The sequence below is a fragment of the Adiantum capillus-veneris genome, chromosome 5 (assembly GCF_014529385.1).
Source record: "Adiantum capillus-veneris isolate H3 chromosome 5, ASM1452938v2, whole genome shotgun sequence".
Lineage (NCBI taxonomy): Eukaryota > Viridiplantae > Streptophyta > Polypodiopsida > Polypodiales > Pteridaceae > Adiantum > Adiantum capillus-veneris.
Window position 1 is genome coordinate 122,712,248 of NC_140935.1, and position 144,179 is coordinate 122,856,426.

The following is a 144,179-nucleotide window of genomic DNA, read 5'->3' on the forward strand; positions in this document are numbered from 1 at the left end:
TGAGCCGACACACAGGTCGACGGAATGCTTTGATCAGAGGCATTCTAATGTTGACCATGCATGACTATCCCGGACTAACAGAATGCTCAGGTGATCTATTTACACTCCTCACTCAGACACTGTAAATCATTAGGAAAAATATGAACCCTCTAGGGGCCCTTTGGGATTAAGGTTAATTAGAGGCCATCAATGAGAGAAGAGGGTGGTGGACACACTCTATGCCCTCAAAAATGTAGGGGGACAAAGTAGTCTTACACTTTTTAAATGGGCTCTTACCTAGTGAGAAGGTGGGGGGGGGGGGGGGGGGGGGGGGGTGGGGGGGGTGGGTGGGCCATGTGGAACCTCCAACTTCCCTCCTTTTTGATCCGGTTAAGAAAAAATCCCAAAAATTTGAAATTTTTCAAAAATTTCAAACTCAAATTTTATTTTCTGAAAACCCCCCTAAAACTATTTTATGGTCAAAAAAGCATTTTTTGATCTCAAAAAGTCAAAACGTGCATCCAAAAACCCTAAAATTCAAAAATTTTTAAAACTTTAAAAAAATCTTTTTTGCTATCCAGAGCTCCCCCAAAAGTAGTTATTAGGCAAAAAGGGATTCTCTCTCTCTAGAACCCTTTTCCAACCCCTCCTTGGTTGCAACCATCACACTCATCCTCTACTCCAACACTCTCTCTCTTTACACCCCTCCATTGCTGCAGCAAGGAAGCTCCTCTCTCCTCCCCTACCACTTCCATTGCCACACCAAGCAAGGCTTATCCACCTTCTCCTCCCAGTGCCACACCAAGCAAGGATTGTCCACCTTCTCCTCCATTGCCACAAGGATTGACCATTTTCTCATATCACTTTATCCCACCTACATTGTAGCAACAAGCAAGGTTCTTCTCCTCTCCTAGTTTGCTTTGCTCAACCATGGCCAACTCTACTTCGCAAAGGCGGCCAAAGGATGAGGTCACAGCACTTGCATGCCACAACACTAGAGGTGTAGATGATGAGTGGGTGCCACAAGAGTTCACCAAAGGTGCTTGGGTGTACATGCAACCATCTGCTGTTGGCCCTCATCGTGTGCGGAATCGTGCAAACTTGGATCTTCATTGGAAAGGAAAGCTCCTTGGCTACAAGAACCGCAAAGACAAGGGGACCGTAGCCATTGTGCAACATGTTTTCTATGTCAACCATGCACTTGCAACAACACCTCGATTTCCAACACATTGTAAGTACATGTTTTGAGAATACAAAGCTAGGTGTGAAATCACAGTGTAATGTTATTATGGATTCATACTTAACATTTGTCATGCATTTATAGTCATATTTTCATCCACGTTGGTGGAGGAGCAGCCACTACATAGTCTCTCCGGCACATTCAATGCTATACATGCGGATATTGGAGCAATAATGTTCCCGCATCTTTGCCCAACCAAACTGGTTCAAAGAAGGATTTTCTTCTATTCTCACTCCTATATTGTCCCTACTTCTACACAAGCATTTGGAACGCTTGAACCCATCAAAGTAACTTCCTTATTAAGTATGGAGTGGCCGGTCCCAGATTTGTGGTCGGTAGCATCTTTCAAGCAAAAGATGATAATGGATGTCCAAAACTCTTTGAAATACTCTAAAGCTTCTAGGTCTGTGGGCTTGAGCTGGTGTTTGCCTATTCATTGTTTTGTGCACATTTTTAAAGAGTTTCACTATGATCGTTGGATGTGCAAGCTTGGAGTGTGGACTCCCTTACAGAGTGTAGACGGCGCTATTGCAAGCTTTGACATTGCAGTGAAGATGCCCAACGATGCTTTGGAGGCAGTCCAAGTGAACAAGCATTGGACTCTCAGTAATGTTCGAGAACATTTGGTTATTATGGGTTTTGAGGCCCTTCAACAAGCACAATTTCGTTTACAAGGTCACAAGGTGAGAATCCTTCCACCACATTTTCAATACATCATGGTTTGTCGATCATTAGATGCTTATTGTAATGAATGTCCGCAGATTGGAAAGAGAATGGAAGACAAATTGAAGGTCGAGGAGGACTGGGGGATAGATGGAACTATGCTATCGATCTTATAACTTTGTAACTCTTGCAATTTTCATATTGATCCCCGTTGTAATCAACATGATTTGCTTCGGCAAATCATGCCTTTGAATATAATTTTTTGCATTGGGATGAGAAATCATTTTTTGGTGAAAGTGCCTTTTTTTTAATGTCTTAAAAAAAGGGTACATTATAAAAGGGGGACCACCTAACTCATTCACTATTTTCACTTTTGCAACTCTTGAGCTCCTCCACTCTCTATCCACACCCCAGGCTAAACATGGATGCTGCCACAGCCTCTGCATCTGTACCCACATCCACCCCTTTGTCACGCTTCATCCTCTTCCTCGAGGACACCAAATACAAAGGGAAGTTGGACCTCCACACCTTTTTTACTCGTCTCCCTGACCTTGACGCCACAGTTGCCCTTCACATGGATGCATTTGAGGAGATTTCTGCGTTCATGGAGGAGCACATCATAAAATATTCTGTATCTATCCCCCCACATGCAGGGATCTGGGTGCCTTGCGATCTTTTGCAAGGCACCCAGATTTCTGCGTTCATGGAGGAGCACATCATAAAATATTCTGTATCTATCCCCCCACATGCAGGGATCTGGGTGCCTTGCGATCTTTTGCGCTATATACACAAAGGTGATCGCCCATTCTCCAAGCGGTTGCAACGATTCCAAGAAATTGCAACCAATGCAGGCCATTACTTGGACGAGCAAGCCCCTGGGGTGTCAGCGCTCAATAAGCGCAAGTTGGGGGTGGAGTACCTTTCTCGGCTCGCAACATTTATCTTCTTGGTGAGCGAGGAACCTGATTTGGAGGAGCTCCGCTTACCACACCTTCAAGTTGGGTCCTTTATCAAGGACACCAAGGAGCAGCAGGTTATCCCCATGAACCCTGCAGCGGAAGGAAAAGCACACCAGCTCGAGTACCCTAGGGGTCTTGAGGAAGTGGTTGAGAAATCCATAGTTGCGGCTGGCCCTAGTGACACTCCAGTGCCACTACCACTGACGGATGTGGCTATCCCAAAGGTAGAAATTAGCCGCTTCTCCTCAGTGTTAGTGGATGGGGAGGAGTTTGTGTTCCTGCATGATTTGGAAAAAGCATTTGGCCTGCGCATGGATGAATGCTTGAGCGTGCTATGCAACAGCAGCAAATGTCCCTTAGACAATACGCCAGATGCCCTAGAAATCAAGCTCTTGCCACATGGGGACTCTGTTGCTGACACTATTGCACTTGTATGTGCGGAGGTCCTGGCAGCAGAGCAGTTGCACGTGGCTGATGAAGATTTCCAAGCCACGCAAGCCAAGGTTGAGGCTACTAGGATGCCTATGCCATTATGCAACCTCCCATCTGATGATCCAAAGCTTGTATCTGTGGTGCATGGGAGCATTGACTTGGATGCAAAGGGCAACAGGGAGGAGGAAGACAAGGAGCAAGAGGTAAACTATATCCTAATTTTCATGTTATTATTTTATCTTTCGTTGTCTTTTTTCTCAACCTTCATCGGTTTATGACAGGATGTTGTGGAGGTTGATGATTTTGCTGCAAGGACGGGTGGCAAGCGGACGGGCTTTGGACCTCAAGCTTCCCTTGCGCATTACCTCGGACAACTCCCCCCTGGCGATGTGGCCATTATCCATAATCAATTTACTCCCCAAGCCCATTTTATGACTTGGTCGTTAAAAGCTTTGAGCAAGTTTTTGTGTTTGAGTACCATTGCTCAAACTGCGCATCAAGTGTTCCTAGTGCGTAGATCCCTTGTATGCACAGCGTTTGGCACTGGCTTTCGTGGTAAAGTGCTTGCCCAGATAGGGATACATGCTTCCATTGGCTCAACTGACCCAAATGCCATAGCGCAGTCCCTCTTGACTGGGGAGTTGCCTTACGCGCAAAATAGGCGCCAGGAAATGGTCAAAAAAATTCTGAACTCCTCAGATACATGATGTAAAATCACCGTGCTAGAAGGAATAAAAAATATTTGAAAGTGTCTCTCTATATTGCAAATTCTTTTCAATCTGATTTGTCAATCTTGAAAATCGTTTCAATTGGTGATATGAATTGTTTTTTGACTTTGTTATTTCAAGGTATGTAATTGCAGTCAATTTGAGTATAATTGTGATTTTTAAGTACCCTAGGGGGTTAGATTAGCCTATAAGGGGCAAAAAATGCCTGGCCACAAGGACGCGCAAATGGCCCATCCATCACTTTTGGATGGGCCATTTGCGCGCCCTTGTGGCCAAGCATTTTTTTGCCCCTTAGAGGCCAATCTACCCCGTAGGGTACTTAAAAAGCACAAATTTATTGCAATGGATTGGTTTTGCATCATTCATTTAAATGCAACCTTTTTATGGAAATTTCAGTATATGTTCACACTCAAGGACACTAGAAAAGCTCAAATCAATTATGAAATGAAGTTTCCAGCAAACTATCACTTGCTTTAGCTCTACCTACTACACCCTTGCACCAAAAAGTCAAATTACATTGGACACTTGGTTTCACAATATGTTATTTGTTTTGATATCCTATAAGGAATTCAAAGCTTGAAATGACCAAAAAAAAGGTGTCCATAAGGATCCATATAAAATATTGATGCAAAACCAATAGGTTTTAGTAAATTTGGTTATTTTAAGTACCCTTGGGGGTAGATAAGCCTACAAGGGGCAGAAAAAGGCCTGGCCACAAGGGCACGCAAATGGCCCATCCATCAGTTTTGGATGGGCCATTTGCGCGCCCTTGTGGCCAGGACTTTTCCTGCCCCTTGTAGGCTTATCTACCCCTAAGGGTACTTAAAATGCACAAATTTACTGAAATTGACTGCAATTACATACAGAACTTGAAATTACAAAGATAATAGACAGAGTAGACACAACTGTTGATCATATTGTCATTGGAAAGTCAAATCATTACAAAGATAAGGGTGTGCAATACAAAAAGAGGGGTAACTTCGGCTAATGCTCGAAGTCTCGTCGCAATCGTCGTGCAAGCTGCATATCTTTTGCTTGTATTGTCACTCGCTTTGCATGAATGGCACATAGGTTGGTATCTTCCAACACTGAAATGATGTGGGCCTCTGCAGCTTCTTGAATAGCCTCTAGCACTATTGCTTGCATTCTATACTGATTTCCATAGCTTTGAAGCACTTCCTTCACAGTGCGAGCAAAGGGGGCGCGTCGAATCAAGAGCTCCGTCGTCTTCTGGTAGTGGCGGATTTCTGCAAATGCCCTTGCTATTTTTCGGCGCCGCTGCAGTTGTCTTGGGGGCACTTGCACATTTGCTGGCGGGCGGCGTGTAGTCTTCTTGAAAAACTTTGACTTGCGTCTGTTTACATGCTTAGGGGCTGGTTCTGCAGCCTCTTCTGATTCTTCCTCTTCCCTTGGTTGCCGATCTTGTCGTGTGGGGAGAGCTCCCTTGCCTTGAGGCAATGTCTTCCCCCCAACGGCCACCCGGTGTGTGCGCGGTATTTTTTCTCGCAGGCATGGTGGCTCACTCTCTGATTCGGTGTCTGTATTGACCACCCGAGTCCTGGATGGTCCTGCTTGTGATTGGGGGCGCGACGGCTGCTCCCTATCGGACTCTGATGTTTGCTGGCCCTCTGCTTCTCTCCAGCGCTGGGCAGGTTGCTTCATTCTCTTTCTAGGTGTTATATCTTGAGGAGGTGGAGATTCAACAGTCCTTGATGACTCTCGTGCCCTACCACCATGCCCACTACCAGAAGAGTTTTTGGAACGGCCAGGTGTTCGTGGCCGTTTTCTTGTGCCTTTAAGCAATGACGGCTTCTCACATCCTTGGAGGGTGTTTTTGTTGGCAGGCGGATGCTCTTTCACGATTTTTTTGGTGCGCGCCATTTCGTTGGTAAGAGCTCATCTGTTCGTAAGAAATGAGTGATTTATGAGAGCATGCAATATTTATAAGGGCCCATTTAAAAAGGGCCTTGTTCACACTAATTTTTTTAAAAGAAGTATTATTTTTTAAATAAACATGTCGCTAAGAGTTGGACCCTGCGTTCACGTTTAGTGACTCGCGCAGTATCCACTTTGATCCTTGTCGCACTCTGCATCGCCGCCATGCAGCATGCTTGGTGGGACCTTGCGACATTTGCCACTTGTTGCTATGCTCTTGACGCCTCCATTTGCGCACTTCAATAGAAATCTTGGATTGTCGCGCACGCTCCATTGTGAGCTTACGAGCAAATGTTGTGCGAAAAAACCAGTTGAACATCTCCTCCAAATAATTGGATTGCACCATTTCACCACCATGTCGAGTATTTTTGAAGTACACTCCCCTTGCTCGATAATGGGACTTCTCCATGCCTTGAGTGCTAAAAATTTCAAGCGATCCATACTTGTGCATAAAAAATGCACCATGCGCAAACAAGATATGTTGTTTACATGAGCAAACGATCCACATTAGTAAATAAAAACAATCCCTTGTAATGAATACACCATGAATGACTTACCATGTAATGTGTGATGTTATTTCACCCCAAGAAAGGGTGAAGACCTTGGTAAAATCCACCAAAGCTTCTTGAAATGATTGCCGTTGTTCTTCTGTTATGCTGTTAAGGCTCATAAGCTTGACCATTTTATCAAAATGGGCCCAAACTTGCTTGCGCTTGTTTGCAAGCTCGCCATTTGAATCATTGTCAGTAGTAGCTTTGCATAACTCCTTCCAAAGCTCCCAAAGGTTACCTGCCTGCTGGTTGGAGCTGCTTTGAGCATCATATCGACTTGGCTTTCCTTGGGAAACTTTCTTCAAAAAGACACTAGCTTTTTGTCCACTCATTGACACTTGTTGAGCAATTTCATGGGCCTCCCCTGTGTTCTTTGCAGCAACTATAGACACATTTCCACCGTGACAGCCAATGGAATTCAAGAGTACCTCCACTCTTTCGATCGCTTCCTGGGACTTTTCCAATGGTTTCATTGTGAAAGCATAGTCAATGTGGAGCTTCAATAGCCTATCAAAAATACACATGAATGCGTGTAATGTACAAAAATGTACATTCGATAGAGGAAATCGAAAGATTGGATTCCAAGTGTGGTCCTTTTGATCACGGTCTGGGGCATTGAGCATGGGACATCTCAGAATAGACGCTTCCCATTCTCTACCTTCATCTCCGACATCATGAAAATCTAACCCTTGTTCTCCATGCCCTTGCCATGGAAGCATGTAACTGGCCTTTGCAGTGCTCTTATGTGATTTTTGTCCATTAGGTTTGTACCCTCGAGTGAAAAATGGACAAGGCATGAGAGAAGAAGCCCCTTGTTTGCAGCCAAGCAAACACTTTATGGTCTTCAAATCCCCACCTAAGTGCCACTCCACATCATAACTACCAAAGCCCTCAATCTCCAACTTCTGACCTGCAATTTGGGAGTGTATTACTTCTGTGATCCATGGAGTTCTCTTAAAAATCCACGAAAGTACTCCATTGGTCTCTTTGGGCACCTCAATAGCACCCAACCACCAAATGTCTTTCTCTGATTGCACGCTAAAAGATAGGGTGGGATATGGCTTGACTGAATCCCTTCGCTTGGTTTGCAGAAGGGCCTCGTTCATTAGAGTGACACTTAGCCTCTCTAACCTTCGGCCTTTCACTATTTGACACTCATCGAGTTTCTGCACAAAAGCGACTTTTGTGCCAAGCACTACAAAATAAATAGTGCTAAGACCTTAAACTTCAGCTTCTATGAAAAGAATAATACCAAAGAAAAAAGTAAAGTGTGTCACCTTCTTCAGGTAACTCGTAAAATCTAAGCATGGCTTCTTGAAGCCTTTTAAGATCCACGAAAATATTGTTCCACATTGTGTAAGGAAAGCCCTTATTCGAAGGTCTTATGGATTGTTTCTTACCTTTTCCCCTTGTCTTTGTTGCGCACGAAGCATAAAGGGAAGTTGGCATTGTGTCCTCAATGTGTAGGTATGTCCCAATGCAGGAGAACACATCTTCGTTTTTGGCCTTCTTTGCGAGCTTGACCTTGTGAGGAATGGGAAATAGGTTTTCCACAATGCCATGTTCTTTGAGGGCATCCTTTAGAAGTTGAAAAATAGCCTGATAGGCTTTGGTGCTGATTCCAGCCTCATCACAAGCTTGTTGAACGTCATCATCATTAACCACATTTCTTAATTTACGCATAAGGTCCTTGGTGACTGCATCCTTAATGTGTTTACCTCCAGGTGATTGTAAGATAGAAATAACGTCCTCGGTATTGAGACAACTAGTGAGAAGGTTGACTCGATTATCTTGGCTTGTTCCACCGCATGCCTCCTGGATGAAGTTTCTAGCAACAAATAAACATAAATGTTAGAAAATAGTGTGAAGTAAGAATGCAGCATGCAAGTAAAGACCAAATCACCTTGTGGCTGTAACTCGTCGTTTGCGTGCTCCTCCGGAATGTGCAAGAGTTTCAATGGATGAATACGGGCGTTTGCGTTCCCTTGCACCAAGGGGTGTTTCTTTCAAGTATGTGATGGTGTTGGTAAGCTTCTGGATGTGGGACTCCTTTTCTTGCATTTGTTGTTCAAGACTTTTAACTACCCTCTCCGAAGAGGCAACACTCTCTTGTAATGCCGTCGTCTTGAGGTGAAGAGCTTGACATTCGTGCATCCACATATGCAAAGAAGCACCTGCACCCATACACAGCCGCTTGCAATAGCCTAACAAGCGTGCTTCTCCCCTCCCAAGAAATTGAAGAAATGTGGAAAGGCTATTACACAGTGGATGGAAGCGGCTTATAGGATCGTAAGGGTACAAATGGCCATCCACCCAAATGTCAACATTGGTCTCACAAGCGGTGCGACGTTCCTGTGATGACCTTTGATCACCTTCACTAGTGGTCTTCGGTGCAAATGCCGTGGGTAAGCGAATATGTATGCTTTTGGTGTGCGGAGTACGTGGTGGTGGAAGCAAACCATTTGTGATGTCCGTGAGCACCATGGAAGCTGTTGCGTGAGGAAGCAAATGATGAAAAGATAGAGGAGGAAGGGTAGAGAGGCCGAGCATAATGGGAGGAGAGAAGGAGGGAGGGAGGGGAGGGAGAGATTGGCGAGGAGGAGGAAGGTAGGGGCAGAGAGGGAGAGGAGAGGGAGAGGGAGAGAGGAGGGAGGAGGGAGGAGGGAGGAGGAGGAGAGAACAAAATGTTTATTATTTTTTGGGGGAAAAGATTTTTGAAAAAATGCACTTTCTAAGCTTGTGGGTTAAAAAATGGGTCAAAAAATGATTTTTGGATATGTATATATATTGGGAGGGAGTTTTAAGTAAAAAACAAATAAAAATGAAAATTTTTAAAAAAAGTCAAATTTTGACTCTTTTTGACCCACGGAATTGCTGATGTGGACACACCCCTATGCTTCGTTCACTTTAAAAAAAGCTAGAGAGAGAAAGCAACGCTTTAGGTCCACATCCTACATTTGTCTTAAAAAAAGGCTAGAAAAGCCTACTCAAAACTACCTTCTTCAATGCCCTTGCCCCCTAAACCCCACACAACATTAGCCTTAATCCCTAAAAATTAGGATTCCTTACAAGGCCCATGCAAGGTTCATATTTCTCCTAATGTCTTGCTTTTTCTCAAATTGATCTATTATCATGTGTATACATGCAGGGCTTCAAACAAGCGGATACAGAGCATGTGTCACATGTGGACCTAGACTGAATGCACGTAGGGCGCCCTCACTGAAGAATCAAATCTACGAAGGTCATCAAGTGTATCTTCCAGAGAATCATGTGTTACGCGACAACTCTTGGGGAAGAGAGCCACCGAGGATGTCTGCACAAGCATGGTTAGAGCAGAAGGAGATGTGTGATGACGGATTGCTCCCAGGGATGAAGAGACTATCTCTATGGTACGAGTTACCATACTGGCCCCGACTCATGATCAATCACTTGCTTGATCCAATGCACATATTCAAGAATGTGGGTAATCTACTATGGGACCATTTGACCGGCAAGAAAGATACTTTGGGAGCCAGAGTTGACCTTAGAAATGTGGATCGTATGGAGCAATATTGGCCGCAAACAGCGTCCGATGGATCGATAAAACTCCCTAAAGAACCATGGATTTTCACAGGAGCCCAAGTACGCAAAGTAAAAGAGACCATTCGATCTTTGCGGACTCCCACTGGCGTAATGCACTCGCTCCGAACGTGTTTTAGTAAAGAAGGAAAGCTTATCGGTTTGAAGTCACACGACTGGCATAAAATGTGTCAGGTATGTTCATAGTGGAGTATATCATAGTGAGAATTGTGTAACAAATTCGTGTGTGGACGTACTTTAATATCATTGCTGCACGTGTTTTGCAGTTTATTTTACCGGTTTCCATTGAGGGATGTTTGTCTCCTGACATCCGTAACACAATCTACAAACTTGCGAAGTTGGTACAATGGATCTCACAAAAGGAGATCAACGTAGACTCCATACCATTCGCCAAACTAAACGCTGCGGAGGTTGTATGTAAGTTTGAGAAACATTTTCCTACTACCATGCTAACCATTCAGGTGCATCTTCTTGTTCACATAGTTGATGAGGTGGAAATAGCCGGCACAGTACATTCCAGATGGATGTTCTTTTTAGAACATTTCATGAAAACACTCAAGGGATATGTGCGTAAGAAGGCACGTCCGGAGGGTAGCATGGCAGAAGGTTGGCTGGTATCAGAGTCCCTAGTGTACATTGGAGAGTGGCTAGACGGATTTGATAAAGCCCGGGACACGCTATGGCGAACCATAGATGATGAGCGCATATCTGGAATTGTCATGTGCAATCTCGGTGTTGAGAAGAAGATGACGGAATATCTAGAGGCTAAAATCAACCGATTTTTCATGCTTCACAATCCAGTCACGCAGAAGTGGATCTCACAATATGAGGATGCAAAGCAAGAGCGACAAAGGGCAAGAATCGAGTGGAGACGGGGAAGACGACCATCGATGCACTATCCGACAGGTCTGGAGAGCCTACCAACATTCATGAGCTTAAGATGGTTGCACAACCAACTGAAAAGCGCACAACAGTGCGGTGAAGAAGTGACTAAGGAAGAGTGGGAGTACTCTAGGGGTTGCGCGACCAAGGTAAGTTTGCAATGTACAACTAGTAACTTTCTAGATGTTTGAACGGCCACTCATAATCTTTGTTGGTTGTAGTATAAGTCATACACAGCAGCATGGTGTAAAGGTCGACATTTTAGGGTGGAACGGATCGACAAAAAACGTTTTACTCAAGATTGTGGAATCATGGCAAAATTTGAACAGTCTAGTCGACGACGGTCCTCTAATGGAGATCCTGTGGTGGCGGAACTTACTTACTTCGGCACGCTACAAGAGATTTTGAGGATCGATTATAGAGGATTTTTTTTCGACTTGTTCGACGTGCAATGGTTCAAGATAATCATGGAGGGTCGCAACGCTACTGTACGTAGAGGAGAGTCTGGTTTTCTTGAGGTGGATTCAACTAAGAAATGGACTGACCTAAGAGACACTTTTGTACTACCCGAGCATTGTGAACAAGTAAGTATGTAAATAGTTAACGTGTGTTTTAGAATTTATGTGCTTGGAAGCTCTCATGTAAGTTATGTGGCTCTGGCAGGTGATATTTCATCCCACAAAGTTTGCATCAAACTGGTGGTACATCATAGAGGTAGCCCCTCGTAGTGCACGAACGTATGAAGGCTACCATGTGCCAATCACAGCGGCATCAATGGAGGAGATCGAAGAAGATGCCCAGTCAGAAGCCATAGAGGTGGTGCCAGACGAACATCAAGCTGCTACTCTCCATGGGGTGCATGCAGAGGATCTACAAAATGAAACAGAGGACATCTATTTAAACGGAGAGCTCTATATAGATATAGGAAGTTATGCTGAGCTATGCGAGGATGAGAGAGAGATATCTTAAAGCCATAAATATTGTATTTGAACAAGATGGCTCCGTTTTGTAAATTCAGAGTTATGCACTTGCCTCTTTCATCACTCAAGTTGAATAGAAGAAGAACTCTTTCTGTTGCTGCTAGCCTTTGAACATTCCAAAGCTACATGCACATTCAAGTTCTTGTACGATTCTCCGGCTCTTTAAGTATTTGCATCATTGCGTCATTGCGTCATTGTATTTAATGGTCTTTGCGTCCACTCCAGGTACGTATGCTCTAGATATCTTCTCATTAGCAGAGACGACGAGCACCTCCTCCTCCTCTCTCTCTCTCTCTCTCTCTCTCTCTCTCTCTCTCTCTCTCTCTCTCTCTCTCTCTCTCTCTCTCTCTCTCTCTCTCTCTCTCTCTCTCTATCTCTCTATCTACTTGTCCATGTTTTCTACTCCATTCATTCAATATTAAGTTTAAATGTTCGTGTGTTTAATGCAGGTATGGATGATGACGAGTTTCTTTCTTCTTTGTCACCCCAGCAGAGACAGTGGTACGTGGAGCGTCATTGCTCTAGCGCACCATCGCGCGTTCCTACTCCATCCGCATCTCCCTCTGTTTTAGAGTCCTCAGCGCGCTCCGAAGCTTCGGTGTCGACGAGAAGATCTTCACACTCGTCTAAGCACCGGCGCTCTAGTGGTGGCGGTGGTGTGGCGGTTGTTGTGGGGGTGGCACCACCGATGCTTCAACACCGCCTCGTGTTCGACGAGGCTCTTTACCCTCCCCTTCTTTGCCCGTCTCGACACAGACCATGGCATCGCCATCGACATCAGGTTTTGCGCGGCTGAGTGTCGTTCCCCACAGCTACACACCACTAGCTACTCCTCCAGGAGTCACTCCAGTGGACACTCCTCCCTTCGGGGCTCAGACTCCAGTGGAGACACCTGGCGTCCCTACCCCCGTTGACACGCCGCTAGAGAACCCTGTTGAGACACCCAGGTTCACGCGTCAGTGGCGAGAGGGCTTGCCTTACTCCGTCGACTTCAGCGGCGACATCATCTTGGATGATGACGGCAAGAAGGTGATTTCGTGCATGCGCGGTCTTTGCTCTCAGGTGTTTAGACACTACATACTAAACACCTGGAGTGAAGTACCGAATGAATTAAAAGACAGAGTCATCAGCATGCTTCATGACGAGTTTCCCGTTCCAACACGGGATGACCGCTTCAATGAAGATGTGATGAAGGTTCGAATGCGCGAATACTGCAAGCATAAGCGTTCCGAAGTGCAAAAAGCAATCAAGCATGGATAGAACAGACCAGATTGACTAGCCAAAGAAGATTGGAAGCATGCGAAGAAAGAAGCGCGTGAGAATCCCGACAAGTGGAAGCAACAAAAGGAGGCAGCCAGAGCGCGAGGAGAGGCAGGGAGCTCGCACCACTTGGGGAGTGGCGGGTGGGCATCATTTGAGGCCGATTTTGTAAGTGTTTTTGCATCTATGTTTGATAGTTTAGGGTTTATGGGATTGAAATTCTAACATAATGGATTCTTTGTATGTTTTGACAGTGGTCGTTTACAGAGCGTGATCCCACTCTGTACGAGCATGAGTACGCAGGCAGGAAGGGCTTAAACGCCCTTATAGACATCCTGACTTCTCGTGGCGGCATGGTTAGTATTAGGTTTTATTTTTTTCTATTTATTGTATTGTTTTATAAACGTCGCTCGCTATATGTTTATACTTACAATTGGCTATCTTATATTGTTTTTTTTTGCAGAATTCGACAGATACGCCGCTTAGACGCTATGAGACGTCTAATTAGACGACCTTAGTTTAGCCATAGCTAGATAGCATTAGTTTCTTTTTGTCCTAGCTTATGTATCATGAGACCATGTAACTATGTATTTTTGAAAGCCATGTATATTTTTTAAATAATGACAATGGTTTGTAACTATTACATTTGCAATTATTAACAATCAAGTGATTTTGTTGTTGTGTACAATTGTCATTTATTTACTTCCATCAATTCACGCTTGTCATTTTTGTATCTTTATTTTGCAAACAATACGTACTATGGATGTTGGAGTTAATGATTATATTGTCTTGTGGGTGACTATTTTGGGTCTATATTTACCTTTGCACTTTTTTTCAAAGGTAAATAGACCAATGAAACATTCAATATGGTTGATGGATGGCAGGGCATCCAATGCCCTACCCCCAAATAATTTTAATTTCGGGCGTCGCTATGGGCGTCGCTATATTAGGCCCTGCAGCGTCGCTATCTATGGCCTTGCAGCGTCGCTATATGCGTTGCTATATAGCGACGCTTGTAGCGACGTCAATAGCGACTACTATAGTGGCGTTCTCTTATAGACACTAATAGCGATGCTTTTAGCGACACCGGGGGTTTAAAAAACCCAGTGTATTTTCGTCGCTATAAGCGTCACAAGAGCACACAACCTCTTGTAGTGACTGCAACCTGTGAGCAAAACCATTGAAGAACTAGCAACTACTACCTCATCGATCAATAAAGACGTCAATCAAAAAAACCTGTCAAGAGATGTGTGCGCTCAAGGGAGAAATCCGCTCTGGAATGGTCCGTCAGAGCCATATCTGTCGGTATGTGCCGTCGAAGCCAAAACTGGAGATGACCGTCGAAATCGTAAAGCCAGGGATGGCCGTCGGAGCTGTCTTCCGCTGTTAGACGAAGGTGCCAATACTATGGCTAATTGTGCTCGAAGTCGAGAAAACGCTAGATGTCGGATTTTGCCACCGATGAAAGCGCGCTAGTCAAATAGCCGCAAATCGGTGTTGAAACCGATGCACCAAGCCTAGTCGTCAGTGCTCGAGGCCGTAGACGATGTTAGAAGACCGAACTCGGTCCGATGTCAGATAACTTCGGGCTTACTCGCTCGCACGTAGCCAGTGTGTTCTCACACAGTTCGCTTTCTCTCAATCTCCTTTCACTCTCCAAGCAGTTGTACACCAAATTGTCTTGAAAAACACAGTCTCTGTGTTTTGGCTTTTTGACCTACCTACACTCCAAATCAGAAAACAATTTCTTCTACAAAGTTGTAGATCTTGAAGAGATCTACGTTTTGATAAAAAAAGAATTTGAAATCAAAGCTTCCTAGCTCAAGTAATGGGCAAAAGACTGAACAGTTGTCAAGCTGCTAAACCTGAGCGACCTACTTCTCAGTGTCCCTAGCTCACAAAAAGCTTGATCTCTCTCCCCCCTTTTTACCTGGTGGAGTGTAAGCTCCTGTTACCTTGATCTCTGATATCTACTTGCCGAATCCGTATTGAACCCCCTGCGATCCGACGTTGCCAAGCACCGAACTCCATCGCCACCGAGGGAGCATCGTCGACTGCCAAGCCGTAGGTTTGATACCAGTTGTTGATGGGGGCATAGTACGCGTGTACGGAGTGTGTGCAAGAGAGGGAAGGAGAAGGGGGAAGGGAATGAAGCACATGCAGACACAGTATTGGGGTACTGGAGAGGAAAGTGAGAGAGTAGTCAACTCTCTCACTTTCTCTCCCTATATTCATTAGGTAAAATAAAAGCGAACATGGGCGGTTTTCCACAGCCACTTGGCCTACATCCCAACAATCTCCAAATGGATACACCATGATTCCTGACATCCCTCCCGCTTGAGGCCGACACCAAGACAGGACTCCTCCCGCTCTTTGATGCCAACTCAAGGGGGTGATAACATTCGCTTTTCTCTTACAAAACCCTTAACCTTGAAATATCTTTTCTTATTGCTTTGAAATTTCCAGTCGAAGTCATCATACTAAATGTGAAATCAACCTTCCAAGGTCAATTGGTGGGGGTCTTCTAATTCATCCTTGGTTCAAGGTCACTGACAATTTTTTTCTCGGCTATGACAGAGCACAGTCGTCAATACTACGTTCCCCTGAGATGAGTGTATTACTAAGTACATGAATCCCTCGTCCCCAAGTTTGATTTCCACTCCGTAGATCGGGATCCTTTTTCCTAGATCTTAAATTAATGGACACCATAAGATTGGGTTCAACTTTTCGGCCAACAAATTAACCCTCCTGAATCCACCCACCTAACGAACCGTTTGATAAATGCACCTTCCCAAGGTAGTACTATGATACTAGAAAATAGTATTCCAATCATGCTAAACCAAGAATACATTTCAAGCATTTGAAAGCAGCATGCAAACTATTGCATACCCTTGCAAGTGTACATTTATCAGGTCGTTCCCACCTTTTTCCTTTTTAGAATTTTTTACTTCCTTTTTCTTTAGTATTAGTAAAATTCTCTAGTTATCTTTCAAGAAACTACATATACTCCTCCAGGAATATCTCTATCCTCGTCCCAGGACTTGGGTATCCTATCTCCTCCGCCATGTGTAGAGGCGGCACCTTGATACAATTTCCAATTCTTATTTTTCTTTATCTTGTGTGGGAAAGGCTTACAAAAATAATATACTCTAGATTCCTTTTAAATCAATAATCCGAGAACCAGAACAGAGGTCCAGCGAATGAGGACAATTGCGAAATAGCCCATTTAGGTTCCTAACCTTTTCAAGGTTTTTTTTTACCAAACAATACAAATCCCATTTTGGCCCTTTGCATCATTTGCCATCCATGAGTCATCTCCATGGAAGCAATGGGAGTTTTTATGTTCAAGCAACACGGTCACGACATCCGTGAAGCTATCCCCTTACTCCCCTCTTCGAATTTACAAAACAAATTTGAAAGTAGATAAACTTGAAATGAACAATGCATATGCTTTCTACCATGAGTTTTTGATTTGGTTTGATCTATACATGGTAAACACAAAACTTTGGAATGCACCAACTTGAAATTGTGAGACAAATAATCAAGAAACTTCCTTGAGTGCTTATACAAGAGTGAAACCCTTCCAAGCATGGTAGTGTAAGAGTGAAAATACGACATTCCTAAGAGTGGAGATGCTAGTGTAGTGAAAATTGCTCATATAATAGTGTATGAATGATTAACAAATTCTTCTTTAAGAAGGGATTTAAGCATACCTTTGCTACCGTGGATAGGATTAATTATGTAGCTAGAAGACCCTTATAGTTTTGGGACTTTCCAATTGACAAGAGGGGAAGGGATAACTTTGATTGGAAGGAAATTTCCACTTCCAAGGAAAAAATCCTTTGATTAAGATAGGTCTACCCTTCCAAACTTAACTCTTCTTGAAAGAATTAGCATTAAATTTATTGGTATCACTAAACAAATCTTACACACATGCTCTTTTTCTCTTTGAAAGAAGAAAAATCATAATTCTTAAATTTTTTTAAAAACTTATGAACCTTTCATAAGGGCATTCTTTTTCTTTTAGAGTAAATTATAATGCCACTTTGAATAGAATAATTAATTCCAAATTTTCCAATACTTAATTGCTCGTGATTATGTAGCAATTGTCTCGTGCATCTTAAAAATAGAAAAAAGATGTTTTTGGCGGGGTTTAAGGGTCCGCATAGATATTAATCATCATCCAATATGCATGCTATTAGTATGATCTACAGTCACCTATGGTTAAAGAGAGTGCTTTCCTACTCGCTCTATGTCATATTAGTTTGGTAATCTAGAGAACGGAACTTGAAGTATAAGTACGATTTTCAGTCTCCTATGGTTAAAGAGAGTGCTTTCTACTCTCTTTGTATCATATTAGTATGGTAATCTAGAGAATTTGAAACAATGGAACTTGAAATAACATCGGGTTAGTTGTTAGCAACATGGTTAGTTATAACTAATAATGAACCATAATTAGAGGGAAACAACAAAATTAAGTAGTTATTTCTTCTTACCAAGCAAAAGGCTTGCTTATGAAAAATGAGAGCTTAAGCATAAATTTATGTAAGCATGAAAGTAAATCACTTTCAAGAAAATGCAATAGCATAAAAAGAACAAGAGGACATTACCTTAGTGTGTATATGGTCTAGTCTTCTCCTTTCTTTGGATGTAGTCGGCTCTTCACTTTGCTTGAAGACCACCAATTTGGCTACTTGGAATGAGAGAATGGTAAGAGGCAAAAGGAATTCAAGCTATGGAAAGCTTGAGATTTAGGAGAGAGTAGAGGGACAGTGTAGTGTGAAGAAGAAGATAAAGCTTTAACAAACTTGATTAGGGTTTTGGCCATGGCTTCTCTTGGAGAAATCTGTGTGTGTGTGTGTGTGTGTGTGTGTGTGTGTGTGTGTGTGTAGGAGGGGTGTGTGTGAAAGAGGTTTGGCTATGGCTTTCTCAAGCTTACTCTCATGTTTGCACCTTGAGAAAATGAAGAATAGAAGTGAAAAGTGAGAAGAGAAGCTCTCTTTTTATGCACATTTTTTATAATTGCTTTCACTTATTTTGATAGCTTATCTTCCTTATCTTGATAACTTATCTTCTTTGATAACTTATCTTACTTATCAAAACTTTCTCAAAAAGTTACTTACTCACCTTATCCTTATCTTCTCCTTTATCTTTTTCTTTTTCTTTTTTCCTTATCTTATCTTTACCTTTATGCTAATTTTCTCAAAATGAAAAGCTAATTTCCTATGCATTGGTTATGTTCATGTTCCCATGACATAAGCCGAAAGTGTCTCGTGAGTATACTTTGGTGCTTAAATTGAACCCAAATTTTTCTCGAATATTTTTTTTCTTTCTATTATTTTCTTTTTTGTTTTCATCTTTTAAGTCGGCGGCTTAGATGTGTTGGCCTTGCGTAAGGGCTAGAAGAAGGCCCTTACAAAGGAAGAAAAAGAGTGAGGTGGACCACCAGGACCAAGGCCAAGAGCTTAAACAAGGTAGCAAATAAGTGATCATGTATATGTACGTTAGGCCAAGTGGTGGTACGCAATGTGAAAGACCATAGGGAGACTGACATGCCAATAACCACCCAACCATACCTATATATAGGCCCTTGGCCCTCTGGCTCTTAGCAATATATAGCCCATGTACTGCATGTGTATCCATCAACCCTTGGACAGAGCCGTGCCCTCCTATAGTCCTACCCTTGGCATGACATTACTCCCCCCTTGGAGAAGCATTTTCGTCTGCGAAAACAAAAGCGATAGGATCTTCATAAGAACACTAATGTTTTCCACCGTGGTATCCCTCATGGATCCAGTTGCTTGTTTGACCAAAACATGGTGCAGTAGGAGGTCCAGTATAATCAAGAATAACATCTTGATTTTTACACATTGTTGTCCATTTGCAACCATCTTGTGTTATCGGTTCCAATCCAATCATAGTGTGTAGACTCCATTTAGAATGTACATGAGCATGCTTAATGAGTTATCACAACAAAGATGTACCTGAAAGAGTACCGCTTTTCACTTTCCATGAAGGAAACTTGCTGACATAACTCATCAGCCAAGTGTAAGTCCTTGACTTGTTCTCAAATTTCATCAATAAACAACCCCACCATAACTAGTGTTCAAGGTTGATAACTTGACGTATACATGAAGAGACTAAACCTAGTCACAAACATGCTTTATCTAATGGTAAGCAAACTCCATGTAGAGCAATAAATTCGTATTAATTGGATTGCTTGGTGCTAATGTACGCACTTTGCATATCCTTTAGCACAAGACTACACTTTGTAATCTGCCTATCCCCTTGTATAACTGACAATACTGAAGTGTGTTTCCCCCACAGTTTACAGACAGTCTTCCTAGATAACTAGTAAACAGGGATCACAATATCGTACAACAATGCTGAGGAATCAACAATGTCCTGAATAACCATCGTGGTTAACTTGAAAAATCCACGAGCACCCAAACCAATCCATGACCTCTATTGGTGATTGGTGGACCCAAAAGTAATCTCATAGAGATACTACACTGAGAGTGCAAAATGATTCATAAGCAAGTAATGTGATGAATGGGCATGCCGTTCCAAATCAATCTTTGCTAAACACTAGGGCCCATAACACCTAATGTGCATGCATTTAGCAAAAAACAGATCCGAACCTGTATATCCATGATCATCTTTGCAAAAACTGATGGAGAATGTGATGCTCGATCCTAGCACACATTAAAGAGGAATGTAAATATCTCTGAAAAGAAACTAAATACTTTCTGTTGCAATCATTTGTAGGCCTTGCTGAAACAGTTGAACCATAATAGAAGGTGAAATAGAAGTCACGTCTAGGTACAACAATGAAACTTTTTCATGAACAACTTATAGCCTTGCTATATATATAAACAACCATCTGTAATGTTGTTTAGCAGCACTTGTACCATAACAAGTCATTCTAAGTATTACAATTTCTGGCCACTGAAAGTGCTCTTGATACGTCGTGCTAAAAATGGTCTAGAAAACAGATTTGACCAGCACCTAGGGACATTGTCGTGACACATGCTTGAAATAGTGGGCGCCAGTGTCAGTCACAGAGACTCATATTCGCCACATGTGGAATATGTCTCAACTAAGGATGTCTGAAAAAAGAACATCCTACAAGTACAAGATGTACTTGTGTGTGGAGGTAACTACAAACACTCTACGACGAGAGTGAGAGGAACCCTCATTAGCTTTGCTCCACACTGGCTAGACCAAACTCCTTGAGTTCCTAGGCCATGTTGTATCCTATGTGACAACATGTGCCAAATAAACCCTACAAGTGGGTCTATACCTGCATCATGCAGGAACTTACGTTGGACACTACAGCCCAAACTGCATGGCTGTTAGATGATCGTGTCATTTCTCTTAAGAGCAAAAATGGATGAAAACATAGTTCATGCATTCTACATGAAAAATCAAACCAGAAGAAACAAAACCAAAACAGATGCATATCTGTAGGTTAAACAGTGTGTTCACTTATCCGAAGTGAAGAGCACCTACCCAATTTTCCCGCCTGCAAAGGCCTAGGAACACGAAGTGAAATGCAAGTAATATTGCACAGATAACCTTGGGGGTTGCTTTTGCAATCCAAACCCCGTGATTAAACTTTGCAGGAAAGCTGCTCAACTAGCAGCCGGCCCTTGGCTTATGTCAGTGATCCCCCTTTGGTTGGCTCGTGGCAGTACATTCCATTGGAAGTCAAAACTTTTTCACTACCCCGTAGCAGTCTGTGGACTTCTTTCCTTGAAAATGTAAGGGTGAGCAATTGACCATCAACCCTACTAAGTGATTTAGTAATCACGAGATGGAACTTACCACAAAACTATACTCATATAGGCACTCTTAGTGCTAATAGGAGCTCCACTAAAACTGGAGTTGTATGCACAACTAGAGCTTCTTCACACCCAAAAATCCATAATCTGAGGATTTTGTGAGCAGTCGTGCAGTCTGAAATACTGGCTTCATTCATACCCCTTCGTAGAGATAAGCCCTTACGAGTGTAGGATGTTCAAAAATGCAACTTAATTGTCACACTTAAAGTGTGGAGTGCAAAAATAATGTCCAAAAATCACTAATGGCAAGACTCGTGCTTGTCCATTTACAAAGAGATGGTAAGTGATGGTTCATAGCCCTTCCTGTTGGCTCATGATAGAAAGATTTTAAGAAAATTGTGTCTAGTTTCACCTTTCCCGCATAGAAGTTGGAGAGAGAGAAAGAGAGAATGCTGGGCTGAGGAAATCCCCTTAGTCAAATGTGTTGTATGCTTTGTTCAAATGCTTGGGTGCAGACCATGTCTGTGTCTTAGCTTATTATATAAGCAGACAACAGTGTATTTATACTACGCTCTTGGAGAGAGAGGTATCGTAAGTCCTATCTTGACCGACTTACCGTGTACGTGAACGTGACTGTATCAGGGTGCATGTGTATGGCACTTTGCGTGTGATTAAACATAAAAAATGTTTGAAGAAACCAGTCACTACTTACCTTGTCCTTGACAGAGTAGTTACTGTTATAGTGAAAGCGTATGGAATGATGGGTATTGTACGGCCATCGTACTAGTATGCCATGCATACCAAACCAAAAATAGAATAATAAGCCCTTGGCTTCAATGATAGTCCCAACCATGTGAGCCCCTAGTACACGTGTCGTGCACAATCAAATTGGCATGGATACATCATAGTGCATCGTTGCGTAAATTGTGAGCGTATATCCATATAGTGCCAAAGATGTGTGCCAGTATTAGTGATCTAAACTCAATCGAGCACATAAGAGAAGCCCTGCTTCACATGAAGACCAGCAAAGCACTGTGCTTTGTTGTACAATGACTGCTTATGGAGTCTGCCCAAGCACTTTCCGTTGCACAACAGAGAGATTTTTTCTCAAAATGAAAAGTAAAACATAAACAAACATAATTTGAAATTGACTAACCTTGTTGCCCACGTGTGGGCAGATTTCTGGTAGTGCGCTCAAATCCGAGATAAAGCCATATATGTGACTAATTTGAGAGTTGTGGATGTCCCGCACATGCCTTCATGGCTTGGGTTAATCCGATCTATGCTTGGCTTGATTACGGTTTTCCTTGACCATGTAGATTTTTTTCAATTGACACAATCTTTGTAAAACGATGCCTAGGAACCATGTCCTAGCAAAAAGTCAAATCCAAAATGCAATCTAGAGAAACCCCTAGCGGCTTCGTAAGCTGAGAAGTGAGTCGTAACCACTGTGGATGCTACCACTGCTCATAGCGACCTTGGCGAGCATGTACAGACAATTGACCTTGTCGAACATCCTCAGATTGTAATCTGCCAGTAGTGTCGTATAGTAATTATTCGTCGCCGACTTCTATGAACGGTGTCAAAGAAACGGCCATGCCAAGCAACTTTGCACCCGTCATGAAGCTGAGCAGCATGCCAGGCCGATCTCCTTTAGAGTGGAAAGAATTGATGCGGTGCCTTTGCCACCAAATGTAACCTCGAATGAGCATGCACTATCAAGGTATTGACAAGAAGTCATGCTTCTGATCAAGGCTTAGTCGTAAAGTCATGCTTGACTGTGCTTGTCAAAACGACCTTGGTTTTGTGCGAGTTGTGCCTGTGTGCTTCGAGTACGTATAGTGCACACCTTGTCGTTGCATGTCATATCTCAATGAAAAATGAAAAATTGACTTCGTACCTTATAAATGCCTGATGTCTTCTTGGCATGCCGTTGGAAAAAATGGCCTGTCGGCCATTGTTTGCATCTTGTAACCTTGCGATCTTCACATACGCGACATGTTGTTCTCGAGCTTGACGCCTTGCCAAATCTCGAGTGTTCATTGCATGGTCCGTGCAGGCGGCCCTAAGGACCGACTCTATCCTTGCATAGTTGCTGGTCAATTAAAATGGTGATTGATCATCAGTGTCGACGAAGCCTTGCGTGGCATGGAACTTTGTTCATCTTGCACAATTGCATAAGAATCAATCGCTGCATATTTGTAAAATTTTCTGAGTTTGCTGAGGTTGTAGAAATTTTGCAACACTATGCCTGGACAACCTCGTCGAACCATCCAAGAAGGGGATGGGGGGAGAGCCGGCCTATGGGCATCCTCCCTTGAAGTCAAGCCCAAAGCGTTGCCGTGGGCGGTCCCTGTATGAATATCAAAATTTTAAAAAAAAACAAAACAAAAAAAACCTTTGAGAAGCTCCTTTGGCGGACTGCATGCTCTGCACAGAGGAGAAAACCGCCAAGGATTAGCGATATAGGCCGAACCACACTCCGCCCAAGTGACGCGAAAGGGTCCCCACAGCCTAGCGAACTCAACAAGGCTGTAACCGCCTGATTTGGGTCTGGTCGACGGGCTGCCCCTTCTCTTGCTTAGCGGCCTTGCCCACGCCGTTGTCGACTCCCTTCGGCTCTGCAGGGGCGGTGTCCCATGCTGTGTGTCGGGTTCATGAGCTTGCCATGAAACCCCCCATATAAGGAGTGACTCCTGCGGCTCTGCTCTTGGCTGGCTCTTCCATGCACGCCCTCATGGTGGAAACAAGAGAGAGAAATAGAGAGAGAGAGAGAGAGAGATAGAGAGAGAGAGAGAGAGAGAGAGAGAGGGAGAGAGATCATGCAACGCCGTGCCAAAGCATGCTAGGTTCCCCCTTCCTCCATAGCCCCTCCCTCCCTTGGCTCTGATACCAGTGAAAGACCATAGGGAGACTGACATGCCAATAAGCACCCAACCATACCTATATATAGGCCCTTGGCCCTCTGGCTCTTAGCTATATATAGCCCCTGTACCGCATGTGTATCCATCAGCCCTTGGCTAGGGCCGTGCCCTCCTATAGTCCTACCCTTGGCATGACACAATGTTTAGCAACAATAACTCGGTTGTGAAACCGAGGCAAACATCGTTCGCGCTGGTGGGGAGCACTTGGTAGTAGCAAATGGGTGCTCAAGGCAAATGGGAATTCATAGGTTTGCTTGAGCCATTAAGTGTTGGGGGTGGTAACGAGAGGGTAAAGAGCTAATGACTTAGGTGAAAGTAGCTCTACCCGCAACTCAACAGACTATGTATGTGTGTGTGTGTGTGTGTGTGTGTGTATGTGTGTGTGTGTGTGTGAGAGAGAGAGAGAGAGAGAGAGTCTTACCATACACCGAGCGACATTTTTTTAGCAAACCAAAATCCGAGCGAATAATTATACGGCATGGGCCTAATTGTTGAGCCATCTTCTCCATGAGAGAGAGAGAGAGAGAGAGAGAGAGAGAGAGAGAGAGTTCATAGTACTCTTGAATGAGAAGTGTAATTTTCTTATGTCCATGTCACACCAGACATGGAAGTGAAGGCCATATGGAGGTGGTAGCCAGTCATTTTCAGATGGAAAGGAAAAAGGTAGCATCCACTCCTTGTCAAAGGGATGACCTTGCACCCTCGGCCAAGTTCTCAAAGTAGCGACCAACAACAAAAAGTACATGTGGGAGTTCATTTCAGACGTGTTGAATGCTAACAAATAGTGTCTAAGCTGGAGGTTTAACAACAAGGGCTACTCTCCTGAGAAGAATGTGTAGCTTTTGTTTTCATGTCTAGTGTGACAATAGAGTGAATGACCATTTGCAAAAAAAGAGGGTGAGACAGGTGTCCTAGTGTGAAAAAGGACTTAGAAGCTATTCTAAAATAAAAAAGCAAATGGAACTTTTTTTGAAAATCTTTGATGTGGATAAAAATTGAAAAGAAAGGAGTGAGACTTTCTCTCAATGTTAGAAAAAAGTTGGGTCCAATGTATTTTAGTCCATTGAAATTATAAAATCCTAGCTATATTTTGAGCTTGCTTTTAAGAAAATGGAAGTTTTGAATGGCTATAGAGAAAAAAAAAAATTATACAAGCTTAAGTGTCATTACTAGCAAAAGATTCAAATTTTGACCTAAGAACTGAGAGAAATCCAAACTTGCCCTTATTTTCACTGGTTAGGAAAAATGTATTTTTTTAAAACTCTCTCTCTCTCTTTCTCTCTCTCTCTCTCTCTCTCTAGTATAATCTTCCTCAAAGGGAGGGTGTGCCGGAAGCATAGACCCTTTGAGGGAGAATTAAAAAAAAACACATTGAAGAGCTTTAAAAAAGAAAAGTGTATTCACTTTAGCATTTAGTACAAAGAGAGAGATAGTTAAAAGTAAACTATATTCGTTTATCCAATACACGGAATCTCTCAAGATCCCATTCGAAGCTGGCTAACTACCTCACCACTTTGAAAGGCACGCAACAATTTCCCGTCGACAACGGTCAACCACAAGACATTGCTTCCATTAAAAAGAAATTGTTGGGTTGATTGAGCCATGCCGTCATGACAACCTAGTTGCCAATTATTTGAGCTCCTTCATATTAAAAAAAAGGCATTGTTGTTGCCTCCCATTGCGCACATCCATGTTCCAGCACTCAACAACACTTGGAAACTTCTCAATCCACCACTTGCAATTTTGATCTTGTCTTGGCACATGCCACCTCCATTGCCTTTTCCTCTTTTAATTCTCAAAGAATCCATCAAGGTTCTTGCTCAAAAAAGATGGGTCCTCCCCTTACTACTCGGTCTACCTCCATTACACTAAGTGGAATCTCCAGCGATTCGGTTTTGGAGCAGACAATCCAACCCAAAACTACCCCCCACTACTGTGCAGGTTGACCGTGGGACCTTGATTGTCGCAAAGGGCATGTGCCTCACATCCTCCTCTGTTGTTTTCCTTGTCTAATTGACTCCCATAGCAGTGCCACCGGGTCCTACAGCTACCACAATTGATATGTTGTGTTGTAACTTGCTTCGCATCATTGATTACCTAGGCTACCCCTAGTCATCCGCCCGCACTAATCTGCGCCAGCAATCTTTCTTTGGATAGGGCCACTGTAGAATTTGCACCAATGCTCCCATGGTTGCCTCTGTAGTGACACCACTCTAGGAAGCACCCTAGCAACCTACAACCCACTGGCCATAGCCCACCAACTCTGGCGCTACTCATCATGTGGTGGCTTAGGTGCTACCCAACAACAACAACCAAGCTCCATGTAGACCGCCACGATAACCTTAACACCGCCCATAGATAGCAAAGCATGTTGTCATCGCTTCCACCCACATCCTGTTGCACACTCCCTTGCACCTACCCTGCAGATATTGTTGCATGCACCTTGCCAACATGTCCCCCTATTCTGTGTTGTTGTGCTTGATACAAGTGGAAAGCCCCACCCTCTCTCTCTTTTCCTTTCCTCCCTCTCTTTTACCTTTAGTTCCCCAAGTAGCATCTCCATGTGATTCTCTTGCATGAGACCTCGTGGCCTCCCTAGTCACTTTGTATTCACTCATGAACAAGAAGAGAGTTTTTTTTTTTAATCCTCCCTAAGGACTGCAAAAAGAGATTGGTTTCTTTTTAAAAAAATACTCCCTAAAGGATTTGCGCTAGAGGAGTACAAAAGAGAGCGCTAGCACAGATCCTTTGGGGTGTTTTTTGTTTTTATAAAGAAACCAATCTCTTTTTATAGTCCTTGTAGTACTTTAGGAAGCCCTTTCTTTTTTTAAGGATCTCTTTTTAAAGTCCTTTAGGGAGGCTCATTTGAGAAAAAATTCTCTTTTAGGGGTTTGAGGGAACATCTCTTGTTGATCAATTGTAGCCTACGAGGTTTAGGGGAGTGGGGAGGCTCCGGCTAGCTTGTGGTAGGGTGGTTTGCTCCTTGGGGGTTGCTAGATTTTCTCTTTTTCGTGGTGGCGACACTTTTGCAGAGGTGTGTTGTCCTCAAATGGAAGATCTTGGATCTTTGACCTTGAGGATGTGCTTTTCCCATGCCCTCTCACATTTGTTTTGGATACAAGGGAAGCCGTCCTCCTCTCCCCTTGCTTGGGGGCAAATGGAGACCAATACTTCTTGTGTTTCGGGTGGTTTTGCAACAGTCGGCAAGGGGGGGTTTTGTAACAGGGATCCCCTCTTTGGTGGCTCCAATCGTCATTGCTCCGGTCTTCTTTGATGATGTTTGACTGGCTTGTAAAAGCTTGTAGTGGTTCTCGCCCAGCTGGCTATGCTGCAGCTCCTCTGGTGGTTTTAGGGTCTATTGATGCGGCAAAGGTCTTGTCCGACTTGCTGTTCGTGGATGGTAAGTGATGGAGGGCTATGCCTCCCCCTTTATGCGCTATTATGCTCCCTTTTTTGCAAGGTGGTTCCATTATAGTGTGTTCTTGATATGCTTCCTTTGTGCTTGATGAAATGAGGCTTTCCTTAATAGGTTTCCCTTTGGGGGGGGGGTCGCAGACCTTTTGGGTTTCAAGGTAACCCCGGGTTGGTTTTTTGTGAGCTTTACCGTTCAAAAGACAGGTGGCTTTAGATAAAAGGCAATGATTAGTACAAAAAAAACTCAGCCTGAGAATTATCTTTGTACATGGCTTATGAGAATGAGGCCTTATTCTAGTATACAATGATAATGACTCATTAAAGAAGTACTTTCCAAGTAGTAGGAGCAAGTGAAATCATGGACAGACATTTGCTTCAAGCCAAAAGAAATTCCAAGAAATGATAGAGTCCTCACCTGCATCCATCTAAACAAGACAATAGATACGTTATTCTTGAATGTGTTTTATAGGTGTCAATGGAATATATCAGTTGTTATCCATGTCCATCTTTTACAACTTTTTTTACTTAAAACAAACGTCCAAAGTGTATATGTCTTTCAATCTTGTAAAAAATTCTTTTTAAGATTTGTACAAGAGGTTATTCCCCTTTGAGATCTGGTAATTATTATAAGTATGGTATATAACCCAATTTTTAATAGACCTTAAATAGATATTTACATAGATATCATTCTTATCAAAAGGCCACCACCCCTTCTGATCCAGGTGTCTCAATATCAATAATGGCTCAAGGTTACTTTGTGCCTACTCCTTAGCCATATATCTTTTAACATTTTCATAGCCAGATTGTTATGCTCTTTTTTAATATGACAAAAAAACAATTAAACAATTCATCTAGACTAATCCTCTAACCACCTTCATTCTTTAAAACCATCAGGAAAATCATAGTATCCTTGCTAGATATAGATTTCAAAAAAACATCTTAAACATTTGTCTGTTGTTTGGCTTAGAGAAAAAAACTCAATTACGCATATCAAGCCAAACAAACCTACTAGACTAGATTGGGTAAGAGAAAAAAAAATTGTACAGGTGTGATGAAGCCATGCCTTTTTGTGAAAAAACCCATTAAATTTACTCTATACAGTTACGGTATTGTTATCTCAAGACCACCATTACGGCATGCAAGATGATTCAGACCATAGTGTTTAATATGTTATTCCAAATGCGATATCATTAACATGCTAGCAGCCTAAAAAAACCAAGTATCAAATGCAATAAAGGACTATCATACCCATCCCCTTTATATGCGATGATTCTATTATACCTGGCCAATACGTGGGTAATTTACTGATGTATCTTGTCCGTTAGTGGCTAATACCGCATTTGTGAAGTGCATGGGTATGACCCAGCCCTTATACATAAAAAAGGATTGCCAAAAACCAATTTTTCTTAAGTACATGCCATCCAAAGCCTTGTTGCATAGAAACCTACAACCGTTCACTCATAAAAAAGCCTTTCTTAGTTATGTAAACCACATTTAAACCCAAGCATAACACAAAATAAGGTGAAATAAACATTAGGTAGTTAAAATCCGACAGTTGACTATCAGACAAGTACCTATTGGGCACTTAATGTGCGCCTCCCCTTTTTATTACCAACAGCTTCTAACTTAGCCCATAACTATGTTTAAGTTTGCCAGCAGGCGGCAAGGGTTTAACTCTCCAATCCTCATTCATCTGCTCAAGCCAAATGACTTTCATGCCCAAAGTCAAAACAAATTAAAAAAAGTCTGCCAACAAACTTTTTTTTTTAAAGAAATGTTGGAATTAGGGTTGAAGAGAAACACACACAGCTTCGAGAAGATGAAGGAAGCTCAAGGCACACAATGGAGAGTGTGTTACTTAGTATGCAATGGAAAGATAGATAGCCCTAGAGTGATGGGCGTATATACAATGCTCGAAGGGAAAAACCTCCTAAAGAGGGAAAAAATGCCCCGTCAATCCTAGTGTGTTCACACACATCACTACCACATGTATATGGTAACAAATCCCCTGGAGTGATGCGGTGAACAAGAGCTGGCACATGAGTAAAGGGAAGTGCCATGCCTTGAGGGCATGATCAGTCCACAAAGGGGAGTAATCCCAAAGCTTTGCGGAAAGCTTCAAGCTTCTCATGAGACAATGCCTTTGTGAAGACAATCTCTAGACTGATGGTCAGGATCAAGACAAGTGTAACACAAGTGATCATATGGCCTTCATATGTAATAAGCTCTCTCTTCTCTGCTATGGATTTGTAGATCTTTGTTTCTCCTCTGGACGAGGCCTTTTGATTTCACAAACAGGAGCAGGTTTTGTTTCCTCTTTTCATTATTGGATAACTCTAATTCAATGGGTTTGCCTGCATCAAGGACATATGCAAAATTGGTAAGACGAAGGCTCTGGAGTCTAGTTTTCATAGGATTATGTAACCCTAACACGAATCGAGCTACCTTGACCTCTTGAGTCATCCTTGTTAGAGCATACTTGACAAGGGTCAAGAAATATTCATAGTATGATTCCAGATCTCTGGTTCCTTGAGTACAATCAAGAAACTCATTTATACGGTCTAAATGATAATTTTTGTTCTGAGAGTTCTTCTTGAGTTGGTTTTTAAGATAATCCCAAGTTGCTGCATTAGGATCAACATTGTTTTCTATGCAATGGTCTCTGCAACAATGCTTGGTTGTTTTCTCTAGTTTGAACTTGGCAATAATAGCTTTGTTTTTTGCAGATGAATGAGCCAGATCAAAGTAATCGTCCATGTGCTTAATCCAATCTTCAAGAACTTTGCCTATATCTTTTCCTTCCCCGCTAAAGTTTCCAGGTTGAGACTTGAGAAGCATAGCATCTATGTCTCTATCAATGATGGTGTGTTGAGGAACAATAGGTTCATTTACGTTAGCAGCAGCCGCATTTTCTCTAGGAGGCATGGTAGCTTACTGCACCATATTAACCAAGGTCACACTTATACAATATTCTGGACCACTCGAAGTCCTTTAAGTCATATAAAAATAGACAGTTGAGAATAAGATAAGAGAGAGAGAAGGAGAAAGAATAAAGAATAGCTTAAATAATTTCTACATCACAAAACTTTGGGGTTCCAAAAGTCTATAAAGTGTCTTGAAAGTTTCGAATAAATCCTAATAGTTTTGAAATAATGCACCCGGTAGTAACCATTGTGCATCCTTCCACCAATGAAGCTTAGCTATCCCATTCTTTAAGTATATCGGACGGGTGATCCCAATAATCCTTTTTTATCTTTGGTTGAAACATTTTCTCATTAGCATGTGAATCATACCATTGTTGGGTAAGAGATCAATTAGTTACAAGGACTTCCATTTTGCTGTAGACTATTGCCTTCTTCTAACCGAAGTAGTCATCAAAGTAAGCAGATTCTTTTGGAAACACATCCGGTGTGTCCCACCCATTAGAGCTGTGTATATTTGTGCAATCTGCAAGGAATTGGGGTCTGTTATAGGCATTGTATAAAAATTTTACACGGTGAGGATTGTGGATTATGGACTTTCCAAACAAGTCAAAGAATAACTCCCATGGTACCAGGCTAAAGGAATGTTGGTCATTGGTCTAGCATTGACGGCCCCATACATTGAACATGACAATGTTGAAACATCCCGTAGTCATTACTAAGGGAAGTATGTTCCTAACTATCCATGTTTTCTTTGTTGGTCTCAAGGTAAGTTCATAAACGTTTATGTACAACACTTGGTTAGTGACAATGATCTGCTTTCCCAACTTGGATTCTATCCATTCGATACATCCAATGGGCGAGGATTTATGTTTAGGTGGTCTAAGCTCAGGGTTTTCTACAATGTAATGGTACCAAGCTCGGAATGTATTAGGTATAATACAATCCGTGGACAGTTGCCTTTTTTCTCTTTTCCATTATGCGTGGTAGTGACAAGCCATTGCACTTTCACTCCTGTTTGAAGATGCTCCTCCACCATAAGACGGGAGAGTATATTCGCCCATATCCCTATAGGTAAGATGTCAGTCATCTACACACACACACCCCATCATTCAAGCTAGTTAGAATGATAAAACCAAGATCCAAATTCAAATATTATGACCTCAAAACAATATGAGTCATATCAAAAATCAAATTTTTACATAGTGTCTTTAGGAAGATACATGAATATGAAAGGCCCTATGAACCAATTCTTGGTCCCTACAACCGAAGTCCTACCCCTATATTTGTTTACATCTCGAGTTTCAAAGTTTAGAACTTCAACTTGTGCACTAAAATTCACGTTTTCATTTTCGTATCATTCTTCTCCTCGTGATACATTCATGGGCGGTATTGCATTAAAGCAATTTACATGAGTGGTGCCGTTCATTTACATCATCTATGTAGAAATATCTACTCGAGTTCACTGCCATTGGATGCGCTTGAGCAAAGTCACAAATGCATTTAGGCTTCTCGTAATCATCAAAGATAATAGTGACATTGTGAGGATTGTATTTGAGAATGGGTCCATAGACTCTATTGAACTAATAGAATCAGTTGCTGCAATTTGACTTATTCCAAACTTTGATTATGACCTTCTCACAGAAGTCGTATCTTTGGTTTAGCATGAGGGCCTTCTTACTAAGAATGAGCTGTCGACTCGGTATGTCCAAAAGCGAGCACAAGTTAAGGTAAAGAACATATCCCTGTACTTTGACGTCACCTTCTTGGATCTTTTCCTTGACCCAAAGCTGTGGATTGGTCATAAACCTATCAGGAACTTGTGTTTGATGTTTAGGTTGGGCTTCAACATATAACTCCTATGCTATGTAAGTGTTTGGAACAAGATAGTCTCTAGTCCCCTTTGAAGTTTGAACCACTTCAACTCCCCAATAGATATTGAATCCGACCACGTAACTGAAAAAGACTCTTTGTACAAAATCACTTGGGAGTTCATCTAGACAATTAAGAAGATCCATATAAAAACAAAACAAGGAGAGAGAAAACTTAGTATACATGTAAACCAAAACTAAGTCTATGTCCTTTTTGTTCACCAAAATTTGATTTTTATGATTTCATTATAATATCACAGGTGTCTCGGAGCCAAATCTCTAAATATTATTTTAACTCTCATGATAGGGTATTCTCTTAGACCTCCCAAGCGACAACGTGGTCTATAGTTATCTTCTAGTTTTTCTTTTCCTATGACAGCTGCAAAATCTTCAAACTTCATAGCAACTTCGGCAATCCCTAACATTTGGGAGCGCAATTCCAAGTATAGAACATGTCTTCTAGGCCTAACCACATTCTGAGTTGAAGTAGCCTGAGGTTGGCAAACCAGTCTCTTGGACTATCGTCAATGTAGATAAAGAATTGATGAAAGGGTTCTTGGTGATGGGTAAGGTAACTATGGTCAACACTCTTCCAACAAGTTGTACTTCCTAGCATGCCGAAGACTTTGGTCCCTATTTCTAAGTAAAAGAGTTCTAATCCCAAACCATAAACCATAATCTAAGCACATCCCACGGGTGAGCACTTCACCCAACTCGGGTGAGGCACAACCATTCCTACAGAACCACTTTAGAACATAACTTGGCTACAAAAATTTTGGCAGTATAACCATATCCAAAAAAAAAAAACCAATAGCCATACCGGCTTCCACCAGAATCCATGAGGGATCTCAGTCCTTACCCACAAATTATATTCACACTGAACCAACTCCCATACTTGGAGTTTAACATATCCACTGCACTCAATCGAAATCCATGCACATGACCCTTAAGACATGAGCTTCTCGTGCATAAAATAAGTCTGACCAGCAACTAAACATGATATAAAAATCCAATTTTGACAACATCTAATCATGCAAAGTTGATGCATCATATCTGCACTTCACCTCTCTAGCACATAGAGCTAGTTTTGACCTAGAAAGGTGGAAAGCAATCATACCATGCACATGAGGTATCCACATCAATTCATGATGTTCCATACATCATATGATATCATTCCATCACCATAAACATGATGCGAAAAATAACTTTTTGCCATTTTCGGGAGCATGCATAATGAAAATGAAAGTGTTTGACCTCAAACCAATGCATCAAGCTCAGATCCATATATATACTAACACTCTATCACGTCACTTTGCCTACTTGACACTTACACAACAAATGGTAACACACAAAGAAAGCCACTTTATTCATATATGCCTATGTGGTTCGTGTTGACTAACCATATACCCTTACATGAGTTTATGGACACTTAATACTTGAATCAACTCACCATAATAAACCATATATCATACATAAACGGCTCGGTTAACTCACGACGTCATATGGTACTCCCCCTAGGTAGCACCCCTATACGCGTAGGTAAACCCGTTTATGGAAGGATTAATAACTCGCATACCCAAGGTGATAACGGAGACTTAGATACATTTATCATCAATTTTAATCAATTGGCTAAGTGGGTTTGCCCATCCAGTGAATTTATATAGTGGTTCTCCAAGGAGCCTGGGGTCCAAAATTTTGACTATGTACAGTGGGTAGCAAGCTGATTTTTTACCATATCTCTAGCTCATGCGTGACTTTCACATGACACCCAGGAAAGACCATTTTCTGAATGATGTGTTTTATGTCTGATTTAAAGGGTTTGGACTAATTTATAACGGTTTGTGAGTTATGACCAAAACAGTGTTCCTACCACCTCTATGGCGTGAAACGAAAAGCGCTTTTTATGCACGCACGGATCATAAACACATCGTGTGTATAAATCAGCATGTTTAACATGATAAAATAATCATGAGAAAACTTCATACGTACTCAAAAAATCCATACACACACTCGTTTATGAAAAAACAATCACCGAGAGGGTGTCTACTCAGAAAAACGACATAGAGAGAGAGATGATGATGGCTATGGAGTTTAGACCTTCTCACCATGCTTTAGAATTGATTAGGGGATGTCGAAAGGCTTCTTGCTTTGCCGCAAGAGAGCGGTGGTGAGAGCTACGTAGAGGTTTTCACCACAAGAGCTTCCGGAGAGCGAGTACACCGTGAAACGAGAGAAGAGATAGTAAGCAAGTAGAGAGAGAGTATCCTTCTTCTTCTTCTTCTTCTTCTTCTTCTTCTTCTTCTTCTTCTCGTAAATGAGAGAAAAGAGCTTATGGAGATGATGATAAAGAGCTTGCACCACTCCGTATAATAGGTATGTATTGCCTTGCGGTAGTAGATGGAATAGACGACACTGAAAATTGAGCACTACCTGCCAATTTATAGGCACTGCAGCAAGCCAGAGTGATGTCCAAGCCAAAAACTACCGCTAGTTTTTTTGCATGGAATAGCTGCAAGCTTTTGGGCACTTTGCTAAGAACATGGCTTTGCTTTTGGTGGTCAATTCTCCCATTTATCATTCAATTTTTACAATAAAACTGACCAATTGAACAGTATCCGGCCAACTAATGAAACCTTGATTAGACTATGCCGCACCGTGATGTCCCGACATAATTATGACATTCCCGTACTGTCCCGGTGTATTTACGGTACTGCTTTTTATAAAAATAATTTTCGTAAAAATCATGTTTAGTCCCGCTTTTTCTCCAGGTTGTCATTTTTAAATTCGACGGAGACTAAAATTAATATTTTTATGTTTAGGTCATCCTAAAAAGCACATTGCTTTTCAAAACATTGAAAAGCATGAAAAGCTAAAAATAGCGTAAAAAGAAAGAAAAAAGAAAAATTTTTCAAAATTGAACCGCAGGTTCCTCTTGTCCACTAGAATAAGAAAGCGGATTCGCTTTTCACTGAAAAGCACTGAAAATCATGAAAAGCTAAAATAGTTGAAAAGCACTCAAAAAGCAGATTTTTATAAAATTGAACTATAGCTTGGAACATGTAGGTTAAGGATCCGACCCTGCTTTTTGCAAAAAAGCACCTAAAAGCATAAAAGGCATGAAAAAGCTAAAAATAGTGGATTTTCTCAAAACTGAACAAAACATCCATCTAACCTACTAGAACATGGAAATGACCTTGCTTTTTACCTTAGAACCTTACAATACTGTCAATCAAGCATCTTAATTCAAAATTTAACAAAACGGACATTAGAATCTGTTTTTCTTATTTTCAAAAGACCCAAAATTTGGGGATCTTACACTTTAGCTTTGATGAGGTAGAGCACACCAAGACTGAGTGTCCAAAGCTTAAAGCTAGCACTAGTGGCAATGAGCCCAAAAGAGATAGTAACTCCTCTAGGCATTTGCATATGGTGTAGAGGCTTTATCTCAATTTTGAGAGTTCAGGGAGGTGGCTGTGTGACATTGTGATGAGCGTCATGCTTGTTCAATGACACCAGCTATGTGGCAGCCTAGCATAGGCCTGCATGACATGGTGCACATGTATGGCACTATTGGCGGCCATAGAGTTACCGTTTTCATTAAAGATGAAGCTAGCCATAACTTCTTAAACTACTCGATAGTTAAGAAGTTAAGGTTGACCAAGACCGCGAGCGATCATGAGTATATTTTTGGGTTGGACAACGATTATGATAAGACAGTAGGGAATATCATAGTCTTGGGAGTTCCATTAACCACGTAGGATTACGAGGCTTTGCTTGACTTTCGGATCATGCACTTTGCTAGAGCAACATATATATAGGTAGGGAATGGATGTATAACGTGGGTTCTAATCAAGTTCATAGTTATTTGCGTAACACGCTACAATTTGAGCACGATGGTAGGATCATCAAGTAGCCTGCAGAGGCCGAATAGCAAAGGTATTTGATTGTTATCATCTTCTAAATTCTATTTTTGTAGATGAAAGTATTGAAAATGTTTCCATAGTTGAAAAAAAATGTTTGCATAGACAAACGTGATAAAGAAGATGGCTTTGTACGAAACCCACTCTTTAAAAATCCTATTTGACATGCATGCAATTCTAAAACAAAAAAAAATCCAAGGAAAAAGAGACCCTTAAGAAAAAGTACACAGATGCTTTAAAGAATGTATTAGAGGAATTTTAGGATGTATTTCTTGATTATTTACCAGATGACTTGCCACCATTTTGGGAAGTAGACCATGGCATTAATGTTGTGCCAAATTCAAAACCTATAGGTAAACCTACTTATAGATTAAGCCAACCTGAAGCACAAGAAGTGGAGAAGCGGTTGACGAACTAGCAAAGGCTTTATTAGGCATAGTTTTAGCTCGTGGGAATCACCTATCCTTTTGGTAAAGAAGGAGGATGAATCTATGCGGATATTATAGGGCTCTTAATCAGATAATGATTAAAACAAGTATTCGATGTGGCGTATGGATGAGTTGTTTGATCAAATCTTTGGGTCAAAGTATTTTTCAAAGATAGACGTAAGATCCGGTTATCATTAGAATAGAATGAGATTAGAAGATGTTACGAAAACAACATTTTGGACCCGTTTCAGACATTTTGAGTTCTTGGTTATGCCATGTGGGCTAACCAATGCACCATCAATATTTATGATGCTTATGAACAGTATTTTGCATATGTACTTCGAAAAAAAAACTAGTAGTTTTTCTAGATGATATCCTACTCTATAGTAAATCTCAAATAGAACATTTAGAACATTTTTGTATGGTGTTCGAGTTATTGAGAAAATATAAACAATTTACGAAGGAAGGAAAATGTGATTTCTTTGAGATCGAGATTTATTATCTAGTCACATTATATTCGCAAAGGGAACGCAAATGGAACCTGAAAAAGTGGAAGCTATTCGTAGGTAGCCAGTGCCAAGAAATCTCGAGGAACTACAAATTTTTCTTGCTTTGTCGAGGTTCTATTGACAATATGTAAAGGACTATGCAAAGATCGCACTCCTATTTACAGACTAGTTGAGGTCAAAAAGTAAAAGTATACGTTGGGGGAAGCCCAACAGAAGAGCTTTGAAAAGCTTAAGGTGGCTATAGCAATTGCATCTATATTGATTATAGTTTATCCAAACGAGTCATTTGTCTTGGACACAAATGCAAGGAATGAGGCCATTGGGACAGTGCTTATACAAAGGGGACATCCAATTGCATTTGAGAGTAAAAATTTAGATCGTGCCTAGCGTAACTACTCGACGTATAAGCAAGAGTTACTAGTGATAGTACATGCACTTAAAAAGTAGAGACACTATTTTTATGGTGCCACTTTTGAGGTCCGAACGGACCATGAAAGTCTAAAATGTCTTTCCAGTCAGAATGAATTGAAGGGAAGAAAAGCCAAGTGGGCAAAGATCCTATAGGAGCCTTCACATACGTTACCAAAGAAGTGAATATAACATAGTGGCAGATGCACTTAGTTGCATGCGGCAAATTAATGAATAGAGATTCACGGTCTTCAAGAACGGATTCTTGGAGTCACTGCCTAGCTTATGTGAGCATGAAATCTTTTACAAAGGTGTGGTGTGTTGTACTCGATTGCAGCATTTCACAGAAACGACCACCTCCCTCGTCGATACGTAGTGCTAGTCCAGAGAGACTGGCCATAGATGCGATGGGTAGGAAAGAGAGAGTTTTTCTGGAGAGACTAACCAAGAGTTTTGGGTATAGTTCGTAGCCGAACAGTTGAAAATCCTCAACAAAAATGGGAAAGCATTTCGATGGACTTCATTACTAGTTTACCTAAGATTAGTCGAGGTAATGACTCGGTGTGGGTGGTAGTGGATAGGTTAACCAAATTGGCAAAGTTTATTGCCACGAAGAAAACGGTTAAAAGGCCAAAGTTGGTAAAACTCTTTATTGAACATCTCTACAAGCTATATGGCATGCCTGCAGATATAGTGTCAGATAGAGATAGGAAGTTCAATAGTCATTTTTAGAGAGAAGTCTTGAACAAGTTCGATACTACTCTAAGCATGAGTACAGCAGATCATCTGAAGTCTGATGGTCAAACCAAAAGAGTTAACCAAATTCTAGAGGAGTAGATTTACACCATTCATGTTGATGTATGGCTCTAAGCTTAGAGAAGTAGAAGATTCAATCTATCAAAGAATTCTTTGAAGATGTGAATGATGTGTTGAAGGTAGCAAAGGAAAGCATTCGTAGTACACATGATTGTGCTAAAATGTATGTTAATAAAGGACAAAGAAAGTTACCTTTATAGAAGGTGACTTTGTATTCCTGAAGGTTCCTTCGAAGTCAGAAACAATGAAAACGAGGAAGTGTGACAAACTTTCTCTTAGATACTGTGGTCTTTTTAAAATTCTTAAGAAGATTCAGGACGTAGCATATAGACTTGAGTTACCGAAGAGTTTTCAAGTACATCTTGTTTTCCATGTAAGCAAGTTAAAAAAGACTACAAGGTTTAGAGAACATATTTTCTCGAGAAGGATTGATGGATTTGATAGAGCCACCAAAGGTACCACATGAACGTAAAAGGATTCTAGAGTATTGACATAGAAAAACAAGGCACCATGTATACCAAGAGGCATTAGTTAAATGGACAGGCATAGATGAAGAACTTGGGAATGATGTAGTGCTATTTGCAAGAAGTTTTTCCATTCTATTCTTGAGGACGAAAACTCTTCTGGGGAGGGGGGCCATAATGTCATGTAGCCCTGTACCGGCTATGACAAGGTCGATTGTCCTCCGGTTGTAGAGCCATGAAGACGAGGTTCAATGGGAGATCGTCCAGTCGTAGTGCCCGGATGGTCGGACCAATGTAGAAGCCACACATTTATAAAGTCTGGGCATTTATAAAGTCTGGGCATGAAGGGCAGTCCTCATTATCTCAATGGCTAGGTGGAGAATCTCCTCCTCGACAGGGCTCTAGCGGTTGTCGCAACACCGGGCCTTGCCAAGGATCGGTGGGCTTCAAAGCGAGCGAGTCCCTTGAATTTTTTTCTGGCTTGGAGGGTTGTTTTGGCCATTCATCCAGCTCTTTCCGACTCCCTCTTGCTGGCGCTGCATATCTCAATGGCCGTTACGTAGACCAAGAAGAGGAGGAGATGTTGAGCAGTGCAATTGTCAGTCCTGCCTACAAGTTGGAGAACCTGCACAGACAATTCCTCAGGCTGAAGAGTTTCACGGCTGCACCCAAATTACAAGATCTGGGGCTTGGGGCTTTGTCATCTTACCCAGAAACAAGCCCTGGCTGTCAGCGATGGCTTTAGGAAGGAGAAGATCCGCCACTGCAAAGCACTTTTCTAGAGGAATTGTATGTGCAGGATCTCCAAGTTACAGGCAATTGTTAGTCCTGTCCAAGTTCCAGGCATTTATTAGTTCTGCCTGCAACTTGGAGAACCTGCACATACAATTCTCACGAATGTGGAGCTGAAATTTTCGCGGCTGCACCCAAATTGCAAGATCTGGAGCTTGAGGCTTTTCCAGAAATAAGCCCTGGCCATCGGCGATGGCCTTACGGATGAGAAGATACGCCACTGAAAATCGCTTTTCCAGAGGAGCTTATGAGCTTATGGGAAGCTATGGGAGAACCTGCCTCGAAGCACTTACTGTGCAAGGGGGTTCAAGCAATGATGAGTGTCAACTGGTGAGGCTGCTCCAAGCACCAAGATCCAGGATTCGGAACCTTGAAACGTCAGCGGAGCTCACTGAGGACAATATAGAGGCAATCAAGCATAGCAAAATTACCCATCTTAAGGTGAAAGCCTTATATAAGCATTGGTGGTGTCTTGTCAGCTCTGGCTAATTTTCCAGGCAGAGGACATTGTCAATGTCATAGCTTTGAGTGTGAAAGTTTCTTGAAAGAACCAATAATCGGAGCTGAACTACCAGAGTCGCCTGAAGACAGAGGTCACAACATGTGCTTTGAAGTGGTAGCACTATGGGTGGCTCATTTGAAGCAAATCAACGATGTATTGGGTATTGCCTTGGCAGATGTCCTAGCAAATCATTCGCTAGTTCTTTCCTTGTGCAAGAGGTTCAGGATTTAGTCAAGTCAGAGAGGACAAAGACCAGGCCATGGTGGTGTTGCAAACAAAATATTCAGCAGCAATGGGTCATGGCCATCGAGGAGCTCACAGAGTCGATGCTATCAGGCCATGATCACAACAAGGCTGCAGGGACAAGTGTTGTGAATTTCACAATGGCTTGCGTTCATGTTCCTCATCTCTAGAGACTTGTATGAAGATACCAACCAACTCTTGCATCCTTCCACTTTGGTGTGGACTATGTGATTGATGAGGTTTTGGCCAACAGTACCACGTTGGACATGTAATGGTTTGAGCAAGGTTTGTTTGTATCTTCATACAGATCTCTAAAGATGACAATTGGTGGACGAAAAGACAACACGAACAACAAGAAACTATAGGCAATAGGATGAGTATGAAATAAGTATGATCAACATTGTGCCCAAGATTGAGAAGATGTCTTCTCCCAATCCATTGGGCTATGTTGGGGATATTGCTACCATCTAACGAGGCCTTTGATCAAGAGCACAAGCAAAACAAGTCATAGTGCAGCTTTCCTGCAAAATGAGCTGTTTGGAACAAATTGAGGATCTGCAGGATACATTTACAGGGGTGCAAAATTCAAGTATGCACACGGTACCATCAGGTATGATTTTAATCCTCTCCTAGTCGCTGCCAATGTTGACAAGTAGTTTTGAAGCATCTGTAATGAAACAAGATTGAGGGTTTGCAAAATGTCAAAAATCCCAAAAATACAGTTTTATGCTTTCATGATTAATGCAACTAACTGATAAAAGCATGCTCAATGTAATTCAGCTCCTGTCCAAGATTCCAAGCTTTAAACTTGGAAATGTTTGGTATGCTTTGAAGAGAACAAAGTTTGTGTTGTTTCAGTGAGAGTTGATGGCACAAACCGTTGGTTGAGAGGCAATGGGTGGATATAATGGTGATGACGCTAGAGGAAAGCAAGAAATGCTTGCTTGTGCAAGGTATAATGAACAAGATAAGAAAATGTGTTATGGGAGCATGTCACTCATCTCTAGAACATGTTGAGTATGTCCTCAACCCCAAGGCTAGAGTGCAAGATAATATCAAAAAAGCTGCAGAGACAATGGTTGTGCCATTGGAACACATCTATAAAGAAGCATTACAGGAAGGTTTTGTAGCTACACATTCATAACTTCTTCACAGAAAGTTTCTCTCACGAGCGAGCTTCAAGTCTATGTGACGAAGCGGGACACCAACATCACAAATGGTAATTACACATTAGCAGCCTTAATTTACAGCAGATCATAAGTGGAGCCATGGGAGGATTTTTCTGAAGTGCACAACGATTGATTCGGAGCTCGTAAGGATTAATATGCACACGGTTCGCCAACTCCAGAACATTGATCAACAGGTGGTAGGCCTGGCAGCTGACATCAATGACTTGACAGCTATTGCAAGACAGACAAACAGCAAGCTATATATTTATATAGGCAAAAACTTATAGCTCATTGCTCCAAGATGCTAGACAAGCTGAATGTTGGCTGCCCCGGATACCCATATTTCACCAACGTGAACAAGAAGATAGAAAAACGCTACTTGGTAGTGGCAATGAGTGAAGTTTTTGTGAGTCTTCAATGACTTGACAGCTATTGCGAGACAGACAAACAGCAAGCTATAAATTTTATGCAGGCAAATCTACGTTATTGATCCAAGATTCTAGACAAGCTGAATGTTTCTGCCCCCGGTACCCGTATATTTCACCAACGAGAGCAGGAAGACAGAAAAACACTACTTGGTAGTGGCAACACGAGTGAAGCTGCGCTATTTGTGTGTCTTCAAATGGATGGAAGTGATGGATCTGTGTTGGAGCTAGCACATGATTTGTTTGCAAAAAAATCTCATTTGTGTGATAAATAATAGTGGGATTGTGTATGTAAGCTCTCTAAATGGCCGTTGCTGATGTAATTGTCTGATCTGTTCACAAGGAAGTCATTGGATGCTAGAGTTTTACTTGATTTTCCATTGGACACCTTCAAGGACAAGGTGGAAGATACATTGAATTCTGTTCTCACACCAGAGCTCGCACAAAATAGGAAGCAACTCACCGGGTCTGATCTAAATGAAATCTTTGCAATGGTGGAGGCAAATGCAGGAGGGCAAAGGATTGGGCGCTTTATCGTGAACACATTTGGCATGAAGCTCAAGAAACAAGCATAGCTATGTGAAACATGTTTCAGACATTGTTGATTTTTCTTGCTCTCCTTTATATTGAACATTACTTTCAGGATACAGTACATGCACCATAGGTATTAACTATAGTGCCACCACACCCCCCTCTAAAATGGTAGCAATTATGTCAACATGCATTGATTGGTAAATTTAGCCTATTGTAATTTCATAGAAAATGGTTTGCAACAATACCAAGATAGTGTTGTCTACCAATCTTTAGTGTTAATATGTGAGCATATCTAAGTACTTGTATCACCTCCCTCAATCACTCCAACCAATAAAGAAGTGCCACTTAAGCAGTGCAAAGAAATCGGTACTAGTAGAATGGATCCAGTGTTGCCCACTCTAGCAATGAACAAGTGGATGAAGGACAACCCAACATAGATTCTTGGCAAACCCATAATAACAAATAGCTATAACAAGTGTGTCGATCAAAAGGGTTTTGACTACATCCTCGTCTCACACACACAAGAGGAGAGACATGGATGATTCACTAGGGTGGTTAATATGGAAGAAGAGGTGCCCACATACATGGCTTCGGGAAGAGTGTTTTGGTTCAACAAGCAAACCTTTTAGAAAATGTAATATCCAAGCAAGCCATGGTACAATTTGAAATCTCCATGATTGTGATGGAATTTGGAGTCCATCTACTCGTATATAAACATAGATGGATATACTCCGTTGATAACACGATAGCCCACTAATCAAGTTAAAGACAATCCTAAAGTTACATGAGGATATCGGGATAGTGCGTTTCTCATAATTTAACATGAAATCATGTGGTTCTTTTAATGAATGTCCAATGCATGTTTGATTATGCTCATGGACATAGCTTTGCTCCCACTAGAAAATGGGATACCTCTTGTTACTTTGTTCACACCCCAAAACTACCTTGTTGAGCAACAACCCAATTTGTATTATGCTCATATGTCAAAAATTCTCAAAATTGAGGTTTTTGATACCATTATCGCGAACAACAAAGTTAAGCATTTTTTAAAATTCAGTTTCACAAAACTTAGTTTATATCTTGAACTAAAAAATAGAGATTGTCAATGAATAACCTTAACATGTGCCAATGTAGTTTGCCAACATGGCTCTACTCTCTTGTAAGCTTCTGCATGGTCTTGCTATCTATTAACCAAGTCCAACCTACTACTGGGACCTTCAATGGATCCTTTGAAAATAAAAGTTATATGTTTTCCATTCAACTCATTTTAAGACTAATGCAGGTGCATAATTTCATCAAACTAGTTAAAATGGCAAGTGATACATGTATGCCTAGCTGTCCATAATCTTTGGGATCTATTTCATATATTTCATTCTTATAACCACATGGGGGAATCAAAGAAGAGATATCATCATTGTAAGCTTTATGTAGCTTTGACACATGATAGACCATGAGACAACTGTTGAGAGTAAGAAGTAGGCAAATACTTAATCATGTCAAGGAGTAGCAGTTTTGATGTTGCTTATGTTGGGTTGCCTAGTCAATCCTCAAATGGTCTCAAGCTCCCAATACACAATCAAATACTACTTTTACAAGTATTTAATATGTTACTGTTTTTTTTTAAACATGGGATATAATCAAAAGACCACCTCACATAGGGTATTTCCTTATCGGTCGTATTCTCCTCTCTCTCTCTCTCTCTCTCTCTCTCTCAATTTTTACATCATTACTCAAGAATGGAAGTTAGAATTTGGCATTGGACCGCATGCTTGATTATTTGTGAATGGGCCATAACTAATTAACATGACAATCCCAAAATCAAATTTCTTACACCCGTTGATGAATCAATGCGAGGATAGTGAATGAGGATAAAATCTACTTAAAATTTTCAACGTTGTTAGGCAAGTATTTTTGTCATAATTGAGCAAACAAACTCTAAAATTGAACTTTTCAAACAACACTAAGCATCAACTCAAGTTTGATTTCATGATAATTGATTTACTTGGTCAACAAGGCCTAAAGGAGATATATTATCCTATTACCAACCTACTGTAAGTGTAGAAAGTTCCACAATTTTGAGGTTGATTAGAATACAAACCCCACTCTATGTTAAAACTGAACTTTTGGGTGCGAACTTGGTGCAAAAAAAAGGGGAGGGTTTATGGTTTGCACAACAAAGAACGGGAGATGAGAACACGTACGGGATATAAGGGTGAGGGTGATTTTCGGTTGGATGATATTCTTAGGGAGGTGTTTAGCTGGTAACATAACACCTACGCTCGATGCAGACAAAGGCGATGTAAGAACTAAACGAACATAAAGCGGAAAGGTTTTCACTAAAATACTAAGTGTATGTCAGATTCACCGGTCCTAAATAATGTTGGGTAGCTATTTGAAGCAACATATACACACACAATGGCAAGCCATAATAACAAGATGCCAACTTGGCTATCTTACTCAAAACCTAGACTATTCTTTCTTGGAACACCCCTGTTTATGCTTACTAGGAAAAAAAGCTCTTGCACCTAGAGGAGTTTTAACGACAGGGAAACTTTTAAGAGACCTCGAAGATATATCGCACTAGTTATGGAACTCAAGACCCATCATTCAAGGGGGAGGTTTTAATGTCGTAGTATGAACAATCCCAAGAGGCCTCAAAAGATATATCGCATGAGTCTTGAACTCTCTTCAAGACTCATGCGATATATCTTTTGAGGATAATCAATCTACCACACTTGGCTGATAGAAAGGTTATTCCAATTTCCTCTTTTTATTTACACACGCATGCACACAATGTGCTGTGTGGGTGTTTTTTGAGGGAGGAGAAGTTTTTAACGTCATAGGAACAATCCCAAGAGACCTCAAAGACCTAACCAACAGAGCTCAGAAATTCCATACACAAAAGGAAGGAATAACAAACCTTCATTTAAAAGATTTTTGTTCTCACCATTGCCAAACTGCTTGTATTAGCCTACAATTATTGGAATTTTGGTTCCACAACTTACAACACAATCAAATCTTCAAGAGAGAGAAACAACTGAGCTGTATACAAGAAAGAAACTAATACAGGATTTGTTTGGCCTTAAGTTTCCTATACTACAAAACTTGCTACATCAAGAATGTGCCAAGTCAAAAAGTTTCCTCTTAACTCCATATGTACATAACCACGAGCTAAGTATCAAACAATTTTCAAAAGAGAGAGACTTCACAGTGACGGCTTCTGATGTAAATCAAAATATTTAGTAGCTTGCTGGAGCCAAACATTCCTCGACAAGTTCAAAGAGATTTGGATTTTCCAATGCTGCTGCAATCCTCTCCTTGTCATTTAGCTGTTTGTTCACTGCAATTCAAAGATCTCTCTCTCTCTCTCTCTCTCTCTCTCTCTCTCTCAAATGGGGGCTTGATACGCATTAAATCACATCACCCGTGCCAAATAGGCAATAAAAGATGCAAGACAAAAACCCTGAAATTCTTAAGGAATACAGACACAGAGAGAGAGAGAGAGAGAGAGAGAGAGAGAGACTTTTTTGGCGTGAAAAAGAGCCCCTGGACGCCGTGAAGAACAGCCCTGGTCGCTACAGCTGTATGAAAGCCTTGCACTGTCCCTATGCATTGTCAAAGCTACATCATACTAGCCTCGGACCATGTGTATGAGCTTCAACCAGAAAGCTAGAATTGTCACTGGGGGAAGCTCACATCTGCCCTCGAACACTCTACAGCAACGGGTCCCCCAATCAGCTCCCATCTACACTATGCAGTCTCTCTTGATGAGCACGCGGCGGTGTGTGCAAGTGAAAGAGCACGCGAGGAAGTGCAGTGTGTGTGCAGAGAGGGGAGGCGAAGAGCAGCAGGAGAGGAAGCGCTAGCAGAAGAAGAGGGAGAGAGAGAGAGAGCTCACGTTTTTGGGGAAAACTCAATAAGTGAGTTTTGGGTTTTCCCACTTTTATTATAAGTGACCTTTAAAAAATGTGTCTAAGTTCAAAATATGTGGACAAAGAATAAAAATGTACAAAAAGGGGTTATTTAAGCCTTTAACCCAACAACCTCCCACTTAAAGGCATAAATGGCGCCTTTAAGCTACGTGACTCCCACCATCTCTATGCATAGATGATGTTGTGCTTTGGGTAAGCACTTAGTGAGAGCATCGGCTGGATTTTGTTATGTATGGACCTTAACCAATGTAATAAGGCCATCCTCAAGCACTTATCGTATGAAGTGATACTGCACATCAATATGCTTTGTGCGTGCATGAAACATGGCGTTCTTTGCCAGACATATGGCACTCTGGCTATCACAACGAAGCATAGGTGCCTTGGCAGGCAAACCAAACATACTGCATAGGCGTGCTAACCAAATAGCTTCTTTGGAAGCCTCAATGGCTGAAATATATTCAGCCTCTGTCGTAGACAATGCAACAATCTTTTGCAATCTAGAACACCATGAAACAGCACCTCCCGCAAGAGTAAATACATAGCCACTTGTGGATTTCCGTGTATCCACATCACCAGCCATGTCAGAGTCACAAAATCCCTTCAACTCCATTGGTCCTTTACCGTAGCAGAGGCATTTGTTTTTAGTCCCTTTCAAGTACCTCATAATGGACTTCACTGCATCCCAATGCAACCTGTCTGGATTAGCCATAAACCGGCTCACAACTCCCACTGCATGGGCTATGTCAAGCCTAGTAGCAACCATAGCATACATAAGTGAACCACAAGCTGAAGCATAAGGCACACTTTGCATGTCATTGGCTTCTTCCTTTGACTTGGGACAATCATCCTTGGAGATTTTAACATATGGCTATAATGGCACACCAAGAGGCTTTGCTTCAGCCATGTTAAATCTGTCCAACACCTTTTCAATGTACTTTTCTTGCGACAAATACAATAGGCGCTTGTCTCTTTGCCGTGTAACACGCACTCCAAGTATATGTTCAGTTGCCCCAAGGTCTTTCATTGAAAACGCAGATTTCAGCTGCCCTTTAAGAGCATCAACAGTGCTGCTTTTTCTTTGCAGCTATCAACATATCGTCTACATAGAGCACAAGAATGATAGGGCTGCCATCCTCATCACGTTTGGTATACAAACAATGGTCTGCATGGCTTCTTTTGTAACCATGTTTAAGCATGAAGCAATCAAACTTCTTGTACCACTGTCTACATGATTGTTTCAGCCCATACAAGCTTCTATTGAGCATACATACCAAATGTTCCTTCCCAGGGATTACAAAACCCTCGGGTTGCTTCATGTAAAGCTCTTCTTCCATATCACCATGCAAGAAAGAGGTGTGTACATCCATTTGGTCCATTTCCAAATCAAGAGCAACCACAATGGCAAACAATACACGCAAAGTGATCATCTTCACAACAGGAGAGAACACTTCCTGAAAGTCTATGCCCTTGGTTTAAACATATCCCTTTGCCACAAGCCTTGCCTTATACTTGGGTTTTGCATCAACAGTCTTGATTTTATACACCCATTTGTTAGGAATAGCTTTCCTTCCTTTGGGCAATTCAACCAAATCCCAAGTATGATTAGCATGCAAAGCTTTAATCTCTTCCTGCATAGCAAGCTCCCACTTGTCGCTTTACTCACATGTCTTTGCCTCTTTATACGTAAGAGGCTCTCCCTCATCTGTCAACATAATGTAATGCAAAGAGGGGTCATATCGACTCACAGGCCGTCTTTGACGAGTAGACCGTCTCACCCAATGATCCACATTATCCGGCAATGGGTTTACATCAGGTGGCACTACAAAATCATCAACAATGGGCTGTTGTACATCATTTTCAGCACCATTTTCAGCATTGTTTCTTGGCTGCAAATGCCCTTCAGGAGCCTCAATTTGCTGTCCAACATCATCTGGCTCAAACACCATTGTATCATCTACATTTTCAGCCATTTATGGTGCATCCTGAGGGTCAAAAATAGGCCTAACAGGTGGCTGGTCATGCTGAAATTTCACCCTCCTATGGTCATGCTTTGAGACACAATTGTTTTGAAGCAGCCTTGCCTCATTAAAAACAACATCCCGACTACGCACAACCCTTTTGAGCTGAGGTAACCAAATCCTGTAACCCATTTCGCCTTCTTCACCATATCCCATGAAGAGGCCTTTAATGGACTTCGCATCTAGTTTACTCCTCAACTCCGGTCTTACATGCACAAAAGCTTCGCAACCAAAAATGCGTAAGTGATCATATGAAGCAGGCTTGCCAGACCAAACCTCTTCAGGGATGTCACCTTTCAAAGACATGTGAGGGGATCGATTGCATATATGCACTGCAGTTTTCAAAGCTTCTCCCCAAAATCCATGAGAGAGATTAGTTGTGGACAGCATGCATCTCACCCTCTCACAAAGTGTCCTATTGAATCTTTCAACCACACCATTAGAAGAGGGGCTGTATGGTACAGTAAGCTCCCTCTTAATGCCCAAATTTTCACAAAACTCGTTAAATTCAGCACTTGTGTACTCCCCCCCATTGTCTATACGCAAGCTTTTTAGCTTTCTACCAATTTGGGTGGTCACAAATGTATGAAATCTCTTAAACGCAGCAAAGGCTTCATCCTTAGACTTAAGAAAATAAACCCAAATTTTCCTAGAATGATCATCAACAAAGGAGACAAAATAACATGCACCACCCATAGACTTAGTAGGCATGCTACATACATCGGAATATACAAGATCAAGCACACAAGATTTACGAGAGACAACAGAGTAATAAGAATGCTTTACTTGCTTGCCATATTGACATTCATTACAAAAGTCAAGCTTTGTGCCTTTAGCATCAAGCTTGTTCAAAGTACAAAGCTTAGAAAGGCCCTTTCGGCTCATATGGCCAAGCCTCTTGTGCCACAACTCCATGTGAGAGTTAATTTCAGCCAATGCAATAAACTTGCCCAACACGGCCTTTCTATGCATGCAGTAAAGCGTCCCTTTCTTTGTGCCCTTTACAATCAGCCTTGAGCCTTTAGTCATTTTCCATGACTCTCTCTCAAACAAGATGCTGTAACCATGCATATCCATCTGACCAACAGAAAGCAGACTCTTCTTGATTCCCGGCACATATCGAACATCATGCAAGACAAGCTCATTTGTGCCATCTATGGAGAGATGCACAGTGCCAATACCCTCAATGGAACATGCATGATTGTTTCCAAGGTATACATGGCCACGCTTGCCTGCATCAAAAGTAGAGAAACACTCCTTGATAGGAGTCACATGAAATGAAGCACCGGAATCAACAAGCCAAGTCTCGGACAATGCATCATTGACAGTCAACAAAGCATCAATAAGATCACTCTTGGTGATCTGCATGTCCTGTGAATGAACATTTAGAGAGGCATCAAAGTCATAAGCATCATCATCTGACAAAGTGGCACATAAGATGTCCTCTACATCTGACAGCTCCTCAATCACGACACTAGAAGCCACATTGGCCTTCTCTTTGTCCTTTGAGCTACCCTGTGCATCTGCCTTGACTTCCTTCTTCTCTTTCTTTTTGTCTCCGCCATTCTTTTTTCTTTCTAACTCAGCTTTATAGTACCTGCAATCGGGTTTCTTGTGACCTTTCCTGCCACATTGATAGCAAGTCACATCACCCTTGCCTTTGCTTGCATTTCCCCTTTCTTTACTCTTACTCTTACTCCTCTGTGCATAGTTATTCTTCTTCTCTGTCCTGCCTCTAACGATGTTGGATGAGCTGCCTCCCTCTCCACCTGCTTTCCTCTTGATTTCCTCATTGAGAATAGAACCCCTAACACCATCAAAGGTCAGATTGGGGTTATTAGACAGTGAAACCACCAATGTCTCCCAAGAATTAGGTAGGGTCATAAGCAAGAAGATAGCTTTCAGCTTATCATCAAAGGGAGGCATGCCTGAATCCTGCAACTGCGACAAAGTACCTGTAAACGACGACAAGTGCTCTGCAGCGCTCTTTGACTCATCCAATTGCATGCCAACAAGTTTTCGCATCAAATGCACTTGATTGACCGGCGTTGTATTTTCATACGTTGCCTTCAACTTTGCCCACAAACTAAAAGCAGTCATAAGACCTTTGAGATCTACCAAGATCTCATCAGAAACGGCCATCTTTATGTGAGTAATGGCCTTCTTGTTCAAAGTGGCCCATGCATCATCAGACATGTCCTCTGGCTTGTGTTCCTCTAATGCCCTGTCACAGTCTTTAAGGAAGAGAATTCCTTGAATTCTGTCCTTCCATAGGTCAAAACCTGTACCTTCGAAGCGCCGGATCTCAAAGAGATTCTTCACGTCCGAGGAGGATGACGCCATAGTTGCACAAAAGGAGAGCTAACTTGCTGAAATTTTGGGCACAACGCACCAAAAACGAAGTACAGCCTCACAAGAGTGTGTACAACAACTCCAAATAGTCACAGGAGTAATTCGAGGCAAAACGGGTCAATTTAGGCACAACAATCGAGTTATGAATTTTCTGCGCAAAAAATTTCAGCGAGCTAATTTGTGCCCAAAAACAACAATTTTGGTTGTTTTTACCCTCACAAGACATACATAAGGCTAAAACACAACCTTTAGAAGCATGTATGAGCAAAAGCCCCAATTTGTTGCATCAATTTTGCATGAAATTGGCCCACAGATGGTCATACATAGGCAAGACGAGGTCAATGTTCATAAATTAGAGCGATTTGCACTTTCCCCATTGTATATACATCGAAATACACTTGCAAAAAACCTGCGCAAATCTGAAATTTGTTGGAAACACCTATTTTGACGACCTGTTTTCGGCAATTTCAGTGTTTTCGGGCAATGGGGACCGAGGGAATGCGAACCCACACCTTAATACATGCTTTGCAATACCTGCGTTTTGCTGTAATGACCTGTAATTTCTTGTTTTTGACCTAATTTCAGCCTGTTTTAGGTCAATTTGAGTTGCCGAGAGCTCTCTGGTGTCCGGGGACGAGTCCTTTGGCGACGAAATTGCAAAATCTCGCGATAAAGTTGACCTTCTTGGCTGAAATTCAGCGTTTGCAGGTTTGGGGGCAAACCCTAATCGGGCTCTGATACCAGTTGATGAGCACGCGGCGGTGTGTGCAAGTGAAAGAGCAGGCGAGGAAGTGCAGTGTGTGTGCAGAGAGGGGAGGCGAAGAGCAGCAGGAGAGGAAGCGCTAGCAGAAGAAGAGGGAGAGAGAGAGAGCTCACGTTTTTGGGGAAAACTCAATAAGTGAGTTTTGGGTTTTCCCACTTTTATTATAAGTGACCTTTAAAAAATGTGTCCAGGTTCATATTGAACCTGAACAAAGTATAAAAATGTACAAAAAGGGGTTATTTAGGCCTTTAACCCAACATCTCTCGTGTCCAAGCTGCTGTCGAGCAACTCGGCATCGGGCACTGCTAGGTCCGACCTGCCAAATGTCGAAGTGGCAGTGGAAGATGGACGGATATGGCTGAAAACAATGGCACATGCCACAACCTCTCATATCCGATGGCAGACAACAGCCTCCTCCGAGTGTGGGATCTCCAATAGCAACTCCATCACAGTGATATCCTGGATCTGCTAGCAATCTCCGAATGTGGGATCTCCGATAGCAACCCCATCATGGTGATCTCCTAGATCTGCTAGCGATGCTTTTTTGCATCCTTTATTGATAACGGTTGACTTCTGGTGTTTTTCATGCCAGGTTAAAGATATCAGATGTTTTATGTGCTTTTAGCACTTTGTAAAGATAACTTGTGATTTTCAAGTCGCTTTTGGCTTTTCGTGGCTAGTGCCTATAAAGAAAGGAAGAAACCACTATTTCTCAGATATCAATTATGTGCATGACTCAAAGGAAGTGTGTGTGCACTTTGACAGTCATACCTTCGACAACCTCGATCGTAACTTCGACAACTTAATAAATAAATAAGAAATACCGCCAAGGGCAACTGCTTCTAAGAGTGGAATTGCATCACTCTATGTCTAAAAGCGACGTGTACACAGTAGAGGGCGGTACTTATTCAATTATCTATTAATTTTTACAGAGAATTGAGAAGAAGGGAGAACACAGATGCGTCTAGCAACTAGATTGTCACTGACCACATGAAGATCGACACTCTATAGGCCCCAAAGACTGGCATCCTTTTAGTATTTCTTTATTCAATTGGTAACAGACGATCCGAACACTTAGATTCAACTCTCACCAAGCTGTTCAAACTTGTGGAGGACTGAAATTGCAGGTTTTTGACCCAATTTCGACAACATAACGGCACCAAAATCCCTGTAGGTCAAAACCACAAGTTCTTGCATTTTATAAGCATTCTGATGAGCTATAAGTGAAATTCAGCATGCTGTAATTTTCTGTTTTGGTCACTGACACGTGCCCAAACTCCTCTATGACCAACCCAAGGCTTCCCTAATGTAATCTTGCAGTTTAGGTGAGAAACCCTAAACCTGCAAATAAACGCAGCAAGCTGTAATTCTCTGTTTTGGACCATTTTGATCGTGTCTCAAGGGCTCCCACACGCAATGGGACACCTCCCCTTTGATTTTGGACACACGAGAAAACTCTCCTGTTCCGCAATCTTCGCGATGGGGGATTACCAATTAGCTAGTCCGGTTCCTCTTCAGAAGGCTCTTGACTTGGCAAATGCGCATAGAACCCACAATACTATACAGAGTCATCTGAGGAGCCCAACTAGTGGGGCGTTACCATATGTGTAAGAGGGTGTCACAAACTGGTGACGTGGCTACCCATGGTACACAAACACCTGCCCGGCTAGCTGCTGCAGGTTCAGTAAAATGCTGACTTGGCATAGCTGTACACGGCAACCCCCGCAAAACGCAACGCATTCTTCGGAAAACCGTACGGCCTGATGATGTAGCAGCAACGTATGGCAGCTTTTTGGCTACGCAGTGCAGGGCTGTTTTTCCTACGCAATTGACCTGCTTTATTCTACGCAATAAAGCAAGTCAGAGAGGGCTTGATTCAAATTGCTTTATTTTACTCAATATGGCTTAAGAGATGAAGGCTTTATTTTTGAAAACTTTTAAAACAGCTTTTGGGGCTCTACTTTTAGCATCCCTTGTAACTCTTCATAAGTGAAGTTGGTCTCTCACTTCTCAGAGCATCTGGACGCAGAGTCTGAGAGTGAGACCCAACCACTCTATGTACTTTGGCAATAGATTAATACAAAAAAAATATCGAAAGGGGCGCCAGTCTTTGGGGCCAATACCTCTAGGCACGGAACTCCGCCGGGCCAGTGTCGAATCAATTGTGAACTGTGACCTGTTTTGAAGTGAATTCTTGTCGTGTCGCAGTAGAATCTTGACTTGGAGTGTCCAAGTCTGTTATAGTGGTATCAGAGCGCAGAAAGATTCTTCTTCTACGGAGGATCCGATCCTTTTTACAACGCACATAGCTTTTGGGAAAGAATCTTCGTGTCCCGATCCCAGACTTACTAGAGCCACTACCACCCTTCATACATCGTGCATCAAGTGTGCTCTTGTCTTCATCGCTCTGTCTTACAGGACATAAAGCCATTAAAAATCCTAGATTACACACGGGTTCTGGTGAAGAATCTGACAGAGATGACACCTCTCAATGGGAAGGCAAAGAAAAGTTGAAGATCCGACGCGGGAACTGAAGAAAAGAATGAAGATTTGGGCAAAACAAATTTCGGACAAGTTTGCCAGAAAAGGAGTACAAATGTCAACAGCAAATTGGCATATGTGCGAACAGATTGAGTACTCCAAGAACCCGAGATTGGTAATACACCTGCAGAATTACCAAATTGATAAGATTTACTCGAGACGGCGTGTGGCCATTGCTTCTCCTCTCAGGTAGGGAGTAAAGCCGAAAAGACAGACGAATGCAAAAAAGCAGAACCTATACTCGCTGAAAGACATGGACAAGCGAAGCCAAAAAAAAAAGGCAAGAAAAAGGCAAAGAAGCCTAGATTTTGCCCAATTTCTGGCAGTTCTACCGAGGACTCATCCTCAGATACTTCTAACTCCGACGATCACATGTTTTATGCAAAGAAGCAACATTTTTATAAAGCCAACCAATATGACTTCCTTGAAGATAAAAGCAAGAAAGTAAAAGAATTTAAAGAAGGTGGACACTCGATTTGAATCATGCTCGAACATGTTGGTTCACTCTTCTAAGTTCTACTGAGAAAGGAAGCTCCGATTAAATGGTTGAAAGGCTTTTTATTTCTTCTTGGCTGACTCGGGAATACGAAAGAGATATACAAACTGCTTGGTGTCACAAAGTGATGACGTGGCTACCGACAACATAAACCCTAATTTTTGGCAAAAACCCTAATTCTTGCAAACCCTAATTTCTGGAAACCCTAACCCTAACTGCTGGCTGAAACCCTAAAGTGGCTGGAAACCCTAAAACAGGCACCAAATGCCACGTGGCAACAGTACGGACACTTCCGGATTTTTCGGGATTGAAAAAAAGCAACAGCCAGCGACGCTGTTTTTGATGCTTTTCTCCACGCTTGAGATGGAGAGAGAGAGAGAGAGAGAGAGAGAGAGAGAGAGAGATCTGCTTTATTTTAATGGAATACCCAAGAGGGTTTGTGAGAGAAACTCTTTGCTTTTGATTTTTAAGCTTTTGGGGCTCTGCTTTTGGGCATTCCTTGCAACCTTTAAGTAAACGGTTTAGGGCTCACTCTGCAGAGCATCTGGACGCACAGTCTGAGAGTGAAACCCTAACCGCTCTTTGTACTCTGACATTGATTTTAATACATAAGAAATACCGAAAGGGGCGCCACTCTTTGGGGCCAATATCTCTAGGCACAGAACTCCGCCGGGCCAGTGCAAATCTATTGTGATCTGTGAATTGTTTTGAAGTGGTTTGGTGTTGGGGTGATTGATTCTTGACTTGGGAGTGTCCAAGTCTGTTACAGTGGTATCAGAGCACGGCCGATTTCTCTTCTACGGGAAATCCAATCCCCAATTTTTTTTCCCGCGCCACCTATGGCTTCACGCAAGGATCAATCGACTCCCTCTGCATCTGGAGAGGCAGACAGGGATCACAACGAAGATTCCGGCAGAGAGTATGGCCCGCCTTTGCCTACTCAAGCGGAGCGGCGAGAGATGGAGCGTCGCCAGTTGATCGGCGATGCAACGAAGATGATGCTCAATTTTGCGGAGGACCCAAAATTTGCGAAGTATATGAGCGAGACTTCTTTTCAGAAAGTGCATGAGCAATGGCAGAAAACCACTACACCAACCCCGAAACCCGCTCTCAAGAAACTGTCACAAAGTGATGACGTGGCGGACAGCAGAAACCCTAATTTCTGCCAGAAACCCTAAAATTCCTGCAAACCCTAATTTCTAGGGAGGCTAAAAAAAATTTATTTTTATTTTTATTTTCTTTGGAAAATGATGAGCGACGCGAATTTTGCTTTTTTTTATAATAAAAAAGAGAAAAGACTCTCTAAGAGAGAGAGAGAGAGAATTGATGCTTTTGATTTTAAAAGCTTTTGGGGCTCTGCTTTTGGGCATCCCTTGTAACCTTTAAATTAGTGGTGAGGGCCTCACTTCTCAGAGCATCTGGACGCAGAGTCTGAGAGTGAAACCCTAACCGGTCTCTTGTACTTTGATGATTGATTAATACAAAAAGAAATACCGAAAGGGGCGCCAGTCTTTGGGGCCAATATCTCTAGGCACGGAACTCCGCCGGGCCAGTGCAAATCTATTGTGATCTGAGAATTGTTTTGAAGTGGTTATTTGGTGTTGTCGCGGTCGATTCTTGACTTGGAGTGTCCAAGTCTGTTACAGTGGTATCAGAGCATGGCCGATTTCTCTTCTACGGGAAATCCGATCCCCGAATTTTTTTCCGCGGCACCTATGGCTTCAAGCAATGATCAGTCGACTCCCTCTGCATCTGGAGATGCGGGCCAGGATCACAACGAAGATTCAGACAGAGAGTATGGCCCGCCTCAGCCTACTCAGGCGGAGCAAAGAGAGATGGAGCGTCGTCAATTGATTGGCGATGCAACAAAGATGATGCTCAATTTTGCCAAGGACCCAAAGATGGCAAAATATATGAACTAGACCTCTTTGGAAGAGGTACAGATGGAGTGGCATAGAACCACAACACCACTCCCGAAACCCGCTCTCAAGAAACCTTCTGCCTCTAAGAAATATACGGAGAAGGAACTGCAGAACGTGGTTGATGCACGGATTGCTCAGCTTTTTCACGCGCAAAAGAAAGCCAAAAAGCACAGCAAAAAGCAGACGAAAAGCACTGACTTCCCGGGATTTTTGGGTTGTCGGTCGACATTTGACAAGGCAAAGAAATTGAAGAAGCGCGTCAAGTTTGAAGACCTACCCAATTCTTCTTCTTCTTCTTCTGACAGTACTTCTAGCTCTTCAGACTCGAGCCAAGAAGACAGAAAAAAAAAAGCAAAAAGCGAAGCGAGAAACAAAGCTTCGGAAAGGGCAAGAAAAAGGGAAAGAAGGCTACATCTCGCCCAGAGACTGATAGTTCTACTGAGGACTTGTCTACAGACAGCTCAGATTCTGACAATGGAAACTTTTATGCGAATAAGAAGAATTTTACAAAGCCAACCAGTATGACTTTCTCGAAGATGAAAGCAAGAAAGTCCGAGAGTTTAAGGAAGGTGGCCACTCGATCAAGTTTGATACTTTTCAGGATACTCAGATGCTTCGAAGGCTTTGTCTTTTATACAGCAGTTTGACATCGCTTTCGCGGGAGGACGCTATTCAAAGCACTCCAAGATTCGGAGAGCTACCTCTTACCTTAAGGGGAATGCTCGTACTTGGTGGTCCACGCTTCTTTTAAACAAGAGTGCGCCAGTTAAATGGCTGAAATTTGAAAAGCTTTTTATTTCTTCTTAGTTGATGCAAGAATATGAACGAGATATACAAGCTGCTTGGAACCATCTTCGGATGACCAAGAAAGACACAATCAATGCTTATTGTGAAAGATTCTGGAGCTCTTTTCTACCCGCCTCTTCATTCAAGAAGATCTCGTTCAGAGAACAGATTGAGTGGTTTACCTTGGGTCTACCTACAGAGATCCGAGATCACTGCTTGGAAAGAAGTCAGCTTCTATTCAGGAGTTGATGAGTTTTTTTACTTTTTACTTTTTTGGGGTAGAGCCGGCAAGCCAGCAAGGAACTGCCTTTGCTTCGCGTGCACGCAAACGAGTCAAAGACAAATTACCTTGCGGACTTGCCGACATAGGGAAAAGCGCCTCCATGCCGTATCGTGGCATGTCAACGGGGAATGGAAGCAAGTTTCCCCCTCGGGGGAGTAAAAAGTCTTTTCATGCCATGTTAGTCAGTCCATGTTCCCTTGTTAGTCACGCCACCCGAGGGTAACGTCGGGAAATCACCAAACGAATTCAGTGATGCATTTAAGGACCAAGGCTGAGAGAGAGGGACAAACCCTTGTAACTCACAGACCGTACTGAATCTTGCCCAGGTACTCCAGGATTTTCGCCTGGTAGAAAAAGGCCCCCGTCCAGCAGATGTCCGGTAGGACTGCCATACCCAAGGTGGGCGTCGGCTCAAAGGAGGCATCCCGATCCGGCCAACCATGGTCACCAAGGCCCGCTCGGAAAGCCCCAGGACCATGTTAGGCGGGACCGCACCGTACGCAATAACTACAAGCCCTACGAGCTTTCAACACCCTCACGAGCCAGAGCATTGTAGTATCACCGTACGGCCCCGCAGAGGAATGCTGCAACGTTATCCGCATAGGCACTCCTCAGCTGCGGTCCACGACGACCATTATGGGCCCCACGGGGGACAACCCATCCTGGCAATCGCTTTCCGCTAATCTCCCCTCCCAGGAGTAACACTTCGGTATCTTCACCGCTCGGATTGTTTAACAGCCGTCTAGCATGTTCCAAACAGGGTCGTATTGAGCTTCTGAGATTGTCCAGTTCAGGGCACTGTACCAACAAGTGCATAAGTGACCTTGAACCTTCTTCCATTCCGCATAACGGGTAAGTCCTCGACTGTGCCCGTTCAATCTTATCCTTAAGCCTTAAGCCATCCACTCTTGCTAGTAACAAGACTTTCTTCTCCATCCCACCGGGGTTCTTCCCAATGCTCTGCCTATAGAGGTATCCACGCGTGTCCTCGTACTTCCTCTCGATATAAGGATCAAGGGAGACACATTGGTGTGAGTGTTCCCAGAGCTTCCAGCTCTCTTGTCTTGCGGTTTCAACAGAAGCGCCGTTGATATACCTCTGCCCCCAAAACTTTGTCCTTTTACACCAGGTCCACTTCTTGAATTGGTTCCATTCTGGTATATTATTAACCAAATCAGCAATCCAAGTCTTTAGACCTGCGTACTTGGTAAAAGCTCGTACCCTCTGTCCTACACAGTAAGCTGGTACGGGGGGGAGCCCTAACTCCCGGTGAAGAGTTGCTGCTGCCACAGAACTCGACTTCGCGGCCTTACCGACTACCCACCTCATTCCAGTTGCTATAAGCGTCTCTAATGGGTTCAACTTCCTCATGTCATGTGAGCCCATAATCTCCGCTCCATAAGTCGCCACTGGGAAGACGCACGCCTTGAGAAAGGCCAACCTTGACCACATCGGAATTTTCTTAGAGCATAGAAGATGTTTATGGGCATACAAAGACTTACGTGCGCTTTCAATCCTATCCTTAAGGATAGTATCGATCGAGACTTCGCTGTCTATTAAGATGCCCAAGTACCTATACTCCGAAGCTACCTGAATCTCCTCAGGTCCGATGTGGGGTTTGAAGGCAATAAGTTCCTCAAGGTCCCCGTTGAACACGATCGCCTGGCATTTCTTTATGCCGAACTTCATCCCCCACTTCTCCGCCCAACTATGCAATCTATCTAAACTAGCCTGCAACTCCTCCTTAGACTCCGCAAATAAAACTAAATCATCTGCAAAAAGCAGGCCCTGGATCTTCAGGAGTAGGCCTGGAATAGCCACCCCAAGGTCAGTCGCACTCTCATCCAAGATGTCATTAATGAATATATTAAAGAGAGTAGGCGACGCGGGACACCCTTGACGCACGCCACGGGCGATTTGGACCTCCTCATGCGAAGCGGGGCTCTGCCATTCACTCTGGCAGTTTGACCTACCCCCCAGATGAGGCCATGACACAACGAGCCGAACAGACTTCTGGGAATGAAAGTAGAAAGAAAAAGAGCAACCCAGAGAAAAAGGATGCGGGGAACATGGACATATCTCCGCGAAGTGCCCTAAAAAGGCACAGAAAGAACAGAATGATAAAGACGACGACAGGTCTGAGAGTTCGAGAGTAGCTGAGGAATGTGGCAAAAAAGGCAGATAGAAAAGCAAAACTGGTACCACATGGCGTGGGACCTGCACTGAATCTAATGAATGAAAGTACAAACTTTGCCGCTTTCGGGGCAAAGTGAAGGATCAGGAAGCCCTTTTGAAGGAGCCAAGGCCAACTTCTTTTCACTTGGAATTGGCGGCTCGATTTGGAACTACGCTCGACAGACTGACGCCACAGGCGGAGGTAGTTCGACTGGCACCCAGATGGGATGTTACCATTACACCGAGCATTGGCAAACTTCGTTTGCAATGACAAGGGTGTTCAGGGCACGCGAGTGATATTCTACTCGGGATTCCTTGGTACCACAAGAACTACGCCGTGGTTGACTACCGGGCCGAGAAAGCGACTTTGATAAATGAAGGGCTTAGAGATTGTACTTGATGAACTTCAGTTTTCTTACTCATTCTTTTGGGAGAACTGAACGATGGATAAAGGTTGAATATGTTTTGACCTGAAGAGAAGAACGCCAAGATTTTTTCTCCACGCTCATGCCGATTGCTTTTGAGAGGGCCTGAAGATCATACCATTGATCTGATATCTGGAAGCACGCCACCGAATCGGCCACCTTATCGTGTGAGCCGAGTACAGAATGAAAAGATTATGAACCCAGTGAAAGACCTCTTGGAAAAGGGTCTTGTCCAGCCTAGTACTTCACCGTATTGCTCTCTAGTGTTGTTGGTTTTTGAAGAAAGACGGATCTTGGAGAATGTGCATCGATTATAGCACTCTCAACGAAATCACCATCAAGAACAGATTTCCGATTCCTAGGATCGACGATATACTCGACAGGTTACAGGGATCCTTGTGCTTTAGCAGGATTGACTTGAAGAGTGGATATCATCAGATCCGCATCGCGCCGAGAGACGTCTACAAGACAGCTTTTCGGACGACTTTTGGGTTATTTGAGTTTTTGGTGATGCCTTTTGGCTTAACCAATGCTCCTGCGACATTTAACTGGATGATGGACAGGATTTTTCGAGAGTACACGCTATGTGTTGGCACTTTCTTTGACGACATCATTGTTTTCTCCAAGAATGAGCCAGAACACAGAGATCATCTGCTTCAAGTCTTTCAAGCATTACGAGATCACACGTTAGTGATTAATGCAAAGAAAAGTGAAATTTTCCTACCAGAGATACACTTTTTTGGGACACATTGTGTCAGCAACAGGAGTGCAAATGGACCCGGCCAAGATAGAGACTATCCGTGATTGGCCCGATTTGAGGAATGTCCATGAAGTTAGAAGCTTCGTGGGACTGTGTTCGTACTACAGGCAGTTCATACGAAAGTTTGCAGAGGTTGCTTCCCCTTTGCATACCTTGACACAGAAAGGAGTCCCTTTTTCGTGGGGACCCACAGAGGTGACTGCCTTTCGGACATTGAAAGAGAAATTGACTACAGGACCTGTTTTGACTTTGGCGGACTAGCAGAAGTCATTTGAAGTGTATTGTGATGCTTGTGGTCGTAGTCTGGGTACGGTCTTGTTACAAGAAGTCCATGTCATAGCTTACGAGAGCCGTTTGTTCTCTAAGCCGGAGATGACAGCACAGATTTATGAGAAAGAGCTATTGGCGGTTATCCATGCTCTTACTCAGTGGCGGCATTACCTACTCGGAGCAGATTTTACTGTCTTTACAGACCATCAGAGTTTGCGCTACTTCTTGTCACAGAAGCAGCTTTCGGAAAAGCAGATGCGGTGGGCGAACATCTTGTCACAGTTCCACTTCGAGATTGTCCATGTGCAGGGACAGAAGAATGTGGTGGCAGATGCTTTGTCTCGGAAACCGTTGGTTCAAGCTATTTCCGCGATACATCATAGGAGCTTCGAGGATATGGTCGACCAGTGTGCCACAGATACAAATTTTGCGGATATTTTCACACGGATACGGGATGGGGAGACAGTAGCTGGATACTCCCTTCGAGAAGGCTACTTGATGAGAAAAACCATGTTGTGCATTACACAACCGTTGAAGGAAAAGGTTATGACTGAATGCCATTGTCCACCTTTTACGGGTCACCGCAGCATTGTTACCACCATGAAGGGGGTAGAGAGATACTTCTTTTGGCCGAGACTCAAAAAGGATGTGGAAGAGTTTGTGCACAGTTGCTTAGTATGCCAGAAGGTCATGTTTGACAGGCATAAGGCAGAGAGATTGTTACAGCCTTTACCCATACCACCCGCCCCTGGGAAAGTATTGCAATGGATTTCCTTTTTGATCTCCCGAGAACACAGAATGATCACGATGATTTTCCGATTACATGGCATGCCTGAGACGATTGTCTCCGACAGAGACCCCAGATTTACGAGTTTGTTCTGGAAGGCGAGAACATGGGCACGCGGTTGCAGTTCTCATCATCGTTCCACTTGCAGACTGACGGGCAATTTGAGATTGCCAATTCAGTGGTTTTAGATTTATTGAAGTCTTGTATCTCGGATCAGAAGACTCAATGGGAAAAGAACTTACCTTTGGTGGAATTTGCCTACAATAACACGATACACTCTTCGATGGTGAAGACACCATTTGAGATTGTTGAAAGTGTTGTGAAGGTTCCACCCTTCCTGAGCACAAAAGATAAGATTTTTTGAAGCGAATGAATATACGCGAGATTTGGATACGGCTTTTGCCAAGGTTCGCGAGACTTTGCAGAAGTCTCAAGAACGACAGAAAAAGGCGGCAGATCGCCATCATCGCGACTTGAAATTGAAGGAGGATGATTGGGTGCTCTTACGTTTTGAGAAGGCACGCTTAAGAAAGAAAAAGGGAAAGGAGAGGCTTTCTTCAAAGCTTAGTATGCGATACTGCGGACCTTTCCAGATCACTGAAAAGATAAATGATGTCTCCTTCCGATTGAAACTACCAAATACTTGGAGGATTCACAATGCATTCCATGTGAGTCTCTTGAAACCTTTTAAGGGTGATGTGCCTGATGATGGGGAGCCTGATGATCAACCCGAAGTGGAAGAAAACGAGGAGATCCTTGTTCCTGAACAGACTTTGGCACATAACGATACAAAGAATAAAGGTAAAGTCCGAAGGCGGTTCTTGGTTAAGTTCAAGAACTATCCTGCATTGGATGCGAAGTGGATGGAGGAGGAGGACCTAGCAGATACTCCTCAGATTGTGAAACTTTACATTGATGCTTTTGGTTTAGCATAGTCTACTCCAAACGGAACCCAGAATTCAGCTTGGCCGGAGATCTGGTGCAGTGGGATGCACAAGAGGGGAGTCACTCTAAGTGCAGGAACTAATAGACGAAATGACTGCAGCATTTTGGTCTGATTGATCTCGAATAGACATGGTTGCAATAGGGGTTAGTCAATCGGACGTCGATGAGGTCCCGATTGGATCTAGATGCGATTTCTAGCTACATTGCAAATAAATCATGATCTAAGATCCGAATGAATGTTGAATGTCATGTGATGTCCTGTGATGTCCTGTGATTTCTAGTGATGTCGTGTGATGCGACTGTCGATTTGGTACATGTGCTACATGTGTGTTCCTAGTACGTAGATACTAACAGTCAGTGTCTGCTAAGACGGTTTATGGCTTCCGTCGGTTTTGCAGGCGTAATCGCGGTCGATTACAATGCTCTCAAGAGGGGGGTCCACAAAGTGATGACGTGGCTACCCACAGCAGAAACCCTAATTTCTGCCAAAAACCCTAATTCTTGCAAACCCTAATTTCTGCCAGAAACCCTAATTTGCAAAAACCCTATCTGGAAACCCTAAACCTAATTGCTGGCTGAAACCCTAAACAAGCGCCAAATGCCACGTTGCAACAGTACGGACACTTCCGGATTTTTCGGGATTGAAAAAAAGCAACAGCCAGCGACGCTGCTTTTGATGCTTTTCTCCACGCTTGAGAGAGAGAGAGAGAGAGAGAGAGAGAGAGAGAGAGAGAGAGAGAGATCTGCCTTATTTTAATGGAATACCCAAGAGGGTTTGTGAGAGAAACTCTTTCCTTTTAATTTTTAAGCTTTTGGGGCTCTGCTTTTGGGCATCCCTTGTAACCATTAAGTAAACAGTTTAGGGCTCACTCTGCAGAGCATCTGGACTCAGAGTCTGAGAGTGAAACCCTAACCGCTCTTTGTACTCTGACATTGATTTTAATACATAAAGAAATACCGAAAGGGGCGCCAGTCTTTGGGGCCAATATCTCTAGGCACAAAACTCCGCCGGGCCAGTGCAATCTATTGTGATCTGTGAATTGTTTTGAAGTGGTTATTTGGTGCTGTGGTGATTGATTCTTGACTTGGAGTGTCTAAGTCTGTTACACTTGGAATCATCTTCGGATGACCACGGGAGATTCTTTGGACGCTTATTGCGAGAGATTTTGGAACTCTTTTCTACCAGCCTCTTCATTTACGAAGGTCTTGTTCAAGGACCAGATTGGCGGTTTTGTTGCGGACTTCCTACACAGATCCGAGACTACTCCTTGGAGCAGAAGATGAATTCAACAGACCTCTCACAATGAAAGTAGAAAGAGAAAGAGTTCCCAGAACAAAGAAAAGAATGATACACGTTTCCGACAAACTCTTAGAGAAAGGGTTATCTATCTCAAAGAAAAGAAGTGTTTTCGTTGCAGGGAACCTGGGCACATCTCCGCAAAGTGCCCCAAAAAGGCACAGCAAGAACAGACTAAAGACAGGCCAGAGAGTTCTAGAGCAACAGAGGAATGTGGTGGAAAAGGCGGTACACATTGCGTGGGGCCTGAACCGAATCAGATGAACGAAAGTACAAAATTTACCGCACTTAGGCAAAGTGACAGATCAGGAAGCCCTCATTTTCTTTGTTGGAGAAGCCAGGCCAACTACTTTTCACTTGAATTGGCCGCTCGATTTGGAAATACGTCCGACAGGCTGAGGCCACAGGCGGAGGTAGTTCTAGCAGCACCGGGACAGGATGATGCCATTACACCGATCATTGGCAAACTTCGTTTGCAATGTCAGGTGTGTATAGGAGATGAGGACTTCTACGTAATGCCCTTGGGAGGTTGTGACTTTCTCCTCGAAATCCCTTTGTACCATTCGAACAATGCCGTTGTTGACTCTTAGGCTGAGAAAGCGACTTTGACAAATGAAGGGCACAAAGATTGTTGATGAAATTCAGCTTCTTTCCTCGATTTTCTAGAGAGAACTGAATGATGATTTGTCACGTGACACATCCCAACCCTATGTGTCCGTGGACAAGCTATACCACAACAAGGTTCATTCAAGTCAAGTCAAGTTTAGAATAGCAGTGATCTGGCACTTTTGTAAGGCTATTCGTAGACCGTGCATGCCCAGTCACTTGGCATAGATGCATATCCTTCGGTTGCACACAGCATGATCATCGGAATTCCCATCAGAATCCATTAGCATCAGTTAGGGGAATTTTCCAGTGCATTTAGCCTATTTTCCTATTTATTGGTTATTTTCACTTATTATTTTTAAGTGACTTTCCAACAAAAGTAGGTAGGGCAATTTTGCTAAGTTTCTATATAAGCAAACCCAAGTTAGCACTAAATGGCAGAAGAGGCAGCAGGAGCACCTTGCTCAACGGGCAACTTCTCAGCTAGACCAACCCCCGCGACTACTCTGGCGTTTTCTCCACAAAAGACCTAGCGTTTTTGCATCAGATCAGCCTTGGCGATTTGTGCACAGCAGATCAGCCCCGGCGTCATCACGACACAGCAGATCAGCCTAGCGTTTTTGCATTTGCAGAACCCCGGCGACAGAAGGACCAATTTCAGCCCCTGGCGTTTTTGGATTTCAGCAGCAAATTAAGACCGGCATTATTCACCTGAAGTGTACCAGATTCAACCCGTAAAGACCATCAGTTTTCAGCCCTAAGAAACCTCATTTTTCAGCCAAGAAAACGTAGCCAAAACAGTCATTTTCAACCACCGAAACAGTCCCGAAATTCAGCGATTAGAAGATCTCAGATTTCAGCCATCGTCGTCGTCATCACCGTCGTCGTCATCGGCATAGTCCCATTGCATCAGTCCATTGCATTCGCATTGTACATCTTTGTGCAATCAAAGTAGACCACTCTCGCCGACGAGAGTGGGGCCTTCGGAGGAGGGTTTTACAACGTCTCTGGTGTCGTATCTCTTCTCTCTCCTTCTCTCAGTCTCATTCACTTGCACGCACAATCCACTCACTTTGTTCGTGACCACAGAACTCTACAAGACGGAAAGCTCTCTCTTTCCCTAAGAACTCAAAGGAACCTTGAGCAATAAAGATCACTAATCTTGAGAAAATACAACATTCATTCCGCTGCACCTAACATTGGTATCAGAGCTTTGGAAGTGTTCTGCATTACTCAAGGAAAGAACCACAAGAATTTTTTTGCTTGTTGTGATCGCACGAACCCAAGTTTACTTGGGCGTGGCGATTCCTAATCGTGTTTTGTTGAAGAGTGACAGGAATCCCAAGAAAGAAGGGCTTGTCCAACCTCCCCTTGTGTCTCTTTTCACTCATTGAGAGCGGACCGTGCACTTAGCGGCCGGCCACTCGACGTGAGGTGGGAAAAAGCAACCTTGGTGTGAGCGCAAGGCCGCCAAGGGGTGCGCCCGCAGAAAAGGGTAGAACTCGGGAAAGAGAAGATCCTTCTCAACGCGATTTGCAAGCGAAAGAAAACCTCAAGAACCAAAGATTCTCACGAATCAAGGACCTCAAGAACTCAAGACCCCCAAGAACCCAAGTTCCTCGTGAACTTAAGAACCCAAGACCCACAAGAACCCACGACTTCAGAATGGTCATCACTCGAAGCGGAATGGATACTTCGCTTGGAGGTGATGAGCACGAGAGAGGCGAAGAAGAATTTTCCACACCAGGAGGTTTTTCCGACCCTCCCCCTTCCCCATCTACGACACTGATTGCACTAACTCCAATGGAGGAGTTGGAACTGTTGTTTATGGAACAGACTTTACAACGCAAAGCAAGAAATGCAGTAAGAATGGCAGCCATAGCGCGTGAGCGTGAGCAAGCACGCTTGGAAGCCAAAGAACGACAAGCCACATTGGATCGTGAATTCAAAGAAATGGAACGCAGACACGCAGAGAACCAAGCAAGACAAGCAGAATTTGATCGTAAGAACAAAGCCCTTAAAGAACAGAGCGATCTACAGAGCAAAGAGATGTTGCGACTTTTTTCTCAAGTACAAGCGTACTTTGCACAGAATCACGAAAAGGAGACTCTCTCCGTCTCTCCTTCTCTAAAGCATGACCCACATGATTTGCAAGATTGTGAGAAGCATGATGAATTGAATGATAATGATTTGCATGATGATTTGAAGCACAACGATAAGCATGATGATTTGGATGCCAATGATTTGCATAATGATTTGGATGACAATGATAAGCATGATGATTTGCATGATCAAGATGTGATTTCTCACAAGCATGATGAGTTGCATGAAGATGACGTGATTGTTCACATGGATGATGTGTTAGTAGATGCTTTTTCTAGCGAAGCTAACCTCGTTGTAGATTCGATCAATCACGAAGGAGCGATCTTGGATCTCGAGCCTAGGTCAACAGAACCCCCTCAGAAAGAACCCACTCAGGAAGAACCCCGTCAGGAAGAACAGATCTTGGCTCTCGTGCCTAGGTCCCAAGAACCATCACAGGAAGTATTATGTGTTCGCATGATTGATACGCACGCATTGTTCGAGTGTTTCATTCGTGAAGGTTTCCTGTATTTTAGTCGGCATCGTTATGTGATCCCTTTTCCTAGGCATGACATATTGCATGTTGAGCACGTTTCTCTCATGGATGAGCAAGAATGTATGCGGATTGTTCGTGAAAAGCTGAAAAGTTTGTATATCAGGAAGTCACATTCCATGTCTCTTCCTTGGCATGACACAGTTTCCGAACGAGCACATGATTGTATGAATACCAAGCATGGGCATTTCCATTGTGATTTGCCACAGTTGATTGATTTCGATCAAACAGAAAAGATTCGATCTCATTGTTTGCATGTTTGATGAACAGGTTGTAACTCCGTCTCTATGTTCATCTACATTGCATACACAGTCTTTAGAGAAGACAATATTTTTTTCCTTCACTATACATGGAATGGGTATGTTCATGGTTTTGTGTTGGAGATTGTTTCAGGAATTTTCAGCCATGGAGATTCTTGAAGACGAAAGAAGCAAGACTCTAGACGAAGTTGAAGCAAGAAAGGAGATTCAGAAGACTTTGTGTCGCTTTCGGCACGGCCCAAAGAAGCAAGCGTTGCAGACCTTTCTGAAGTTCAAGTACCGCTCGACCCACACGGCAGAGCGGGCCGGCGAAGAGTCCCTTCCAGGATTCCGGATGCTGTTGGCGATCTCCCTCGACGCCATACAGTTCGGTACCAGTACCTCACTTTGAAAAGGAGGGTATGTCACGTGACACATCCCAACCCTATGTGTCTGTGGACAAGCTATATCACAGCAAGGTTCAATCAAGTCAAGTCAAGTTTAGAATAGCAATGATCTGGCACTTTTGTGAGTCTATTCGTAGACCGTGCATGCCCAGTCACTTAGCATAGATGCATATCCTCCGGTTGCACACAGCATGATCATCGGAATTCCCATCAGAATCCATTAGCATCAGTTAGGGGAATTTTCCAGTGCATTTAGCCTATTTTCCTATTTATTGGTTATTTTCACTTATTATTTTTAAGTGACTTTCCAACAAAAGTAGATAGGGCAATTTTGCTAAGTTTCTATATAAGCAAACCCAAGTTAGCACTAAATGGCAGAAGAGGCAGCAAGAGCACCTTGCTCAACAGGCAACTTCTCAGCAAGATCAACCCCCGCGACTACTCTGGCGTTTTCTCCACAAAAGACCTAGCGTTTTTACATCAGATCAGCCTTGGCGATTTGTGCACAGCAGATCAGCCCCGGCGTCATCACGACACAGCAGATCAGCCTAGCGTTTTTGCATTTGCAGAACCCCGGCGACAGAAGGACCAATTTCAGCCCCTGGCGTTTTTGGATTTCAGCAGCAAATTAAGACCGGCATTATTCACCTGAAGTGTACCAGATTCAACCCGTAAAGACCATCAGTTTTCAGCCCTAAGAAACCTCATTTTTCAGCCAAGAAAACGTAGCCAAAACAGTCATTTTCAACCACCGAAACAGTCCAGAAATTCAGCGATTAGAAGATCTCAGATTTCAGCCATCGCCGTCGTCATCACCGTCGTCGTCATCGGCATAGTCCCATTGCATCAGTCCATTGCATTCGCATTGTACACCTTTGTGCAATCAAAGTAGACCACTCTCGCCGACGAGAGTGGTGCCTTCGGAGGAGGGTTTTACGTCTCTGGTGTCGTATCTCTTCTCTCTCCTTCTCTCAGTCTCATTCACTTGCACGCACAATCCACTCACTTTGTTCGTGACCACAGAACTCTACAAGACGGAAAGCTCTCTCTTTCCCTAAGAACTAAAAGGAACCTTGAGCAATAAAGATCACTAATCTTGAGAAAATACAACATTCATTCCGCTACACCTAACATGACTGAAGGTCGAATATGTTTTTACCTAGAAAAAGAACGCCAAGATTTTCTCCACATTCATGCCGATTGCTTTTCAGAGGGCCTGCCAAGCGAGTTACCACCCACTCGTCCTGAGAATCATACCATTGATCTGATACTTGAAGCACAACACCGAACCGGCCACCTTACTGTGTGAGCCGAGCGCAGAACGAAGAAATTATGAATCAAGTGAAAGACCTCTTGGAAAAGTGTCTTGTCCAGCCTAGTACTTCATCGTACTGCTCTCCAATGTTGTTGGTTTTGAAGGAAGACAGATCTTGGAGAATGTGCATCGATTATAGAGCTCTCAACAGAATCACCATCGAGAATAGATTTTCGATTCCTAGAATCGATGATATACTTGACCGACTACAAGGATCCTCGTGCTTTAGCAAGATCGACTTGAAAAGTAGATATCATCAGATCCGAATCGCGCCAAGAGATGTCTACAAGACAGCTTTTCGGACGACTCTTGAGTTATTTGAGTTTTTGGTGATGCCTTTGGCCAAACCAATGCTCCTACGACATTTAACCAAATGATGGACAGGATTTTTCAAGAGTACAGACTATTTGTTGGCACTTTCTTTAACGACATCATTGTTTTCTCCAAGGATGAGGCAGAACATAGAGAACATCTGCTTCAGGTCTTTCAAGCAATACGAGATCACCAGTTGGTGACTAATGCGAAGAAAAGTGAATTTTTCCTACCAGAGATACACTGTTTGGGACACATTGTCTCGACAGCAGGAGTGCACATTGACCCGGCCAAGATAGAGACTATCCGTGATTGGCCCGATTTGAAGAATGTCCATGAAATTAGAAGCTTCTTGGGATTGTGTTCATACTAGAGGCGGTTCATTAGAAAGTTTGCAAAGGTTGCTTCCCCTTTGCATATCTTGACACAGAAAGGAGTCCCTTTCTCGTGGGGACCCATAGAGGTGACTGCCTTTCAGACATTGAAAGAGAAATTGACTACAGGACCAGTTTTGACTTTGCCGGATTTGCAGAAGTCATTCGGAGTATATTGAGATGCTTGTGGTCGTAGTCTGGGTGCGGTCTTAATGCAAGAAGGCCATGTCATTGCCTACGAGTGCCGATTGTTCTCAACGCCAGATTTGGCACCACAAATTTATGAGAGAGAGGTTTTGGCCGTTATCCATGCTCTTACTCAGTGGTGACATTACCTACTCGGAGCAGATTTTACGATCTTCACAGATCACCAGAGTTTACGCTACTTCTTGTTACAAAAGCAGCTATCGGAAAAGCAGATGCGGTGGGCGAACATCTTGTCGCGGTTTCACTTCCAAATTGTCCATGTGTAGGGACAGAAGAATTTGGTGGCAGATGCTTTGTCTCGGAAGCCGTTGGTTCTGGCTATTTCCGCGATGCACCATAGAAGCTTCGAGGATATGGTCGATCAGTATGCCACATATACAAATTTTGCAGATATTTTCACTCGGATATGGAATGGGGAGATAGTAGCAGGATATTCCATTCAGGATGGCTACTTGATGAGGAAAATCATGTTGTGAGTTACACAGCCGTGGAGGGAAAGGTTATCACCGAATGCCACTGTCCACCTATTATGGGTCACCGCGGCATTGCTACCACCTTGAAAGGGATAGAGAGATACTTCTTTTGGCCGAGACTCAAGAAGAATGTGGACGAGTTTGTGTGCAATTGCTTGGTATGCGAGAAGGTCAAGTTTGACAGGCATAAAGCACAGGAATTGTTACAGCCTTTACCTATACCTGCCCGCCCCTGGGAAAGTAGTGCAATGGATTGCATTTTTCATCTCCCGAGAACACAGAGTGGTCACGATGGCATCTGGACTGTTATTGACAAGCAAGCTCATTTCATTCCAGTGAAGAAAACAGTCAAGCCGAATCACTTAGCGAGACTGTTTGTGGCCTAGATCTTCAGATACATGGCATGCCCAAGACGATTGTCTCCAACAGGGACCCCAGATTCACGAGTTTGTTTTGGAAGGCTATTTGGGAGAACATTGGCACGCGGTTGCAGTTCTCGTCATCTTTCCACCCGCAGACTGACAGACAATCTGAGATTGCCAATTCAGTGGTACTAGATTTATTGAAGTCTTACATCTCGGATTAGAAGACTCAATGGGAAAAGTATTTACCTTTGGTGGAATTTCCCTACAGCAACACAATACACTCTTCGACAAGGAAGGCGCCATTTGAGATTATTGAAGGTGCTACGAAGGTTCCATCCTTCCTAAGCACGAAAGATAAGATTTTTTACGCCGATGAGTACACATGTGACTTGAACACGGCTTTTGCCAAGGTCCACGAGGCTTTGCAGAAATCTCAAGAAAGAGAAAAAGGCAGCAAATTGCCATCGTCGCGATTTGAAATTCAAGGAGAACAATTGGGTGCTCTTACGTTTTGAGAAGGCACGCCTGAGAAAGAAAAAGGGAAAGGAGAGGCTTTCTCCAAAGCTTAATATGCGATACTACGAACCTTTCCAGATCTCCGAAAAGATAAATGATGTCTCCTTCCGACTAAAGCTGCCCGATACTTGGAGAATTCACGATGCTTTTCATGTGAGTCTCCTGAAGCCTTTTGAAGGTGATGTGTCCGATGATGGGGAGCCTGATGAGCAACCCGAAGTGAAAGAAAACGAGGAGATCCTTGTTCCAGAACAGATATTGGCACATAAAGACAAAAAGATTAAGGGTAAAGTGATAAGGTGGTTCTTTGTTAAATTCAAGAACTATCCTGCATTGGATGCGAAGTGGATGGAGGAGGAGGACCTAGCAGATACTCCTCAGATTGTGAATCTTTACCTTGAAGCTTTTGGTTTAGCATAGTCTATTCCAAATGCAACCTCGAATTCAGCTTGGTTGGATATCTGGTGCAACAAGTATGCACAAGAGAGGAGTTACTCCGCTCCTTTGTCAACAGATGCCTCGATTTTTTATACTAGAGTCACTGATGTCTCTTTGAGCTTCCGGGATACTGAGAGCTGACAGTATTCTGTTGTAATGACTTTATGAGCTGGAATTCCCGATAATATGATACTGATTTGTTCTTGACTTGTTTAAGTGCAGGAACTGATAGACGAAATGACCTCATCATTTTGATCTGAATGATCTCGATAGACATGGTTGCAATAGGGATTAGTCAAATGGGCATCTACGAGGTCCTGAGTGGATCTAGATCCGTTTGTTGATTGCGTTGCTAATAAATCATCGGCTAAGATCCGAATGAATGTTGAATGTGATTTGTCATGTGATGTCCTGTGATGTCAAGTGATGTCCTGCTAAGACAGTTTATTGCTTCTGTCTATTTTTGCAGGCGTAATCGAGGGCGATTACAATGCTTTCAAGAGGGGGGTATGTCACAAACTAGTGACGTGGCTACCCATGGTACACAAACACTTGCCCAGCTGGCCAGTGCGGGTTCAGTAAAATGCTGACGTAGCATGGCTGTACGGCAACCCCTGCAAAACGCGGCGCATTCTGCGGAAAACCGTACAGCCTGATAACGTGGCAGCAGCGTACGGCAGCTTTTTGGGCAACTTTTGGCTACGCAGTGCAAGGTTGTTTTTCCTACGCAATTGACTTGCTTTATTCTACGCAATATAGCAAGTGAGAGAGGACTTGATTCAAATTGCTTTATTTTACTCAATATGGTTTGAGAGATGAAGGCTTTATTTTTGAAAGCTTTTGAAACAGCTTTTGGGGCTCTGCTTTTAGTATCCCTTCTAACCCTTTATAAGTGAAGTTGGTCTCTCACTTCTCAAAACATCTGGACGCAGAGTCTAAGAGTGAGACCCAACCACTCTATTGTACTTTGGCAACAGATTAATACAAAAAGAAATACAGAAAGAGGCGCCAATCTTTGGGGCCAATACCTCTAGCACGAAACTCCGCCGGCGGGCCAGTGTCGAATCAATTGTAAACTGTGAACTGTTTTGAAGTGAATTCTTGTCATGTCGCGGTAGAATTTTGACTTGGAGTGTCCAAGTCTGTTACAGAGAGAACACGCTGCATGTGGCGAGAGCGGTCTACTATTGATTGCACAAATCTCTACAATGCTTGGACTTGCCGACGATGTCAACGACGATGAGGACGACGACGAGACGGGCTGAAATCTGAAAATGCTAAGGACTGAATTCTGCAAATCTTTATCTGCTGAATTCTGACTCTATGTCGGTGACGATGTCGATGCCGACGATGCAACGACGATGCGCTGAAAACGCAGATGCTGAAATCTGCGTTTTCTTGGCTGAAACTGCAAACTTCGATGGATCTGACCATGCAGCGAGGATCTGCTGCAGGAAGGTGAAATCTGCGAGGTTTGGGGGGTTTTACTGAGATGTCTGACTGCTGAAAACTGCAAACGCTTGTGCTTTTGGTGGTTCCGTCGCGGTGAATCTGCAAAACGCTGATATGCTAGTCTGATGCAGGGCTGAATATTATCCTGTTGCAAAAAACGCTATGGGTCTGCTGGTCCTTCTGTCGCTGGGCTGATTTGCAATGCAAAAACGCTAGGGTTGGTTCTACCATGCAAAAAACGCTAGGCTTGGTTCTTGATGAAAACGCTAGGGTTCATTTGTTGGGGGTCTTGCTAAGAAGGTGCCTGTTGAACAAGTGTTCCTCCTGCCTCTTCTGCCAGAAAGTGCTAGCCCTAGCTTTCTTCTGTACTTGCTTATCAAAATTGCCCTACCTAGTTCCCAACAAAAGTCACTTGTGAAAATTGGCTAAAATAGGGAAAATAGGTCTATGCACTGTAAAAATGCTCCTAATGGGTTCTGATGGAAATCTGAAGATCATGTTGTGTGCAACCAGAGGATATACATCTAATCTAAGTGTCTGGACATGCACGGTCTATGAACAGACTCACAAAGGTGCCAAAACACTTCTAAATCTAGGCTGGCTGAACTGAACTGAACCCATGTCATGAAGTAGCTTGTCCACGTACACATAGGGTTAGATGTGCACATGACATCCCCTCCTTTTCAAAGTGAGATACTGGTACTGAACTGTATGGAGTCAAGGGAGATCGCCAACCGCGTCCAGAATCGACTCTTCGCTGGCCCATTCGGAAGCGTGGGTCATGCGATACTTGAACTTCATAAAGGTCTGCAATGCTTGCTTCTTTGGGCCGCGCCGAAAGCGACAAAGTCATTTGTGGCTCCTTCAATGCTTCAACTTCGTCTATAGTAATGCATCTACCTTCTTCAAGAATCTCCGAGGATGAAAATTCATGAAACCACTTCCAACACAAAAACATAAACATACCCATTCCATGTAAAGTGACTAGAAAAAATCTAGTCTTCATTAAAGACTGTGTATGCAATGTAGATGAACATATAGACAGAGTGCCAAACCGTTCGTCAAACACACGCAAACAATGGAATCGAAACTTGTCTTTCTGATCTAAATCTATGAATTGTGGCAAATCACAATGGAAATGCCGATGCTTGATGCTCAATCCTTCTTGTGCTCTTTCAGACACTGTGTCATGCCAAGGAAGAGACATGGAGTGTGAATTCCTTGGGTGCAAACATTTTATCTTTTCACGAGTAATCCGCATACATTCGTGCTCATTCATGAGTGAATCGTGTTCATCGTGCAATATGTCATGCCTATGAAAAGGGATCACATAAGGACGGTGACTAAAATACAAGAAAGCATCACGAATGAAACACTCGAACAATGCGTGCTAACCAATCATTCGAACACATAATACTTCCTGTGGGGGTTCTTTGGACCTCGACTCGAGAGCCAAGATCGGTTCTTCGTGATCAATCGAATCTTCCTGTGGGGGCTCTGTGGACCTCAACTCGAGAGCCAAGATCGGTTCTTCGTGATTGATCGAATCTGCAACGAGGTTAGCTTCGCTAGAAAAAGCATCAACTAAACCATTATCCTTGTGAACAATCACATCTTTTCTCTGCAAATGATCATGCTTGTGAGTAATCACATCTTGATCATGCAAATCATCATGCTTATCATTATCATGCAAATCATGTGTCATGCTTTGGAAAAGAAGAGACTGAGAGAGTCTCCTTTTCCGGATTCTTTTCAATCTTCGTCTGCACATTAGAAATGAGAGATGAAGAATGAACAACTTGCTCTCCACCAATGACAATGGGAGAGTCACTTTTGGCATTGAAAGTGAACGTATTTTCCACCCAATCAATGAGAGGGTTATGCTCACGAAACCATCGAATGTCCAAAAGCATATCACATCAGACTACAAATTTTATGCGGAAGGACAGTTGCTGAACAAAGAACAAAACATCAAGGCACTCTTGCGTGATGAGAAAGTCCATACCGAGAGAGAAGCCTGACACCTCGAAAGGAGATGTATTGTGAACCTCCAAGCGGGCTCTTTCGACAAGAGAGTCACTAATCAAATCATGCATACTGCCTGGGTCAAACAATATGACAAAACGCTAACCCTTAACATGAATATAACACTTAATGAGAGACTCATCAATGGGAGGATCGTGAGAAACTTGGGTCGCACTCGTGTTCTCATTTATTGCATTGACAAAGAAAGTGGGTTTTGTGGGGTCTTTAGATTCATTCGATTCAAGCTTAGGACATGTTCTTTTTATGTGACCCTTGATGTGACAATGAAAACAACGACTTCCTTAGAATAAATGCTTTGCTCTTCCGACGTGATGTATCCTCCTAAAATTCCTTGTTCTGCCTTTTTATCTGGAGTGAGCTTAGGTTAAGCAATTGTGTTAGCTTTACCCTTAGGTTCATTTAGAGAGTTCTTTTCTCAGAGACTATTGGAAGATTGGTTAGAAGAGCTACTGTTCTTACCGTTCTGAGGGTTGTGAGAAGTCTGAGAGGTACTTGTGGAAGTCTTGTTTTCCTTAGGCTTTCCCTTTTTGTGCTTCATCTCCTGTGCGAGAGCAATCGCTACCGCCTTGTTGAGGTCGATTGGATCAAGCACTTCGACATTAAACTTGATATACTCGTCCAATCCATAAAGGAATGTCTCCTTACGCTCCGCATCCAATTTGCCTGATTGTGTGCCGAGCTACAAAACACGATTAGAGAAAGACATAACTGGCATACCATTTTGCTTGAGACCGCGCCAATCGTCCTTCAACCGTGCTAGGTATTGTGGCGGCATAAACCGCGCCTTGAGCTTGTCTTGGAAGTCGGCCCAATTGAAAGAAAGGGACACGCCGTTCTCGGCTTCTCTAGGTGCGCGGTCAACTATGCCTCTTGCCATGCGTGGTCCAATTAATGGCATCACCGGCAAGGTACATAACTGTCGTCAAAACCTTGTTATTTCCTGTCTTCTTAGTTGTCTCAAAATAAGCATTAAATTGATGCAACCAAGAATGAATAATCGTAGCATCCATCTTACCATCATACTTACTGAACGTGATCTTCTTTGTGACAGGGTTGTTGGATTCCGAATCTCGGCTTGCGCCACTTGATGAACTACCAACATCTTTGGCTGGCTCGGGCTTCGAGGTGAGAAGCTATCGGACCAACTCTTGCATACGTGGTTCTCTCTGTGCCTCACGCTCTGTCTGACTTTCTTCGGCCGCCAAGCGCGCTTGCTCCATCGCTACCTGTCGTTCTGCTTTTCTTTCTTTTCGTTCCCTCGACCACCAAGCGCGCTTCGCGATCCAAGGAGTCCTGTCTTTTTTGGCGTTCACGCTCCTTGGCAACGCAATTCGTTTCTTGTTGTGCCATCATGTCCATCGACTTGACCAAAGCTCCCATAGGAGTTGGTGCAAACCATGGCGTAGATGGGGAAGGGAGAGGATCAAAAAAACCTCCTGGTGAAGAAAATTCTTCTTCGCCCCTTCCATTCTCATCACCTCCATGCGAAGTATCCATTCCGCTTCGGGTAATGACCATACACTGAAGTTGTGGTTTCTTAAGTTCACGAGGAACTTAAGTTCTTGTGGGTCTTGGTTCTTGAGGGTCTTGAGGTTCTTGAGGTACTTCTTTCGCTTGCAATCTGTGTTAGAGAAGGATCTTCTCTTCACCCGAGCTCTTCTCTTTTCCACGGCCACACCCCTTTGTTGGGTTAAAGGCTTAAATAACCCCTTTTTGTACATTTTTATACTTTGTCCAGGTTCTTGACACATTTTTTAAAGGTCACTTACAACAAAAGTGGGAAAACCCAAAACTCACTTATTGAGTTTTCCCCCAACTCTCCCTCTTCGTTCTGCTAGCGCTTCCTCTCCTGTTGGCTTTCGCCACCCCTCTCTACACACACACTGCACATCTTCGCGTGCTCTATCACTTGCACACACCGCCGCGTGCTCAACAACTAGTATCAGAGCCAGATTAGGGTTTCAGAAGCTTTGCGCAGGTGGCTGGACAGCAGGCGAAAGGCTTCTCTCGCGTCAAATTTCCGCTTTCATCGCGAAGCCCCTTGCTTCCGGTGTCACCTAGGGTGATTAGGGTTTCCAAAACAGCCTAAAACAAGCTGAAATTAGATCAAAACAGATAAAAACCAAAAAATTACAGATCAAAATAGCAAAACGCAGGTGTTCTAAATCGATTCCCGTGAATGCCCCTTGCTTTTCCCACTCAAAATAGGTCCATTTGATGCAAATTGATGCACCAAAACAATAAATTTGTAGAAAATTCAGAATTGGATTGTTTTTATGTACACAAATTGAGGTTTATGTACGCCTTTTGTGGGTTTATGCAAGTACGCATTGGGAATACTTGTTAATTGCTGAAATTTTCAGCACATTGTATGCAATGTGCGGTACATTGTGATCACTGGAAATTTTCAAATTTTGTGTAGACACTTTCTGCTGCATTTTTATCCATGCAAATGGCCTCTACTTCCTCGACGTCTAATGCCAAGAGCTTGATGGAAATCAAGCGATTTGACGGTACAGGTTTCGACCTATGGCAGGACAGGATGGAGGGGATTTTGTTCCTCAAGGATTGTGAGGACTCCCTTTTGGCTGTAAAGCCTGAGGATATGCCGGATGAGGATTGGGCCAAGCTCAACAAGAGGGCAAAGACCTACATCAAAATGGCTGTGACCGATGGCTGTGACCGATGACATTCTGGTGGACATAAAGGGCTTGGACAGTGCACATGCAATTTGGCATAAGTTGAAGGCCACTTATAAGAATGCCACCCCTGTGAATCAAGTGCATTTGATGCGCAAACTGGTGAACATGATGCTTGATGAAGCCAAGTCGGCTTCTGAGCACTTGAGTGCTTTCACCAGTGTTATGAGTCAGCTATAGGATACTGGGCTTCAACATTTTGATGACAAGTTGAAAGCCATATTTTTGTTGATGACTTTGCCAGACTCTTGGGAAACGCTTGTGGTTTCTTTGAGTTATAGCCCAAACCTCACATATGATGGAGTGTGAGGCTCCATCTTAAATGAGGAAATTAGACACAAGTCTAGTGGTGGGGAAGGTGGCAATTCTACTTACAATGCAAGAGGCAGAAATCAGAAGCAAAATACAGGTACCAAGACTCAAAACAGGAGCAAAAGCAAGTCTAGGGATAAGGATGTGACTTGTTACCAGTGTGGCAGAAAAGGCCATAAGAAGCCAGATTGCAGGTATTTCAAGAAAGAGCAGGAAAGAAAGAAGGAATCACAGGAGCAGAAGAAGACAGAGGATAAGAAAGGGGAAAAATCAACAGGTACCTCCTCCAAGGATTCGGAGACTGTCAATGTATCCTCTAGTGTAGTATCACAGAGTTATCCGACAGTGAGGAGATCTTGGTTGCAACTTCATGTCCCTCAGATTTTGTTGTAGCAAATGCAGAAGACATGCTTATCTCACGTAGAGATGTCATTGATGCATTGCTAAGTGCAAATGATGGCCTTACACAGTCTTGGATAGTAGACTCGGGTGCCTCATTTCATGTGACTCCATCTGTGGAGTGTTTTGCTTCTTATCATGCAGGCAAGTATGGCAAGGTTTACCTTGGGGATAACCATGCTTGTGACATTGAAGGAATGGGCACTGTGCGCTTGGCATTAAACAATGGCCAAGAGTTTATGCTTAAAGATGTAAGGTATGTATCAGGCATCAAGAAGAGTCTATTGTCTGTTGGCCAGATGGATGCACAGGGTTATACAACCATTTTTGCTGGGGGTTCATGGAAGTTGCTTAAGGGATCAATGCTCATTGTCAAGGGATGCAAGAGTGGTACATTGTACTATTTACATGGCAAAGCTTTGCCTGGCAAGTTTCTTACAGTGACCGAAGTTGCTTCTCATTTGGAGTTGTGGCACAAAAGACTTGGCTATATGAGCCAGAAGGGACTTGATGTGCTCTCCTCTTTGAAGAGGGTTGATGTAAAGGGCACCAAGTTAGATTTTTGTAATGACTATTTGTATGGTAAACAAAAGAAGTCTTCTTATTATTCTGGTGTCTCGCGCAAAGCTAATGCTCTTGATTTAATTCACTCCGATGTATGTTCAATGCCTGTTAAGTCTTTTGGTGATGCATTACTTTGTTACATTCATTGATGATTGCACTAGGAAAGGCTGGGCATATTTGTTAAAGAATAAGAGTGAGACATTTAATGCATTTAAGAGGGTTCATGCTTTTGTGAGCACGCAAAAGGGTAGTAAGCTTAAATGTCTGAGATCTGACAATGGAGGGGAGTACACGTCTGCTGAATTTCAGCGTTATTGCGAAGAATATGGGATTAAAAGGGAGTTGACAGCCCCTTATAATCCATCTTCTAATGGTGTGGCTGAGAGGTATAACCGTACTTTATGTGAGAGAGTGTGTTGCATGTTGTCCATGGCTAATCTCCCTCATGGGTTTTGGGGAGAGGCTTTGAAAACTGCAGTTCATGTACGCAATCGCTCTCCTAACAGTACGCTAAAAAATGACATTCCAGAGGAGGTTTGGTCTGGCAAACCTGCCTCTTATGATCATTTGAGAGTGTTTGGCTGCGAGGCTTTTGTCCATGTTCGTAATGACTTGAGGACAAAGCTAGATGCCAAGTCCATCCAAGGACTTTTTTTACTTTTTACTTTTTTGGGCTAGAGCCGGCAAGCCAGCAAGGAACTGCCTTTGCTTCGCGTGCACGCAAACGAGTCAAAGACAAATTCCATCCAAGGACTCTTCCTAGGTTATGGGGAAGAGGGTGAAATGGGCTACAGGATATGGTAGCCTCAGTTTAAGAGGGTTGTACGCAGCCGAGATGTAGTGTTCAATGAGGCTAAATTGCTGAAAAATGCTACATTTTATGAAATTGACAACAAATCGGTCAAATTTCAGCCTCTCTTGCCACCTATTGATGTTGAAAAAGAGCCTCAAGATGCATTACCGCAAGCTGAAATTGATAATCAGCCAGTTAACCTTGAGCCAGAAGAGGTAGGACATGATTTAGATGCTCCAAATGAGGATGGACAGCGACCTGTCATGGCTGAAAATGATTTTCAGCAGCATAAGCATGCTGAAAATGAGTTGCCTCCTGATGTAGAACCTATGTCTGAGAATGTAGATCATTGGGTACGCAGGTCTACTCGTGTCAGAAGGTTGATACAGCGCTTTGACCCCTCTTTTCATCATGTTATGTTGACAGATGAGGGAGAGCCTCTTACATATAAAGAGGCAAAATCATGTGAGTTAAGCAGTAAGTGGGAGCTTGCGATGCAAGAGGAAATCAAATCTTTGCATGCAAACAATACTTGGGATCTTGTGCCATTGCCTAAAGGAAGAAAGGCTCTTCCTAACAAATGGGTTCACAAGGTCAAATGTGTTGATGGAAAGCCCAAGTATAAAGCAAGATTGTTGCCAAAGGGTATGCACAGAAAGAGGGGATTGACTTTCAAGAGATCTTTTCTCCTGTTGTAAAGCTTATGACATTGCGTGTCCTTTTTGCTCTCGCTGCAGTGCTTGACTTAGAATTGAATCAAATGGATGTAAAAACAGCTTTTCTTCATGGTGACATTGATGAAGATATCTACATGAAGCAACCTGAGGGTTTTGTAGTTCCTGATAGAAAGGAACTTGTATGCAAACTAAGAAGGGCACTGTATGGTTTGAGGCGGTCATCACGTCAGTGGTACAAAAAGTTTGATACTTTTATGCTGTCTCAAGGCTTTAAATGCAGCCATTCAGACCATTGTTTGTATACAAAGAAGGATAATGATGGAAGTCCTATAATCCTTGTGCTATATGTAGATGATATGTTGATTGTTGGGAAGCATAAGTCTACCATTGATGCTCTTAAACGTCAGCTGAATTCAGCTTTTGCAATGAAGGATTTAGGTGATGCTGAGCACATCTTGGGCATGAGAATCAAGAGAGATAGAAAGTTGAAATTGCTCTTCTTATCTCAAGAAAAGTACATTGCTAAAGTACTTGACAGGTTTAACATGGCTGAAGCTAACTCACTTGGAGTACCTTTACCTCCACACACAAAACTTAGCAAAGCCGATTACCCAAAGGATGACGTGGCAATGAATGCTATGAAGGGAATCCCTTATGCATCAGCTTGTGGTTCTCTTATGTATGCTACGGTTGCCACTCGTCCTGACATTGCCCATGCGGTGGGAGTTGTTAGTAGATACATGTCCAATCCCGGAAAAGCACATTGGGAAGCTGTGAAATGCATTCTGAGATACTTGTCAGGTACACAATCTAGGTGTATATGCTATGGCAAAAGTGACCTGAAGTTGCAGGGCTATTGTGATGCAGATATGGCAGGTGACTTGGATACCAGGAAGTCCACTAGTGGCTATGTGTTTGCTATTGCTGGTGGTGCTGTCTCTTGGTGTTCACGATTGCAGAAAATTGTGGCATTGAGTACTACTGAGGCTGAATATATTTCAACCACTGAGGCTTCTAAAGAGGCCATATGGTTGGGCAGACTTGTCAAAGAGCTTGGTATGCCTGCTAGTACTCCTGTCTTGGGATGTGATAGCCAAAGTGTTGTCTATTTGGCCAAGAATGCCGTGTTTCATGCACGGACAAAGCACATTGATGTGCGATACCACTTCATACGACAGGTATTGGAGGATGGTCTAGTCACCTTGACTAAGATTCACACACAGGATAACCCTGCAGATGTTCTCACCGAGTCTTGCTAAGGCTCAACATGAGCATTGCATACAGCTGGTGGGAGTTGGTTAACTTAAAGGCGTCATTTATGCCTTTGAGTGGGAGGTTGTTGGGTTAAAGGCCTAAATAACCCCTTTTTGTACATTTTTATACTTTGTTCAGATTCATATTGAACTTGGACACATTTTTTAAAGGTCACTTATAATAAAAGTGGGAAAACCCAAAACTCACTTATTGAGTTTTCCCCAAAAACGTGAGCCCTCTCTCTCTCCCTCTTCGTTCTGCTAGCGCTTCCTCTCCTGCTGGCTTTCGCCACCCCTCTCTGCACACACTGCACATCTTCGCGTGCTCTATCACTTGCACACACCGCCGCGCACTCAACACCCTTGGCAGCCTTGCGCTCACACAAGGTTGCTTTTTCCCACCTCACGTCGATTGGCCGGCCGCTAAGTGCACGGTCCGCTCTCAATGAGTAAAAAGAGAAACAAGGGGAGGCTAGACAAGCCCTTCTTTCTTGGGTTTCCCGTCACTCTTCAAAACACGATTAGGAATCGACACGTCCAAGAGGACTTGGGTTACGTGCGACCACAACAAGCAAAAAAAATTATGTGGTTCTCTCCTTGAGTGATACAGAACACTGTCAAAGCTTTGATACCAATGTAAGGTGCAACAGAAGTGAAAGTTGGACTTTGCTCAAGACAAGTGCTCCGAACTGTGCTCAAGGGTTCCTTTTACTTACGGAAGGAAAAGCCTTCTGTTCCTTTAATGAGAGAGTGCAATGGACACAAACAGAGTGATGAACACTGTGAATGAAGGTGCATGAGACTGAGAGATAGAGAGAGAAGAATATGACACCAAAATGTTGTCAAACCCTCCTCCGAAGGCCCCACTCTCTATGGCGAGAGCGGTCTACTATTGATTGCACAAATCTCTACAATGCTTGGACTTGCCGACGATGTCGACGACGATGAGGGCGATGACAAGACGGGCTGAAATCTGAAAATGCTAAGGGCTGAAATCTGAAAATCTTTATCTGCTGAATTTTGACTCTATGTCGATGACAATGTCGATGCCGACGATGCAACGACGATGCGCTGAAAACGCAGATGCTGAAATTTGTGTTTTCCGGGCTGAAACTGCAAACTTCAATGGATTTGACCGTGCGGCGAGGATCTGCTACAAGAAGGTGAGATCTGCAAGGTTTGGGGGTTCTACTGCGATGTCTGACTGCTGAAAACTGAAAATGCTGGTGCTTTTGGTGTTTCCGTCGCGGTGAATCTACAAAACGCTGATATGCCAGGCTGATGCAAAAACGCTAGGGCTGAATATTATCCTGTTGCAAAAACGCTAGGGGTCTGCTGGTCCTGTTGTCGCCGGGGCTGATTTGCAATGCAAAAACACCAGGGCTGGTTCTGCCATGCAAAAAACGCTAGTGTCACGTGACACATCCCAACCCTATGTGTCCGTGGACAAGCTACACCGCAGCAAGGTTCAGTCAGTCCAGTCAAGTCTAGATTAGCAGTGATCTGGCACTTTTGTGAGTCTATTCGTAGACCATGCATGCCCAGTCACTTAGCATAGATGCATATCCTCCGGTTGCACACAACATGATCATCGGTATTCCCTTCAAAATCCATCAGATTCAGTCAGGGAATTTTCCAGTGCATTTAGCCTATTTTCCTATTTTTGGTTATTTTCACTAATAATTCTAAGTGACTTTCCAACAAAAGTAGGTAGGGTAATTTTGCTAATTTAATATATAAGCAAACCCAAGTTAGCACTAAATGGCAGAAGAGGCAGCAAGAGCTTCCCGCTCAACAGGCAACTTCTCAGCAGATTTCCCCCATCGCTAGCAGTAGAGAACCCCAGCGTTTTCCTTGCAAAAACGCTACATCACCAGCCAGCGTTTTTCTTGCAAAAACGCCAGCCAAACTTGCAGATCTCAGTGTTTTTCAGCCAGCGATATCAGCAGCAAAAACGCAGATTTTCAGCCTTGAAAAGCACAGTTTTTCAACAGATGAACAGTAGCAGATCAGCCCCAGATTGGTTGCAGAAGTTTCCCCATCCTTAGCCCAAGAAAACGCAGCCAAAACAGTCATTTCCAGCCACCGAACAGTCCCGAATTTCAGCGATTACAAGATCACGGATTTCAGCCATCAAGTCGTCGTCGTCGTCACCGTCGTTGTCATCAGCATAGTCCAAGTTGCATCAGTCCATTGCATACGCATTGTACACCTTTGTGCAATCAAAGTTAGACCACTCTCGCCGACAAGAGTGGGGCCGTCGGAGGAGGGTTTTACAACCTCTCGGTGTCATATCTCTTCTCTCTCCTTCTCTCAGTCTCATTCACTTGCACGCACAATATCCACTCACTTTGTTCGTGATCATAGCACTCTTCATAAGACGGAAGGCTCTCTCTTTCCCTAAGAACTAAAAGGAACCTTGAGAAATAAAGATCACTAATCTTGAGAAAATACAACATTCATTCCGCTACACCTTACAGCTAGGCTTGGTTCTTGATGAAAACGCTAGGGTTCATCTGTTGGAGGTCTTGTTGAGACAGTGCCATTTGAACAAGTGTTCCTCCTGCCTCTTCTCCCAGAAAGTGCTAGCCCTAGCTTTCTTATGTACTTGCTTATCAAAATTGCCCTACCTAGTTCCCAACAAAAGTCACTTAAAAATAATAAGTGAAAATTGGCTAAAATAGGGAAAATAGGTCTATGCACTGTAAAAATGCTCCTGATGGGGTTCTGATGGAAATCTGATAATCATGTTGTGTGCAACCAAAGGATATGCATCTAATCTAAGTGTCTGGACATGCAGGGTTTGTGAACAAACTCACAAAGGTGCCAGAACACTTCCTAATCTAAGCTGACTGAACTGAATTGAACCTGTCACAAAGTGATCACGTGGCTACGGACAACAAAAACCCTAATTTCTGCCAGAAACTCTAAAATTCTTGCAAACCCTAATTTTTGCAAGAAACCCTAATTTCCGAAAATCGCAAAGGTGGGAAAAAAAAGAATTGAAATTTTGAGCAACGCAAATCTCAGCTTTTTGCTATGATTTGCAAGAAAGACATAGAAAAAGAGAACTTGCTTTTTACTGTCTCTCATTGAGAGAGAGAGAGAGAGAGAGAGAGGATCTGCTTTTGCTTTCAAGCTTTTGGGGCTCTGCTTTTGAGCATCCCTTGTAATATTTAAATTAGTGGTGAGGGCCTCACTTCTCAGAGCATATGGACGCAGAGTCTGAGAGTGAAACCCTAACCGCTCTCTTGTACTTTGATGATTGATTAATACAAAAAGAAATACCGAAAGGGGCGCCAATCTTTGGGGCCAATGTCTCTAAGCACGGAACTCCGCCAGGCCAGTGCAAATCTATTGTGATCTGTGAATTGTTTGAAGTGGTTATTTGGTGCTGTCGTGATTGATTCTTGACTTGGAGTGTCCAAGTCTGTTACAGTGGTATCAGAGCACGGCCGATTTCTCTTCTACGAGAAATCCGATCCCCAATTTTTTTTTCCGCGGCACCTATGGCTTCACGTAAGGATAAGTCGACTCCCTCTGCATCTAGAGATGCGAGCAGGGATCACAACGAAGATTCCGGCAGAGAGTATGCCCGCCTCGGCCTACTCAGGCGGAGCGACGAGAGATGGAGCGTCGCCAGTTGATCGGTGATGCAACGAAGATGATGCTCAATTTTGCGAAGAACCCAAAATTTGCAAAATATATGAGCGAGACTTCTTTTCAAGAAGTGCATGAGCAGTGGCAGAAAACCACTACACCCACTCTCAAGAAACCTTCTGCTCACAAGAAATATTCAGAGAAGGAATTAGAAGAGGTGGTTGATGCACGGATTGCTCAGCTTTTTGACACGCAAAAGAAAGCCAAAAAGCACGGCAAAAAGCAAAAGAAAAGCACTGACTTCTCGGGATATTTGGGTCGTCAATCGACTTTTGACAAGGCAAAGAAACAGAAGAAGCGTGTTCGACTTGAAGGAGTACCGAGTTCTTCCTCTTCTTCTTCTTCTTCTGACATTTCTTCTAGCTCTTCAGATTCGAGCGAAGAAGACAGAAAAGGTAAAAAGGGAAGCAAGAAACAAAGCTTCGGAAAGGGCAAGAAAAAGGCAAAAAAGGCTACATCTCGCCCAAAGACTGACAGTTCTACTGAGGACTCGTCTACAGACAACTCAGATTCCGATGACGGAAACTTTTATGCGAACAAGAAGAATTTTTACAAACCTAACCAGTATGACTTTCTCGAAGATAAAAGCAAGAAAGTTCGAGAGTTTAAGGAAGGTGGCCACTCGATCAAGTTTGATACTTTTTCAGGATACTCAGATGCTTCGAAGGCTTTGTCTTTTATACAACAGTTTGACATCGCTTTCGCAGGAGGACGCTATTCAGAGCACTCCAAGATTCGGAGAGCTGCCTCTTACTTTAAGGGGAATGCTCGTACTTGGTGGTCCACGCTTCTTTTAAACAAGACTGGGAAGTTAAATGGCTGAAATTTAAGAAGCTTTTTATTTCTTCTTGGTTGACGCAAGAATATGAACGAGATATACGAGCTGCTTGGAACCATCTTCGGATGAACAAGAAGGATACAATCAATGCTTACTGTGAAAGACTCTGGAGCTCTTTTCTACCCGCCTCTTCATTCAAGAAGATCTCGTTCACAGAACAGATTGAGCGGTTTACCTTGGGTCTACCTACAGAGATCCAGATCACTGCTTGGAACAGAAGTCAGCTTCTATTCAGAAGTTAATGAGTCATGCGAAGCGGGGCTTTGCCATTCACTCTGGTAGTCTGACCTACCCCACAGATGAGGCCATGACACAACGAGCCGAACAGACTTCTGGGAATGAAAGTAGAAAGAAAAAGAGCAACCCAAGGAAAAGGGATACACAACCCAAGCTTACTCCTCAGGAGAGCTCGCTTCATCAGAGAGGGGAAGTGCTTTGGATGCGGGGAACATGGGCATACATCCGCGAAGTGCCCTAAAAAGGCACAGAAAGAACAGAATGATAAGAACGACGACAGGCCTGAGAGTTCGAGAGCAGTTGAGGAACGCAGCAGAAAAGGCAGATAGGAAAGCAGAACTGGTACCACATGGCATGGGACTTACACCGAATCAAATGAATGAAAGTACAAACTTTGCCGCTTTTTGGGGCAAAGTGAAGGATCAGGAAGCTCTTTTGAAGGAGCCAAGGCCAACTTCTTTTCACTTGGAATTGGCAACTCGATTTGGAATTACGCCCAACAGACTGACGCCACAGGCAGAGGTAGTTCGACTGGCACCCGGATGGGATGTTGCCATTACACCGAGCATTGGCAAACTTCGTTTGCAATGACAGGGGTGTTCAGGGCACACGAGTGACGTTCTACTCAGAATCCCTTGGTACCACCGGGCCGAGAAAGCGACTTTGACAAATGAAGGGCTCAAAGATTGTACTTGCTGAACTTCAGTTTCTTTACTCATTCTTTTGGGAGAGAACTGAACGATGGATAAAGGTTGAATATGTTTTGACCTGAACAAAAGAACGCCAAGATTTTTCTCCACACTCATGCCGATTGCTTTTCAGAGGGCCTGAAGATCAAACCATCGATCTGATACCTGGAAGCACGCCACCGAACCGGCCACCTTACCGTGTGAGCCGAGTACAGAATGAAAAGATTATGAACCCAATGAAAGACCTCTTGGAAAAGGGTCTTGTTCAGCACAGTATTTCACCGTATTGCTCTCCATTGTTGTTGGATTTGAAGAAAGACGGATCTTGGAGAATGTGCATCGATTATAGCGCTCTCAACAAAATCACCATCAAGAACAGATTTCCGATTCCTAGAATCGATGATATACTCGACAGGTTACAAGGATCCTCGTGCTTTAGCAGGATTGACTTGAAGAGTGGATATCATCAGATCCGAATTGCACTGGGAGACGTCTACAAGATAGCCTTTCGGACGACTCTTGGGTTATTTGAGTTTTTGGTGATGCCTTTTGGCTTAACCAATGCTCCTGCGACATTTAACCGAATGATGGACAGGATTTTTCAAGAGTAGAGGCTATTTGTTGACACTTTCTTTAATGATATCATTGTTTTATCCAAGAATGAAGCAGACCACACAGATCATATGCTTCAGAGATACATTTTTTTTGGGGACACTTTGTCTCAGCAACAACAGGAGTGCAAATGGATCCGGCCAAGATAGACACTCTCTGTGATTGGCACGATTTGAAGAATGTCCATGAAGTTGAAGCTTCTTGGGACTGTGTTCGTACTATAGACGGTTCATTCGAAAGTTTGCAGAGGTTGCTTCCCCTTTGCATATCTTGATACAGAAAGGAGTCCCTTTCTTGTGGGGATCCACAGAGGTGACTACCTTTCAGACATTGAAAGAGAAATTGACTACAGGACCAGATTTGAGTTTGTCGGACTTGCAGAAGTCATTTGAAGTATTTTGTGATGCTTATGGTTGTAGTCTGGGTGCGGTCTTGATGCAAGAAGGCCATGTCATTGCTTACGAGAGCCGATTGTTCTCTAGGCCGGAGATGACAACACGCATTTATGAGAAAGAGCTTTTGGTGGTTATCCATGCTCTTACTCAATGGCGGCATTACCTACTAGGAGCGGATTTTACTGTCTTTACAGACCATCAGAGTTTGCGCTACTTCTTGTCACAGAAGCAGCTTTCGGAAAAGCAGATGCGGTGGGCGAACATCTTGTCACAGTTTCACTTCCAGATTGTCCATGTGCAGGGACAGAAGAATGTGGTGGCAGATGCTTTATCTCGGAAGCCGTTGGTTCTGGCTATTTCCGCGATACATCATAGGAGCTTCGAGGATATGGTCGATCGGTATGCCACAGATACAGATTTTGCAGATATTTTTCACACGGATACGGGATGGGGAGACAATAGCTCGATACTCCCTTTGAGAAGGCTACTTGATGAGAAAGACTATGTTGTGCGTTACACAGCCGTTGAGGGAAAAGGTTATAACTGAATGCCACTGTCCACCTTTTATGGGTCACCGCGGCATTGCTACCACCATGAAGGGGGTAGAGAGATACTTCTTTTGGCCGAGACTCAAAAAGGATGTGGAAGAGTTGTATGCAGTATGCCAGAAGGTCACGTTTGACAGGCATAAGGCACAGTTATTGTTACAGCCTTTATCCATACCACCCGCCCCTGGAAAAATACTGAAATGGATTTCATTTTTGATCTCCCGAGAACACAGAATGATCACGATGATTTTCCCGATTACATGGCACGTCTGAGACGATTGTCTTCGACAGAGACCCCAGATTTATGAGTTTGTTTTGGAAGGCAATTTGGGAGAACATTGGCACGCGGTTGCAGTTCTCGTCATCGTTCCACTTGCAGACTGGCGGGCAATTTGAGATTGCCAATTCAGTGATTTTAGATTTATTGAAGTCTTGTATCTCGGATCAGAAGACTCAATGGGAAAAGAACTTACCTTTGGTGGAATTTGCCTACAATAACACGATACACTCTTCGACGGGGAAGACGCCATGTGAGATTGTTGAAAGTGCTGCGAAGGTTCCATCCTTCCTAAGCACGAAAGATTAGATATTTGAAGCGGATGAATATTCACGAGATTTGGATACGGCTTTTGCCAAGGTTCGCGAGACTTTGCAGGAGTCTCAAGAACGACAGAAAAAGGCAGTGGATCGCCATTGTCGAGACTTGAAATTGAAGGAGGATGATTGGGTGGTGCTCTTACGTTTTGAGAAGGCACGCCTACAAAAGAAAAAGGGAAAGGAGAGGCTTTTTCCAAAGCTTAGTATGCGATACTACAGACCTTTCCAGATCACTAACAAGATAAATGATGTCTCCTTCCGATTGAAACTATCAAATACTTGGAGGATTCACAATGCATTGCATGTGAGTCTCTTGAAACCTGTCAAGGGTGATGTGCCTGATGATGGGGAGCCTGATGAGCAACCCGAAGTGGAAGAAAACGAGGAGATCCTTGTTCCTGAATAGAACTTGGCACATAACGATATGAAGAAAGGTAAAGTCCGAAGGCGGTTCTTGGTTAAGTTCAAGAACTATCCTGCATTTGATGCGAAGTAGATGGAGGAGGAGGACCTAGCAGATACTCCTCAGATTGTGAAACTTTACCTCGATACTTTTGGTTTAGCATAGTCTACTCCAAATGGAACCCAGAATTCAGCTTGGCCGGAGATCTGGTGAAGTGGGATGCACAAGAGGGGAGTCACTTCACTCCTTTGTCAACAGATGCCTTGATTTTGATACTAAAGTCACTGATGTCTTTTTGAGCTTCAGGGATACTGAGAGCTGACAGTATTCTGTTGGATGACTTTATGAAATGGACTTCCTGATAATGATACTGATTTGTTTCTTCACTTCTTTTGAGTGCAGAAACTGGTAGACGAAATGACTGCAACATTTTGGTCTACTTGATCTCGAATAGACATGGTTGCAATAGGGGTTAATCAATCGGACATCGATGAGGTCCCGATTGGACCTAGATGTGATTGCTAGCTACATTGCCGATAAATCATGCTCTAAGATCCGAATGAATGTTGAATGTCATGTGATGTCCTGTGATGTCTAGTGATCTCCTGTGATGTCGTGTGATGTGACTGTTGATTTTGTACATGTGCTAGATGTGTGTTCCTAGTATGTAGGTACTAACAATCAGTGTCTGCTAAGACGGTTTATGGCTTTTGTCGGTTTTGCAGACGTGATCGCGGTCGATTACAATGCTTTCAAGAGGGGGATATGTCACAAAGTAATGACGTGGCTACGGACAACAAAAACCCTAATTTCTGCCAAAAACCCTAATTTCTGAAAATCGCGGAGGTGGAAAAAAAATTCTTTTTTTTTTTTGGAAATTTTGAGCAACGCAAATCTCAGCTTTTTGCTATGATTTGGGAGAAAGAGAGAGAGAAAAAGAGAACTTGCTTTTTACTGACTCTCATTGAGAGAGAGAGAGAGAGAGAGAATCTGCTTTTGCTTTCAAGCTTTTGGGGCTCTGCTTTTGAGCATCCCTTGTAATCTTTAAATTAGTGGTGAGGGCCTCACTTCTCAGAGCATCTGGACGCAGAGTCTCATAGTGAAACCCTAACCGCTCTCTTGTACTTTGATGATTGATTAATACAAAAAGAAATAACGAAAGGGGCGCTAGTCTTTGGGGCCAATATCTCTAGGCACGGAACTCCGCCGGGCCAGTGCAAATCTATTGTGATCTGTGAATTGTTTGAAGTGGTTATTTGGTGTTGTCGTGATTGATTCTTGACTTGGAGTGTCCAAGTCTGTTATAGAACCCGTCATGAAGTAGCTTGTCCACATACACATAGGGTTAGATGTACACGTGACAACCAAAGCCTACCGCCCCACGGGCCAGTTTCAGACTCTCTCCCAAAGAGTTAGCCGGGGTCGTGCATCCTTATCTTTCTGTTCTTGGGGGCTCTTCTTCTTTCTACTTTCATTTTTAGAAGTCTGTTCAGTTCGATGCGTCATGATCTAAGTCAGACTACCTGAATGATGGCAAAGCCCCGTTTCGCATGACTCATCAGTTCTTGAATAGAATCTGACTTTTGTACTGCAAAGATCTCAGATCTTTGTAGGAAGTCCGCAACTAAACTGCTCAATTTGTTCTTTAAACGAGATCTTCTTAAACAAAGAAGCGGGTAGAAAAGAGCTCCAAAATCTCTCGCAATATACGTCCAAAGTATCTTTCTTGGTCATCCAGAGATGATTCCAAGCAGTTCGTATGTCTCCTTCGTACTCCCGAGTCAGCCAAGAAGAAATAAAAAGCCTTTAAATTTCAGCCATTTAACTGGCGCTTTCTTGTTCAATAGAAGAGTGGACCACCATGTGCGAGCGTTTCCCTTGAAGTAAGAGGTAGCCCTCCTAAATCTTGGAGTGCTCTGAGTAATGCCCTCCAGAGAAAGCTATATCAAATTGTTGTATGAAGGTTATCAATAGCTAAGTTTATATGACAAAGTAGGAAAAAGCACTACTCCTCTGGATCATGTCGAGCCATTAGCTCCATAGTCTGAATCTCAATGCCAGAAGCCAACATGCATGTGTCCCATAACTAAGTAATAGCCACACTCCAAGGCATTGATTGTTTCATATTGACATGTTTGAGTTTGTGACCGCACAAGTGCCCATTTGGGTCCGGTAGGTGAAAGCATGAACTATAATATTCTAACAAATTGTATGGGTTTACCATTACATGTGATCACTCACCAATAATCTCGCTAGAACTTCAATGTCACTCAAGGCCTAATGGACATCCATGTCCATTTTGTCAAAGTTTGTGGTTTAGCACGTCAAACCAGTTACATATACTCGTTCAATGTGGAGGTGTTTGAACTTTGGCCCTAGTTGTAAAGAGACCTAAAGTTCAATGCACTTAAATTGAGCCATCAAGACACACAAAAAACGAGACCACAAAAAACATTCAGTATACAAAACATCCAGTTTTCTATACTTGTTCGATGTGGGGGTGTTTGGCCATGGTTGTAAAGATACCCAAAAATTTCATGCACTTAAGCTAAGGCATAAAGACACACAAAAGCAAGACCACCAAAAACCTTCAATGCAAAGAGAAAAAAGGTTAAACCTGCATCTTCTGACGCATGTGATCCTGGAGCAACTTTGATATCCACCTGTAAACAAGATAAAACATGACAAACAATGTTTTTTAATATAAACAAGAACTAATATGCAATGAATACTTAAAGCTTGCAAAATCCTATCCACCAAGTTATTTGTCCACTTCAAGTAGCAAAATAAATCGAGAATTCTTATTACAAAACACTACAAACTTTTCTTTCTAGTGCATAATAAAGAAGAAACATGTGCGTTCTAGTAAAATGTAAAGACTATTTAGAGTTCCATCTCCTTTTTTGATATACAAGTAGCCTTTGAGCTCACTTTTTCAATGTATCTCTTAGTTTCTCATAGGATTAAGTCCTTACAAACGTGTGAAATGTAATAAGCACATATTCATAGCTGCTAAAAGGATATAAAAGCAATTGGCTATGAAAACTTCACCTCCTGATTAAATGGATTCAGAGAAGGGAGTATAGAGTAAGTGAAAGGAGTGGAAGAGGAAGTGAAAGAAGAGGCCCAAGATAAAGAGCAGCAACAGAATTAGCAACAGAATTAGGCTGGTGATAATAATGGCCAAGGAGGGCAGCCGGAGACACTGTGTAATCCAGTTGATGTAGGGAAAGCTCACGGAAATGAAGTAAACTTCCTACTGGAGCATCTTCTTACCTTACTCTAAAGGTCCCCTTCATGCAGAGTATATCAAGATCAAGCAATGAGCACAATCACTAGCCCATGGAAGGGGATAGTCAAATGCTCCACAAAAAGCAAAAGCAAAGGTAAAACCCAATAAGTATCCGGTAGCAAAAAGGGATCCAACTCAACTGCCAATCAGATACAACAGATGCTTTCCTTCCTAGGATTAGGAAGGAATCCTGTGTGTCAAAGATGGTGGGCAATGTGGATTCGGCCCATGTGAAATAGGTAAAGGTGCTTTTGGACCATACACAAGGATGCTTAGGTTTATGCGATAGTAGTACAGCATGTCAAAGGTGAAGCAAAAAAGTTAAATCCGGTGATAATCGGGTCTAATACTGCAAGCAAGCCTCCTCTCGGGAACCGGGCAACTCGAATCTACCACGACGAATCTCCACCGTAACGTCCTCCATGTATCGACCGCCCATTGATGGATGCAAACGTGCAAACAATGCAATGCACAGGAGGGAGAGGGCAGAGAGTGAAGCGCTAGACAAAGGTAAAGAGATCGCAAGCAAAAACGGTGGAGAGAGGAGAGACTCCATATGAACTAAAAACGCTAGAGAGAGGGTATAGAGAACGCTAGAGAGCTATGAACCCAAAATGTTGCTTATAATCTGCCATGACAGCATGTGAAACTACAAAGGAAGAGGGATCCCTATATAAGGACTCCTAGATTGCTCTACCTACTTTCCAACAAACCAAGGTAATTAGGTATGTCGTGTTTGGTACAATTTTGGTACGTAAGGTACTACAAAATGGATTGAGTTTTTAGGTACATAAAAATTTATACTCTTTTTTCAAGACACCTAAAACTGAGAGTACTTCATACATTTACTTATGCATTCACCAAGACTTCAAATAAAGACTAGAGTTCACGACTCTAACCGAACAATGAAAACATAAAGCTGACCAATGTCTACAACCAAACAGTGTAAGATGTATGATCAATGTCTCAATTGTCCAAAGAGGATGAGGTCTCCTTCTCTAAATTACTAGATTGCTTCCTACGCTTTCTAGACTTTTTCTTGGATCAACTTTTCTTGGTCTTTCTCCATTGCTTCCGCTTTATCTTGTCCTCACTGGAACTAGAGAAAGAGGAACTGTCAAGACTCTCTAAAAACAAAGAAGAATTAGGGTCATCATCACAAATTTGTGGCGTGGCATGGCCAAACTTGTAGATTCTAGTCGAGAGGCCCAAAAGGGGTTCGGGTTAAAAACCTAACCCTATCCAACTTGCAGAGCTCAACCATAGGGCCTAAACCCACTCAAGATAAAGCCAAAACCCATATTCCATAGAGATTGCTCACGTGGCACTTCCGTACGGGCAGCCCACAAATTACGTAGGATGCTGACGTGGCGTGTATGGACGCTCGCGTTTGACCGACATAACCTGAGGGCACTAACTTTTGGATGCAAAGCTTTTCGCAATTATAACTTTTGGGGGCACCATGCTTTTGGGGCCCCTTGTAAATTTAGATACAAAGATAGGGCCTCTCTCTTAGGTAGATTAGCTTGGGAGCAGTGCGGAGAGAGAACCCTCAGACATTGCGCCTTTGTGAAGCAATAATAAAGAAATACCGAAAGGGGCGCCAATCTTTGGGGCCAATGCATCTGGAAGCGGAACTACGCCGCTTTGTTTCGAGTTCTCTCTCTCTCTCTCTCTCTCTCTCTCTCTCTCTCTCTCTCTCTCTCTCTCTCTCTCTCTCTCTCTCTCTTATTCAAGTTCAGTTCAATTGTTTGCAATTTTCTCACGTGTATTGTAGTAGATCTTTGGCTTGGGGTGTCCAAGTCTATTACACTGGTATCAAAGCTCAAGCAATTCTTCTTCTACGAAGGATTCGATCCCTTTTCCCGCAACACACATGGATTCTCGCAATGAATCTGGTGAAAAGAAAGTTGTTCCTCCGAAGAATCTGGGAAAGAGCATGGCTCGTTCCCACCCTAGGTTGACACTTGTGCCAAAAGAATGATCAAGTACTCCAGGACCCAAAGTACGTGAAGTACCTGAAGAATCACTTGCTTGACGAGGTCCATTCACAATGGCGTGATGCCACCCTTCCACCTCTCAAGTTGGCTATGAAGAAGAAAGCACATCCGTGCACAGAAAAGCAAAAGTTGTACTCATTTCGACGAAGCAAGCGAATCCACAAAGCATGTTCGCTTTGCAAATGATCCCACTTCATCGTCTTTGTCATCTGATACTTCAGAGAGCTCCCTTCCTCGGACTCCGAAGAGGAGGACAAGAAGCACCGAAAGCAGAGAAAGACTCGGAAGAACAAAAAAAGGAGATCCCACAAAAAGTCTAGCAAGCACCGCAAGCATTCTAACGGTTCCAACAAAGATACCTCATCCTCTCACGCTTTAGACTTTGATGAGCCAATGTATGGGAAGAAGAGAAGACCTTTACACCGTCTCACTCAGTACGATCATCTCGAGAAAAAGGGCAAGAAGACCAAGGAGTTCAAGGATGCAAGGCAAGCTATCAAGTTTGATACATTTTCAAGCTACAAGGATGCCCATCAAGCACTTGCCTTCATCCAATAGTTTAAAATCTCCTTTTCAAGAGGACATTTCTTAGAGGCCTCCAAGGTACGAAGGGCGACGTCCTATCTAAAAGGTAAGCCCAGACATGATTGTTGTGCAGGAAAGCACCTACAAAATGGTTGAAATTCAAATGCGTCTTTACTTCAGCATGGCTTACAAAAGTGTATTAAGAGGATGTCATCATGGCTTAGCATCATCTGAGGATGACAAAAGAAGATACCTTATGCTCTTACTACAGGCAGTTCATTTGTAAGTTTGCGGAGATTGCTTCTCCATTGCATACCCTAACTCGGAAAGGGGTTTCATTTACTTTGAGAGCCTCAGAAATTGCAACATTCAAGACACTCAAGAAAAGTTGATGACTAGTCCTATTTTGATTTTACCAGATTTGTAGATACTAGAAACATTTCGAGTTTACTGTGTTGCTTGTGGTAGCAGTATGGGAGCGGTGTTAATGCAGGAGGGCCATGTCATTTATTATGAGAGTAGAATGTTCTCTAGACCAGAGAGGGTTGCAACTGGTATATGTCTCACTCCATCTGAGCTAGGAATGCTCGCGTTTTCCATTGCACAAGGTGCCAGAAGGCTATCCGAGACTGTCTGTGATTGGTGACCCCTAGGAGAAGATCCCTCAAAACGCTGGGCTCTCTTCTCTCTACACTTCTCGTCATACCAACTGTTCTAAGGCATGCTCCCAGAAAGGCATCTTTGATCAAGCTCTGTGTGTGGGTATGCCTCTACTGCTGCATCATGCAATGTCTCAAGTCAGTGAAAAGGTTATCTGGTGTAAATGTATAGCGGTATGTGTCCTTCCTGATACCTGGGTTGTACTATACAGAAAGGAGACGGAAAGTGTCAAGAGAGCATGATCCACTGCTACAGGTCCTACTAGGAAATCCTGAATGCAAGGGATGAATCTCAGCTGTAGTAGAGACCAAAGCCTTCTACTACTACTGCTCACACACGGGAAAGAAAAACCTTTAGAACACAATATGGGGTGAAGTAAATCTGGCAAAAAGAACATCACTAGACTCGAACTGTCGCTGGACAACTATCACAAATGCAAAAGCTTCACGTAGTCTTGCATTTGCTCGCGGTAGAATTTTGATTGAATGTAACAAACTGCTGACTTGTCAAAGCCTAAAGAATGGAGCCAACTTACAGATGTGGCCGAGGGGCCTAAACCCTAAGAAGAACAAGTAGCTAAAGAAGTGCCACAAAGTGATGACGTGGTTGCCCGAGAGCAAAAACCCTAACCCTAATTTTTGCCAAAAACCCTAATTGCTGAAACCCTAATTCTGAAAACCCTAACCCTAAAACTATAAAAACCCTAACCCTAACCCTAAGGACAGCAAGCAAATTTCTGAGTTTTGCGCTGGCTGATGAAGTGGCAGGCTGTACGGATTTTCATGATTTACGCTGGCAGCTTTTTGGCTTTGCTTTTGACCGCTTTTGAGTTTTGAAGGCTTTTCACTATAATTGCTTTTTAGGCCAAGGGCCTTTAAATATGAGATTAGGGCTCATTCTTTGGCATGCTTCCTGGAGAAGGTGCAGAGTATGAGTACCAGCTTGGACTGTGTTGATGCAATATAAAGAAATACCGAAAAGGGCGCCAAGGTTTGGGGCCAATACTCTCTGGGGTGGAATTTCGCCACTCCGTGTCGTGGGTCGTCTCTTTCAGTTCAGTTGTCTCTTTCCTGCACACAGCACCTGCACAACTGATGCCAAGAGTGAGGGGAAGGGCTGCTTCTATAGGTTCTAGCAGCCCCCTAGACGCCGGAATAGAAGCTGCCAGTTGCTTTTGCTTCATAATTAGAGACTGAACTAGGGCACCTAGAGAGAGAGAGAGAGAGAGAGAGAGAGAGAGTCCAACTGAAATAGAGGGGGGCTGCTTTTTCTCCGCACTGAAAACAGAGAGAGAAAGGGGGTCAATGACTAAATTTGGAGCGAGTTCCTTTCTGTGGGGCGCACCAGATTTGGGTTGCTATTCTTGGCAGATGGCTGCCCAGTTATTAATAAGTGGGCAATTTGACATTACAAACCATATTAAAAACATGCAAGACCTTATAAAACCCAAAATTTATTGTTAATTTATGCCTATGCGCACATTACAGGCATCCCCACAATGCAATCTCATGCATAGATGCTATGCAAACGTGGACTCTTACAATGGAAAAGCACCACTCTCCCGAAAAGCACTGAAACGCAACTTGCTTTTCCGAAAACCTTTCTAAGAATCCATCTTCGTCGTGTGCTTGATCCTCAGCGTGCATCATTCACTTAGTCCGGAATCCCCTTAGACCATGAAACAGTTCTGTATTGGTGCTGATGCACCAAAAATGGTCACACTTGGACACTTCCTTATCAAACTTTACAAAGCAATTTCCTTAGCAATCTCTATGTCACCCACGCATCAGAAATGCCCGTTCCAGATGGTTGGATAATTTTTCTCACCCATCTGATAGGACACATCAGAAGTACCCGATCTAGGTGGCCCATCAGCCAAGTGCTCTGGTCGTTCCCTTGGAATGACACGCTTGAAATACCTGTTCTAGGATGGCTCAAAGGATATTCTATCTACAATTCTCTATATCATTACCCCAATGATGCATCTAAAATATTCCCTTCTTGTGGAACCACTTGGATTTATGTATAATCTAGCCAAGTTAGCAACAGCACCACACCTTCTGCTGCACTTGACGTGGTACCAGAGACTAGGATTGACAACGCCTAGTGGATCCAAAACACGTGAGAGGCTGAGGGTGGCTACATTTTTTTTTCAGTCAGGAGGGCCACTTGTGGCTGCATTTTAGTTGTGGAGAATTGCCCATACCTAGCATTTTTCCATCAAGAGAGTTCTTGTCGCGAAGAACCCTTGTGTACCTGCATCTTACCACACTATGTTACAAACCAGCCTCCACCAGAAAGAGGCAAAATGCAAGGCATGAACCACTAACCCATGAATGAGCAACTGAGCAATCAGCAGCTCAATAAATCCGATTTCCTCCTTTGCAAACAAAATTAATCACTTGGATACGTGCAAACATGACCATGTTAAGGCAAGGCCTTGCAAATTTAACCACTGCGAGAATAAGCGAGGGCAACGCTAAGGCACTACAGTATTTGTTGCCACAACTCTTGCAGTTTAGCACTCAGATAATTACTACTCTTTCAATGGAGGAGGATCCCTTAAAGTGTCTCCTCTATTCCAGCACACCACCATCGAGTGGATGGGGCAATACCTACACATCTCTCACCCCATGAGCCCCCCCATGACACAAGGCAAATAGTGGGAAGGGAAAACTGATCCTACCTAGAAAAAAACAGCAAAGCTAAGATTTGATGTTTGACTGCTTGCACAGCATACCTTGAACCGAGGGGGGAGGCACCTCAGTAGCTGAACCCTTATGCACAAGCCAATAACCGTGGCCATGCTACAATGCTGTACCGTTGGCGTGAATACAACCCTGAAAAACAGATTAATCACTTGGTAAATTTGGGAGTGCAATACATGTCTTCCTCAAAGACCGGAGTAGGAGACTTTAAAAATTGTCTGTACAAAGCGCATAATAGAACTGAAATAATGACACCCATTGAACAGAAAAGGGGAGACGTTTACAGGACATGGCTCTGCTTGTCATCGACAGTGACGCTATCTTCTGACACCACGTTAAGCTGCTCTAGCGAGTAGGGATGTTCAGGATCTTTAATATCCCTAACATGGTGTGTTCCAAGTCAGGAAGTTAAGGGAGCAGAAGCCAATCTCTCTCTCTCTCTCTCTCTCTCTCTCTCTCTGTGGAGGATATCAAAGACTTCGAGAGTGTCGATGAGCTCGACTGCCGAGTTCCCGGCATCGCTCCTAGTTGGACGTTCCTTGCGCTGGTGGACGACAGGGTTTGCATTAATTAGGCCGCCACTCATCATCATCAAAACTCTGCTCTCTCTCTCTCTCTCTCTCTCTCACACTCACACACACACACACACACACACAATCTATGTGTGTTGATAAGACTTCGATTGGAATTTGGAACCGGTCGTATGCAAGTTCTTCACTACCTTGATTGTCTAGGGTAAAACCCGCAATAGAAGCCGCCCCTGGAAACGTGGACGCAATTACACAATTGGCGATTGGTTGGGTAGTTTACGGCAGTGCAAACCGCATCCTCGCTGTCAGATGTAGGGTTCAAACCCCCATGGTGCAGCGGCCTTCTTCTCGCCCCTCTGCGGCTTGTTACTTGGTGAGCCGAGGGTCTTTTTTGGCCTCCTCAAAGGGCTAAGCCCATAGTGATGTGTTCCCTTTTTCTTAGTGAAAAATGTCACATGTATTTTAAAAATAAAAGTAAAAAATAAAAAATAGCCTATATGGTTTTGAGTGGTTCTTAAGAGTATAGGTTCATTGGGTTGGGTGTCTTTTGAGTGGTTCTAGAGATTAAAGGTTAGGTGTCTGGTCAAGACGCGTTGTTGCAAGCAGGAGGGCTCAAATGGGGTTGGTGAGACACCATATAATGAGTGGAAGGGTTTCATTCTTCTCTCTTTTGGAGTGGAGACTCCTTGAGCTCCGTGGAGGGAGCTCTCATTGCCTTTAAGAATAATGAAACCCTATAAATCCATTGCATTGGCGAATGGGAGTGGGTAGGGTGTACCTTGCTTGGTTCAATCCCGCCGGTCTATGGCGTTTCTTGGTCTTGTGTCGATGCTGTGCGTGGCTGCCTCTGCGCGGTCTTGTGTTGCTCTGCTCTGTCGTCCTGCTCGCCGACTTGTGGCGGTTCTGGGCTGCGCTTGTGCTCTGCTGTCCTGCTTCCTGCATGTATTTATTTGAAGGAATGGTGCTTCATTGTCCTGCTCGTCGGCTTGTGGCGGTTTTGGCCCGCGCTTGTGCTCTACTGTTCTGCTTCCGCCATGTATTTGTTGAAAGATGGGTAGCTTGTATGTTAGCGTGGTTCCACTTGCCGGTCTATGGCTTTGCTGAGCGTGATTCGATGCCCTGCCTCTCAGCGGTCTTGTGTTGCTCTGCTTTGCCGTCCTGCTTGTCCATCTTTGGCGGATCTGGGCCGCGCTTGTGCTCTACTATTCTTCTCTGCGGGTGCCTCGATGTTCGTGGTTCGTTGGTCTATGGCGGATTTGGGTCGTGCCTTGGTGTTGTGTTAATCTGTACCTCGAGGTTGTGCTGCTTTGTTTGGTCGTCCCCTTCGCTGATCTGTAGCGGATCTTTAAGACTCGTCTGCTTTGCTGCTCTCGTCGGTGTTCTACTGCATTGAGCTTGGTCCTGCCATTGTGCCGTGCTGCTCTGTACATCGGGGTTGTGCTGCTCTGTTTGGTTGTCCCCTTCGTCAATCTGTCACGGATCTTGGACGCCCATCTGTTGTGTTGCTCCTGTTTTCGATGTGGTCGTGCTTCATTGTCGTCCTCTCCGTCGATCTGTGGTGGATTGGGCCATTTTGTTGTGCAGCTCCGCTACCGTGTACTACTTTGCTCTGCTCTGTCGTCCCGCATGCCGATCTATGGTGGTTTGGCGTACTATGCGGATTGTCGTCGGCATCTCTGCTCTAACCTTTTGGTATGCATTAAAGAGTGTTTTTTTTTTTGGGTCTTTTATTTACTGTTGTGCTTCTCATCCTTGCTGATTTTTGCAGGGTGGTACGTAGCCATTGATGAGATCGGGTGCTTTTATTGGCTATTTTGTATGCGGAGGTCCTTCATTTATTTTCCCAGGCTGAATATTGTGAAGCTTTTAGGTCTAGCTGTTATGGTGTTGATGGGGTTTATTAATATGTAATGTTTCCGAAGTTCGCCTATGTCTCGAAGCTTGTCTATTTTGTTAATAAGTTTTGTGCTTTAATCTGCTATAGAAAATTTATTTTGCTTATTGTGTCAAGGTGTGCTAAATTCAAGACGATTAGTTCCACATTCTATGATGCAACTTTGGTCCATGATTTAATCCTATTGATGGATTATTTGGATTGGTTGAGCATGTGATTAAGGTTTGAACAAGCCATATTGGAAATTTATGGCTCCGTGTCTCTTTCTTTTCTTTAACGTAAGAAAGAAAAAGAAAATGATTTAACTTTGAATATTATATTGAATGATCTCACGGTTCATCGTTTATATTGTAAATATAAGAATTGGAATAAATCCGTTTTGATGTGTGGGTCTAGAATGGTTTACCTCAAATTTTCATAAAGTTTTAAGTTATAAGTTTCTCTTTCTTAGTTACTCCAAATTTACTTTTAGTTGTAGCTCTCATTTTATTTGTAGCCTTGCACCTCTCTTCTCCTCTCTCCTCTCTCTAATAATAGTTGAGTTTTCTCTTCCTCTATGTTTGTAGCTCTTTATTATTATCGCAAAAGTCGAGGTAGAGTTAATGAAAAGAGAAGTCTTCTGTCTTTCTCTCTCTAAGTCGTGACTCAATATTATATAATGATAGATGATAATAAAATGTAAATATCTGCATTTACTATCAAACATTGAGTGAAACTTTCAAAGTATCTATCTTGAAGTTCTCAAGATTATGCATCAAGTTTCACTCTTTGAGTTGTGAGTATATAAAAGCTGGAGGTATGTGAAGAAGCATCACGTTTCAAAAGATTCTCAGATCTGAGATTACTCTTGCTGAGACTTATACTCCCTCTATAGTACAGTCTCCTAAACTTTACAGCCACCACTTTTATCAAAGTGATCGCAATACTCTTTATTACTGGGCCTTGTGGATTCGAATATGGATGGTAATATACCTCTTCATTTCATTTCCTCTTTTGTTGTCTAAGAGTCTTGTTGTCTTGCTTGTCTTGAAAATTGTCTTGAATTTGCTCTTGGTTATAGATGCTTTCACAACAAATTCAAGCAATGACTACTTCGAAACTTTAAGTCAGCTCCTAGTACCGAAAACTTGCACGAAGTTGTGTCTGAAAGTGGGGGGCTTGGATCATCAAGTAGTTTATTGAATTCTCCAAACTCACCATTTAAAAAGCTTAGTCCCAAAGCCAAATTGAAGAAAACGTCTCCAAAATCTGTTCAGAAGGCCCTTAGTATTGCAAGAGGGATGGCCTCTGTGAGAGGTTAGCTTTGTTTTCAGTTTTTGTGGCTTATGAATGTGTGATTGATAATAATAGTATCGTGTGATTGATAATAATAGTATCGCTTAGCTCTTATGGGATTGCCACTCCTTCCGGCGGTGTGAGCCGTTCGTTGGGTTTAGCATCTATTAAAGAAGAGCCAAGACCTATAGTTGACTCCTTTGGATCTCAATTGGCATTGAGTCAATCTACGCCTGAGCTTCTTATATTTGAACTTTCTAATGCTATTAACTACCATTTTGTCTTTGTTGGCAAGGTGCTTGCAAAGTATGGCACATATAAAATCCAAAAAGCAAATTACAACAGATTTTTGGAGGCTAATCTTGTGGACAAGGTTACACATCATACCATCACTTTTGTTGTGGTAGAAAATTACATAGAACAGTTTGTCAACACATTTGTGGTAGATGATTTTTTACATATTGAGGGGATTGTTGTGAGGAAGAAGAATCCTAATGATGGAGGCACTTGTCAGCTTGCTCTCTATGCTGATGCAACTACATCTATTGTGAAGTCTCCTTCATTCGACTTTCTACTCACTCTCTTCCCCGAGCATAAGATGTATTGCTTTTGTTGATAAATACATCTCAAGTACAAATCCATTCCCATCGAAGAACATGCAAAAAAAGAAAGAAGCATTGCCGTTTTGGATTTCCAAGACCACCTGCAAGGCAAACGACTATCTTGCATCCGATACAACCAAGTGAAGAAAGGAAATCCACGCTTCTTGCAAATAAGAAACAACTTAAAAACCAACTTGCAGCTTTACCACATTGCCCTGAAGTGAGTTTCGATGATTGGTTATCCTCTTTAAACATGGATGAAGACATGTACCTTGAGACACTCTCAATATCGCTCTCAGAACCCACGCTTTTGCTCAGAAGACAACTAAAAGATATATACACAAACAATTTCAACAAAACAATGTGCACATTGTGGGATGGCAATCTTAATATTCGGTTTATTTTCAACCCTCATGGAGCTGCTGCATAGTGCACATCATGCATGACAAAAACAAATTCGACCACAAACAAAGCAATCAATAAAATCCTTGACAAATGCTAGAAAGAGAGTCTTCCCACAATGGAGCGGCTTAAGAAAATTGGAGGTGCCTTGATCAATGCTCAAGAAATCACAGCTCAACAAGCAGCATACATTTCACTATCTCTCCCATTGCATAGCACAAACAGACAATTTATCTTCGTCAATGCAGACTTCCAAACCCAAAGGACACTATTGTTAAAGAGGAAGACTAATTCCTTGCAAACACTTCATCCTGATGACACAAACATATTCTTTGATGACCTCGTGACAAAGTACACAAAAAGACCAACTAGCATAGGAAATCTTTGCTTGGCAGAGTATGCAAGCAACTACACTATCTCACAAGGGACACACCACAAGTGCAAGAAGCCTCGCATCATCATATATACAAACTTCAGTAAGGAAACCAACAGCGTGAGGCATTATCATCAACTATGTCTAGTGTTTCTGCCATTCATAAGCGATGAATATGCATTCGATACTTTGACATAAACTTGGAGAGAGATATATGAGTCTAATATTGCTACAATTGCACAAAACATGAAACCTTTGACAAAGCTAGAAATCAACAATCAAGAATCATCAACATCATGCTCAATCTCCTCACAAGAAGCACTCCCCAAGAATGGTTCACTTATGAGCTTGATCTCAACCTACAAAGCACAAGGCATCATACCATTCAACTACCAACATCATCCAGATTCCTTGGCATGCCAAATGAAGAATATCACTCAATTGTCATGAGTTTGAATATAGAGCAAAGACATCTTTATGATGATATCATGACACGAAAGAGAGTATATCATAATGACACAATCCACTTTTTTTTACAGGGGCGCCGGAACAGGAAAAACCTTTACTTTACGTGCAATCGTCCAAGGCCTGGTCCGACACTACGCACCTTCGATAGAAGGGAACATTGAACTTCCAACAGCATTGTTGATGGCGTATACAGGCAAAGCAGCGTTCAACCTTGGTGGCACAACAATTCACTCTGCATTGCGCCTTCCATTGATGCTAACTAAGATGGTCCCTCTTTCCAACGACACTCTCAATGAACTATCCCAAACATACGCAAACCTCAAACTAGTTGTCTTTGACGAGGCTTCCTTGATAGGCAACAAACCACTGCACATTATTGACACAAGACTCCGATATATAAAGCCAAACACAACGAACCCTTCGGTGGTCTATACGTTACCTTATGTGGTGATCTTTGCCAAGCAAGCTCTGTCCACGATCGATGGATATTCAATGACACAAACAATACACTTGACATCCTCACACCATCAAGCTGGAACACAGATGTAACATGTGTTGATCTAACAACACCAATGCGGCAATCAAATGAACTATTTATAGAGGTCTTAAATAGGATACGTGTTGCAAAGCAAACACAAACAGACTTGGCATTTATCAATGACACATTTGGAAACAAAACAAGCGGTCTTTGAGAACTTGCAAGAAACACCATACATCATCAAGGCTCATGACAAATTCCACAAAACATGCTCAAAGAACCTAGTCATTCCAAACAACCCTCAAGTAACTTATCCTCCATCCTTGAGCTAAAGCCAAGAATGATAGTCGAGGTTTGTGCTAGCAATATCAACGTACTTGACGGTTTGGGAATGGTGCGGATGGAATCTTCCAAACAACAAACAACAAAGCACAGTCATTGATAGCCTGGGTGGAGTTCTTTGATACCTCAATTGGGAGAAGTCAAAGATCCCAAAATGCACATCTCTACCATGGAGACATAAACAAACAATGGACACCAATACTTCAAGTCACGAAAGAATTTCAAGTAGACAGAAACCCACTCAAATTAGTCTCAAGAACACAACTCCCAATACAAGCAGCGAACGCACGCACAATCCATAGATCCCAAGGCTTGACAATGGCAACAGTGTCATTTGACCCTAGTGGGATCCAATCTCATGGCTTGGTCTACACAGCTCTGTCACGTATCAAAGACCCTACAAATCTGCATATTCTTAGCCCCATTCTCAAGAACCATATCAAAACTGACCCCATAGTCCTGAAAGAAATCAAACGCCTTCGGACAGATGCTAAGTGGTCCTACTTGAAGAAGCCCCTGGTTGCAATTGGGCAAACACACCACATTGTTGCATCATTAAACATCGTCTCAATCAACAAACACATTGACCACATCAAGGGCGATCCAAACTTCATGTCATCCAGTATCTTGTGCTTTCAAGAAACAAAACAAAAGAAAAGTATGAACCCCCTGACACCAAACTTTGAGCATATTCAACATTATAATGGTTATGGTCTATCTATATTCCACCATCCAAGCTTCAATCCATATCCCAAAAAACTATCTCAAGAGTGGGACTTGAAATAATGGATGTGACTTTCTCTTTCAGAAATCAATCTTCAACTCATATCCATGTCATGAATGTATACAAGTCACCCAAGACACCAATAAAGACACTTCTTTTAGAACTCCAGCACTTGATACAAGAAAATGATAAAAAAAACTTGAGCCTCATATTAGGAGACTTCAACATTGATATCGACATTACAAACACCCAATACCAACATTTGGAATCTCTACTTCATTCGGAGAACTATCGACAGCAAATTAAAGAAACAACAACCATCTATAATTCAATGCTAGACCATATTTGGGTGAGAAGCCAACAACCTCACTACATTTGTGGCACAAGATTTTGCTTTTGGTCAGATCATGCGATCACATATATACTACTTCCAAAATAAATAGACCAAAGATCATTAGAGGAGACACCTCCCCTCCCTTCCCACTTCGCCCTCCCTCCCCCCCCACCAACTCATCAAAGCAAAGAAAATCTACATTCATCTCCTCCAACTACCTCCCTCGATGTGTATCAACTCATTCCACCATGCGTATCAAAACACAAATTTTGTAACCTACTACCATTTTGTCAACATAGTTTTTTTCCCTGCTCGATCTTGAATCTGAGCATGCGTGTACAACAATTACTTCATCTCTAAAATGTTTGTCTTCAGTTTAGTTTTACTAAAAGGGACTGTACATTTGATTTTGTCACTTTTTCAAATAGAACGCTTCATAACTACAAATTCGGCCATGCCAAACCAGTTGCTACTAGATTCAATGGATTGCCACCTGCCTCTCTTTCTTGGTTAATTTTTGCTTTCCATTTTTTGTTAGCAAAACAAATTCCTATGGCAGGCCTCGTGATTTTATCACATTTTTCCCTCTTGTTCAACTACTTGAGCTCACAAACGGCAACATGGAATCAACAAATGATATTTTTTAAAAACGTAACGAACAGCAACGTAAGCGAATAAAAGCAACGCGTTGAAAAGCGAGCGCAGTGCAGATGAAGGGTTGCAGTGAAGGTAGCAGAGAGTGAGGAGGTTGAAAGGAGCAAGAGCAAGCAGCTCTGTACTCGAGGAAAACATCGCTGCTCTAAATAAAAAAAAATCCACGTGAAAAGCTACCAAGTGAATAAAATAAAAAAAGCACCCTTCGTTGCTCAATTGCTCTCAGAAGCAGTTATATCTTCTCCATAAGCAGGTCGCAGGTTCCCCAGAAGCAGCTCGAAGTTTTTTCTACAGGTAATTTGTCTCTAGCCACTCTTTGCGAGAGAGAGAGAGAGAGAGAGAGAGAGAGAGAGAGAGAGAGAGAGAGAGAGAGAGAGAGAGAGAGAGAGAGAGAGAGAGAGAGAGAGAGAGAGAGAGAGAGAGAGAGAGAGAGAGAGAGAGAGAGAGAGAGAGTAGGCTATGACGCTAGTAGGCGATGATGGATTTGCTTGCGCATGAGCTTTAATGGAACCATCAAACGTAGACCCTACTACCTTCTCATCCTCCGATCTATGGTGCTGGAAGTGGCAACGCCCATCTATGGTGTTGGAAGTGGCAATGCCCAGCTAGCTGTACTGGCACCTTATACCCGTTCACATGAAAGCGAAGACCCATGAAGAAAATCCTACCTTGTCGACATGACAAGAGCATTCTTCTCTAACATAGAGTCTATAGGCCAAGCTCCTCCCTATTCATTCCAGCAGTACAAGATTGACAATGTCACTGTTTGCCCCATCGGCATATTGGAATCGGCCTTCTTTTGCAGGGAAGCCTCAATATCTAATTATAAGCCTACCTGCGCCTTCTCCGCATAGCGATCATAGCAGCTTTGTGTGCAACAAGGCCTAGTGGCCAGTTGAACAGTATGTCCAGCTTCAACTACCTTACTCAGCTCGTTTCTACAAGTGCAACTAGTTATGGCTAGCATTATGTCGCTCGAAGTATAGCTCATGCAGATTCAACAACCATGTTCCCTCGGCCATCCTTCAATGTTCCTGGAAATGATATGCAGCAGGTCCCCATGTCTATAAATTTTCAAGATTCACACCAATTATTTTCCGTGCAGTTTGCCCTTGCAACAGCAAGCCGGGGTAGAACCGGATTAAAGAAGTACCGAAGACAATTCAAACCCTAGTTATAATATTTCGCACATCATCAAGCTGGAGGGTACTTCAGATGCTTGCTGACATGATGAGCAGTTTCAAAGATCAGGTATTTCGTGCGATCAACCCATGGTAGAGGTCTGTTCTAGTGCTACTGAAACAGAAGATATCAGATTTTGATCAATGATTAGTTGGCCTAATTTGGAGACGAATCACCAAAACTCATTGCTGATGCTATCAGGCTGTTGGCGGAGCAGACGGCAGAGGACGAAGAAATGGAAAGAGTAAACGTCGAAGTGGATATGAGGGCAGAAAAGCTTATCGGGATCGATCACATTGAAGCTTATGATATCAGGTTATCCTCAAGTAATTAATTAGCCAGCGGCTTCAGTGCTAGCTGCTTGCACTTTTAGCAGAGAGTGTGAGGGGATTAGTGGCAAACAACTCAATGTCGAGGGAAAGGCATTAGGGAATATTGCCACTAGTGCAAGTCATGGTCTGATGAGCCGTTAGCTTCAGTTGCACTTATCGTCCAGCTACTCTAGGGCGGCCAGTGAAAATCTATTCACATCTTCTCAAAGGTCTTTTGTGCAGCAGTCTGTCGCGATAGAAACTCCATATAGCAGCTATAGTATGTCGAACAAGCCGAGTGCAATTATTTCCAACAACAACTTAACATTCCATAGCGCAGGGCATGCTGTTGTTAATTTATTGTCTGAGTGCTAAACCATTTTCAGTGTCAAGAAGATAGAGTTTGTTTACTGTTGAATGCATTTTGCAACCTCAAGATTCAAAAATTATTTTATTTAGTTTTACACCGAATATATCATATATGTTGGGTGCCAAGCGCCCTCTTGTGCAAATATGTTCCTCGTAATGCTGCATCTTATCTCGATTTTCTTGTAGAGATGAATCAGCTTTCTTTGCATCTCTTACTGGCTTAGCATATAAGATCCATGACATCGGTAAAAATTCGAGGAGGGTTGTTTGGACAGAGGGGCTGGCTGGGGTGTTGTGGATTGGAGGACCGCCAGGGCTTGAGAAGGAGAGTTGGCCGCATGGAGTAGTGGCGACATCGATTGAATTGAACATATGGAATCTAGTTGTATGCAAAAAAGGACTAGATTTCTCTCAAGCTTCATGTGGCCACCTCAATTGCATCATTAGCAAAACTACTAGTACCTTTGTCATTAGCACTGGCTTCTGCATCTTTTGGAGGGATCTCACCTTGACAAGCTTCAAGTTGCATCCTTTGACTAGAGATATTAGTTTCTAATGGATGGCTATTGTGCCCCCTGCACGTGAAAAGTGGTTATTGGAGGCCCAAAATCGATGGATCTTTAGAGTTGTTTTTTGCTCGTTACTGCTCAAAGCACGGGACTCGCGGCATTCGGAAGCAGACTCTCAATGCAAAAAACAAATCTATTGATCTTGAAAGTGAAATCGTTGTCAAAGGCATCAATAGATATTTTACAGTTGCTAGTGACAAGCTTGAATGTACCCTCTCTATGGCCACAAAAAACACACTCATTACACCCTTACCTTTGGGCAGTGTTGAAGAGAATTGCTACTTGATTGAGATCTTGATTAAAACCCCTTGGAAATAAAATACGTCAAATGGACTGACAAATTCGGCGTCGTGTTGCCTTGAACCGCAGGTTGATGTGTTGAGAAGTATAACGTGGGGCGTTTACAAGTTCTAGTTGGTCATAGCTTGCCACAATGCGTAGTAGGTAGCTGAATGCAAGGTAGTATGGGCTTCATAACTACTAAATATGCAACGTCCATGCAATCTTTGGCTCTGTTTTAAAGGTGAATGATATGGAGCAAAATGCCACCCGTACTAATGCCCATGAGCGTCACATAATAGTAATTCGCAACATGCACATTTGGATTATTGATCAGCGGACTAAATATAGTGCCTTCCGCCACAAGAATGTTGATCTCAAGATGCCCATTATCATGTGTAGTTAGGAAGCATGATACATAACACGGGTTAGTCATCAAGGAGGCAAGAAGACAAATTGCTGACTGAAGCAACTTGAGAGAGAGAGAGAGAGAGAGAGAGAGAGAGAGAGAGAGAGAGAGAGAGAGAAGGTAATAGTGATCAGAGGACATAGAACATAAAGTTACATTTGCGTGTTTTGTGTATGGTAGGAAGGACATATATTCACAACACTGCACGTTCCAATTGCACAAGTGCGACTCCAGCTCAACAACATTGCAAGGTTTGTTATCTTCATCCAATTTCCCATGCGCATGCGTTTGCTTGGCACAACACATAAACGCTACGGGGCAGGGCACGGCTTCCGTTTCTTATAATTTTTTGGAGAGACCACAGTGCCAACTCTCCACCATACTTTTGTATGGCACCTCTATATGACGTGCACTATATACTTTGCACTTTCAATCTGTGACGTTTCATTGCAAGATGTTATGATTAACTATTCACATTGCTTTTCTGTAGCTTCACTCAAATATCAGCCTATAGATTGGACAATTGAAAAGCAACAGTATAACATTGCAGGTCAGTAAAGCACCTCATTTATTGTCGCAGTTCATTCATGCTTTATCTATTTGCTTGTTTTAGAATTTTCCGCATTACTTCCCTTGCTTCGGTTTATTTGGATCTTGTTTTCAGAAGTATAGACTTGATGTCGATCAACTTTTGCACATGTTAGTTACACACACAACTCTTTGCATATCGTTACTAGACAATGCGTATGATGTATTACAATAGTGAATGCATGTGGTATATCACAGTAGTGAATTCACCTTGTGCATCTTTACTTTAACTCTAAATAATTGATACCATACTAGGTGTCTAAATAATTGATCACATACTATATATGTCTTCGTTTCTCCCGTACTAGGTGTCAATATGAAGTTCTCAATAAGCTAGGGAGCAAACTAAAACCAACTTGAAACTAGCTTATCCTCCATATGCTAGGTCATGGTTTGAAATTACTGCATTGTATAAAGATTGGAGCATGCAATGTGACATCTTTACTCACAATCTAGAAATATGTCCTTCCTGCACGACAGCATGCCTCACATATATGGCAATAAACGATATTGACAGACAAATAAAATAGACACTTATGATGCCCTCACTTCTGTATTATTGTTGGGCGCTTTGCCATCAGAGCGGCAGCAACAAGACTTAACATCGTTGCATCTACAGTCTATTACCACTTCAAGATACTAACCACGAATCAACAGTATCCCCTCTCTATTCATGAGACCGATGAGCGATATTTGGACATAAAAGAGGCACATATTATAATTATAGACGAGTTGTCGATATTAATCCAAATGACTTTTGACCTTATCATAAGAAAAAATGTCAACGTAACAATTAGTGCATTGGCAGATCCCTTCACCAACAAATGTGTTCTCTTGCTTCGGGATCTTGCCCAACTACCCCAGTTTGTAGTCACACACGGGAGCTTTGTAACACATGCCATATCACAAGTTCGGCCCACTAGCTACATGCAACTTTGTACAAGATGTCATGCTAGACCCTAAGTTCAATAAGCTGGATTGATCGCAATTGGCGTGCGCTGCATGATTATTCTATAGATGTTATATAGCAAGGCCCACCAAGCAAGACTAGTTTTCCACCCCATTTTTTGATATGCACAAAAAAAGTTTCTTGCTCGCGTTTTTGCTACGCTCCACAGCTAAAGCTACACCTTTTGCTGCGGATTCTCTTGGACAAGAGCTTTTCAATGAGCACCTTATCGCCTGATTCCATCCAACACAGAGAGAGAGAGATCAAACCATGCCAAGTTAGGTGGACTCCTTTTGGCGGTTTTACCCTAAAAGTGTTCTAGATGATCCTACAAGGAGGGACCAACCACTTGGCAATCTCCTATTGGATGGATAAATAATAGGCTATTGCATTTTTCATGGATGATGACAAAAGAGGAGAAAAGGACCCAAAACCGAGCCGATAAATCAAGCAACTTGGAGCTTAAGAAGAAGGAAATTTAGAGTTTGTGACTTTGTGTGCAAAGTTTTTTTTTGAGAAAGTACTAAATGAATTAAAAAGGAGAGGAAGATACAAGCACCCTTAAAGGAGGATAGGGGTTATCCTGTCAAAGTAAGGGATATACATCAAATGAGAATGAAGAGAAATATCTCAAGATCAAATACATTGTGGAGGGTTCATAGTAGGAGAAAATGACTGATCTCCATCTTTTCCATCTAAGAGCTCTTTGTAGTTAACTTCCATTACTGCAGCTTTAGTGATTCCACCATAAATTTCCTTCATAATTGCATTAAAAATGATAGACAATGGGACAGTAAAAGGGGAGTGAGGTCTCCCGAATAGGACTCAGTTCCTTTCTAACCAAATATGCCACGTGTGCAAAGTCTTTGAAACGTGGTATTGCCACCATAGAGCACTCAAAGATTTTGCTGGAGCTACTACATCATCTTTGTGCATAGAGGTCAAAATCACATCCACGTAGTCAACACCCATGGTGCAAGTAAATCCATATCATCAATAGTATTGCTTAAGGCTCAACGACGTAATGTAGTTTGTGGACCGTGTATGTAGTATTAAAATGAAAATGAAAACCTTGAGCAACGTCTTCTCATTGTCCTGTCGCTTTACAAGCACGGTGTGAAAGACCAGGATTTGAATATATTTTGGAGTTTTGATTATCTCATTTATGTCGAGATTTTATTATGACATCAAATTGTTGGAATGTATGCTACATGAGGATTTTGGAGCCATTAGGTGTGGTTTTGATGTTGTGAGCCAGTTGGAAGTAGGGTTGCTGGGAAACACACACAGCTTGGAGAAGACGAAGGAAGCCCAAGGCACACAACAGAGAGTGTATTACTTGGTGAAATGAAAAGATTAGATAGCTCTAGAGTGATGGGCGTATATACGATGCATGGGGGAAAACACCTTCTAGTGAGGGAAAAAAATGCCCCGTCGATCCTAAGTGTATTCACACACATCACTACCACATGTATATGGTAACAAATCCCCCTGGGAGTGATGCGGTAAACGAGAGCTGGCACCTAGAGTATAGGGAAGCTCCATGCCCTAAGGACATGATCAGTCCAAAAGCGGAGCAACCCCAAAGCTTTGCGGAAAGCTTCAAACTTCTCACGAGACAATGCCTTTGTGAAAAGATCTTCAAGGTTGTCTTGTGTTGGCACATAAGCCAAGCTCATCTCTCCTACTTAGAGCCTCTCCCTAACATAGTGGTAATGCACCTCAATGTGCTTTGTGCGAGCAAGAAAATTTGGGTTCCTCACAACTACCAATGCGCTCTGATTGTCAGTGTGGATAGTGTTGGTAGTGTCTTGTCCAACACCCAAATCAACCATAAGGCATGTGAGCCATACATATTCAACCGTAGCTGTGACAACTGCTGTGTACTCAACCTCACAACTGGAAGTGGCCACAATACATATCTTCTTGCTCAACCATGATATGCATTAATTGTTGAGCATGAAACAAAAACCACTCGTGAACACTTGCGTGTCAAAACAACCAGCCCAATTTGAGTCCAAGAAAGCATGTAAAATATGGCGAAAATGATCCCCCATCGGGATAAAACAAGCCAAGATGTAAAGGGCCACTCAAGTAGCAAAAAATCCTCTTGACAGCATGCCAATGCTTAGACCCTAGGCTATGCATGAATTTGCTGACCTGTGAGACAGCAAACAAAATATTTGGCCTCGTGTTGCATACATAAATAAGGTAGCCAACAATAGTTTGGTAAAGAGTGACATCAACAGGATCACTAGCATCATGAAGACTCAATTTCAAACTTGTTTCCATGGGAGTGGCAATAGGTTTGCAATCCTCAAGTCCAAACTTACATAGCAATGTCTCTGTGTAACTTGTCTAACACAAAGCAATACCACCATCACACTGCTTAAACTGTATATGCAAGTAATGATGCAACAACCCCAGATTTTTCATCTTGAAAGTAGCATTCAAATTAGCCTTAAATTGAGCAATATGTCTCTCATTTGGTCAAGTGATCAACAAATCATCCACATAGAGAACCATAATGAAAAGTACATCACCCTCATGCTTTACGTACAATGTGCTGGACTGTTACGAAAGCCTCGTTTGACCAATTGAGTGTCAGCCTTCTCATACCAAGCATGAGGAGATTGCTTCAACCCATACAAAGCATTCTTACATTTGTACACTTTATCTTCCTACCCTTTAATGACAAAACCGCAAGGTAAACTTCCTCAAATATGTCACCATTCAAGAAAGCAGTAACAATGTCTAGGTGATGTACATCACAACCAAATGAGATGCCAATGCACATAGAAAATTCACAGTAATCATACAAAAAGTGGGAGCAAAAGTCTCTTCATACTCTATGCGCTTTTGTGGTACATAACCCTTTGCAACAAGTCGAGCCTTATAGCGATCAATCTCACCATCCGGCTTGCGTTTCAACTTGTAAACCCACTTTGTATCAATGGCCTTTTTGCCAAGAGGCAAATACATAAAGTCCATGTGTCATTTTCTATAAGCGCATCATATTTTGATTGCATGGTAGCCATCCAATTTTTTGATTTTTGTGCTTCATCAAAAGACAGAGGTTCCTCAACATCACATAAACTAGACCCAACCAAAGCATAACAATTTGATAAGATGTATGGTGAGAACTTGAACGAGTACGACTAGATAAAGGTGCATCCAATTTACTATCACGCAAAGTGTCACCAGTCATTTTGGCATACCTGTAGCTTGCTCATTCTCAACCCATTCCTCATCAAGTACATCATGTACATCTGCATCAGTAATAGGCTGATCTGTAACAATTTTAGAAACCCCCATAGGCTCTACATTTGCCTCATTGGAATTTACATTCTAACTTCCACCACTGAAAGAGAGGCAACAAAGTGTCATAAATGTCATGTGAGCTTACATTACAGTCTCTAGTACATGACAGCAAGGGCTGAACAGAAACTTCCACAAACACAACATTTTGTGAGACCAAGGTACGCTTTGCTTGCGGATGATACAACCTGTAACTTTTGCTTTCAGCACTATAACCAACAAAAATACATTTGACAGCCTTATCATCCAATTTTTTGCGTTGTGTTTGTGGCACCAAAGCATATGCCAAACAACCGAAAACACGCATGTGCTCAATAGAAGGTATGTCATGCCATGCTTTATATGGAGTCACATCCTGCAAAGCTTTTGTAAGACACCTGTTTAGTACATAAGTGGCACACATGATGGCCTCAAGCCAAAACGAATGCGTCAAAGCTTGACTTTTGACCATACATCGTGCCATTTCCGTAAGTGACCTATTTTTCCTCTCAGCACACCATTTTGTTGGGGTGTATACGGAATTGTACATTGGTGTTTTATCCCACGACTCGCCAAAAATGCATTAAATTCATGAGACATATACTCCCCCTCCCCCCTCGATCGGAATGGAGGGTTCCCACAGTACATCTTGAGACATTTTCAACCATAGCCAGAAATTGTTTGAAGCACATAAACACTTCGGACTTTGCCTTAAGCGGATACACCCATGCATGCCTGGAGTAATCATCAATGAAAGTCATGGAGTAAAGGTAATTGCCCAAGGACGGAGTTTGCATGGGCCCACAAACATCACTATGCACAAACTGCAACCTGCATCTGGCCCTAACTAAACCATCCTTTGGAATTTTTGAACGTTGCATCTTACCCAAGTTACAACCTTCACAAACATGTTTGACAGGTGCTTCAAGAGGCGGTAAAGAAGCAACCGTATCAGACTTTTGCAAATGCAGCAAACTGGCCAAATTCAGATGCCCAAAACGTGCATGCCAAAGTTTTGCATCTAAAATAGCCTTAGAATCCACAAGTGCATTTGAAAAATTCTGCCCACACTTTGTCATACAAAGTGAGCTTATACAACCCACGGCATAAAATGCTAGATGCAACAATTTTATCACCAAAACTGAGATCATGTAATGTACATATGTCATCCACAAATTTGACTACAAGACCAAGTCTAGCAAGTGTAAATACAGACAAAAGATTCTTCTTGATCCCACTGAATTTCCATGAGGGCCATCCTCGAGAGAGGTAAACAAGTCACGACGAGAGGTAATGTGCTTTGTAGCACCAATGTCAAAGTACCACACATGAGCATCTGCAACAACTAACAAACATGAATCATGGACAAAAGGATCATAGGTGCCCTCTGTACTAAAAGCCCATTCTGCATCAACGTTAGCATCACAATCTCCTTTCACACAAGACTCAACAATAGGTGCAAAACTTCAATTGACCAAATTTTGGGCATCTAGACTTTGATTGCCGATCTAAAAAGATTGCCATGCTCCATAATGTGAGCATTTCAAACCTAGCACCATCACTTGCACTTCAAGGCTTTGTGGGTCCACTCTGACGGGGAAATGCAAACCACCTTTAACTTCAAACTGTAATATCTTGCTCATCGTAGCTCTGATTGAAGAACCATCTAGACTACCTTGTAGAACACCCTAAGGGGCACTACATACACCTTTGAACCTACACTTTTTGACCTTTTGGTATCTACCCTAGTTAGACCTTAAATAGGGCTTTCTAGCCTCAAAAACCACTTTAATCATACATTGTTGGATACCATTTCCTACCCTGGATCTTCAAATTCACTTTAGCACCTTCTCCTACACTTGTAGGTACCCAAAGCCTTGCTTTGCACTCTTCACATCATTAACAAACATTGGTTGCACCACCGTGCCAAATGTTGATTAAGTGGTCGAGGAAGTGATCAATAGAATGAAGCAGAGCTATCAACAAAACCCAAACGTAGGACTACCACGAACCAACCTCTTTCTTCTTAGTCTCTTTGCATTTAACTTAGGACACTACGTGATCAAGTGATCAGAAGCTTTACAATAATGGCAATACATCTTGTTTTTGCCCTTTTCACGAGAATTCCCAGACAAATTGATGCTAGCAAAAGAAAATCTGCAAGGTTGTCCTGTGTTGGCACATAAGCCAAGCTGATATCTCCTGTTGAGAGCCTCTCCCTGACATAGTGGTAATGCACCTCAATGTGCTTTGTGCGAGCATGAAAAACGGGGTTCCTTGCAACTGCCAATGCGCTATGACTGTCAGTGTAGATAGTGTTGGCAGTGTCCTGTCCAACACTCAAATTAGCCATAAGGCGTCTGAGCCATACACACTCAACCGTAGCTGTGAAGACTGCCATGTACTCATCCTCACAACTCGAAGTGGCCACAATAGGTTGCTTCTCGCTCAACCGTGGTATACATGAACTGCCAAGCATGAAACAAAAACCACTTGTGGACACTCGCGTGTCAAAACAACCAGCCCAATCTGAGTCCGAAAAAGCATGTAAGTCTGGCGGCAATGATCCCCCCTTGGGATAAAACAAGCCAACATGTAAAGTGCCACTAAGATAGCGGAAATCCTCTTGACAGCCTGCCAATGCTTAGACCCTGGGCTATGCATAAATCTGCTGACCTGTGAGACTGCAAACTGAATATCTGGCCTCGTGTTGCATACATAAATGAGGGAGCCAACAACGCAGTTTGGTAAAGAGTGACATCAGTAGGATCGCCAACATCATGTAGACTCAACTTCAAACCTGTTTCCATGGGACTGGCAATAGGTTTGCAATCCTCAAGTCCAAACTTACATAGCAATGTCTTTATGTAACTTTTTTGACACAAGGCAATACCACCATCACCTTGCTTAAACTGTATACCCAAGTAATGACACAAGGCAATACCACCATCACACTGCTTAAACTGTATACCCAAGTAATGATGCAACAGCCCCAAATCTTTCATCTTGAAAGTAGCATTCAAATCAGCCTTAAATTCAGCAATATGTCTCTCATTTGGTCCAGTGATCAGCAAATCATCGACATAAAGAACCACAATGAGAAGTACATCACCCTCACGCTTTACATACAATGTGCTTTCTGTTGGACTGTTACGAAAGCCTTGTTTAACCAAATGAATGTCAGCTTTCTCATACCAAGCATGAGGAGATTGCTTCAACCCATACAAAGCCTTCTTACATCTGCACACTCTGTCCTCTTGTCCTTTTATGACAAAACTGCGAGGCTGTGTTACATAAACTTCCTCAAATATGTCACCATTCAAGAAAGCAGTAACAATGTTTGATTGATGTACATCCCAACCAAAATGAGCCACCAATGCACATAGAAAACGCATAGTAGTCATACGACAAGTGGGAGCAAAAGTCTCTTCATAATCTATGCCTTTTTGCTGTGCATAACCCTTTGCAACAAGTCGAGCCTTATGGCGATCGATCTCACCATCCGGCTTGCGTTTCAACTTGTAAACCCACTTCGTACCAATGACCTTTTTGCCAGGAGGCAAATCACATAAAGTCCATGTGTCATTTTCTATAAGTGCATCATATTCTAATTGCATGGCAGCCATCCAATTTTTTGAATTATGTGCTTCATCAAAAGACAGAGGCTCCTCAACATTATGTAAGCTAGACACAGCCAAAGCATAACAATTTGATGCATAAGACGCATGGCGAGAGCCTGAACGAGTACAACTAGACAAAGGTGCATCCAATTTACTGTCACGCAAAGTGTGCACCAGCCATTTTGGCATACCTCTAGCCTGCTCATTTTCAGCCCTTTCCTCATCAAGTACATCATGTACATCTGCATCAGTAATAGGCTGATCTAAAACATTTTCAGAAACCCCCATAGGCTGTACATTTGCCTCATTGGAACTTACATTCGTATTTCCACCACTAAAAAGAGGCAACAAAGTGTCATAAATGTCCTGTGAGCATACATTATTGTCTCTAGTACATGACAGCAAGGGCTGAACAGAATCTTCCACAAACACTACATCGCGCGAAACCAGAATACGCTTTGTTTGCGGATGATATTATCCGTAACCTTTGCTTTCAGCACTATAACCCACAAAAATACATTTGACAGCCTTATCATCCAATTTTCTGCGCTGTGTTTGTGGCACCAAAGCATATGCCAAACAGCCAAAAACACGCATGTGCTCAATAGAAGGCTTTCTATCATGCCATGCTCCATATGGAGTAATAGACTGCAAAGCTTTCGTAGGACACCTGTTAAGTACATAAGTGGCACACATGATGGCCTCAAGCCAAAAAGAATGCGGCAAAGCTTGACTTTTGATCATACATTGTGCCATTTCCGTCAGTGACCTGTTTTTCCTCTCAGCAACACCATTTTGCTGAGGTGTATAAGACACTGTACATTAGTGTTTTATCCCACGACTAGCCAGAAATGCATTAAATTCATGAGACATATACTCCCCCCTCGATCGGAACGGAGGGTGCCCATAGTACATTTCGAGACATTTTCAGCCATAGCCAGAAATTGTTTGAAGCACATAAAAACTTCGGACTTCGCCTTAAGCGAAAATACCCATGCATGTCTGGAGTAATCATCAATGAAAGTCACGAAGTACAGGTAATTGCCCAAGGACGGAGTTTGCATGGACCCACAAACATCACTATGCACAAGCTGCAACCTGCATGTGGCCCAAACTGAACCATCCTTTAGAAACTTAGAACGCTGCATCTTACCTAAAATATAGCCTTCACAAACTTAGAACGCTGCATCTTACCTAAAATATAGCCTTCACAGACATGTTTGACAGGTGCTTCAAGAGGTGGCAAAGAAGCAACCGTATCAGATTTCTGCAAACACAGCAAACTAGCAAAATTCAGATGACCAAAACGGCATGCCAAAGTTTTGCATATGAAATAGCCCTTGAATCTGCAATAGCATTTGCAAAATTTTTTCCACACTTGTCATACAAAGTGAGCTTATACAGCCCACGGCACAAAAAGCCAGATGCAACAATTTCATCATCAAAATTGAGATCATGAACTATACATTTGTCATCCACAAATTTGACTACAAGTCCAAGTCTAGCAAGTGCGGATACAGACAAAAGATTCTTCTTGATCCCAAGTACATAAAGTGCATCAACAAGTGTGAAAGAACTACCATTAGCAGTAGTAAGCACAATCTTTCCAACTCCCTGAATCGGATAAGAGGCATTGTTGGCACAAGTGACTGAATTCCCATGAGGGACAGCCTCGAGAGAGGTGAACAATTCACGATGTGAGGTAATGTGCTTTGTAGCACCACTGTCGAGATACCACACATGTGAATCTGCAGCAACTGATAAGCATGCATCATGGACATCAGGATTGTAAGTGCACTCTGCGCTAAAAGCCCATTCTGCATCAACATCAGCATTACAGTCTCCTTTTACAGAAGACTCAACAATGGCTGCATTTGTTGTGGAACCAGCATTTGCAATGGAACCACCCTCTTTCTTCTTAGCCTGTTTGGCCTTCAACTTAGGACACGACTTGATCAAGTGATCATTAGCTTTAAAATAATGGCAATGCATCTTCTTTTTGCCCTTATCACCAGAATTGCCAGATGAAGTGCTGCCAGCAGAAGCATTAGGAATAGAAGTTTTGCCACTCGCAGCAGAACCATAAGAAGTGGCTGCATTACTGTTACCACCCTTTCTTTGAGAAGCAATAAAAGCCCGTTCAACTATACGCTGCCTAGTCCTGTTTTTTCTGGAAAGTGACTCTTGCAACAGCAATGTGCATAATGCATCAAACTTGACAACTTCAGGATTTCCTTGGGTCATCAGTCTCCAAGTACTAGCAAAAGTCTGGTAAGAATCTGGTAAGGCATCAAGAACAGTTTGCACAAGGGAACTATCTGAAATGACTTCACCTACAGAAATAAGTTGCTCATTGATATCCTTGACACTAGCAAGGAAAGTGTCCATATCATCTTCCTCATGCATAATCTTCGACTCCAGCTCTTTACGCAGCAAAGCAATTTTAGCCTCATTGCGACTTGCATAAAGACAATCCAAAATATCCCAAGCCTGTTTTATAGATTTTGCTGAACGAATGTGAGGAAAAATGGTACGCTTCACAGACAACACAATCAATGCATGAGCTTGCGCATCCTTTACATCCCAACAAGCTTGTTCTGCCCCATAGGCAAAACAACTCTAATAGCAGCAATCCTTGCAGCAAGACCTACAACATCCTCAACATCGCCTACATCCTCAGAACTAGGACGTACATCAATGCCCTGCACAATGTTCCGGACGCCCTTTGACACAAGAACATGTTGCATCATATAAGCCCACATAGGGTAGTTATCCCCATCCAACCTGTCCCGAAACATCGTGAACACATCTGTGTTGTTGTTGTCAGCCATGGTAAATGTTGCACCTCATGTGAAAACTGCCCGAAATAGGAGAAACTGAGTGGGAACAACACGTGCTATATAGCACAAACCGTAGAAGACTATAAGGCACCTGTTATGCAGAAAACGACACTGAGAGAAACTCTGCACAAAATGACGAAATAGCCTGTGTAGTACTGCCTGTAGTGGAAACGGAGGCCGAAGTGAGCCCGAATAAGAAATCTTAGCAGACCTACGAACGCTCGCCAAAGCTCACTAAAATCGAAAAAAGTGAGCAGGCGTGTACTAGAGCTGCTGCCAACTAAGCCAGGGAGGATGCAACCTGTTTTGATACCAATTGTTGGAATTAGGGTTGCAGAGAAACGCACACAGCTTGGAGAAGATGAAGGAAGCTCAAGGCACACAATAGAGAGTGTGTTACTTAGTATGCAATGGAAAGATAGATAGCCCTAGAGTGATGGGCGCATATACAATGCTCGGGGGAAAAAACCTCCTAAAGAGGGAAAAAATGCCCCGGCGGTCCTAGTGTGTTCACACACATCACTACCACATGTATATGGTAACAGAACCATGAGAAGTAGCCACCTTTTCTTTGAGCAACAATAAAGGCCTATTCAATTGCATGCTGTCTAGTCCTTTTTTTTTTGGAAAGTGACTCTTGCAACAACAATGTGCATAATGCATCAAACTCGACAACTTGTAGATTTCCTTGGTCATAAGTCTCCAAGTACTAGCAAAAGTCTGGTAAGAATCTGGCAGAGCATCAAGAACATTTTGCACAAGGGAACTGTCAAAAATGACTTTGGCTATAGAAATAAGTTGCTCATTGATATCCTTGACACTAGCAAGGAAAGTGTCCTTATCATCTTCCTCATGCATAATCTTTGACTCCAACTCTTTATGCAGTAATGCAATTTTTGCCTCATTGCGACTTGCATAAAGACCAGCCAAAATAGCTTGTTTTGTAGACTTTGTTGAATGAAAGTGAAGAGTAATAGTGTGCTTCACAGACAATGTAATCAATGCATGAGCCTACGCATCTTTTACATCCCAACGAGCTTGCTCATCCGTAGGCAAAACAACTTTGGCAGCAGCAATCCTGTCACCAAAACCTACAATATTATCACATCACCTACATCCTCAGAACCAGGACGTACATCAATGCCTTGCATAATATTCTAGACACCCTTTGACACAAGGACATGCTACATCATATAAGCCCACATAGGGTAATTGTCCCCGTATAATCTATCCTCGGCAGCAACAAACATCTTGAACACAACTGTGTTGTTGTTGTCAACCATGGAAAATGTTGTACTTGATGTGAAAACTGCCCAAAAAGAGGAGAAACAAAGCGGGAACAACACGTGCTATATAGCACAAACCATAGAAGACTGTAAGGGACATGTTATGCAAAAAATGGCACAAACAAAATTTTTGCACAAAATGATGAAATAGCCTGCACAGTACCACCTATAGTAGAAACAAAGGCTAAAATGAGCCCGAATAGAACATCTGAGTAGACTAAGCTCTATGAACACTCCCAAAAGATTTTTTGACCTGTGAATGCTCGCTAAAGCTCACAAAAATTGGAGAAAGTGAGCAGACGTGTGCTGGAGCCGCTGGTGACTAAGCCCGGAAGGACGCAACCTGCTCTGATACCAATTGTTGAAAGTAGGGTTGGAGGGAAACACAGACAGCTTGGAGAATATGAAGGAAGCCCAAGGCACACAACAAAGAGTGTATTACTTAAGTGTGCAATGAAAATATTAGATAGCCCTAGAGTGATGGGAGTATATACAATGCATGGGGGGAAAAACCTCATAGTGAGGGGAAAAATGCATTGACAGTCCTACGTGTGTTCACACACATGTCTACCAGCCAAGATGCTTGCAAGTTGCCAACATAAAAGTTTATAGGCCAATTTTGTAGTGTTCAAAGTGCTCTCCAAACCTGTTTGTATGACTCATTGACACTGGCATGGAAGTTATGAGCACTTTAAGGTTTTCTAGGGTCGGGTCTACAATTTTTGAATCGTCTTTGAAATGCCTGCCAGGCAGTCGGATTCAACTCATTGATGCAAGCTTTGAGAGTCTCTGATGCAAGCTTTGAGATGTGTTTAACGGTCCTTGAATCGTATTCCATTTGATCAAGTTATGCTCAAGAATACCTAATTGAACTGTTTTGAGGTTTCTAGGCTTCATTGGGCAAGCAAAATGCAATGGGAGGTTGGATTGAGTTTGAAGTTTTGTGAACAAAGTTGATGCTTGTGTTCGTGCTTTACTGCACATGACTCGGGCTCAAAATGATGCATTTATAGCTAAAATACTAAATTGACACACTACTTTAATGTAACTTTTCGGCTTCAAGTGCGAAGGATTTCCCGAGTTACGAGGCAAATTTTAGGGTTTGGATTAAGGCCGACAAGCTCAGAGATTTTCCATGTTGTCTTGCACCTTTTTGGTCTCCGTGAGGATTTTTTAGGGCCAATCAAGTGCATTTTATACCTTGGCAGTGGTCTTGAAGGGGATTTGGGTGCGAAGGGGGGAAGGAAGGGGGGGGGGGGGGGGGGGGGGGGGGGGGGCTCATGAACCACGGCTATGGTAGGCCTGTCGTGTTGATGTGCGCACAAGGGGGCCGTTGTTGTGTTGTTGATGATGGCGGAGCAACCACCGTTGCCAACGGTGCTGCTGGCATTGGAAGCACTTGTATACAAGGGGTCCCACCACAAGGGTCCCAACAGGACCGCATATTTTTTTAAAAGGCAAAACTTGTGGTTCTACCCGAGGGAACAGTCATGGTGCCATAACTGTCCCAAGGTCGCACTCATGTGTAGGGAAAGAGGGGATTGGCAAGGAGTGGTTGGCCAATTGATTGTTCGCATGAAAATGGATTGTCAAGAAGGGAAAGTTCCCAAAAAAAAGTGGAAGATAACACCAGTTTCTTGGGGGATCTCAAGAAAGGAAAAAACGTGGAAAAAAGGACTGTTTTTGGGTGGGATAATGGCACTTTTTGGAGCAGGTTCGACACGGTTTTGGAGAGGACGAAGAGCCAAGCAAGGGCAGGAAAGAGATCTTATTCATCTCCTTTTTTTGTTCTTCATCTTCTTCGTTGATAAGCTACTTTTGGCATGTACATAGTAGTGGATATCTCCATAGACATTTGTACAAATAAATGTAAATACATGCATTTGGAAGCTTTGCCAATGTGATCTTGGATTTCAAATATGATGGACCATGTACACATTGTAAATAGTCGGGTTTGCGTGTTGGTAGTCACACACATGTACATAATTGAACATGGTATTGGAGCCTTGGATGAGGTGCCAAGTAGCTTTTGTTTTGCTCCAGGATGTGCTTTTGAGCTTTCTAGAACGTACATAATGCAAGTGGAAAGTATGAGTATGCTCATCTCACCTCAAAACTTTGACATGTGCAATAACTATCTATTTGCGACACTCGATACGCAGTGATGTGCAAAATAGAATTTTGGTATGTGGCCATGAAGTTTGAGTATCAAGGATCAACCCTATAAAATTTGGAGAAATTCGGAGTGCGTTTGGTGTTTTTCTAATTAAAAAAGTCTTTCGAGGTCAAAGTTGGCCCTAAAATGGTCAAAATCCCAAATGGTGTGAAAAGGCTTACTTTTAGGAGTAGGGTAAGTAGATACCAAGGTGGATTTCTGATCTATCTCACCCTCTAAATTTTCATCAAAGAAGTGCTTTACAAATTTCAGAGTTTTCAGGTTCAAATTCGAGAGATGAAAAAATACCATTTCTAGTCAAAATTTCGCTAGATTGCTTGTATCATACCAATGTTTCATTGGGATAATTTTGGTATCTTATCATTGACTCGATGGTATCACATTGCTATGCTACTAGTATTTCTAAGATCTCATACTGTTGGGATATCGATAGGATACTACCACGACAATAGTGTGATACCTACATTCTACCATTGTGATACCTTTATTGTACTTGTATATATGTCTTTTCTTGTGCGATGTAGGTGGAACTCTTTCTATTGTTCAAAGAACAACACCCCGACATCTATAGAGAACAACACCCCAATGCACACAATGAAGCTTCGAGTACTCATTGTGATGTGAGTGTCTAAGCTGGGGGACTACTTGCTTAACCAGATATCTACATTTTTCACCTCTCTATGTGTAAGAAGGAGTAGGGTTTCTACATGTGATCGTATGTAGTCCCTTTGAGTACCTAGAGAAGTGAATGAGGGTTTCTTCTCTTCAATTTTGCACTTGGGAGAGTCTATGGAAGTTCTGAGGTTTCTACAGGTGGTCGTATGCAGTCTCGACTCGTTTGCTTCTTGTTTTTGAGTATGCGGAGAAGTGAATGAGGGTTTCTTCTCTTCAATTTTGCACTTGGGAGAGTCTATGGAAGTTATGAGGATTCCATGGATGTATGTGTGCGAGGAATTGAGGGATGGCTATGGCGGGCCTATCATGCCGCTATGCGTGTGAGGGGGCCATTGTTGTGTTGTTGAGGATGGCGGAGCAACCATCGCCATTAGTGGTGTTGCTGGCATTGGAAGCATTTGTATAGGGGGTTCCCACCTCGAGGGTCCCAATGCAGCCCCATATTTTTATTAAAGGACAATCATGTTATTGAAGGCAAAAATTGTGCCCCTTCCCAAGGGGACAATCATGGTGCCATGGTTGTCCCAAGATGGCCCTCATGTGTGGGGAAAGGGGGGATTGGCAAGGAGTGGTTGGCCAAGTGATTGTTTGCATGAAAATGGATGGTCGAGAAGGGAAAATTCCCAAAAAGAAGTGGAAGATAACACCAACTTCTTGGTGGGATTCAAGAGAGGAAACAATGTGGAAGGAATGACAATACTAAAAGATTGTTTTTTGGCACTTTTTGGAGCATGTTTGACATGGTTTTTGGAGAGGGCAAAGAGCCGAGCAATGGAAGAAAAGAGATCTTCTTCATGTCCTTTTTTGTTCTTCGTCTTCTTCATTGATAAGTTACTTTTGGCACGTACATAGTAGTGGATATCTATACAAAAATGTGTACAAATAAATTAAAATGCATACATTTGGAAGCTTTTCCAATGTGATATTGGGTCTCAAATATGATGGACAATGTACACATTGTAAATAGACGTGTTTGTGTGTCGGCAGTCACACACATGTAGATACCTAGATAGGGTGTTGGAGCCTTGGATGTGGTACCAAGTGGCTCTTCTTTGCTCTAGGGTATGCATTTGAGATTTATAGAATGTAAATAATGAAAGGGGGAAGTATGAATATGCTCATCTCGCCCCAGAAGTTTGACACGTGAGATAACTATCTATTTGCCATGCTTGATATACAATGATGTGCGTATTGCCGTAGAAGTGGTCAAAAATAGAACTTCGGAACATGGAAGTTAAATTATTGAGGATAAATCCTACAAATTCTGGAGAATTTTGGAGTCCATTTCGTATTTTTCCCACAAAAAAGTCCTTCCGGGGTCAAAAATGGTCCCAAAAAGGCCAAAATCTAGGCCACGTGGTGCAAAAAGGCTTATTTTTGCCACATCACTCATGGTGTTGTGTCTAAGATGGAGGACTAATTGTTTGACTAGATATCAACATTTTTCACCTCTCATGTGTAAGAAGGAGCAGGGTTTCTATAGGTGGTCCTATGCAATCCTGACTCGTTTACTTCTTATTTTTGAGTACGTGCAAAAAATGAGGGTTTCTTCTCTTCAATTTTTCACTTGGGAGAATCCATGAAAGTTCTAAGGTTTCCATGGATGTATGTCTGCGAGGAATTGAGGGAAGAACGTGCAACGCTCTACAAGACAATATGACCTTGTATTGGTGCCATTAAGGTTGAGGCTGCACCAAAGAGTCCAAGCAGAGTGGATTTTGATGAATCTTTTGCAATGGTTTGAGAGAGGTCTTTTTGAGGCTCGAGCTTTGGTGTTTTTGATGATCTTCCTTGTGTCTTTTGGTGGCCATCAATTGGGATTTCAAGTCTTGATAAACTCAACTCACTTTGTAGTGTCTATGGATAGGCAGGGGCTTGTAATTCAAAAAGTTTTGGAGCTTGAGTTGAGCTAGGGAAGGTTTTCCTTTAGATTTTTGGGTGGTCTTGAGTGAGGTGAAGGGAGTTTTTTGGGTTGTGTTAAGGTGTGTGTACACGATGCCTTTTGCTTCATCATCTTTTGGCGATCCTATTGGGAGCGGAAATTTGAAGATTGTGCACCTAGGTAAAATGGTTTTTCTGTGAAGTTTTAACATCCTTGAGGAGAAGGTGGTCATTGGAGTTTCTTGAGTATAGGCCATAGCCATCTCGTCCTCCTGCCCTCATACAGAGAGAGTCCATGGTGCTACAAGTCTTCAGGCATGATTGGAAGTAGACAAGGCCTCTTTATGGTGGTCTTGACTAATCCATGTAGATGCAAAAGACAATGCCTCTTTATGGTGGTCTTGACTAATCCATGGAGATGCGAGAAGACTTCAAAGTCTGTGGAATTTCTCAAGAAAAAGAGAGGAAACTTTGAAGAGATGGCGTCTACTAGGCTAGTGTTTACAGGAAAGGAAGATGTGAAAGATTGGATTATTGACTTTGAGTGGTATACCATTGGCCTGCATATTGTAAATGATGAGGCAAGTATTTCCTCTTGCACTAAAAATGGAAGCTTTGAAGGAGTGGAGGAAGAAAAAAATTAGACATGGGAGCACGTGAAGCAAGCAATTTTTGACAAGTTTGGGAAAGAAATTGGCATCAAACAGAAGCACTAACAAGTTGATAGGTTTGCAACAAGATGTCCATGCCAACTTTCAAGAGTTTTTGTAGCGCTCCAAAGAGCTTTGGGTGCAATTAGAGTCAATATCCCAAGTACCACTAGGGAATTTCTTCAAAGCACATCAGTTTATGGACTGTCTATATCCCTTGTCAAGAGGAACGTGCCATGTTTGAAAGAGTAGTGGAAATTGCCAAGATAAAAAAGATCAAATGTAGGTGGGAGCAAGGTATGGTGCATGTTGACACACAACATCAAAAGGCTAATATATCTTTTGGAGGCTTTATTTGCTAAATTGAGGAGGAAATGGACAAAATGTGGGAGTACACAGCTTCCTACCAAGAGAGAAAAACATCAAAGCATGGTGTCAGTTTTGAGGGTTGGTCACCCTATAGATATGGTGCCATACTTGGAGTGTTGGGAAATGATATAAGTACAAGCATTTGTGGACGGTGGTACCCAAGTCTGTGTCATGACCAAGGTTATCATGAAGGAGGCAGGTATCAAGATGTTAGTGAATGCTTCAATCCGTATGAGTATGGCCAATGACTAAAAAGCAAGGTGTCTTGGGATGTTGAAGATGTCAAGATAAGAGTCTTGGGGATTGAGTGCTCGGTTGATTGCTAGATGATGCAAGTGGGTGAAAACGTATACCCAATCATTTTAGAGAGGCCTTGACTTATAGTCCTTGGTGCTAAGCAGGATTGGGATGTAGGCTTGATCACCATCCCTAACCAAGAGAAAAGAAGAACCATAGTCTACAACGTGAAAACACATGAGATACATACACAATATTTAGTGGACATGCAAGACATAGACTCGACATCTCGGGGGATTCACCATGGAAAACTAACCGCACCACATAAGTGCAGGGGAGGGGGGTTTTGTTACAAGTTACATAAGCGTATAAGTTAGGGGTAGGCCCCCAATAATTTATCTCCCAAGCTTAAAAATAAGGGAGGGGGGTATTATTTTTTAGTTTTTTTTTTCCTTTTGGGGGGAGGGGGTGGGAGATGAGTTTTCCCTCGAACTTGTGAGTCAATAGCTACAAAGATACATGCAAGAACTAGCACTGCTTTGTATCAATTGCTTGTTGTGATTATAGTTCATTTGTTGAGGGATGAAAGCTATAAAGAGTTTTTATAGATGCAAATTTACACGGAGAACCTAACACAACCTTATAGCAATAATGTGTATTAAATTTGAAGCTATAGCGGGACCCAAATCTACTGAAACTCTTCCCATGAGCAAGAATTCTTCCAAGCTCCTCACATTGAACACAAGCAAGCCTCCTTCCCTCTTTCAATTTCCCAAGAGAGCCCATGAATCCTCCGCAGAGAGAGAGAGAGAGAGAGAGAGAGAGAGAGAGAGAGAGAGAGAGAGAGAGAGAGAGAGAGAGAGGCTTTGAGGAATACAAAAGAGTTGAAGTAGAGGAACACCAACTAGAAGCCGAAGAGTGAAGTATATTCACCTTTCACAAATAATTTTGGAGCTTCAATTCCTTAAGCTCAATTGTGCTTTCATCAAAGCTCCTTGATTTCTGGTACACCTTCCAAATTTTTTAATGCCATTGAAGTTTTGTGTTGTTCATGCATGCTTTGTATATGATAGGCTTATTGCCCCTTTGTCTCACCTGTGCATGCCCGTCCAAGCTCTTTCGAGAAATTCATGGCATTTGGCCTGACTCGACTTTTGACTTGCTTGCTAAGCATGTAGAGAATTACTCCATACAAGACAAATCACACCATGCATATGGAACAAACCAATCCGCCATAGACTTTTTATACCACATTGTTGCAGACATACTTTTCCTGTAATTTTGTGAGGAAAGTTAAGCTATATCAAGCGTCGATAAGCAACAGAATAGGGTATACCTGGAGCAATAAATCTTTGTGTTGTGCCTAGGCGCTTGGCGAACGCCCTCTGAAATAGTCATCAATGAGAAAAATTTCTCTCTCTCTCTCTCTCTCTCTCTCTCTCTCTCTCTCTCTCTCTCTCTCTCTCTCTCTCTCTGGGTTTAACCTACTTGGTTGCATGGTGAGCGGTAGATATATCACAGACTGTAATGAGACCATGACTTGGCCACTTGCTAGAGTTTCGGCTCTCTCTTTTTCCAGCGAGGAAAAGTCAAATGGATATGTGTGTGTGAGAGCATACAACTCATTGTTTGTGACAGCGACGAGAGGAGGGGAAGACTCAAAGGTGGGAACTGTTTTTGGAGATACTTTGCTCCATTTCGTAGGTGCCCAATTTCAATTTGATGGTTCCCCACTTGAACACATTGTCAACTAAACTAGGCATAGCCGAAAGAGCTTGCAGGCCTTGGGAAACCTGAGGGCGATGCTCTTGAAGAGGGTTGAGTTGGGTTTGGAGGCCAGGGGCCCTGGATGCACTAGAGACAATGCAAAGAGCGGGCATGTCAAGCACCAACTACAACGGACTGAGCATCCAAAGCAAACAAACACACTCACATCCTCTCGTTGACATCAAAGCCATCATGCAATAAGTTTTTTATTCGCTCAAAGTTTATTTCCAAAATAATGCCTTTAATTATGTTAAGAGCTTGTTCACATGAAAGTATTTTAGTAAGATGGAAATCATGAAAATGATGTCTGATGATGATGATGATGGTTTAACCCTCGTTAGATTGATCTTTGAGGTCTCCTGGGATAGCTTCCTACAGCATTGAAATTCTCCTCTTTTTCTTCTTCATAAGCGAACGATGTCTTTCCCATGTTGGGACATATCAAAGCTGCAGACTTCATTATTGCATCAATCACCTGCTCGTACCTATGAGCTGATACTATTACCCCAAGCTCCTTGCACATCTCCACTGTCAAAGCAAGCCAATGCAAGTATATAATTCATGTCATGTCCAACTGTTGTCGAAGCCCCTGCATAATCCTTACTTGCATGCTGAGCTCACAAAGTTTGTCATAATAATCAGTATCTAATTCTCCTAAATGATTTTCTCATGTTAAAATGATCATTTAATATCGGTAAGTGTCAGGGGAGAAAAAGCTAGAATATTGGTTAAGCTAGCAGACCGGCTATAGTAGGGATCCAAAGGAGGGAAAATAGGGATCCAAAGGGGGGGCCATCTGCAAAAGAGCAATGTGCAAAAATGGGCTTAAAAGACCCTAAGGTTCAGCCCATTAAGACTTCCAAAATGCTAAGGTTCCAAAATTCAAAGGTTGTGTCCAAAGGTCAAAGCTTAGGAAATTCGGATGCTTTGTGTGTGTGTACAAAAGTCTTCACAAGTCCCTACATAGGAGGGGGCGAGCCCAAGAAGTAGGGGATGAGAGAGAAACACCCACACACACTCACAACCTTCATTTGTACACACGGGGAAAGAGGGACACATGTCAGGTCCCTAGGCCAGATGCCCACAAGGTGTACTCAAATCCTATTGGATGGCCATGGAGGTGGACCAATGAGAATTAGGCTAGAGTAAATCTAGTTTAATTAATTAAAAAACAATTAATAAAAGAACCAATAGGAATTAAGCTCTCTAGAAGACTATTGGACAGTCTCCCAAGGGGACCAATGAGCATTCAGCAGCCCAATGGCTTGCCCGATTCCTATTGGCCAAGAGGCAAAGGGGTCCAATGAGAGTTTAGTTTCATTTATTAATTACCTAAAGCTCTCACAAAAGGGGAAAGGGGGACACATGTCAGAAGGCTATCACTTATGCGGCTTAATTTCCATTGGCTAGGCCTGGGGAGGTCCAATAGGGCTGTAGCATGAGCATTTAGCAAGGGGGGTTGACCAAGAGAGAGAGGGGGCTGATTTTTGCAAGGCATTATCACTTACACACACACACACACACACACACTCACACAATGTCATGTGTGAAGCAAAGAAGACTCTCTCTCCTTGTCTCTTGGTTGGATTTGCATCACAAAGCCAAGAGTTGTTGGTGTAGGCATCCCTTCTCACAAGCTTGGAGTAGGTGGTAAGCTTTCTATTAAATCAATGCATACTCATCTCCTCTACCATGCTAATTACTAAGCTAAGCTATGCTAATATGAGTGATTATGTGAGGAGGTGTATATCTTTCTCGTAAGAATACTCCTTCTTCCTCTCAATCTACTCTCATACCCCGCTAGCTCTCACCATCTTCGAAGGTGTGTGAGGTCTTGGGTCTGAGACCGTGAGGGAATTGATGTTGTGTTTGATAAGTGTTTTGCTTAGTGCATGAAGTTTCCATCTTCATTGCACTAACTAGTATTGAAGAAACACAAAGAATTGTATTGTAAAATGTCTCTCTTGATGGGAGAAACCATAATACAAAGCCTTTTGGAGGGGGGACCGGCTCCATGCAAATCCATTCCTCAACTGTTGTCAATTGCTTAATTTCTCTCTCTTTTGAAGTATTGGTCATGCTATCTAACTAGGTGTTATGCTTTTTGTTGCTCTCTCCACCCAAGCACTCTTGTTAATCTCATTAGGAATCTATTCTAATGAGATGCTCACTATGTTCATGCTATTTTCTGCTACAAACAAGTTACTAGGCCATTAAATGTTACATTGGTATCAGAGCACAAGGTTTCTATTTTCTTGCTCAAGAAGGGAGGTCCTCAAGCTAGCTATGAATGGTTGGTACTATTAATTGCATGTGAGTAAGTAGAATAGGGATTTTTCAGCCTTGCAGTTCCTTTGTGTAGTTAATGGGGCATCACCGTCGAGAGCTATGGTCTTAATAGTGGAGTCCTACGGGGCTTGCCTACGGCTTAACCACTATTGAGCTATTAGAAGCTTGATAGGAGCCGGTGCTGTTTTGGTGTTGAACAACCCTCTCTTCTATTCCTTGCAATTAATGGTATTTGAGCCATGGGTACAGTAGCTTGAGTGCTTTTTCTAAATGGGTAAGAGGAGTAGCAACTAGGGCTTGAAGTGCCAAAGTACACCTAAAAAGTTTACACCTAAAAGTTGTTAGAATGGCTGACAATAGTAAAGAGAGTGAAATTAATGTTGATAACTTTGATTTTGCTAATGAGCAAGCTACAAATGATGCCCCGATGCTTGTTAACTATCTTGTTTCTAGGCTTCAACAAGCCATGGCAATCCATCCCTCCAAAGTGAAGTGCAACGGCAACTAAGTGCTCATGGGATTCTCCAAGCTCCTCACCATGACGAGAGAGCACCTAGGAAGCCTCCTTGAGAGACTTCCAAAAGAGTTCTCTCTTCGATTCGGCAAGAAAAAGAGGATCCATATGAAGGGCTGAGAAATTTGCTCCTTGATGATGCATCTCCTTCTCAAAGGAGAACGCAAGAGCCTCCACCGAAGGAACGAGAAAAAAGTGAGTCTCCCGCTTGGTGGAGATGGCTCCACGAAGACGGCGGGCTAAATGCTCTCCATCACCTCCAAAATGGAGAAGACCATTGCATACTTCTCCACACCATACTTCAAAGAGGGATGACAAAAAGCAAGAGAAGGAAAAGGCGAGAAAGAGGACACCCTCTTCTCCATCTTCTTCATCCTCTTCCTCTGATGAAAGTGATGGTGAAGACAATCAAGATCAAGGCAAGAAAAAGGTGAGAAAGAGGCCACCCTCTTCTCCCTCTTCCTCAAATTCTTCATCTTCTAAAGAAAGTGATGGTGCAACCTTTGAACCATAAAAAAGAAGAGGCCATAGGAAATCCTATGCCGCATGGAAAAGGTCATCCAAGCTCAAGAAGTTCAAAGAGGGAGGGAAGAGCATCTCTTTCCTTACCTACGATGGCACTTTTGGTGCTACAGACAATGTCTTGGCCTTTATCCAACAATTCGATGCGGCGTTTGGAGATGAGGGCTTCACAGAGTCCTCTAAGCGATTCCATGTAGCTATGCACTTTCAAAAGTCCACCAGGCAATGGTGGTCTAGCCTACGGGCCAACTGTGAAGCTCCACAAACACAAAAAGCTTTCAGAGCTTCCATTATGAAGTAGTTTTTGGCCACCGATGCCAAAGACAAAGTACTCACCTAATGGTGAAGCGTGAAGCTCTCTCCCTACGAATCCATTCACAAATATGTGGACAAGTTTTGGGACTTACAACTCAAAGCCACTATCTTCAAAAAGTTGGATTTTGGAGAGCAAAAGCAACAATTTTGTGCGGGCTTAATTGAAGAAATGGCGGAGTATGTCAATTCCCAAAGGCCACGCACCATATCGACGGTTATACACCATACTATGGTGGCCTCTCGAATCAATTTCCAAACGGGGGACTAAAAGAAATTCTAAGCCCAATGAAAACAAGGGTTCCAATGAGCCTAAGGGGAAGGACAATGTCCAAAAGTCTCCTAAGGGCAACTCCAACAAAGCTAAAGAGAAAGGAGTTTACAAAGGCAAAAATAAACTCTCTCATGAAGAGCTTGAGCGTTATCCCAAGGATAACCACTGTTTCAAGTGCGGCGAGCAAGGGCATGCATACCGCGCTTGTCCCCAAAAGAACACCCGCCATGAACCTCCTAGAGCTACCTTGGTCGACATCCAAGACGAGGAAATTCACCACAAAGGATCTCCTTTATGCCATGCTTGGGGAAAGGTAAGAGAACATGATGCTTTTATTCTCTTTGACCCCGTTTCTACTCACAATTTTATACCTATAGATTTCGCCACAAAGCTAGGCATACAAGCCTACGAGATGGGAGATGTCCTACCCGTAGATGGTGCTTTCAAGGGGCAAGAAGCTTCCGTCACTCCCTTAATTGGGAAATTTAGGCTCCATGTCCAAAGCTATGTGGACAAAGAGGACTTCTTTATCCCTCCTCTCAAGCATGAGGATGTAATCCTAAGGGCACCATGGTTTGATCGCATGGCTGCCAATGTTAAATTCCCTGAAAGGAGAATCTCTTTTAGATTCAGGGAAAAAGGTATGTATATAGATGCTAAGGAAATGGGTAACAGTATACCCATTGTACATACACAAGCTTTCAACAAGTCAATAAAGAGCTCTATTTCCGTGTACATGATTTCTGTTAAAGATTCTCAAAATGAACCTAATGTTTTAGCAAAAAAAAAAAACACAACCAAAAGGAATTAGAGTTATCCAATTTTCTCAAGGGGTTTCAAGATGTCTTTATTGATGACATCCCTTGTGAGCTACCTCCTAAACGAGGCAATGATGACCATGCAATTGAACTTCTTCTAGGAAGTTCACCGCCTAACAAACCTCCTTATAGAGTTTCTCAAGCTCAACAAGAGGAGATTATGCGGCAAGTGCATGAGTTAGTTGAGAAGGGCATGGTTAGGCCTAGCTCATCTCCATTTTGTTCTCCTTTGCTACTAGTGTAAAAGAAAGATGGCACATATCGTATGTGTGTCGATTATAGAGCACTAAATAGGATCACTATCAAGAATAGGTTTCCCATTCCACTGGTAAAAGACCTATTTGATAAGCTACAAGGATCCACCTACTTCAATAGGATTGACCTAAAAAGTGGCTATCATCAAATAAGGATAGTTGATCAAGACATTGTAAAGACCGCATTTCGCACTACGTTTGATCTAAACGAATACATTGTGCCTTTTGGCTTGACCAATGCACCAGCCACATTCAACCGCTTGATGGAGAAGCTATTCAAGCCTCACCGAACCTTTATTGGAGCGTTCTTTGATGATATAATCATCTAATCTAATTCATTAGACGAACACAAGCAACACCTCCAGGTAATATTTCAAGTTCTAAGAGAGAATAAACTTTATGTTAATCGAAAGAAAAGTGAATTTTTTAAACAAGAGATTCAATATTTAGGTCACATTATCTCTCAAGATGGCATCCAAATGGATCCATCAAAGTTAGAGGTAATAAAAGGATGGCCTAAACCAAGGAATCTTCATGAGTTGAGAAGCTTTATAGGCATTAGGAGAAATATGAACCTTGCATGGGCCTTGTAAGGAATCCTAATTTTTAGGGATTAAGGCTAATGTTGTGTGGAGTTTAGGGGGCAAGGGCATTGAAGAAGGTAGTTTTGAGTAGGCTTTTCTAGCCTTTTTTTAAGACAAATGTAGGATGTGGACCTAAAAGGTTGCTTTCTCTCTCTAGCTTTTTCTAAAGTGAAGGAAGCATAGGGGTGTGTCCACATCAGCAATTCCGTGGGTCAAAAAGAGTCAAAATTTGACTTTTTAAAAAAATATATATTTTTATTTGTTTTTTACTTAAAACTCCCTCCCAACATATATACATATCCAAAAATCATTTTTTGACCCATTTTTTAACCCCCAAGCTTAGAAAGTCTATTTTTTCAAAAATCTTTTCCCCCAAAAAGTAATAAACATTTTGTTCTCTCATTCTCCTCCCTCCTCCCTCCTCCCTCCTCTCTCCCTCTCCCTCTCCTCTCCCTCTCTGCCCCTACCTTCCTCCTCCTCCCCAATGTCTCCCTCCCCTCCCTCCCTCCTTCTCTCCTCCCATCCTGCTCGGCCTCTCTACCCTTCCCCCTCTATCTTTTCATCATTTGCTTCCTCACGCAACAGCTTCCATGGTGCTCACGGAAATCACAAATGGTTTGCTTCCACCACCACGTACTCCGCACACCAAAAGCATACATATTCGCTTACCCACGGCATTTGCACCGAAGACCACTAGTGAAGGTGATCAAAGGTCATCACAGGAACGTCGCACCGCTTGTGAGACCAATGTTGACATTTGGGTGGATGGCCATTTGTACCCTTACGATCCTATAAGCCGCTTTCATCCACCGTTTAATAGCCTTTCCACATTTCTTCAATTTCTTGGGAGGGGAGAAGCAGGCTTGTTAGGCTATTGCAAGCGGCTGTGTATGGGTGCAGGTGCTTCTTTGCATATGTGGATGCACGAATGTCAAGCTCTTCACCTCAAGACGACGGCATTACAAGAGAGTGTTGCCTCTTCAGAGAGGGTAGTTAAAAGTCTTGAACAACAAATGCAAGAAAAGGAGTCCCACATCCAGAAGCTTACCAACACCATCACATACTTGAAAGAAACACCCCTTGGTGCAAGGGAACGCAAACGCCCGTATTCATCCATTGAAACTCTTGCACATTCCGGAGGAGCACGCAAACGACGAGTTACAGCCACAAGGTGATTTGGTCTTTACTTGCATGCTGCATTCTTACTTCACACTATTTTCGAACATTTATGTTTATTTGTTGCTAGAAACTTCATCCAGGAGGCATGTGGTGGAACAAGCCAGGATAATCGAGTCAACCTTCTCACTAGTTGTCTCAATACCGAGGACATTATTTCTATCTTACAATCACCTGGATGTAAGCACATTAAGGATGCAGTCACCAAGGACCTTATGCGTAAATTAAGAAATGTGGTTAATGATGATGACGTTCAACAAGCTTGTGATGAGGCTGGAATCAGCACCAAAGCCTATTAGGCTATTTTTCAACTCTTAAAGGATGCCCTTAAAGAACATGGCATTGTGGAAAACCTATTTCCCGTTCCTCACAAGGTCAAGCTCGCAAAGAAGGCCACAAACGAAGATGTGTTCTCCCGCATTGGGACATACCTACACATTGAGGACACAATGCCAACTTCCCTTTATGCTTCGTGCGCAACAAAGACAAGGGGAAAAGATAAGAAACAATCCATAAGACCTTCGAATAAGGGCTTTCCTTACACAATGTGGAACAATATTTTCGTGGATCTTAGAAGGATTCAAGAAGCCATGCTTAGATTTTACGAGTTACCTGAAGAAGGTGACACACTTTACTTTTTTCTTTGGTATTATTCTTTTCATAGAAGTTGAAGTTTAAGGTCTTAGCACTATTTATTTTGTAGTGCTTGGCACAAAAGTCGCTTTTGTGCTGAAACTCGATGAGTGTCAAATAGTGAAAGGCCGAAGGTTAGAGAGGCTAAGTGTCACTCTAATGAACGAGGCCCTTCTGCAAACCAAGCGAAGGGATTCAATCGAGCCATATCCCACCCTATCTTTTAGCGTGCAATCAGAGAAAGACATTTAGTGGTTGGGTGCTATTGAGGTGCCCAAAGAGACCAATGGAGTACTTTCGTGGATTTTTGAGAGAACTCCATGGATCACAGAAGTAATACACTCCCAAATTGCAGGTCAGAAGTTGGAGATTGAGGGCTTTGGTAGTTATGATGTGGAGTGGCACTTAGGTGGGGATTTGAAGACCATAAAGTGTTTGCTTGGCTGCAAACAAGGGGCTTCTTCTCTCATGCCTTGTCCATTTTGCACTCGAGGGTACAAACCTAATGGACAAAAATCACATAAGAGCACTGCAAAGGCCAGTTACATGCTTCCATGGCAAGGGCATGGAGGAGAAGGGTTAGATTGTCATGATGTCGGAGATGAAGGTAGAGAATGGGAAGCGTCTATTCTGAGATGTCCCATGCTCAATGCCCCAGACCGTGATCAAAAGGACCACACTTGGAATCCAATCTTTCGATTTCCTCTATCGAATGTACATTTTTGTATATTACACGCATTCATGTGTATTTTTGATAGGCTATTGAAGCTCCACATTGACTATGCTTTCACAATGAAACCGTTGGAAAAGTCCCAGGAAGCGATCGAAAGAGTGGAGGTACTCTTGAATTCCATTGGCTGTCATGGTGGAAATGTGTCTATAGTTGCTGCAAAGAACACAGGGGAGGCCCATGAAATTGCTCAACAAGTGTCAATGAGTGGACAAAAAGCTAGACACTTTTTGAAGAAAGTTTCCCAAGGAAAGCCAAGTCGATATGATGCTCAAAGCAGCTCCAACCAGCAGGCAGGTAACCTTTGGGAGCTTTGGAAGGAGTTATGCAAAGCTACTACTGACAATGATTCAAATGGCGAGCTTGCAAACAAGCGCAAGCAAGTTTGGGCCCATTTTGATAAAATGGTAAAGCTTATGAGCCTTAACAGCACAACAGAAGAACAACGGCAATCATTTGAAGAAGCTTTGGCGGATTTTACCAAGGTCTTCACCCTTTCTTGGGGTGGAAATAACATCACACATTACATGGTAAGTCATTCATGGTGTATTCATTACAAGGGATTGTTTTTATTTACTAATGTGGATCGTTTGCTCATGTGAACAGCATATCTTGTTTGCGCATGGTGCATTTTTTATGCACAAGTATGGATCGCTTGAAATTTTTAGCACTCAAGGCATGGAGAAGTCCCATTATCGAGCAAGGGGAGTGTACTTCAAAAATACTCGACATGGTGGTGGAATGGTGCAATCCAATTATTTGGAGGAGATGTTCAACTGGTTTTTTCGCACAACATTTGCTCGTAAGCTCACAATGGAGCGTGCGCGACAATCCAAGATTGCTATTGAAGTGCGCAAATGGAGTTGTCAAGAGCATAGCAACAAGTGGCAAATGTCGCAAGGTCCCACCAAGCATGCTGCATGGCGGCGATGCAGAGTGCGACAAGGATCAAAGTGGATACTGCGCGAGTCACTAAACGTGAACGCAGGGTCCAACTCTTAGCGACATGTTTATTTAAAAAACAATACTTCTTTTAAAAAAATTAGTGTGAACAGGGCCCTTTTTAAATGGGCCCTTATAAATATTGCATGCTCTCATAAATCACTCATTTCTTAAGAACAGGTGAGCTCTTGCCAACGAAATGGCGCGCACCAAACAAACCGCGAAAGAGCATCCGCCTGCCAACAAAAACACCCTCCAAGGATGTGAGAAGCCGTCATGGCTTAAAGGCACAAGAAAACGGCCACGAACACCTGGCCGTTCCAAAAACTCTTCTGGTAGTGGGCATGGTGGTAGGGCACGAGAGTCATCAAGGACTGTTGAATCTCCACCTCCTCAAGATATAACACCTAGAAAGAGAATGAAGCAACGTGCCCAACGCTAGAGAGAAGCAGAGGGCCAGCAAACATCAGAGTCCGATAGGGAGCAGCCGTCGCGCCCCCAATCACAAGCAGGACCATCCAGGACTCGGGTGGTCAATACAGACACCGAATCAGAGAGTGAGCCACCATGGCTGCGAGAAAACATACCGCGCACACACCGGGTGGCCGTTGGGGGGAAGACATTGCCTCAAGGCAAGGGAGCTCTCCCCACACGACAAGATCGGCAACCAAGGGAAGAGGAAGAATCAGAACAGACTGCAGAACCAGCCCCTAAGCATGTAAACAGACGCAAGTCAAAGTTTTTCAAGAAGCCTTCACGCCGCCCGCCAGCAAATGTGCAAGTGCCCCCAAGACAACCGTAGCGGCGCCGAAAAATAGCAAGGGCATTTGCAGAAATCCGCCACTACCAGAAGACGACGGAGCTCTTGATTCGACGCGCCCCCTTTGCTCGCACTGTGAAGGAAGTGCTTCAAAGCTATGGAAATCAGTATAGAATGCAAGCAATAGCGCTAGAGGCTATTCAAGAAGCTGCAGAGGCCCACATCATTTCAGTGTTGGAAGATACCAACCTATGTGCCATTCATGCAAAGCGATTGACAATACAGCCAAAAGATATGCAGCTTGCACGACGATTGCGACGAGACTTCGAGCATTAGCCGAAGTTACCCCTCTTTTTGTATTGCACACCCTTATCTTTGTAATGATTTGACTTTCCAATGACAATATGATCAACAGTTGTGTCTACTCTGTCTATTATCTTTGTAATTTCAAGTTCTGTATGTAATTGTAGTCAATTTCAGTAAATTTGTGCATTTTAAGTAACCTTAGGGGTAGATAAGCCTACAAGGGGCAGAAAAAGACTTGGCCACAAGGGCGCGCAAATGGCCCATCCAAAACTGATGGATGGGCCATTTGCACGCCCTTGTGGCCAGGCCTTTTTCTGCCCCTTGTAGGCTTATCTACCCCCAAGGGTACTTAAAATAACCAAATTTACTTAAACCTATTGGTTTTGCATCAATATTTTATATGGATCCTTATGGACACCTTTATTTGGTCATTTCAAGCTTTGAATTCCTTAAAGGATATCAAAACTTATAACATATTGTGAAACCAAGTGTCCAATGTAATTTGACTTTTTGGTGCAAGGGTGTAGTAGGTAGAGCTAAAGCAAGTGATAGTTTGCTGGAAACTTCATTTCATAATTGATTTGAGCTTTTCTAGTATCCTTGAGTGTGAACATATACTGGAATTGCCATAAAAAGGTTGCATTTAAATGAATGATGCAAAACCAATCCATTGCAATAAATTTGTGCTTTTTAAGTACCCTAGGGGGTAGATTGGCCTATAAGGGGCAAAAAAATGCCTGGCCACAAGGACGTGCAAATGGCCCATCCAAAATTGATGGATGGGCCATTTGCGCGCCCTTGTGGCCAGGCCTTTTTCTGCCCCTTGTAAGCTTATCTACCCCCAAGGGTACTTAAAACAACCAAATTTACTAAAACCTATTGTTTTTGCATCAATATTTTATATGGATCCTTATGGACACCTTTTTTTGGTCATTTCAAGCTTTGAATTCCTTATAGGATATCAAAACAAATAACATATTGGGAAACCAAGTGTCCAATGTAATTTGACTTTTTGGTGCAAGGGTGTAGTAGGTAGAACTAAAGCAAGTGATAGTTTGCTGGAAACTTCATTTCATAATTGATTTGAGCTTTTCTAGTATCCTTGAGTGTGAACATATACTGGAATTTCCATAAAAAGGTTGCATTTAAATGAATGATGCAAAACCAATCCATTGCAATAAATTTGTGCTTTTTAAGTACCCTAGGGGGTAGATTGGCCTATAAGGGGCAAAAAAATGCCTGGCCACAAGGGCGCGCAAATGGCCCATCCAAAACTGATGGATGGGCCATTTGCGCGCCCTTGTGGCTAGGCATTTTTTGCCCCTTATAGGCTAATCTAACCCCCTAGGGTACTTAAAAATCACAAGTATACTCAAATTGACTGCAATTACATACCTTGAAATAACAAAGTCAAAAAACAATTCATATCACCAATTGAAACAATTTTCAAGATTGACAAATCAGATTGAAAAGAATTTGCAATATAGAGACAATTTCAAATATTTTTTATTCCTTCTAGCACGGTGATTTTACATCATGTATCTGAGGAGTTCAGAATTTTTTTGACCATTTCCTGGCGCCTATTTTGCGCGTAAGGCAACTCCCCAGTCAAGAGGGACTGCGCTATGGCATTTGGGTCAGTTCAGCCAATGGAAGCATGTATCCCTATCTTGGCAAGCACTTTACCACGAAAGCCAGTGCCAAACGCTGTGCATACAAGGGATCTACGCACTAGGAACACTTGATGCGCAGTTTGAGCAATGGTACTCAAACACAAAAACTTGCTCAAAGCTTTTAACGACCAAGTCAGAAAATGGGCTCGGGGAGTAAATTCATTATGGATAATGGCCACATCGCCAGGGGGGAGTTGTCCAAGGTAATGCGCAAGGGAAGCTTGAGGTCCAAAGCCCGTCCGCTTGCCACCTGTCCTTGCAGCAAAATCATCAACCTCCACAACATCCTGTCATAAACCGATGAAGGTTGAGAAAAAAGACAACGAAGGATAAAATAGTAACATGAAAATTAGGATACAGTTTACCTCTTGCTCCTTGTCATCCTCCTCCCTGTTGCCCTTTGCATCCAAGTCAATGGTCCCATGCACCACAGATACAAGCTTTGGATCATCAGATGGGAGGTTGCATAATGGCATAGGCATCCTAGCAGCCTCAACCTTGGCTTGCGTGGCTTGGAAATCTTCATCAGCCACGTGCAACTGCTCTGCTGCCAGGACCTTCGCACATACAACTGCAATAGTGTCAGCAACAGAGTCCCCATCTGGCAAGAGCTTGCTTTCTAGGGCATCTGGCGTATTGTCTAAGGGACATTTGCTGCTGCTGCATAGCACGCTCAAGCATTCATCCATGCGCAGGCCAAATGCTTTTTCCAAATCATGCAGGAACACAAACTCCTCCTTATCCACTAACACTGAGGAGAAGCGGCTAATTTCTACCTCTGGGATAGCCACATCCGTCAGTGGTAGTGGCACTGGAGTATCACTAGGGCCAGCCGCAACTATGGATTTCTCAACCACTTCCTCAAGACCCCTAGGGTACTCGAGTTGGTGTGCTTTTCCTTCCGCTGCAGGGTTCATGGGGATAACCTGCTGCTCCTTGGTGTCCTTGATAAAGGACCCAACTTGAAGGTGTGGTAAGCGGAGCTCCTCCAAATCAGGTTCCTCGCTCACCAAGAAGATAAATGTTGCGAGCCGAGAAAGGTACTCCACCGCCAACTTGCGCTTCTTGAGCGCTGACACCCCAGGGGCTTGCTTGTCCAAGTAATGGCCTGCATTGGTTGCAATTTCTTGGAATCGTTGCAACCGCTTGGCGAATGGGCGATCACCTTTGTGTATATAGCGCAAAAGATCGCAAGGCACCCAGATCCTTGCATGTGGGGGGATAGATACAGAATATTTTATGATGTGCTCCTCCATGAACGCAGAAATCTCCTCAAATGCATCCATGTGAAGGGCAACTGTGGCGTCAAGGTCAGGGAGACAAGTAAAAAAGGTGTGGAGGTCCAACTTCCCTTTGTATTTGGTGTCCTCGAGGAAGAGGATGAAGCGTGACAAAGGGGTGGATGTGGGTACAAATGCAAAGGCTGTGGCAGCATCCATGTTTAGCTTGGGGTATGGATAGAGAGTGGAGGAGCTCAGGAGTTGCAAAAGTGAAAATAGTGAATGAGTTAGGTGCCCTCCCTTTTATAATGTATCCTTTTTTTAAGACATTA

The 144,179-nt window shown here is 42.8% G+C and overlaps 1 protein-coding gene, 1 long non-coding RNA gene and 1 pseudogene across 3 annotated transcripts; 2 read left to right on the top strand and 1 right to left on the bottom strand.

The window, feature by feature from the left end:
• Positions 1-39,390: 39,390 nt before the first annotated feature.
• On the top strand, positions 39,391-42,578 carry LOC147458026 (uncharacterized). Its single transcript, XR_015188179.1, has 2 exons — positions 39,391-40,794; positions 41,043-42,578. It is a non-coding gene; the product is annotated as an uncharacterized LOC147458026 (long non-coding RNA).
• Positions 42,579-45,261: 2,683 nt separating this feature from the next.
• Positions 45,262-100,002, bottom strand: AE7 (MIP18 family protein (DUF59)). Of its 2 annotated transcripts, none has more exons than XM_086512789.1 (5): positions 99,781-100,002; positions 99,595-99,699; positions 99,343-99,442; positions 92,743-92,788; positions 45,262-45,641 (listed from the first exon to the last, which is right to left on the bottom strand). In XM_086512789.1, the coding sequence occupies exons 1-5, from the start codon at positions 99,900-99,902 to the stop codon at positions 45,634-45,636; spliced, it is 381 nt and encodes a 126-aa protein (XP_086368915.1). In that variant the 5' UTR covers positions 99,903-100,002; the 3' UTR covers positions 45,262-45,633. The 2 variants fall into 2 exon arrangements, with proteins under 2 accessions (XP_086368915.1, XP_086368914.1); XM_086512788.1 differs by having other exon boundaries at positions 45,262-45,652; positions 99,781-99,995.
• Positions 100,003-100,931: 929 nt separating this feature from the next.
• Positions 100,932-101,751, top strand: LOC147458028 (uncharacterized; annotated as a pseudogene).
• The last annotated feature ends 42,428 nt before the right edge of the window (positions 101,752-144,179 follow it).

Bases quoted from the DNA above. Each gene is read 5' to 3' on its own strand.
- AE7 (XM_086512788.1), bottom strand. From the start codon at position 99,902: ATGATGATGAGTGGCGGCCTAATTAATGCAAACCCTGTCGTCCACCAG. The intron at 99,443-99,594 runs GTAAACGTCTCC...TCTGTTTTTCAG, and splicing joins GACAAGCAGAGCCATGTCCT to GGTTGTATTCACGCCAACGG. The intron at 45,653-92,742 runs GTTTAACCTTTT...TTTGAATTGCAG, and splicing joins ACATGCGTCAGAAGATGCAG to TGAACAAACAGCTAAATGAC.